We start from the raw sequence: 144,179 nt of genomic DNA on the forward strand, positions 1-144,179 counted from the left end.
TATGTGATGAGATATATGCAATTTAGATCTTGTCCTATATTGTACTCCATTTTTCTAAATCTCAGAGAATGTAATGTGTTCTTGGCTGATTTGTGTGTCGTGAAGACTTTATAAAGCTTGAGAAATGAACTTTCTAGGGGGAGGGGTATAATATGTTGATGATATCTTGAAGGTCAAACTTGGATCGAAGGTTAGCAATAGGATTTTTGCTTGTAATCAAGCATGCTTTCCTAGAATGTAAAGTCACATATTGTAGGTCAATTTGATGTAAGCCTTGATTATGTGATAATTTAAAGGTCATTGTAACACTTTTATCTTATTTTGTGCCTAAGATAGTTGTTTCCATTGTGTTGACTCATGGTGCATGATTTGGACCATCTCCTTTGACAACACTCATGTCATGACTTTGTCAAGTAGTATCAAACCATGTTTGATGATCATGTGTTAGCTACTTCGAGCTCCTAAGCTTCTTGAAGCCCTAGATGTGCTACTTGTGAGGTGTCAAAGTGTAGATCTAGGTTGCAATTACAAAGGACTTGTACGAGGGGTTCTTAGAAGGATTGTTGGCCGCTTGGAAACCTTGTTTGAGTTGTTTAAGCATTCCAAGGATGAACAAGTTCTTGAGTTGAAGGCATATTACAAGTGTGTTAGATGGATTGTCGAGAGAGAAGCAATTGGTGCCTAGAAGCCAACTTGCCAAAGGTGAGGCAATTGCAACAAAGCGTTGGAAAGAAGTCAATTGGAAGGATGAACCCTAGAAGGTTAAAGTAAATGATAGAGGAGTTCCAAACTGAGATAACAACTAAGATCCTAAATGCTTTGACTGTATTACAAAGAAATCTTGAGAGTGAGGACAAATATGAGGAAGTTGTTGAAGATCTTGAAAGTGTAGATGTAGAGATCCCTGCAAAAGTGGGAAATTTCTCGAGAGTTGTTGCACAAGTGGGTAAGAGTCATTGGATGGATGTTTCTAATTTCTTTGCGTCATTGCATCCTTAGGATTGGATAGGTGAACTAGAAGATTATTTTGACCTGTAGGATGTTAGAGATGCATAGAGGGTTGAGTTAGCACAAACCAAGTCGAAGGCCATGCTTCCTTATGTTGGGAAAATTTGTAAAAGGATAGAGAAGGTGGTGGTAAAATAAAAATTTCTAGATGGACAGTGATGGTTTCTTGATTGAAGGTTGTCATACCTAAGGAGTGTGAATTGGAATTGTTCAAGAAGTTGTAGAACTTGAGTGTAAAGGAATACACCAAGGAGTTCTACAAGATTGCCATAGGATCTAGGCACCAATAGTTCTCTAGGGAGAAAGTAGCCAGATATATTATTTGTTTGAGATTATATATTCAAGATGGGTTTTGTATATTGAGGATTAGTACAATTGTGGGTTCTTATCAATATGTATCATAAGATAAGTTAAAGAGGAAACAAGGTAATCCTAGATGAGAAGAAGCAAGCTAGTAGCATAAAAGAGAAGTGGGACATTGAACATGAACTTGATTAGAGAACACTTGGGAGAGGAAGTGGTAGCAAGCAATTCAAAGGTATGTGTTTCAAATCTGGAGGCATGGGGCATTGAGCTTTTAAATGTTTCGTGGGATCTAGCAAAAGCTTAGGTAAACAAAATCTTGTAACACACGAGAACAAACTAAGAATGAACTAGAGGAAGGTGTGACAAAACTTGGGATATGAGAGTTGCTTATGCATAGGAGAATTATGTTGAGTAAGAATGAAGTTGAACCTATGCAAAGAAGGAATTTGTTTGGGAATGTATGCAAATCAGGGTACACATGTTGTAAGGTTATTATAGATAGTAGAAGTACTAATAACCTAGTATCAGAAAAGATTGTATAGAAGCTTGGTTTGAGGAGGCTTAAACATCCTTGTCCTTATGGGATAAGTTGGTTCCAAGATAATAATATGGAGGTGAAAGAACAATTTTTGTGACTTTCAACTCTGGGTATTACAAAGATGCAATACTATGCAATGTGGTATCTAGAGTGTGTGTCATCAGATGTTGGGTAGACCTTGGCAATATGATAAGGAGTTATTCATGATTGCAAAAGAAACTTGGTCACTATAGAGAAGGGTGAATAGAAGTTTACTTTGGTTCCCTTGAAAGAGAAAGAGGGGAGGAGTGCAAGAAATATGAGCATTGTGAAAACTTACTATTTGGAGATGCAAGATGTAGAAGATAAGCCAAAGGTTAGTATGGCAAAGAATGGTCGTGTGAGAAAATTTGAGAACAAGAGAGTGTTGAGTACTAACAGAAGTAAAGTTGAGCAGTAGAGGACTCTGGTTGTTGATCAGATGACTGCTTGTGGCAAGGGCCAATTGGGTAAACAAACAAGAGAAAGTATTAGAGAAGGTTCTTTACCATCTAATAAATGTTGAGAAGTGTGGTGCAAAGCAGAGTAGGCTAATGGATCTCACAAATAATAGAGTAGTTTTGTAGAGATTGAGAGTAACAGATAAAGAGGATAATTGGATTAAGAACGAGCATGGGATTCATTTCGTGAATTCTATAAAATGTTCATCAATTCCTTTTATGGAACATTTTCTACTCCCCCAGGATGTCTAAGACAAGAGCATCCTTAGGTCTTTGGCAATCTTGCATAACCCAAGATTTCATTTTAGTTTTGCTCTTGTTTTCCAGTTCCAATGTTTTAGGTTGTGAACCTTTGATTTGGATCATTTATTGTTGTGAAACTAAGAGTATCATCTAGACGTCATATTCTATGTATCAAGGATTGCACCTCATTTGGTTGTGTCGCATTCAGGTTATGTTGGTTTCTTCATGAGTTACTAATGTTCTTGCCAATTTATGGACTAGTTCGCGTTTTTCGATCATGTGTAGTTGTTTCTTGGTTGATAGAACATGTTTGTGCATATCTCAATGTTTGGATCATGTTTGGCCTTGTATCTTGGATCACAACAAATTTCACAAGTTATGTGACAAGATTTATGTAATTTAAGTTTTGCCTTGTAGTGTATTACATTCATTGATTCTTGGGAAATTTAATTTGTTCTTCATCGACCTACATGTCGTAAAGTCTTTATAAATTTTATAATTGATCTCTTTGGGGAAGGGGGTGTAATATGTGGATGATAGCTTGAAGAAAGGTCTTGGACTAAAGGTTAGCAGTAGGATTATTGCTTATAATCAAGCATGTTTTCGTAGAATGTAAATTTGCAATTTGATGTCTAATTTGATATAAATCCTTGATTCTATGATAATGCAAAGGTTAGTGTAGCATGTTGTTTATCTTATCTTGTGTCTAAGATTATTGTTTCTAATGTATTAACTTGTATTGCATTGTTTGGACCATTTTTTTGGAGATGCTCCTGTCATGATTGCTTTAATTTGGGTTTAAAAAATTCCTTATTTGGCAAAAATGAATCCAAAAGTTATTCAAATGCATAAATTACCAATCACTACTAGTTCGAAGCTCATTACAATACAATGATCAAAATGCCTCTTATAAAGTAAATAAGCCAAAATTTGAGATATTTGTATAAGGACTCAATTGTGTAGCTTTTGAGTCAAACTCATTGAGCTATATTTTATTAGAAGTATTCACAAGTATCCATGTCTCATTAGAATGAATAGAACACATGGCACTCATTACATCTAGTTGATGTGCATATAGATGAACAATTAGGACTTCCTTGGAGGTCACCTATTCTAGTACAAGTCTGACTCAAGTGTGGTTAATCATCACTATTTCCATGGTTGTGTGTGGTCCAATTGGAGTTGTATTAGGATAGGTGACTTGTAGAAAGGCACAATGATTCATCTCAATTAGTATGACCTAGATGAATTGAGTGTTAAGTATTCCATTCATTTTCATGACAAGTCAATTCTTGTAAACTGCTACTCATAAGACATAGGTCAACGAGTTTGACTCAATAATGACATAGTTAAATCCTAATTGTAATACCACAATTTGACTTCCTATGAAAAATATATCCTACATATCAAAACAAAAACTCTTAAGACACTCAATTGTGATGTAAACATTCAAAAAGAAACTAAAGGATGCTAGAACAAAAGTACAAACCAATTAATGAAGAAAAAACAAATTTGATTAAACTAATTAGCAAATAATTGCTATGTTACAAGAAAATTTGACAATTTGAGGTCCACGTCTCAAATCTAGGATGGGATGTCGTCTATGGATTGAGAAGTGTCATTAACTACAAGGTTTAAATAACTTTGTTCAATCTTAATGCTTTAAAGTAAAGCATTATAAAACTTATTTCTAAGAAAATTGAGCACATAAAAAAATTATCAAAGTTCAATTCTTTGAAACCTTTATTTATTGCTAAAGCTTGTCCTTCAATTATTAGGTCTCCCTTTGTCAAAAGCTCTTCTCATTATTAGATCAGCATGTTGAAATATGTAATTGGATTCTAAACTCGACAACTCTTTTGCTCTAAATAATGTACTTGATGCCTTCACATCTTTGGATCTAAAAGTGCCTACAAATGGAAAAATGTAAAAGTTTAACCTTTCAAAAGTTTTGAATATTGTCACAACTTAATATTTGAAGTTCCACCTATCATTAGTTCCATAATTATTATTGTCTATTTCTAATTCATGAAATCTAGAAAGTGATTGCATATTTAAAGAAAAGGCACTTAATGTTAAATTGATGTTGCTAATTTTTAAGAGGAAAAAAATAGTATGTAAACCTATCAACCAAAAAATCTTGTTGACCATTACAACAATAATTGCTATTGCTTTGTACATCAACAAATTTTAAAAGAAAAACATATCCAATTAGATAAATAATAATGAAAATTGGAACAATGTTAATAATCTTCAAAGCCTCATTTTTTGGCATACAATAATAGAAAATATTTTGAATTAGGGTATTATCATATATTGTAAATGTTTTAGACCCTATACACTTGAAATGTAGGCTAACATTGATCAACTAGTAATTTTTGAGCTCTTCTACTCTATTGTTTTTAATTAAGGTTAACAACAAGTATTTAAGGGAACAAAAACCCTTTGCAATGACAAAACATAAAGATATTCACCCTTCTTTTGGAAGCGTAGAGTCATGTCAAAATGAGGAGAAGACTTCTTATGGTGTTTTCCAATAATCAAGATCCAACCCTCCACCATAGAAGCATTATCCCACCAAACTTTAGAGTTCAAAGACCTAACAAGACAAAAGCCAACAATAACAAATCTAGAAAGATAATTCTAAACAAGGCTAGCATGGTAACCTCCATTGGAGGATCCCTTTCGAAATTTCGTTGGGCAAAACCAGCAACTACAATCTTTAACTGAATCATTTTGGAGAGAGCCAACCCCATCAGTAACACTGCCATACTACTAGAAAGAGCCAACAGTCCTATGTTAATCAGAACTAATTTGACCAACAAAACTCTCAACCCTATAACCATCTATTCCAAGCCAATAGAATCAGCATTCATTGTCATTTTCAACATTGAGATATCAGCATTTATATGCACTTGATCTAGACCATCGAAACCTTGTGACACATCTGTAAGATTTTCATCCTCTTGAGAGGAATTTTTAAGTACCATTTAATGTCACGGAGAGTGCCTCTTGGACTTAACTCTTTCAAAATCACACTTTATCGCCACATCACCTATTTCAAAACATTTTTTTACATCTAAACATAAGACCATCAAAATCTAGTGGTTCAATCCAAGATCCCATTGGGGAGAAAAGTTTAATCTCTCCTAGAAGACCTTTAGAAGGATCTATGTCAACAAGAATTCAAGCATAGGTGGAATGAAAGATATTAGAAAAATAAAAATCCACCATTAAAAGATCTCCTAAAGCCTCACCCACCTCCTTGAGGCCAAAATCCAACCAAAGATGTAGAGGAACTTAGGGAGACAACCCCATATTGGCATCTTACAAAAGGGTTTAAAAGGGTTAAAATCTTGGTGTGACGGTTTAACAATCAAAGGAAAGTGGTTCTCCCAAGTTAAAAAGTGCTTACAAAGAATGGCCTTTTTATCCTTTGAATTATTGAATCTAGCCGAGGGAAAGATTTGAGAAGTGTTGAGACCTATTAAAGCAACCCTTGATTTTGGTTGCTTTACCATCAAAAAAATCATTTTACTTAAGTTCTATTCTTGATTTCAAACTATGTTTCAACTTTTCTTAATGTGCTTTTATCTCTAATAAATTACAAATTTGTAACTGATGGCAAAAAAGTATAACAAGGGGAAATGCTTGCTCTTTTAGAAGGAAACAAAGGACAAAGTAGCAATATTCAATGAGAAGTAAAAAGAGAAAATTTGATGCCTTATGGCATTCCCTACTCCCATAATCCTAATCCCTCTCTTCATGGCACTAAAAACATCAAAATGATTATAAATTTGATTTTTCGTTATAATACTCCGTACTCTCGTAATCCTTATTTTTCTCTTGATATCATTGAAAAGATTAAAGTGATTATAAACCCTTCCCCCACTTTACACATCATTATATTTTCCTTGCTCCTACAAGTAGAACCAAGCTTTCCTCGTTGCAATCAAACCCTACCAATTTTAGTTCTCTTATTATTTGACTTCTCATTTTTTACTCATTGTGTAACTTTGCACCCAATCAATTGCTTTGTAGGTCCTTTATTCTTCTAAGAAAACAGCCCCATTAAGTTGCCAGAAAAAAGTGATCCAAATTTTTTCTATTATACTATGTTGGCTAGAATTGATCTATATGTTGTTTAGGCATATTCCCTTTGCAAATTTATTGAAATTTGTGTACATCCCCCATTTAGTGTCAATTAATGTTAAAATTGTTTTTAAATAAGTGTCATTATCATGCCAAAATGAACAATTTTCAAAGAGCTGTGCTCTGCATTGAGCTACAAATTAAAAGCTTTCATCATATGATTAAATAAACAAGAGCTACAATTCAGCTAGAGTCCCGTCCTTTTACAGGGTAGAAGATTTGTTCTATTTTTAAAGCATTTATAGGATGTTATGTGTTCATCATTCTAGTTCTCTTAATTTGACCTGAACTCCATTGCTTTTCACAACATTCTCAAATGTTTTTGTGCTAAGATGGCCTTTCTTGATAGCAACCTATTTGAAATTGCAGTGTAGGTACATGACATTCAGATAAATGACAATTTGTTGGATGCATTATCAACAGCTATTTTACATTTGAATCCACCATTGTTTGTTTGGTCACCCAATTTTGATATAACAATTCTTATCATTTCAGATTCTTGTATTCGACAGACTAATTGTTTACAAATGTTATTTGTACTCAAACAGAAAAGGAATCCCTGTACCCATCTGGATTTGTAGGCATGTATACTTTTACATTGACCTGGCAGCTGGTTTTGAATAGCATTCACAAGAAGATTACAAATCTCAAGGAGCAAAATTTTGGGTGGCCTTTTACTTTTGAGAGACTTGTTAGGTTGAGAGTTAAAAAATAGGAAACAAAGACATAAGCTAACCTAATTGTTGGACATGAAGCTCACAGCAAACAAAATGATGAAGGAAAAACCGTCATCATTGTCTGACTTATAACAACATCACTTGGCAAGTTTAATAAAAGAAAAACACATTATTGCTCGTGTCATCATACTTTACAGGAAGAAGGGAAATAAACTTTGGATTGTAAATAAGCAAGAAATAATATGTATATCTTCGATAAGTATATCAAAACCACAAGGTAGGTACCTATAAAGAAGCGTATGGCTTTGTGACCTAGACATGACTGACAAACAAATAAAACCAGGAAATGTAACAAGCGCCCCAAAGCCTTCATTTTGCATATGATAACATTATTGAGCATGCACATAGCAACGGACATTTAGTTGTAGACACTTACTGAATGGCAAAAAAAATCAATGTTGCTGCTGCTTATGTGTCAGGATTCAAATGGGGCACACAAATATGTCGTGGTGGTTACCGAAGTTAAAAGCTCAGATGTACATTCCTCTCTCTGTGGCATTGATGCATAAATGGCTAAGCAATCTCAACTATCAACAAGGTTATTTTCCAAAGCTTTGAAGACCTTTCTGATAGGTTATAAGGCTAAATGAAATAAGACTGAATGAAAGTTGTGACAGAATACAATGAAACGTAGAACAGTTAACCTAGTTTGAGGTCTTCCTAAAAAGAGAGAGCAAATAAAATTGTTACAGATCCAAGAATCAGTGTTTTGAATTGTCCCAACTGAATACTGAGATAAAACCACAAGCATATACAAAACTAGCAAATAGATAAAACCACAGAACCAATACATCCATTCAACAGATAACAAAACTATTTCAGAATCAGAACACAGTAAAAATGATCTAGCTGTGTGCATATTGATGGAGACTATTATTAAGTCTGTGCATCCTATTTCAGTACCAAAACTAGGACATTTGAAGAAAACAAAAACATTAAACTTCAGAGATGCCAAGAGCACAAATATTAAATTTGATAATGCTTCTGATGCTGCTAAAAACAAAGAAATTGCATGAGAAAATCTAGATAAGAATCAATATAGAAATCAAAGGATCAGCATTTGATTTCCTTGTGTGCCTCATGCTTTCTTCAAAAAATCAGTTGCCATGGTAATAAAGGCCTAACTGCGGTGAAATAGGAACTTTTGAATAATCTTGCAACTACCTTAACAGGCATGTATGAAAAATGTAAAAACATAAATAAAGCATGTAAAGTGTTTTATAAAAGGCCACCTCACACAGTTTCTGCTGCAGTCCAAGAAGCAGACATGAACTAGAGATTCATTTTAATAAATACAATATACACATTAGAAAACAGCTCTGTGTATGTTTAGGAGGGCAGTCTTCCGCAAAATTACTACGATCCTTGAGAACTTTAGGTTAAGTTCTATCTGCTTCTTTATGATTGGTTGAATGATTTCAAGATTGTAAATGAAAGAAAATATTTTTAAAAGAGTAAATATAACATAGGTAGATCAGAAAATAGAAAAATACAGTGAAAAAATGATTCATATAATGAAATTCTTATAGATCATAGAATAAAACTTTGCAAACAGTTCCCGGACAGTGGATTAATTGCAGAGCAGCACAGAGAAAACAATAGTCTCTGCCAAGATAGGGAGGGACTAATAATGCTCAGTATAATGCCAAGTTCACCTCAAGAAGTTGTGAAGTTTACATGCATGTGGAATGTGTTCTCAAAATGAGGAAACATCCACCATCAAATCTAACGTTAGATCCATTATATGGAATGTTGCACTTGAAATGAAACAAAAATGAAAGGATTGTCTAAGATGTAGATCATATGCCAAGTTAAATGTTTTAAGTTCTTCTAGAATTTTGGAGCTTATGAGATGTGTTGTCAAAGGACATGTTGTACCCACCACAGATGTAGATCAAGACTTCACCTTGGACCGTCCATTTTTTAAGAAAAACTTCCTGTGTTACTATATATGTTGAAGACAAATGAAGAGAAGATTAAAGAAAACAAGGCTATTGCTGAGCATTTTGAGTGTGAATGGAATACCTGCAAGCCCAACCAGTAACAAAATTGATTCTTCAAAACCCATAATCTAGATAGTAATAATAGGTTGTTGGTAAATGTTGACAAAGGAAGAAAATTGTATGCAGAGCAGGCCAAAACAAGCTATATCAAGAATTTAGCCAATTCAGGGATTGAAAGAATTATTGACAATGTACTTTTAGGCTTCCACACCATGTCTATGCAGTAGTGCTTTAATTCAAAACATTGCAAGTTTTGATACAACTGTAAATTGTATAAATAAAGACTTTTGCCTACAATTCAGCATCTTCTATCAAAGAGAAATTACATTAACATTGGCAACTCCCTATTATATATGTTTTTTAGCCTTTAAGTAATAAATCTAAATATAAATTAGCCTGCCTCATAGCTTAATTTAGTTTGAATATTGAATTTCTTTTAAAATTTCAATTTTTATGCACAGTTAAACCTGTACCATCTAAAGTTTAAATTAATTATATTATTTGAAGATATATCAATGGTTTTCTTCTTTGAATTGAATGTTAATGGATTGATTAGTTAATCCAACTGTTCTGATGCATTGCCTATGTTTCTTATTATGTTGTAATATCCCCGTGGTGAGACAATCCTGTGCCAATACCTCTGCCCCACTCACAGTGGCTCAAGATCAAATGTGCGTTCTCTTTCAAACTCCTTACAATGGCAAAGTATGATGAAACACCAATCAATTTTGTCCGTGATTTAACACATACGACAGTGGTACGACTGCTCCTTCCTTCGTGTGGTGACCTCAATCCCTGTCTCCATACGGCAAGTGCCATATGCCACTCCTACACCCCATACATCACCCTCCTAGTCGTATGGTCATCACTCGGATGTGCCAACTTCTATGAGTTACCAGGTACTACTCTTGATATCATACGGCTCGGTTGTAGGTATACGATCTGCAATACCTTCTTCGCACACCTACAAACTTCCTTCAGTCAACTGCATGAGCTGGTCTAGTGATGTCCCGTGTTGGCGAAGTCTTATCTTGCAATTTGAATTCAAATATGCAAATGAGCAATATTATTATTAATGAAGTCACCAAATACAAGCAGAGAGACATTGTGATGATCCTCAGCTCTTCACATGTTTCATAATTTGTCGTAGAGTAGTACTGAAGTTGCCTTCGGAAGAGCTATGTTGTCTTGATCCCTTGCTGTCACCATTATTAGTATTGCCAAATTATAATATCAATCAACACCAAAAGAAAACACAGAAGCACAGAAAATGATAGTACTACTTCAGATCACAATAAGGAACACAGATTGGTTATTGCTAAAAGCCAACGACATAATTATTTTCAGATAATCTTAGCACTTCAGAATGCAACGGCTTCAGACAAGATCCGAGCCAATACAGATCAAAATGAAGACGATCAACAGATTTGGCACACGAGAGAAATCTAGTAAGGATATTACCAACAGCAGACTAGGCTGGTCCTTTATAATTTAATTTTAAATTTTGGAACCACTTAATTTAATTAAACTATCTTATTAAAATTTGGGGACATCACATATGTGTTTATCTCATTCTTCTTTTTCACCTCCTAGTGTTGTTATTATTGTTAACTAGCTATGTTGCCAATTCAGGTTTAAGTTCAAATACAAGTTCAAAGACCTGATTTTCCGGTACGGAAATTTTGAAATGGTGTTTGGGTTCGTTTGGATCCATTAGAATGTCACATACTAAACAAAAATACCATAAACTTGTGATTATAGCATCATAATTCATATGCTTCAAGTTCAAAATCAAATTATTAAAATGACAATATCAAGTTCAAGTATCATTGTTTCAACTTTCAACAATTGAAATTTCAAACTAAGTTTCAATCAGCTAATGGATTATCTTCTTCTTCTTCTTCTTCTTCTTAATGGCATTAGTTGATTCACATATAGTGTCAAGGTCAATGGGACCAGCTGCACCAATAACATTCTTGCTGTCCAAGTCCTCAGATGTAGCAAATGCAAGTTGAGAAGTGTTGTGGTCTCACAACGCACACCCCCCTAGTCTGAGATTTTCTATACCAGGCTCCTAGTCCGAAGTCTGGGTCATTTTGGACCCTCCGTGGGGTCTGGGAGAAAGCCCAGTGCCTGACTAGGGATGTCCGAGGAATCAGAAATAAATGGAAATGCAGCAACATGTCTCAAATAGAGGGTATTTGCACTTTGGGATAGGTGTGCACATGCACACCTTTAAGAGGTGCCAATATGCGCACCCTTTGGAGGCGCATTGTTGCACAACTCCAAATGTGCAGACCTGTGCACTCATCCCTAGGTGCATTGTTTCCTCAAGGTCTATATCAAACCTATATTAGACCTCAGACACCCTAGACTTCAGTCATTCCACTCTTGCTCTTTGATATTGCCAAACCTCTTGCAAGTGCGCTCCTCCATCAAAAGCTTCCCCTGCACACACAGCAAACAAAGGTCAAACATCTACATGAAGGTGCGCATGTGCGCACCTCCGCAAACCCAAAGACCAAAGCTAAAACCTAAAAACAACAAATAAAAAAAAAACTTAAGACACCTAATGCTTATGAAGGTGCGCACGTGCGCACCTCCGCGCCCTAAAAGAAAAAGCCTAAACTAAGACTTAGACTTCCTTCCCCCCCCCAGATGCACTGCACACATGCGCACCTCACCAAGGTGCGAAACCACACAAAAAGTCATTCAAAGGCTAAATATAGCACACTAGCGCACCTACAAGGGTACGCTAGGTGCATTGAAGATCATTACAAAGCATTCTGGGGGGGGCGCTGTTTACTGTCATGTTTTGCATAATTTTGACCTATGTGGGAGTCCATTAGAGTCTGTTTTAGGTCAAGTTTTAACCTTCCAATTAATGTTTCTTGTTCTTGTACACATCGGATGGCATCATCATCCTCTTCCTTGGCAAAGAAAGTGGCTCCAAAACCGATAACATTAAAATATCAAGGGGTACCCAAAAAGCTAAGGTTTCAAGATGGATATTCGAAGATCAAAGATACAGAACTCGGACACATTGATTGGAATGCATTCCTTACAATCTGCAACAAGCCTAAAGAGAGGTCTGCAATGGTATTAGCATTCATCCGGTTTGGCCTTGTGAATGCAGCATCCCATCCAACATCAGTTCAATCCTTAAAACTAATAATGACCCTTGTGGAACACTATGACCGAAGAGAAGGTCATTAAGAGCGTCACATGAGAGATAGTCCTCGACCTCCAACCCCGGAACATCAAGAAAGTATTTTACCTCCTAAGGGAAGATCAATATTTGCAAGTCTCATTTGAAGGGGCAGAGAGATGGTACAGGGAGAATGAGAAAGCCACAAAGGAAATAGTTCAATCCTCCTTCCTGATTGACAGAACATCAGTTGGCCGCAGAGTGGGCAAAGTTGATATGACAAGGGGTTACGTGAAGGATAATATTGGATATGCAATTGTGCTATTGAGCAGACTTATGGGCCTCCCAGTAGTAGGTCACCTCCAAACCTAGATGGTCCACTTCATTGAAACCATCAAAATGGCAAAGATGTCAATTGATTGGGCTACCATCCTAAGTGACAACTTGGATAAGCAATTAGTAGCCATCAAAGCCAATCCATGCTTCTATATGACATCATACATGGTGTATTTTTTGGCCGCTAGAACCACGGATTACCCAAGCCTTTACAAATGGGGAAGCATGCAAGATGCAAATGCTTGGCCCTATGTGGTATATCCACAATTGGTGAAGAAGCTCCCACTGCAAAGTGTGGAATACAGAGTGGAGAACGACGGGTTTATTTTCGCAATCATCAAGTTCATTGAAGGCACCTATGCCAAAAGAATGTCAGTAGAGGCAGCAGCCAGAATCACAAAGATCAGCGCCTACTACATTCAATTTAAGACCTTCACTTATCTTCCAGTAGCTAGTACTCTACTATGTCCAAAGAAGCTCCCAAGATATCCATCAAATAGGCGTATGCTTTTGGAGATTGCATGCCAACTCACTTCTGCATATGATAGAGTGAGAAGACAACACAAGAAGACATGGGTCTAGCCCATCACAATTGGTGCCTTTGAGGTGAAGCAAAAGTAGGATATTGCCACCTTGACTTTGAGTGGGATCAATATCCCCTGAAAGAATACAACTCCCCTCACCCATACTTTGATAACATTGGGACGGTACAGCACTTGGCAAGGAAAGAATTTGTATAGGAAGAAGCGTTGGAAGATCATTGGATGAATGCTATAGATGACTACGATGTCCGTATACGGGACTATTGTAGGATGACTCTATACTTAGCAGAAAAAGTGCTAAAGATGAAGATTCCTCTCAAGGCCGTGGAACAGGATGCCCCAGATGTTATGGATCCTTTATACAACAGGGATAAAATCTATGACCAACCAATAATGAATGTTGAAAAAGGGAGGGATGAGAACAATGATATAAATCATCAGGCTAGGCACATAGTCGAGTTGACAAAAGAATGGATCAAGAAGCCATTTAGAATGGATCCAATTCCTCAAGCCATACCCTTAAAAGCCACAACAAGGCCGATCAAAGGTAAAGGTGCAAAGGTCATCGTACCAACCTTCCCCACTCAATCCCTAGTAAGGCCGGAAATGGTACATCAACATGAGCAAGAGGATGAGTACTTTGAAGCTGAACAGGGAAAAAAGAGGAAGAGAGTACCTTCTAGGGAAAAGAAGCAAACAGCTCAAGCACAGGCACCTCCACAAGAATAGATACAACCTAAACAAGGTAGGCCTCAAATACAAGAGCCAGCCCAAGAGCCGCAAGAGAAGGTATAGCCGAAAGAATAAGTAGAGGACCAGAGGGTACCACCAGTAGCAACTGAAGAGGAAGAAGCCTCCCCTTCAACTCCAAAGAAGGCAAGAGTTGAATCAACTGTGATGAGAACACGTAGAAGCAGACTAAAGAAGAAAAACACTCCGTCCCCACAAGTGCCTGAGACCATCCTAGAAGCGGAAGATGAAGAAGGGGAGCAAATTGAATTTGTCCCCTTAAGCCAAAGAACCCGCTTGGCTAAGGCAACAGAGGAAGAGAGGAGAAGAAGCTCTATAGTGACACCTCCATCTGCTCCAAGGGAGCCCATCCAAGTGTCAACTTTAGAAGATGAATAGCAAAAATGGATAGTCGATATGGACATTCAAGAAACTAATGTCTTCGACCTCTCTAACTTTCATTTCATGCCAATGGGCACTGAGATGGTGGCAGAGAAAATAAGAGATACTACCACGAGTGAACACGTAGGAGAGGATTGGAATCAATTGCCAACTCTTCCTCAAGGACCTCTGGGTATTCCACCACCACCATCTCAGGATTTGGCATTTTTGGATAAAGGGTCAATGACTCCACTTCCTCTGAGTGCTCAAGAAGAGACAGAAGAACAACAAACTGAGGAAGGGGAGTTCCAACAACACCATGCTGATGAAATATCCGAGGAAGGACAAATACTAGAAGAGCCTCAAGATGCAAAGACTAGGACCTTAGCCCAACCAGACACAGAAACTCCAATTGAAGATCTTTCTCGATAGGAGAAGACTCCAGAGAGGACTGATAAGGGAAAGAAGCCTACAATAGGACCAACCTTTTCAGCCAAGTACATGTCTCTTATGGGCACCGCGCCGACATGGCTAAAGAGGGAGCTTTTGTTTCGCCAGAAAAGGCAGCTAGCCCTGACAACCGAGGAGGGAATGAAGGAGTTAGTAAAATCAATCAAGAGGCTTGAGCCACCTAAGGGTTATGCGCGAACATTGGCCTTCATAATGAAGAACCAAGATTAAGACCTACTTGCACATTATGCCATTCCTCCTCATGCTGATACCAAACAACTAACTCCTAAAGACTACCAAATCAAGGTCATGTTGGGAGCACCCATGGTAGATACAGCCCAAGTGATGATCATTGCAGGCATGAAAGAGGTGTTCAGGTACATGCACCAAGATGAGTTAGAGTTGATAATGTTGTGAAAGTAGAATGAGCTACGCAAAGGCTATTTGAACGAAGTTGTGGGCCCCATCAACCTGGAAAATCTAGAGATTGCTCTTGTAGCAGCATTAAAGAGAAAAGGGACAGAAACAACGCAGTTGGATCCATTTTTGGAAGCATGTTAGCAATGGCATGACACTTTTGAGAAGGGAGTGCAAATAATACAGGGTAATTTGAACCTATTGCACCACACCAAGTCAAGTGCCGACAAGTTGGTTTCCATTGTGAACCAAGATTTTGGGCTAATGGATGAAGTACATACCTAGGCTAAAGACCTACAGGTTTTGAGATCAATAAAAGGTCAAAGGTATCATATGCCAATGGAGATATATGCGGCTGACAAGCTTGATAAGCTCGATGATTGGATAGAGAAAATATCGATATGTAATAAGGTTATGAAAGGATTGCATGATGAGATTCAGCGGATTAAAGATAAGGCTTAAGAGCATTTTTTAGAAGTGGAGAGGTATTACAATGCTACTAGCCTTGAGATTTTTGAGGATGAGTCAAAAACCAAGCTTTTTGCGGTGCAACCAGTTGTCCAACAATTCAAAGCTACATTTGAATAAGCTTCATCAGAAGATGACATTAGACAGGCCTTAAAAACCGAAGAAGCACTGTTGGAATTGGACACCAAGCTTGAGGATTTTGCAAAAACAAGGATCAAAGTAAGAAATTACTGGCAACTAGTAAAGGATAAGTATGAGGGTCTAAATTTATCAGAAGCTACTCAAGTGACTGGGATAATAGAGTAGTTTAAGAGCAAACATCTAGACATTGTTTTCGTGTAAAGAGGGAAAAAACCTAGATGCTTTTGACACTTAAAAGAATATTGGATTTTTTGGAACCTGTCACCAAGGTGCGCAGGTGCGCTTTTCACAGAGGTGCGCCGACAGTTTTGAGTAAGAAGCAGTGCGCCGACAGTTAACTGCCAATTCCTAATTTAGAGCATTTCATGCATCAAAAACGCATTTTGACAACAGTTCAACTCCCAGAAATGCCTAGAAAAGGTCGAGCTTCCAGTTTTAGAGCTTCCAAAGACTCCTAGATCATCTCATGGCTTCTATTTTCTTATCTACTCATTCTTTTATTCTTTTGTGTCATGTAAAGGCTCATGCACCCATTAATGAATATAAACAGGGGTGGAGACCTACTTAGCACCATTTAGAGAGTCAGTTTGTATATAATTAGATTTGTTTTATTAGTTTTTAGCACGAGTTTGCATTTTAAGAAGTCTCACTCCTAACACAAAGGGAGGAGATGATTTCTTATAAATACATGGATGTAATATGTACTCCAAGCCATTATTTTGATGCAATAATATATGCTATTGGTGCTCTCATTCTGAGTGTATTATTCTTGTCGGAGTGTTATTTTTGTGATTGCGTGTTCATGAATAATAATGGAGCTAATGGTTTTATTGTGTTGTTATGATTGTGCGATCTTTTAGTTCTGGTGTTTGCCTCGTGTTAACGAATTCCACTAACGTAACGAATTGGAGAAAAGATCACCTATTGTTCTTGCATAACGTCTTGTCTTGCATGAGCGCACTTTTTGTGGCCTTGCGATTTGATGAAACGTCAAACATCTTTTGGTTTATATTAAGTTTCCATCGACGATTGCATCAATGGAATTGAGGAAACATTGCTCCTATTTTCATTGGTATCCTACCTGATCTTTTTGACAATTTAATTCGCGAACATGTTGTTACCATTGTTCATGTCTGTTAGGAATTTCCCTTTCAAGTTATTTGCTTTAAACTCTCGTTACCTTATCTTTTCTATTTGCTTTTCTAACACCTCGTTAAAATAGGAATTCATATAGTTGCATCAATAAATTGCATTCATCATAAAAACAAAAAATACCAAAAATATATTTCTTTTGTGGTTACTTTTCGAACAGTAACAGATCAAACAAATTATCCGAAATTGGTTCGAACCAGCAAAGACCTCCTCGTTAACATACACATTTATCTTCAATTAAGCAAATTTCAATAGGTTGTAAGACTACCTAGAACCATGGAGATGAACCTTGTTTAGCTTTTCAAGAGAGGGATTCGAAAAGATCCCTTTAGTTTAGCATCGTGCAAAATGACAGCTCAACAAGGAGTGGAAGGATACAAGTTTGTATGCTCTATACTCATATCCCATATCTTCAACTTCCCTTGTTTATATTCATTTTACTTGTATGTAAGGAGATACAAGTTCGAATTCGCATATACTAAGTTCTCTGCTATTTTTTATTACTGAGTGAATGAAAGAATATGTTCTCCAATTTCTTCCTAATGCAAATTAACTAGCAACCTATGAAGACAAAACAAAGTAAATAATATATATTAAATTATTAAAGTTATAAAAGAACTAGCAACCTATGAAGACAAAGTAAATTAAAATAATTTGAATAAAACTTATTTGAGATATAATTTTGATTGTGAGGGGCTCCAACAATTGGAATCATTAGCCATGGAAGTACCACCAACTATGAGCATCCTTCTTAAATCGATAATGAAGAGTGTCATTACTTAGACCTCTTGCATCCACAAACTCTATGAACTCATCTACAATCGAATCTCACATATCATCATCAGGAAAGAGTCCAAGCAATGTTGCCTTCTACCCATCAGACACTCCTAAATCTCTATATGGTAGAAGCCTTCCTAGCATTTCAAAAAAATTGTTTGTTGTAATAGTTTCGTGTCAATGCATAGGCAAGAAGAACTAGAGTGGTCATCTTGTTCCATGTTTTAACAAAAATTGCTTACAATTGTTTGAAGGTCTCCTAAGGGTCTCACTCTTTTTCCTTCATAATTTTCCTCACCTTCTCAAACATTGAGTTGATGTCATCATACACCTCTCCAATTTGAGGCCTATCCATGTCAGTGCAGCAAAGAAAGTTGTAGTGTTCCAACCCGCGGAAGACAAATTTTCTCTTTCCAAATTCGCTAAACCATAAGTAACTTGAAGGCATGGTTCAGTGAGGAAATGAAGGTCATACACTGCAAGTGATCTAACCGTACGATGTCTGGAAAGTTGGCCATACGGTATCCAAAGTACGGTAGGTAGAGGTGCTCCTAAAACTGTACGGTGGTAGCAAGGGAAGGAGGTCGTACGGAGTAGATGAAGGGTGTACGGGTCAAATGAAAGGTGGCATATGGTGTGTAGGGAAGGTATGCCATACGGTGTGAAAACAAAGCAGGTAGGACACTAGAAATTGCAAGTCGTACGATGAGTGATAGTTTGGCATTTGGGGAGAGCCAAGATGGTTGTATGGGGAGTTGGTGAAGGGTGCGTGGTGGAGTGGAGGCCGTACACGCAATGAAAGGTCGTACGGGGTCGCCTTGATATTGCACAGAAAGTGTTTGAGCCACAATAAATGCAACAGGTTCAGACAAAATACAAGTAGATCAGACACAATAATAGAAAACTTGAATATGAATAATCCCTTCAATAGATGCCAAAGATGATGCTCTGAATTGCCAGATCTGAGCGAAGTAATACATGCAACAACGGAATAGGGTGAGCATTGAATCCCACCGAAACCGCACGAGCCAAATAGGGAAGGTCTTTCACTTCCGAAATGGCGAATTACAGAGAACTCCAACAGGAATTCACATTACAGAGAAAATAATCCAAAAAGCATGCCTATAGACTACCTACAAGTCGTGCTTAAATAAATGTTGGGAAACTTTTGAAGGTGTACAAAGATAGCCGACAGAGACACAAACTACGGAAACAAAATAAAAATGGGTCCGAGATACATTAAATCAATCGACCCGTTACAAAAGTTTGATTTATTATTTTTTTTATAACGGGAACATTACAGTCCTCCCGTCCCAAATTTTGCTTGTCCTCAAGCAAATGCAACGCCAGGTGTTGGAGAATGTGCTCGCCCTCCCATGTCGCGTCATCCAACAGCATGTGTCGCCAACGTACCAAGTATTCCTTCACAGTGCGGTTTCGTAGGGCCCTCTTAAGTACTTCGAGGATCTCAACTAGTTCCAAAATAAGCTTTCCTTCTTCATTGAGTGGCGGAAGGTTGGTAGCAACCATGACGTTTTTCCCTATGGCTTTCTTCAAATAAGAGACATGGAAGACATTATGAATATGGCTACCCGCCGGAAGTTCCAGCTCATAGGCAACTTCACCAATGCGGCGAGTTACACGATAGGGGCCACAGAATCGAGGTTCCAATTTCTCTTTTCCCTTTTCCTTCAATGAGGATTGTCGATATGGCTGGAGCCGGAGATAGACCAAATCCCCCACTTCGAAACTTCTCTCTATTCTGTGTCTGTCGGCATACATCTGTTGATTTTGTGCCCTCTGTAGATTTTCCTTCAAGCATCTCAGAATGTCTTGTCCCTCCTGAAGCCAATCCCTTTCCCTTGGTGCGCAATTGACACCTAGAACTGTGTCGATGAAGGAAAGGGGTTCGTACCCGTATAGAGCTTTGAAGGGTGCCATTACGATGGATGTGGTACGTGGCATTGTAGCAATATTCTCCCAAATGGATCCATTTTAACCACGCTCTTGTTGTGCCAAAATGTAGTTCCGAAGGTAGCCTTCGAGCCATTTGTTCACAATCTTTGTTTGTTCATCTACCTACAGGTGGTAACTTTACTTGGCAATAGTTTTGTCCCTGCCATTCGAAACAGTTATGTCCAGAAGATACTGATGAATCATCCATCCCGATCACTGACGATGTTTCTGGGTAACCCGTGCAGATGAAAGACTTCTCTAAAGAACAAATCAGCAACTTGTGCAACCTGAAGGTCGGAGGGGATGGCGAAGAAATGTGCATACTTTGTCAATTTGTCAACCACCACGAAAATATAATCATTTCCGTTCACCTTGGGAAGCCCTGTTATGAAATCCATCGATATACTTTCCCACTTACGTTCGGGAATTGGCAAAGGTTGTAGCAGCCCAGCAGGTAGAGTATGTTTAGACTTGTTCTGCTGGCAGACCGTACACTCTCTTACATATTGCAACATGTCCCCTTTAAGTCTTTTCCATGAAAACCTCTCTTGAAGACTTCTGTAAGTTTTGAGGAAACTCAAGTGTCCAGCTAGGGGTGAGTTGTGGACTTCCTTCAAGATTTTCTGCTTTAGTTTGGATTCTGGCACCAAATATATCCGGTTTTTATAGTAGATGATGTCATCCACCACTCTATACTGATCATCGTGGGTGTGGCCATCCAATATTTCACAGGCAAATGTATTTTTGGAATATTCCACTAACAGATGTGCCTTCCAATCAACTGAAAATGGTCTAGTGAGCAGATGGTGGGTTTTCGGGACAAGGCATTTGCAACCACATTGTTTTTCCCTTTCACATATTCAATGTCAAAATCAAAAGCTTGAATCTTGCTTACCCATTTTTGTTGTCGTTCATTCAAGTCTCGTTGCTCCAGAAAATATCTCAAACTATTGTGATCCGTACAGATGACAAACTTGTCTCCCAGCAAATATTGCCGAAACTTGGTTAATGCATGAACGATGGCCAACATTTCTTTGTTGTAGATGGAATATAAGCGTTCTGTTGATGTAAGCTTCCTTCGCTCATAAGCGATGGGTTGTCTATCTTGCATCAGTACCGCTCCAATGCCTTCCCTAGACGTGTCGCATTCCAAAATGAACAGTTGAGTGAAATCAGGTAGTGCAAGGCAAGATAAGTGCTCATGGCCTCTTTCAGCTTATCAAAGTTGAGTTGTGCCTTTTCATTCCACTAGAAAGACCCCTTCTTTGTTAGATCCGTTAAGGGTGCGCTGAGTTGAGAGAATCCTTTAACGAACCTCCTATAGTAACTGCACAGTCCGAAAAATCCTCGCAAATCCGTGAGTGATTTTGGGGGAGGCCTGTCAAGGATAGCCTGAATCTTCTCCTGATGCACTTGAACTCCGTATTTACTGACAACATGCCCCAAGTACAATATTTTTGTCATACCAAATTCACATTTGAACTGTTTGGCGAACAAGGATTGTTCCTCCATGATACTTAGAACTTCATTCAGATGCTTCAAGTGCTCCTCCCATGTCCTACTATAAACAAGGAGATCATCAAAGAATACCAATAAATACTTACGCAATTGTTTGTTGAAGATGCGGTTCATGCATGATTGAAATGTAGCAGGTGCATTGGTCAATCCGAACGACATGACCAGAAACTCATAATGTCCGTAGTGACAACGGAAAGCCGTCTTCTCCACATCTTCCCTCATGCAAATTTGATGGTATCCAGAACGGAGATCTATTTTTTTAAAATAGACCGCGCCATGCAATTCATCCAACAGTTCATCTATCCTTGGAATGGGATATCTATTCTTTATTGTTTATTTGTTCAACGTATGGTAGTCCACAAACATGCACATCATCCCATCCTTCTTTTTGACCAATACCACAGATGATGCGAATGGGCTAGAACTAGGACGGATCCATCCTTTCTCTAGCAATTCATTAATCATCCTTTCGATCTCATCTTTGAATTTCTTGGGATGGCGGTACGGTGTGGTTATGATTGGCTTTGCTCCTAATTCCGACTCGATAGTGTGTTCAAACCCACAATGAGGTGGTATGCCAGGAGGAATATCCATGAAAACTTTATCATGTCTAATTAAAATATCCTAAAGTTCATCATCCTATGGAGGTGTTCGATGCCCCTTTATAGGTTCCACCGAGATAAAACAATGCGCAGCCCATGCAACATCATCGTACCAAAAAATTGTCTCCATCTGATGCGTAGAAACTTCCTTCAGACCTTCATTTGTCATTCCTTGGAGGACAACCTTCTTTCCGTCAACAACAAAAGTGAAGTCCATCCATTTGAAACTCTTGAGTGTATTCATCAAGGGTCTCCATCCACTGTATGCCAGGAATAACTTCCATGTCAGCTAGGTCCACTATGAAGAAATCCTCAGTCATCGTGTGATTCGCCATTGTGATACCTAGCTAAGGAACAAGGTGCGTACAGGGCAAGAAAGTCCCTCCAACGACCTTGACCTGAAAGCCTGTGCGCCTCCGTAGGTAGACTTCTTCTTTTTACCAAGGATGAGTTTATGAAATTTAGAGTAGCTCCTCTATCCAACATCACCGTAACCCTTTATCCTTGAAGGGTACCCCATACACGAAAAACTATGCACCTCGGACTGCCGGCCAAGGCAATGGTTCCCCGGCATTGTACCAAAGCAGCAATTCTCTCCGTACGATTTAAATTGATGTTGGTGTCATTGTGGGGTTGGTTATCTTCGGCCAGCATTACTTCCTATTTGTCCTCATCATCGAACACGACATCAATGTAATGGATCTTCCACTTTCTGAGACATCAATGGCCAGGCTCCTAAGGTCCCTTGCAATTGAAACACAATTTCTTCCTTCGGAGTTCCTCTCTGGTAGCTTCATCAAATGTCGACTTCTTGGGCGGACGTTTGTCCTTCGAAAACATTGGCGGTTTAGAATGTGAGTAACTTCGAGAGGATGATGTCAATGACGATGCCATACTCTATGCTTTATTAATTGCTTCTGACAGGGTGGCAGGATTGAAACCCTTTACCTAACCTTTCAGAGGTTCTGTCGATCCGTCCATGAAGAGCACTACCTGTCTTCTTTCGAAAATGTCTGTGACCAAAACAGAGAGTTTATGAAATTTTGCAATGAACTGATCGACTGATCCAGTTTGTCTCAGTTGTGCCAAATCTTTGAAATTGAGCTCCAAATCTTTACCATCACATCGTTCTATCAATCTCTCCGTGAATTCCGCATAAGTATTTATTTGATCATGCCCTAATGTGATGGTGTCGTGGTGCCACCATTCGTGCGCAACTCCCTCCAAGTGCAGCGCGGCAAATTTGATTGCTTCTTCTGGCATAGGATTCAGCTAAAAGTAGGTATCGGCTTTTATTATCCACACTTGTGCAGATATGGAACTGGATCTGTCAAATGGAGACAAATTTAGCTTACTCAACTTTCTTCTAAGATCATCGTTAAAGTATCCTCTATTTCCATCTCCCAAATATCTCATTCTCAGATCCGTGTAATCTTTGTAGGATATATCTTCTTCAAGGTTTGCATTCTTCCAGTCTTCTCTCAATTGTTCTTGCATCTCTTCGAAGGTTGGCTGTCTCCCTCCGTGTTGTGCCTTCGTCCGTGGTGGAAAAGTCAACATGGAAGGTCGAGAGCGTGCTAGCTGAGGGTTTGATTTACCCGACACCGAGTCCGCAGTGTAACCATTTTATTCTCTAGATATTTTGTTGTCCGCCAACTTCTTGAGAGTTTCTTCCATGAGTTGTGTATCAGTGATCAATGTCTGATTCCTGGCAAGTTCCCTTAGTAGTGCCACAAGTTCGACAGTGGTCGGTTCCAATTCAACAGCCATTCGATCAACGGAATGTGTCCTCTTTCGGCTATAAACTCTCATTCACTGTCCACAGGCTAGCAGGATTGAAGTGCTCTGATACCATTGTAGTGTTCCAATCCCAAGGAAGACAAATTTTCTTTGTTTCCAAATTCATTAAACGACAAGTAATTGGAAGGCGTGATTCGGTGAGGAAATGAAGGTCGTACGCTACAAGTAATCTAACCGTACGATGTTTGGAAAGTTGGTCGTACGGTATCCAAAGTACGGTAGGTGGAGGTGCTACTAAAGTCGTACAGTGGTAGCAGGGGAAGGAGGTCGTACGGAGTAGATGAAGGGTGTATGGGTCAAATGGAAGGTGGCGTATGGTGTGTAGGGCAGGTATGTCGTATGATGTGAAAAAAAGCAGTCAAAACACTAGAAATTTTAGGCCGTACGATGAGTGATAGTTTGGCGTGTGGAGAAGCCAAGATGGTCGTATGGGGAGTTGGTGAAGGGTGCATGGTGGAGTGGAGGTCGTACAAGCAATGAAAGGTCGTACGGGGTTGCCTTGATATTGCACGGAAAGTGTTTGAGCCACAATAAATGCAACACGTTCAAACAGAATACAAGTAGATCAGACACAAAAATAGAAAACTTGAATATGAATAATCCCTTCAATAGATGCCAAAGATGATGCTCTGATTGCCAGATCTGAGCAAAGTAATACATGCAACAACGGAATAGGGTGAGGGTTGAGTCCCACTGAAACTACCCAAGCCAAATAGGGAAGGTCTTTCACTTCCAAAATGGCAAATTACAAAGAACTCCAACAGGAATTCGCAATACAGAGAAAATAATCCAAAAAGCATGCCTACAGACTACCTACAAGCCATGCTTAAATACCTGTCGAGAAACTTTCTGAGGGAGTACAAAGATAGCGGACAGCAACACAAACTACAGAAACAAAATAAAAATGGGTCTGAGATACATTAAATCAATTGGCCCATTACAAAAGTTTGATTTATTATTTATTTTATAACGGGAACATTACAAAAGCTCATAAGGTGCTCCTTGAAGCAAAGGAGATACTCCACATGATCCCACCATGAGTCATGCAATATCCTTCCCTTAATTCTTGTTGCCCTCTCACTGTTGTTTTGCCTCCATATAGACCAATTATTGTTGACAACCATATTGCAAAGTGTCACTTTCACTTACTTTTACAAGTCATCTCAAGACGAAAAATGTTAGATGCAAAATAGATCTCAATAACCTATAATAGAATTTAAAGCAAATAAGTATATTTAAAGAGACAAACCTTAAATACATGTTACACAAACAAATAATGAAAATTAAAATAATAATTTATTTAATAAAATTACAACTTCAAGTTCACTTAACTTCAATAGGTCCAAACTGGAAAATACTCTAAAAATTCCTTGAGTAAATGTGGTCGTTTGTGATGAACATCTAGATGTCCTTAGCCTCCGCATACCTCTTTGATCCACACAATTTTATTCCCAATCCTTTGTGGAATAAGATTGAGTGGACCACACAAGGTGTCCAAAAGATATACTAATATCGCTCTTCCACTAACAAACCAGTAGATCTACAATTCTAAGTTCCATTATGATTTGAACATTTCTAAGCCCAATTGCCTTAATGGTAAAGATTAGAATATCAGCAATAAATTGTCAATCTTTTATTTGCCCCTCACAATCCACAAATTTCAAAAACATAGTCCCTTCAAGGGCCACCTCTATGACATTGATCAAGGGATGATTTCTTGAATCTTTTGAACCATCTAAAGCAATGGATACCCCTATCTCAATCTTGAATCCCTTATGGGCTTCAATGAATCCTCCAACCCCTTCACCTCTCATTCCAACAAGGTGTTGTGCATCATCTCATAATTGGGGCCCTTACACCCTCTTAGAGGTTCAATGACACTTTTCAACATCTTCTACCAATAGAAGGAGATAACATTGAAAGGCAACTTATTTGTATATATGCCTCTAGTTATATCTTGGTCGGCAATGTCCCAATTCTCATTTTGAAATGAAATTTCCAAAGCTCCCTTTCTTTTGTGTGGAATGGGTGCTTGAGTCTCAATTTCAAGCTCATCTATGGTGGTATAAAAGGGATGGTTTTCTATCACAACATTTAAAGATGGGGGTTGCATTCCCTTTCACTTTTTTTTAATGGGCATATTTTGTCACATGATTCTCTCTTCTATTTCTTCATGCTCCATGATGTATTTTAACATTGTATTATTTGGTATAGGAACATTTTCTTTCTGGGGAATTTCTTGACTCCTCTTCCAAGGAATCCAAGTGGCCTACCACCCGATAATATGAACTATTTATTTCTACATCACAACCAAGCATTTCCAATGAAATCCCTACCTCCTAAAAGCGGTCTTATAATATCAACATACTTCCACAAAGGAGAATCAGAATTTAGATCTATTTTTCATTGTTCAATACTAGTAATCCCTATGGAGGAAGAGGTAGAGGTTATTGTAGTTCCTATGACAAGAAATTTTATGCACATTCAAAATAAAAACAAGAAAACGAAAGAAATAAAATAGGTAGATCTTATGGGCAATTAAAGTGAAATGACAAAAAACTTACCTCTTTCACCCAATAGAAGCTTGCAAAGGAGTAGGAATGAAGCTCAAACACTTGATCAAGCTTCACAAATCAATCTTCCAACTCACTCTTGCTCAACCAAACTTTTTCTCAACCCCCTATTTGCTCCACTTCAAGAGAAAGCAATCTCTTTGCACACCAAAAGAGACAAAAAACCTAACATAAGTCATTTTAAAACCACTTTTTAGGGTTTTGGATGTCAAAGTTTTACTTAATTTGCAAAATAACAAAGAAAGAAAAAAACTTAGCTAGCACTTTTCCGACAAGATCCCTAGTTGGTCCACCACAATTTACCCGCGTTCAGCTAAGTTTGAACTTGGTCTACCCAGATCGAATTGGCCATCGTGGGCACAAAAATTATCTAGACCCAAACAAACTAGCCCCGATTTGAACCAGACCAATACCAAGGGATAGGAGGGTCAAACCAGATTACTTAAGGTCCGTTTGGTTTGTGAAATTTAAAAAACTGGGATTTCTACAAACCTTGGTTTAGCGAAATCAAAGTTTTGCAAATCTTCATTCCGATTTTTGGGAGTTTACTTGGACCGTTGTTTCACTCGGAAGAAGCATGTGAAGACACATTTTTATGTGTAAGCTTGGAGTTGAAGGCAAATTTCAAAAGGTAGTCCAATCTATTGTTCTTACACTCCTTAAAAAACATAACCAGCTTTTGATTTTCAATTCCTACTTGCTAGTAAGAAGTTGGAAAACCTGGTTTTGATGCAAAATTGGAAGTCTGGTATGCTAATTCCATTTTGCCAATTTTGAAACAAACGCAAAAATTTTCAAATCCGGATTTTGAAAAAGCCAATTCCTGTCATCTTCCAGGAACCAAACAGACCCTTAGTTATATGGGAAAACCAACCTAAATATGAATCTTACTCTAGGACTAAAACTACATTAGAGTCTTCAGTTTTCCTATTGTCACATTCCTACTTTGGACACAACCTTCAAACAGTTTGATACATGAACAATGTCATTTTTTCCACAATAATATACCAAAACAGTATTATTATGCAAATTTGGACACAATATGCATTGAAATATTTCCAAAACTAAACCTTCCTTCTGTTGACTTCTACATTTTTTAAACCTTATATCTCTTCACACGTTTCCTCACAACTTCACTGTCTACTTATGGATTTGTGGCTAGGTCACAAACTACAACTACAACACCAGATTTGGTAAAGCTTCAAACCATAAATTTAGTGGTATTGCAGCCCAAAAGATACTGGGTCCTACCATAGGATGCACCTTGACATTGACTTACCCACAAATCACTCCTCTTTCATTCAACCTACATTCTTTAGATTTTCCCCTAATGCAGCAAGCTTTCAAATCCCAATCTTATAGTTTTCCCTTCAAATTCCTGATTCTATAATATCTAAACTTTAAAAAGTGTGACGCCTTCCAGGTTTTTTAAAATTCCTCCATATTGATGATTCTCTCAAACTTCTGAATGAAAGGGCTTCATGACTCTCCAACTCAAAATTTCAGTCAGGCTCTCAATTGTCCAAAATCTTAAACCTCCTCTTCCTGTAAGTTTCAATTTCTAAAACTCTTAAACTTTAGGTTCTCTGACTGTCACAGGACTTGTCAATTTTAACAATCAAAAGGCAATTGAGTAGACTTGAATCGAGGACCCTTTATGATAAGGCTACTATTAATAAGCATGCAATTGTCAATATATAAATGACCTTTCTAATTTCCTGCAGGATTCTATGTAAACAAAGTAGCAGATTTTCCATTGTAGAATCATCTGTGATAAGCGATAACTAATCAAAACATGATATTATCCAAACAATGTAATTAGCATTAGAAAAATTTCCAGACAACTATGGAATCCTGTGTCCACCGCAGGAAAGTAACATATCTCAACAGAGTAAAATATACCTCCCAAGAGTAGCTGTTGTTAGTGCTTTCAGTTTTGAGGTTCTTTTTGCAAAAAATGTCATTTTGTAGTAGTTTTCTGGAATTTGCAGCATACACATTTATATTCACAGGCGTTTTGAGTTGAACACAGGTCTCTTCAATAGAGTTATAAAGCCTTTGCTCATCAACCCAAAGGCAATTGAGTAGACTTGAATCTAGGACCCTTTATAATAAGGTTACTATTAATAGGCATAGAATTGTCAATATATAAATGAACTTTCCAATTTCCTGCAAAATTCTATGTAACAAAGTAGCAGATCATACCAACATAGAATCATCTGTGATGATAATAACTGATCAGAAGATGATATTATTCAAACAAAGTAATATTAGCATAAGAGAATTTACCAGCCAACAAAGGAATCCTGTGTACACCCCAGACAGTAACATGTCTTACAGAGCAGTACCTCCCAATAGTACCTGTAGTCTGTGCTTTGAGTTTTGAATTGAAGTCTTGTAGTAGTTTTCTGGAATTAACAACACACATTTTTATTCACTGACATTTTGAGTTAAACAAAGGTCTCTTAATCAGAGTATGATGTCTTCACTCATCAACCTGATGGCATGTGAATCAAGCAATGTTCGCAAATAGAACAGTGTATGCAGTCAATTTCAGAAAGTTTCTACATATACGTGCTTGGCATCTCCAATATGCCAACAACTAAACCAATTTTACCCTGACTGTTATTAAACCACAAACCCTTCATAACAAGGATATTTATCTTATGTCACACACAGGTGTGAGACATCAACAGATCTTTCACGGGTATACCATCAGGTCTTCCAACTGTGTGTTCTTGCAAGTGATTTTTCAATATTCTTACAGTAATATCACTTTAACCTAAGCTGGTTTGCCTAACATCTACAGATATTCTCATATATTTACTGCCTCTTAAGTATTAAGGACATGAATTCATAGGCATTGACTTATTCTAGAGATTCTATCTATCATCCTCATAGTCTCTTCCTCATTTTCAGATTAGAGTAATTATTGCCTTCCTGTTTTGGTATTTTCTTATCCTGCAGCCAGTGTGGCACCAATTGAAATCCTTAATCAAAATTTACCGTCTAAGATTAAAATTTACCCTGTCTAAGATTATTTTATCAAGTATATTATACATCTAGTGAAATCACACTCCATAACATAACATCCAAATTAATTTGTAAAAGATGCAATTATGAATTATTACATTGGCTTGTTCTAACCAAAGTAATTACCTCATTTGAAAGCATAGTTACAGGACTTGGACTCGCCTCTAACTTGGAAAGTCAAAATCCTACTCAGACTCAGACTCGGCGACCGGACTCAGCAAGGACTCCGAAAATTGAAAAACCCATGAAATTCAAAGATTACTAAGGATTTTAAGATTTTTTCATGCATCTAGTCAATTAACATCAAATACACAATAATTGAGATAAATAGAAGCTACTTAATACACATGCACAATTTTACATAGATCATATAAGTATAAAAGCAAATTTCCGAAGGAAAAAAACTGAATAACACAATATAAAGTATAAAGTAATAAACATAGTGTTGCTGCAGTGTCAAATGTCTACAGTATTCATGGATTACGAAATCCATGGTATCAAAAGTTCAAAACTGTTACATCCCAATTTTTGACCTAGCTTGGAATATAAATGTTGAGGTTCACATGAAGTCAGTTGGCAGTTTAATTTGATATAATCTGGTGAAATGGTAAGTTAGTTGGTCGTTATGATTTCAAGTGCAGATGACATGTTAGTTGATCGTTAATCGCGAATTCATGACATTAGGATGAAAGGTTAATTGTTATGATTATTCATGGTTATATAATTTATAATTTAATTACGGAGAAAATTCTTGCAGGGAGCATGCCGAAGAGGTGGAAACTTTGTCAGAAAAGAATTAGGCAGGGCATCACCATCACTGAGCAGACAGATAGAGGACCTAGCAACTTGGAACAGAATACATCTATGGAATCGCATGAGTTATTTTAATAAATAGTTTAATTAAAATAATTGAGTTATTTAATAAATAATTTAATTAAAATAATTAAATTATTTTAAAGGATTTTAATCGTAATTATTATTGTAAATATTTAAATTTGTGCATTTAAATATTATAATGAATTGGCATCATTATACCTAAATAATTTAATAGAATGATGTTTAGTTGTACATTATAATAGTAATGTTCAAATTATAATAATTGAATTATTATTTTCAAACTATAATTTTCCAATTATTCTTTTCAACTTCTTATTTTTCCTTTATTCTTTTTCCTCTTCAAATTTGATTTGTTTGGGTAGTCGAAAGGATTCTTGTAACTGATGGGAGCCGGATAGCCACAATTGGTCCCTTATATGGAAGTCATGGGATATATTTTCATTCACCCCGATTATTATTTTCTTGGCTACGTTTTTTCTTTCTTTCAATCATCTTATAATTTTTGAGTCGGGTTAGGAAGGGAGAACTCTCCTAACCGACTTTCTACCATATCAGGGCACCCGATTTATATAGCATTGAGTTATATATCTTAAAAAAAAATCTGAGATTATTTCTGGATGGACAACTATTCCATTTTGTATCGCCAGTTCTTGGTTCTATTGGTGTTAATATGATTTGAATGAGAAAGCCATTGTTATGCCTTTCCGTATACTCAACTTCCTGTATGCAGCGTTCTTCACAAGATTCTTTCCTTTCTAAATTTTTATCAAAGATGCAATATAAGTTTTGCTGCATATTTCTGCGGGTCTATTTTGAGAGCTGTGGCAGCACCTTTCCAACCCAGCATGCTGTACAAGTTGTGAATTTACTGAAGATTTGCGTAGTAATTAAACACTGGAGTTTCCTGCAAGCAAACAAAAGAAGAAGCTTTAAACAAATCGACCTCAGAGAGTTCTACACTTATACCAGGTTATGTGATAGTCAATCTCACATTTGGTGCTGTGAGTAGTTGAAACGTTTTTGAATTTATTTCTTTCCTTTCAATCTTTATAACATGCTAACCAGTGTGTTATTGTCATTTCCTTACCATGTTTAAATAGTTTCTAATGCCGAATATATATATATATTCAGTCTGTATGGTGAATGCCTGTATACAAAAAAAATATAAGCTTCCTAGATGGAATACAATGGGTCATGAATCAGAGTATATGCTGTTCATTGGGATTGTCTCAGCCATAGATAGGATAAAAAAGAAATCATAATAATAACTATAAATTAATGAACCTAACTGAATATAATATTTGTGTTGTGCTTCACAGTTTCTTCTTTATTGTTGCTGTCGGCTACATAATGATAGAGCTAAGAATAAATTTAATATGTTTACTTTCAAACCCTTTTCACTCTGATCGAGCATTCATCCATAGCCGGCTAGGCATGTTGAATAGAGAACAATTTATAATACTAGCTATTGGTAACCTGAGATTTATATGAGATCATTCACCAAGTATTCTTGAGTTATATCATTTATTAAATCCGTTGATAATTGTAATAAATTGATTGATTATATGGAACCACACCATGCACATGCTATCACAATTTTCCAAACACATCTAGAATACTATCAGCACCGAGGAATTCACCGGGCGAAGATGCCAGTATGTGGTGAAGGGAACCGGTAAAATGAGGTCGACATCAATATTCATAAAAATAATACATAAAACATTTCTATAGCTTATGCTTGTATCACTCAGGAAGAATGTTGAAAATTTTGAGATCTTTAAAGAATATAATCACAGAATGTTAAATAATGATTGTATATAATCTTCTTGATTAAATGTTAAAGCCCTCTGTTTGTATATAATCTTCTTGATTAAATGTTAAAGCCCTCTGTTTCTAAGAATTCTAGACACTTAGGACTCATCCGGCTATGTAGCCGAGAAGATGGGTGACGAGGTGTGAGAAAGGAATCATCATTAATATGAACCAGTATCAGTTATGACATTTCAATTTTTTTAACATGAATTAATTAATAGCTCATGCATATTCCTATTATGGTGACCTCCTACTGCCATGTCGAATGGCGTGTTATATATCTTGATACCCAGTGAATGGTGAGATGTTCCCTGTCAATTCTGGGTAGGGAGGGCCTTTCTCGTTAAAGATCGTGTGGGGATATATTTTGGTCTGAGGTTGGGTGGTTAAGCCCCTGACAATGATTCACCTCACTCAAGATGTCGAACATGCATTAGACAGAGATAAGCTATGCATTCATTTGTTTATCGAAAACAGGTAATATATCACTTTTATTTATGAGAAGGTTAGATTAAATTGAGTTATTTCATTGTTACCATCATTTTACTTTTATTTATATGAATAACGAATATAAGTATATTTTCTAAATTTGGGTTATTGTCACAGTTAAGTAATCAAAAGAAAAGGAATTCCAAGCCTTAATTGATTAAGTGACAGCTGGAACCCTACCTGATAAAGCGGCATCGGAAGCCCTAATTGAAATCTGTGGTATTGGAAGCCTTAATCGAAACTGTGGTATTGGAAGCCCTAATTGAGTTTGTGGTATTCGAAGCCCTATTTGAATCCGTAGTAGCGGTGGCCCTAATTGAATCCGTGGTAGCAATAACCTTAAGTGATATAGCAGGTATCAAAAGCCTTAATTGAATCGAAGGTAATTGATGCCCTAATTGATACAGTGGTTTGTGATGCCCTAATTTTAATTACAGTGGTATTTAAGTGTAATTATCTTTTGATTTTGAGATAGCGGTTTTTAGATGTTAGTCATCATGTGAAATTGTTATAGTGTATTTGTGGACTAACCCAGGTGGTTGCAGAAGCATCCCTAGTCTGATTTCAATTTCAGTTTTTCCGAGGTATGTGATTTTCAATTTCAATAGTAATTTCATTTGATGGTACTTTAAGTTTTGAAGTTAAGAAATTTTGTTTAACTGATTTTAACGGTAAATCTTATTCACATGAACATGAATGATATAACTGACTTCCTATGAAACGAAGTGATAACTATATTCTCAAGTATGTTAGAAGTTAATTTAGAACCGGGAAATCCAAATGTTACAAAAACATATATGAAAATAACAACTAGAAGACTAAGGCTCATTGTAGTCTATGTCATCCTACGAGTACGCTTAAGATAAGTCATGGAAGACTATAAAGCCATCCTCTCTCCCTGTCTCTGAGGTTGAACCTCATCCTCATCCTCACTCACATAATCCTCATCATCAGACTTGGATCCATCACTCCTAGCTTCAGGGTCCTACACTGTCTCCTCATGCTCTGGCCTCCTTGACTACCATCGCTACTGCCTCAGCCTCCCGATCCACCTGATCAACCCACTATACATCTTCCTCACCGAAGATAGGATCAGCAATCTCTGTGTTCCATTCTACATGTGGCTCAAAATTCTCTAATACAATCAGTGATGTATCGATGCCCAGGATTTGTCTATAGCGAAGGCAAAGGTTGTAGTGAACAAAGATAAGATCATTTATTTTTTTCATTGCCAACCTATTGCACTTCTTCGAGCGTATGTGCTCAAATAGACTTCAATTACATTTGCATCCTGATGCACTAGATGGCTGGCTCAAGATGCGAATCGCAATCCTCTGTAAACTTGGCACCTTAGTGCAAAACATCTCCCACCATGCATCTGAAACAAGAAAATTTTAAATCATATCAATAACTTTGACTTTATCAAATTAAAATGGTAATAGAATTAGAAATCAGGATGTAGAATCAAAGATTTTTACCAGGCATCAATTTTGTCCTATTTTTTTTGCACAACTCTCATGCAAATAAGTCCCCTTGAGCTTTCTTAAACAACTCAATCTCACGAACTACAATTGTTCCAACTCTTGAATCAAGTGATATTCTCTCTACAACATCATAGAGGCCACTCTACACCTCATCATCGGCCTTGAAATGTGGGCTGAATTGGTATGTTGGATTAAGAAAGTAGGTCGTTGCATGTATAGTCCTGTGAAGTAGATTGTGCCAATGCCTATCAATCACATCCCCTATAGGCCCATACCTATCTCGATTCCCTGCAAAAAAAGAGCGAATGGCCTCCTTCACCCTATCCATACCCTCATAAATGTGGCCCATTGAGGGTCTTCTCTCCATCAGCAGTTCGTAGGAGAACAAGCAGCAGCTTTATGAACTGCAATCATTATGAAAGTTGGAAGAGAAATAATCAGCTTTAAGTTTTTTTTTTTTAAATGAACAATAATTTATAACATAATTTCATAAACAAAATAAAGTTGAAATAAGAACAAAAAGGAAAATTACCGTCACAATATCAACAATCGGTGTCCAAAAGGAAGCCTCATAGAAAACGTGATCAGCTGCATCAATCCCTGTAGTGGTCTTTGCATATGATGATGCAATCCACTCCTCACTAACAAACATGCATATCAAACCTCCCTTTGAACCAAGCAAAGATTTCAATGTGAGAAGATTAGTTGCAAATCTAGTGACCCCTGGACGAGACAACTCCTTTTGGTCATTGTGTTTCCTCATGAGGTTGAGGACCCGTGTATGATTATATATGAATTTGCATACACTCCTTTCTTGCTCTATAATTGTTTTTATCCAAGGGAGTTTACCAAGATCCTCTAACATGAGGTCAATACAGTGAGCAACACAAGGGGTCCAAAATATGTGAGGGTGTCTGTCCATAAGAATTTTTCTGCAACAACATAATTTGTTGCATTGTCTATAACTATCTGCACCACATTCTCCTCATCCATGTTCTTTATCACTTCATCCATTACCTCACAAAGATATTCAACATTCTTTGTTTTTCCTAAGGCATCAATTGATTTCAAAAAATCTGTGGCATTTGAAGAAAAAGAAACAAATTAATATAATGATCAATGATGAACCATAATTTATAAATTCATAATTTATAAACTTAATCACTTAAATACAAGTTCTACTTCTAAATTTTTAATGTCTAAGTACAATTACCTAATGAGGAGACAAGAAAGTTGAAGAGTGTTCTACTCCTATCAATCCAACCATCAGTCATGATGGTGCAACCCTTCGTCTTCCACACCTCACACTACTCCTTGATTGCACCTTCTACATCAGCCACCCTTTGGGTCAAAATAGGGCCCCCTAGCTCATCAGCACTAGGGGCTTTGAACCTCGGACCACAAACAATAACAACATCGATTGCAATTTGCCAATAACAGGACCTAAAACAAATTAAATAAAATTTAAAGTTAAACAAATTAGTATATTATAAATAAATTTGAAAACAAAATACAAATTAAAATAAACAAAATAAGCATATTATTGTCTCTTGAAGGTTGAAACTTGAAACTTGAAAACAAGAGAAGTAAGACATAAATTTAAATTTAAATAAATACGTACCTTGCTGCATTGAATGAAATGTTGTTGTAGATGAAGAAGTTTCCAAGTGCCAATTTTGCATAATCATGCTTCTCCTTGTTCCAACCCATGCTCTTAAGCAATGGTTGTGCACTTAGAGCCGTGCGTGGAACAAACATGGAATCAAGTGTCGATCTTTGCTTACAAATGCGAGGCACAATGGTCACACTCGTACAAACAGTAGCATCTATAGGTGGAGTAAGGGATAATGGAGAGAGAAAACTAGAAGATCCCTGTTGGGCTAGTTGTGCCATTTCTTCTTGTTGCTTCTTTTTCAATTCTTTTTTCTCCATTTATCCTCTAGAAGAGTTTGCATGTCTCGCATAACATTTGAGGGTTCATCTTTGCATTTTTTAGCATCACGCTTAGGTATATGTTCTAAGTGATACTTCAATTTATCTATGCCTCCCCCGTTATATACTACACCGCAATGCCAACATGTAACAACTCCCTTTTTGTGGTCCGAGATGGCATGTTTCGAAGCCCTATCCGTTGCTATTGCAGCGGGTCTGCATCAAGGTTAAATGCAGACCTAGTTCCACTTTCAAAGGCTCACCTTGAGGCATGATGTCAATGTGTTTGCTGCTGCAATATGAATATATTATGAATAGGAAAAAGTTAGCATCAAATCAGATTTTTAAACTTTAGGGCCTTCTTACTATGTTATCAAGATAAATTAGAATAAATCTAAATTGCAAATAATAGATACTAGAAGTAGAGACTAAAACAAATGTAAACAAAATGGAAAGTAAAAAAATATGATTGTAAAACATATTACAAAACAACACAAAGAAATGCAACTTGTTGCTTACCTCTTCAAATTTGCACAAAGTCAAACAATGGAAATGCAAGTTTGTAGAAGCCTCCTCCAAATGCTTCCTTAAGCTCCTCCCAATGCTTAAGTGCAAGCTAGAAAGTTGCACAAACCATCAGCTATCGATACGAGAGAGCCAACTGATTTGTTAATTTCTCTCTCAAAACCCCAATACTCTTCTCTAACCCTTTCCTCTCTATCACAAGCATAAGCAAATGGCAGAATGATCTTTTTAGGTCAAATAGATGTTATAACAACCAAAAAAATTCAACTGAAGTCCTTGTTTTTTTTTTTTTTTTTTTGCACTTTATTATGTTTGTTGCTGACAAGAGTCCTAGGCTCGGGACTCACTAAGTACAACGAGTCCTTGGACTCGGTGAGTCCAAGTGGACTCTGCCAGGACTCGGCCAAGTCTGAGTCCAGGGCCAATTGCCTTGGAAACACTGCCTCTACCTCGGACTCACCGAGTCCTACTCGAAGTCGCAGTCCCAGAACACTGTTTGAAAGTACTTAAATAAGTTAGTACTCACATTGCAGTTATGCAGTTTCAAACAAAATAAATAGTATCTTTTGTTAAAATGATTAGATTTATTTCCAAATCATAATATTATATATCTTTCTAATTTTCTTGAGTAAGAGTCTCAAAATCAATTTCATTATTTTGCAGATTATAATCTGAAAGAAATAAAGTGTTTATTATTTCAATGTCTATGTAATTCTAACTTTTGAATGATAAATTAAATGTTGAATATGAATATTTGATAGTGATCGAATACTTGGAGAGACTAGCACTTGTTGATTATTGTGATGCTCTCAAAGACCGATCAAGTTGAGTATATGTATAATTTGTATAGGCATGTCAATGAATAGGCATGCCTCCACGTGAGTGGAGATGTGTCGATTGACATGTATTTTCACTTAATTGATACCTTGTGTTACCTTGATACTGCCAATTCAAATCTGCACTAACAAACTCTTAATTAAGGTATTTGTGATTGGCAATATGAACAGTGATAAGCAGACTCGGGTCTGTTATGGAATATGCAGCATTATCTCATATATTGATTTGTAATTGATAAAATAAACAGTAATACAAATTGATTAGAACAGATCGATAACATCAGATTTATACTTAGAGATATATATCAGATTTGTGGATGATAATAATGATTAATATAACGATATGTTATTTAACGTGTATGTGTATATATCAGTATACACCTAAGTTAGTGATGTTGGTTCTGATGTTGATGCAAGTGTGGGGTGGTGATGCGCAATTTTTTTTTGAGGGGATTTTGGATGCATTTGGGTATGTCCATATGTGTGTGTGTACACTATAATTTATGTATGCAAAGAAATGCAAGAAATATAATTAAAAATAAACCATTCCATAGCATGACACTTCACCATTGATAATTCAAATTAAAATAAGAAGAGAGCCTAGTTGCAAACAAAATGAGAAGAATGAACAATGAATGGCCTCTTTTAAGACCATTTTAGGGTTTAGGAGCAAAAATAGAATTGAAAAAATCAATTAACACATGCTTTTTAAAGTCATTAAAGTGACTAGGCATTGAAAACATCATGGATACTCCACAAATGCATCTGGGTGTTGTCGAGGTGCTCTTAGAATCATTCCGAGCATACCCACAATCGTTGGGCATGCTTCTTGGATGCACCATGGCAGCATCCAAAAGCACCAACACATCCTAACACACCAGCATTAGCACCCGATATTTTTGGGAGAGAATCTATATCTAAGATATACACAATATATATTGGTATATATGCGTGCATGTTATATATAGATCATTGTAGTTTATATTATCATCCATTATTATCTAAATGAAGCTATTATTTCAACCAAAGTAACGTGAATCGGAATCGTATCGGAATCGGCACGGCCGAATCGAATCGTGAATCGGGGGTGAATCGCCGGTGAATCGGCGATGAATCGGCAAATTTGAAAAAACCCTTTAAATGTAAAGATTTTAACAATTTAAGACTTATTTCATGCACCCTTTATTGAATATAACTTCAAAACACTATAACATCATCAAATAGAATCTAACATACATAAACATGAAACATAAAATCCATCACATACATAACTATGTTATCATTATGTACTAAAATGTAAATTGTATGCTAGCTGAAGTAAATAAAAATCAAATGATTATAATGATTCAAATCATAGAATCAGTAAGATGAAATCATGAAGATCTATAAGACATCAAATCATAAATGTATGTATAAATCTAAGATGAAGATCCATGAAAGTTTGAAACATATGTCTATCAGTGATTCAGTATCACTATCAATATCTATACAGTGTAAACAATAAATAAAAACAAGGCTCCAGCTCAAGCCTCATCATCCTCATCATCATCCTCTAGCTCTGTTGCAGCCTCAACCTCAGCCTCTGAGTATCCAGTTTGCCTATGAGAAAGGCATGTAAGGTAGGTCCTAGAGGACCGCCGAGCCATGTCCCCTGCATGGGCAATGGGCTCATGAATAACGTCGCTAGGCCCTGCGTCTGTGCGTGCGCGTGTGCGTCCACCAATGCCTGAACGTGCTCTAGCTGCCTCCTCTGCCCTGGCCACAGCCTCAGCCTCTACATCCACCGGGTCAACCCACGCGCGGTCTTCCTCAGTGAAGACTGGGTCCACGATCTCTGTGATCACTCTGATTCTGGATCAATCTCCTCTAGAATGATCGGAGAGGAGTCAGCGCCCAAAATCTGTCTAATCCTAAGACGAAGGTTGTAATGAACAAAGACAAGATCATTCAACCTCTGCACTGTCAACTTGTTTCTCCTCTTTGAGTGGATGTGCTCGAACATGGACCAACTGCGCTCACGTCCAGAAGCGCTGCTCGGCTGACTCAGAATGCGGATGGCAATTTTTTGAAGGTTTGGGGTTGTGGCCCCAAACATTTGCCACCATCTATCTGAAATAAGGAAAAAACAAAAACAATTAGTCTCATTTACAGATTACAACTCTAAAATTAATGCATTATATAATCAACTTTAAGTTTAGAATCTAGATTCATGAACATTGAATATATTATTTAATTTTTACCTAGCTGTAGTGTTGTCTGAGCATTTATGGCCATCCTGCCAAAGAAAAGTGGCCCCTCCTTATTGTTGAACTGGTCTAGCTCAACAATCGCAGCAACGCTATTTTCATCGCTACTCAATCTGTGAATCACTATGTATAAGCCAGTGAGAATCTCCGCATCCGCCTTGAACTCAGGACGGAAACGAAATGCCGGATTCAGATAGTAAGCTGCTGCGTGGATGGGTCGATGGAGCTGATTCTGCCATCTCCTATCGATAATGTCCCAAATAGGGCCATACCTCTCCTGCACTCCTGCATATTGGGCTCTGATGGCCTCCTTGGCCCTATCCATGCCCTCATAAATATAGCCCATAGAGGGCTTCTCCCCATCAGCAGTTCGTAGCAAAGCTACAAGGGGCTCAGTGACCTGCATATAAAGTAAAACAAAAAATTTGAGTCAAAACTTAAATATAAAATAATATAACTTAAAGTAAAAGCAAAATACTAAATGTTAAATTGCAATAAATTTACCTTAAGGATTTCTCTAGCGGGTTTCCAAAAACCATCCTCATCAAATATGCAATCCGCCACATCTAACCCTACAGTGGTCGTAGCATAGGAAGAGCAAATCCACTCCTACCCAACAAACATGCTCCTCAATCCATCCCTTGATGTCAACAAGGACTGTAAGGTGATAAAATTCGAGGCAAACCTCGTGATACCTGGGCGAGCTAACTCCTTGCCTTTTGTGTATTTCCTCATTGTGCTAAGGACAAATGCATGATTATAAATGAATTTGCATATATTTTTTGCCCTTTCCACACATAACTTGACAAACTCAAGTTTGCCAATTTCCTCCAACATGAGGTCAATGCAGTGTGCCGCACAAGGGGACCAAAATATGGTGGGGTGCCTCTCCATCAAAAGTTTACCTACAACAATTTTAAGTCAAATAGAAACTCAAATTTCAAAATTCAAATAAATTTATTTTCAAAACTTGCAAAGTTAAAAGTTTACCTGCTGCAACATAATTTGCTGCATTATCTGTCACCACCTGGATCACATTTTGTTCTCCCACCTCTGCTATAACTTCCTCAATAGCCTCACATAAATATGTGGCATTTTTCACATGTGCGGAAGCATCAATGGATTTTATGAACATGGTATATCCTACAAGTAACAAAACAACGAATTATAATATTAAATGGATCATTAACGAATTAGCATTCAACAAATCAAAATTTACAATGTATGTAGGAAAGTAGAATGATCAATCACCTCCACAAGATACAAGAAAATTGAGGAATGTTCTATTCCTCTTATCGGTCCAACGGCAACCATCAGTCATGATGGTGCAACCCTTTGCAATCCATTCCTTTCGGTTCTCCTCGAGGTCAACCCTCATGTCCTCTACCATCTCATCCAAGAGGTATCCGCTCAACTCAGCCTCAGTTGGGGCTTTAAACCCCGGACCACAAATAGCAACTGCATCTATCATATTCTACCAATAAGGAGCCCTGTCACAAATAAAAGTTTAGATGTCAAAGACTCAAATTATAAAACAGGTAGATATAATTAAAATTTTACTTTTACTTTTAATTTTAGCTTTAAAGAAAACAAAGAAAAAAAAATCAATTACCTGGCTGCAATAAATGGAATGTTGCAAAACTACCAAAATTTGCATATCTCCTTTCTGGCAGCATCGTGAATCTCCTTGTTCAAACCCATGCCCTCAAGCGTGGGTTGGGAACCAGGAGTAGTGCGGGGCACAAAGTAACTATCCATTCTATTTTTTCGCACTCTAGGCTACAATAGGTTGGTGTGGGACTCTGTCTCAGTATGTGACTGACTAGCACTAGCACTAGCACGAGCAGAAGAACTAGGATAAGAAGGAGGCCTAGAAGAACCCTTTCCAACACAACCTACGGATGCGGAAGCTGATGCAAATGCAGATGTGGATGCGGCTGCGGATGCGAGAACATGGGAGCCAATACCCCCTAACCCTTCAACTTGCATTTTCCTATTTGCTTTGTCTTTTTCAATTTTTTCTAATGCCATTACGCAAGTGCATTTTGCCTCAGGAGTTTGGTGAGTGCAAACTGTAACATCATGTCCAGGTATAGCAGCAATATGGAATTTCAATCTATAAATACCCCCGGAAGTTATTTTTTCTTTACAAAACATGCATTTTGTTTGATATTTGGTTCTTCCAGGAAACTCTTCATTATATTTCCAACATTCATCTTTTTTACCCATTGGAATTTGCGAAAAATGAGAGCAAAGGCTGCTGCAATAAATATTTTTATGTAAAATATCAAAGTTTGAAGCTAATAAAAATTAGAAAACAACAAACCCTAGCTTGCAACTTAGTAAAAATAAAGAGCATTCAAGATTTACACTAAAATTCTTGAAAACTATAGAAATTTAACAAAAAACGCATAATACACTAAAAATTTAACAAAAAATGCATAATACACTAACATGCAAGAAAAAAAATAAGCACTTACCTCTTGCAAATGAGTTGAGGAGTGTTGATATTGGCTCCTTAATGCTCCCAAAGCAATTGATGGGCTCCCCAAATGGCCTGCTGATCTCTTTGGTGCTCCTCCTTCTTGCCGGTTGGAAACCTATGGCTTTTCTTTTCTCTTCTTCTCTCTCACTTTTCCTCTCTTCTACTCATGCTTCACAAATAGAAGGCCCTTTAGGGTTATAACAAAGAGAATAGGTCAAAAACAAAGTGAAAAAAACAAGTGATTTTTTTTAAAATTTCAACTTCCCTTTTTACATGTCGCGGGCGATTCATAGCCGGTTTTTTAAGGCGATTTTGGCAATTTTTACATGAATCGCCTGAATCGGCGATTCAGGCGATTCATGGCCCAGAAATCAGTGATACCGATTCACGATTCAAAAAAAATCGTGCAGGACGAATCGGGTCGCGGAATCGCCGATTCAAGCGATTTTTGGGCGATTCTCGTTACTATGATTTCAACACTCCCTCTTAGCTAGTGAAGATAATACTCATCCAAGCATAGAAATATCACCTTGCTTGTGATATTTAAAAGATATGATATGCTTAAGAATATCAAGTCACATGACATTCTTCATCAATATCCTCATTATGGTATGTGCAGTAACATCAAGTTTCATGATGTCTACCATAATAAATCATGATATAGCCATGGATGCAATATCCACCATGAATAACATAATGATCTTCAAATGATGTCAAGTCTCATGATATCTATCACAATATCCAAGAGATACTAACTATCATGACATGTACACGGATATCAAGTCACATGATATCCATCATGATAGTGAGACTAATCATTGTAAAGTCATCACCTTACAATGCCAATTAAAATTGTCTATTATCTGAAAGATTGTCACCTTTCAATAATGTACGTAGGGGGGCCATAAAGTCATGGAGTCACACACATGACAAAACAAAAAGAGTTTACACATTAAACAATTTTAAATATATATATATTAGTACAAATAAATAATTTGAGACTCAATCTCAATAATGACTTACATTTTCAACCATATAAAGTTTGTTCCTAAACTATTCAACTTTCACTCTAAAGAGAGGCTTGGTGCGAATGTTTGTTGTGTGGTCGCTTGTACTAATATACACCAACTGAATGACATTCCTTTCTACCATGTCTTTCATATAGTGCTAAGGAATCTCTATATGTTTTGATCTTTCATGGAACACTGGATACAATGAAAGCTTAATACAACTCTAATTATCATAGTGGATAATAGTAGGATTCAGGGGCTCACCAAATAATCCCACATGCAATTTTTGGAGCCATACTACTTCTCTTGCTCCCATAGAGGACGCAATGTATTCGGCTTTTGTTGAGCTTTGTGCTATGAAAGATTGTTTCCTATTGATCCATGAGATCATAGCCGATCCTAAACTGAAGCAACATCTTGATGTGCTTTTCCGATCGGTTATACTTCTAGCCCAATCTAAACCAAAGTATTCATGTAGATCTAAGACCATATCCAATAGTACCTTGAAGGTATCTCAATATATGTTTTACAGCAACAAGGTGTATCTCCTTTGGTTCACCCATAAACTAGCTTAGAGCATTCACTACATAACATATATTCGGTCTTGTGTTAAACAAGTACATCAATGATCCAATTATCTATCTATAGAGAGCGGGATCTGCAAATTATGATTCTGTTGTTGCTCCTTCAATTCTTGTAAATTGGTTTCCATAGGTGTAAAAATGGGTCTACAATCCAACATTCCAAACCTCGTTAGAATATCAATAGTATACTTTCCCTGATTCTGTTGGACTTCCAACCCAAGGACGTAATGTAAAATGCCTAAGTCCTTCTTGTCATACTCTGAGGCCAAGTCCTTCTCAAATTGATTGATAAGGTGATCTTCTCCTGTGATCAGCAGGTCATCAACATATAAAATAAGTATTAACATTTCACCATTAATTACCTTAAAATAGAGGTTTGGATCTGCATTTTTCTTGGAAAATCCTAGTCCCACAAGATAGTGATAAATCCTCTCATACCAAGCTCTTGGAGCCTTTTTAAGTCCCTATAAGGCTTGCTTCAGTTTGCATACATGTGAATCTGCATTATGTATCACAAAACCTTTAGGTCACTCTAAATAAACTTCTTCTCCAGTGGTCTCATTCAAGAATGCAGTTTTCACATCCATTGGATGGATCTTCCAGCCTTTAGTTGTTCCAATAGCTATCACTACTCTAATAGAGGTGTACCGGGCAACAGGTGCAAACGAGTCTTCATAATCGATACCCTCCTTTCGTGAGAAACCTCGGACAATAAAATGAGCTATGTGTTTCTCTATATTGTTGTCTGCAGCATGTTTCCACACGTCATTTTTCACAATGGACTGATACTCTTATGTCATAGCATTTTTCCATACTTGATGTTTGAGAGCTTCTGTAACACTAGTTTGTTCTGAATTAATGGTCTCACTCATGAAGGCAACATGGCTGGAGAATCTATGGGGTATCTTACTTTCCTTAAAGGCTCCTTTGGGTGTTGTATAATTTTCAGATTCCTTAATCATCTTTTTTGCCCAAAGTCATCTCTATTTTGTTGTTGTTGGGTTCCTCTACTAGAGCATACTGGTTTTCATTTATGATTTCTTTTGGAGAGTCCCTCTAGATCTCAGGGGCAAGATCCTCCTCCATGTCTTTAGGAGAATCTTGAATTTCTATCTCATGAGAACTCTTGGATCTTTTGAAAGCAATGTCTTCCTCAAAGATAACATCTCTACTTAGTTCAATTTGTTTCTGTCTAGGTATGTATATTTTGTAGGGTTTTGATGTTTCATTATAGCCAGCAAATATCCCTTTCTCTCCAGTGGGTTCTAACTTAGACCTCTTTCCATAGGCACATGAATATAGATAGGACAGCTAAAAATCCTTAGGTGACTTATGTCAGGTTTAACACCAATGAATGCTTCTTCAAGAGTTTTGTTATCTAGATCAGAGTGTGGACATCTATTTTGAATGCACACAATTGTCCTAGAGGCTTCTACCCAAAATGAGGTTTTTATTTTTTGGTTATACATGACTCTAGCAGTGTCTACAATGGTTCTATTCATTTTCTTGGCAATTCCATTTTGTTGAAGATTGTAAGGCACAAGAAACTCCCTCTTTATCCCAGCATTTACATAGAATTCCTTTAAAAGAATTGAAGTGTATTCCTTCCCATTATCTATTCTCAATACTTTGATTTTCTTCCCAACCAAATTTTCTTTAAGAATTTTGAACTCCTTAAACCTTTTAAGTATTTCCTCCGACTCTTTACAATTAAGAAAATATATCCAAGTCTTTCTAGAAAAATTATCGACGAGGATTACATAATATAAGAATCCTCCCATGCCCATGGAGGGTACAGACATGGGTCCACATAAGTCAGAGTGAACTGATTCTACTACATTTTTAGTTTTACTAGTACTATTTTGGAAAGTCCTCTTTGTATTCTTTCCTAGGGCACACCCTTTGTATTCTTTCCTAGGGCTTGGTTTAGTTTGGGCAACCCAGTTACCAATTTTCATATTGAAGGTAGGGCACTAAAGTGAAGTTCTCCTAATCTTCGGTGGCATATTTTATTTGAGTCAGAATCTCATGAATTAGGGCTTGGTTAGAATCATTGCAAAGTTTGTAAAGACAACCATGTCTTATTCCAATAGTTTTTTCTTTCTTTACGATGGAGTTCTTCATCCATGCTAGAAGTTTTCCACCCATAAAGGTAACGCTATATCCTTTGTCTTCAAGAGCAAAAATGGATACCAGGTTCCTTTTTATTCTAGAACATATAATAATTCAGTGAGTTAAGGGGAGATGCCTGATTTCAAATTTATGGCACAAATCCCAACCCCCTTTACTAGATATGTTGAATTATCCCCAATAGTTACTTCTTTGTTTGATTCTCATGTTGTCTAAGTGTTCCCTAAATCTTGTGATGTGTCTTTATGATCCTCTATTAATTACCCAAGCGTTAAGTTTGTTTCAAACTTGATAAGGCCGAGCAGCAAACATTTTTTTTTAGAATCATGTTTCATATTAGCCTTTCCAACTTTAGCAAAGGATGCTTGTTGTTTTGTTCTATTAAGGCACTTGATTGCATAATGTCCATACTGATCACATCTCAAACATTGTAATTGAGATATGTCTTTTCTAAATTTGAACGAGCCCTTTTCATAAGTATTCTTCTTTCTTTTGAAATTTTTCTTCTTCCCTTATGAGAATTAGTTGTTTGATACATGAATATCCTCATCTATGGGTTTCTGATTGTTTCCTCTAGTTATTAGTTTGGATTCTTCTTGTAAGCAATTTGTTGTCAACCTATCAAATTTATGAAGTTTTGACCTTGCACTTATTCCTTGAATAAATGACTCCCATTAATTTGGTTGGCCACCTAGAGCTATTTTTGTTAACTCCTTGCTATCAATTTGATTTCCAATTGTTGAGAGTTTATCTCTTAGTTCAGTGATTCTCATGAAATATGTGGTGATGGATTCTCCCTTGTTCATTTTACATGATTAAGTTGCCTCTTTAGAGCAAGGATTCTACCGATGTTGTTTATTTCTAATGTGCTTTCAAGAGATTTAAACATTAGGTATGCAGTATCTTGTTTTGAGAAGATGAGTACTATATGATCCCTAATTGCATCTACTGTAAGCTTCATAGCCTTCCCATTGTTCTCGATCCATTGAGTTTTCATAGGATCATTTTTTGGTTCTATTTTGTTTTCCTTTACAAATGAGTCTAATTTATTTTCTTTCAATATCATCATGATTCTTAATTTCCATGATACAAAGTTTGTTGCACCCTCAAGACTACCCTCAAATCTGATTACACTTGACATTATGAAGAATGGAATGTGATTGTAATCTCAAGAGAGAATAAGTATTGGTGTTTTGAGTAATCTGAATTCTCAAATCTAATTTGATCTTCCTTAGCAAGGTTGTCATACCATGTTAAAATGATTAGATTTATTTCTCGGTCAGAATATTTTAAACCTTTCTAATTTTCTTGAGTAATAGTCTCACAATCAATTTGTTTATTTAACAGATTATAATATGAAAAAAAGTAATTATTTCAATGTCTGTAATTCTAACTTCTGAAAGACAAATTTAATGTTGAATATGAATATTTGATAGTGATCGAATACTTAGAGAGACTAGCATTTGTTGATTACCGTGATGCTCTCTAGACCAATAGGGTTGAGTCTATGTATAATTTGTAGAGGCCTGTCAATGAATAGACATGCCTCCACATGAGTGGAGACATGTCCATTCATTGACATCTCTTTTCACTTAACTGATACCTTGTATTACCTTAATACTGCCATTTCAAATCAGCACTAACACACTCTTAATTAAGGTATTTGTGATCGGCGATATGAACAATCATAAACAGACTCAGGTCTGTCATGGAATAAGCAGCATTATCTCATATGTTGATTTGTAATCAATACCCATGAACAGTAATACAAATCGATCAGAACCGATCAATAACTTCAGATTTATAGTAAGATATATATCAGACTTGTGGATGATAATAATGATTAATATAATGATTTGTTATTTAATTTGTATGTGTATATATCATTATACACAATATATATTGGTATATATGCATACATGTTATATACAGATCATTGTATTTTATATTACCCTCCATTGTTATCCGCAAGCTATTATTTCAACACTAGAAAAACATAGGAAATATTATTTTCCTACTAGAATATATTGAACAGACACAAGCATTGGTTTTTCAGCTTTGGCTTCGATTTTGATAAGTCCTATGCATTTGAGAAATTATATTAATGGTATAAAGTTAACACCAACAAACATATGAAGTGAACTTGTACTATGAGAGCATTAATACTAAAACGAAGAATGAAAGGGTTTCCTTGTATTAATAATTTAATACAGATGAAAATGCAATCATCCACCTCTTAAAATCAAGCATACTACCTAAACACGTAAATTAACTATTTAGTTTTTGTTTGCCAATTACAGAAAATATGCTGTTGAATGTTAATAATGAATTGGTACAGATTGCACATTATGGATATTGTGAAAGAAAATCAATCCACACAAAATACTAAGGGCGAAAATATCAAGTATACAATATTTAAAAAACTGATCAAGGAGAACGTCACAAAGAGAGCACCCATTTGATTGATAAGCAAGTGTTAGATACCTGAAGTAACAGATGGACAGCTCTTGAAGTAGATTCATTCGAGTTTAAGATCTTTTATGAATAAGAGGATAGGGCTGGTTCAATACTACTTACAATATCATGAACCCAGAATAGTCCAAGCAAAACATTAGCATTCTAAAGGTTGCACATATTATTGGTGCTCAAATAGTCTAGCTGACTTCAGGTATGGCTACCTCTATGTGATAATATCGTATATGCAATAAGGATATGTTCTATATGGGAAAGATAAGAGTTGTTAGGTTTTCCCACAATCGCCCATTGCAAATGGGGACCCCCACTTTTTGCTTTGCAGTAGTAGTGGTCTTAGGTGGTCTTGGTAGTGATTTTCAAGTCTCCAAGCTTGTTGGGGTTTTTGGCCAACTTTGGCTTGACAGGGAAGTCAAGTCTTGAGAGGTGAAAGAGAGCAAGGAAGTAGTAAGACTTCAGAGTTGAAAGTAAGATCACCACCAAGATGCAATTAGCATGGATTTTTAATGAGAAATAAGCCTAAGTACCACGGTCATAAGAATTGAGATTCAGTGGGAAACTGCTGATTTCGGAATCTGGGATAAGTTTGTGAATTGATGAACAATGCGGGAATCAATCACAAGTAGAAAACATGGGTTTTTTTGAAGGAGCTGCAAGGTGATGCATTAATAAAATGATGGGCTGATCGTGCAAAATTAAGTATGAACAAAGGGCTGGAGTAATTTTATTGCATGGGATTGAGGCCGGCTGGATTGAGAGCAAATTGAATTCCGACCCTCTCTCATTCCAGCTAAACCTTCACCTTTGAGTTTCACCCGGCCATTTAGATTTCTCCCTTGATCTCAAATGGCTCAAAGTTTCAAAATGAAAAACGAGGGTATAAATCAGATTTGTCTTAAGTTGGGTGAGCCAAAAGGAAGTCAAATCTTCAAGAAGCATACAGATCAGACCCACACTTTGAGTGACCTTCCAAATCGTGAGAAAATCAGTCTAAGGGTGATCATCATGAGGGTGTACAATCATGAACACTAAGAGGAAAATGGAAGTCGAAACTAAACTAAGGACGAATTGATCCTTGAGGAAATTGCTTGGGATTAAGATCAGGTCGGACTCCAAAATTTCCTCATTCTCAAGGGATTGAGAGGTCAGATCCCGACCTTATCTTGTTCCCATTAAGAGGGCAGTCTGACCTTGTCTTGTTCCCATTAAAAGAGCATTAAAAGTTACAGCATTTCACTTCAAGAACTGAAAATGAATAAACTCGAGGGCACGAAAGCCAATTTCCCTTGAATAGAATCAGATTTGAGGCTATCAAAGACAAGGCTAGCAAAACCAGACCTCCTTCAAAAAGTTAATCATAATCTAGAAACGAAATCAAGCTCCAAATGGAACAAATCTGAGCATAAAAGAAGACAAACTTCGGGCAATTTTAAAAAGTCAAATTGCTGCAAGATTTCATAGGGGGATTGAGAAAAGGTTGGAATCCCACCTTCCCTCATTCCAGTGGGGTTGAGAGCAGTTCAGATTCCAAACCCCCTCCCATTCCCAGATTCAAAACATCAAAATTTCCACTCCTTTGTTTTAGATCAATATCAGACCGTCTGGGCATCATGCTCAATGTTTGGAATGGGTCTTTAGGAGCAAAACAATTGTATTTCTCTCCTTGAAGGATGATCTGATCTGGTCTACATCTGCACTCACAAATTTACAATTGCTGAAGTGGAGAAGAGAGCCCTTGTTCATAATAGGCAGATAATCAAAAATTTGAAAGGCAAGGCTTTAAGGAATTGATAGATAGTCGGAATCTGACCTTCCCTCATTCCCATGGAATTGGGACAAAGTTGGATTCCAGCCTTTTCCCATTCCCAATTCATAAACAAAAATCAATGTCCATCGTTTTGAAGAAATTCATGTATTTAAATAAACTAACTTGATTGGCCAAATAATATACAAGTCGGCCCAGCCATAGGTCACAACTCTTGGCATTGAATCACCTATAAAGTGGCCGGAGCTCATTTCATTTTGTCAATATCAATTTTCCTATATGAAATGAAGATCAGACTACTTATCAAGAGAGTGCAATCTTATTAAGGTCGATTTTGAGAGGATTTCAAAAGAGATGAATCTCAATTTTCTCTTGATATCAGAATTGAAACTTGCAAAAAAGAGAATTCTGGGTTGAAATTAGAAAAATCAGACTGTGGAAAAATCAAAACTCTCAATCAAATTGGTATAGTAAAAGGAAAAGGAAAAGGAAATCTAGATGCAATTTCATATCATGCAAGCTTTCAGGTTTTCTTGATATCATCTATTTTTATCATTTTGTGAGCCTAATGCAATTTCTCTTTTGTTTTTGCAAGGTAAAATATGGAGGAAAATCTAGATGCAATTTCATATCATGTAAGCCTTCAGATTTTCTTGATATCATTTATTCGTATCATTTTGTGAGCTTAAAGCAATTTCTCTTTTGTTTTCACAAGGAAAATATAGAACAAGGAGTGGCTTGGAGAATGAAGGATAGTGGAAAAAGCAGGCCCAAACCTTCAAATGAGGAGGTTGAAAATCAGATTTACCAAAATGCATATTCAAAGTAAGTAAGATAGTTCAAGAATAAAAGCTAAAATGAAGAATCTGAATCCTAGATCAAGATCAAAGTGGAAATTCAATGAACAATCTAAGTCTACAAGTGAAAGAAATCATTACCAACATGAATCTACTTCGGAAATCCAAGATCACTTTATAAGATCCAAGTCCATGAAGACTCCAGCACTTCAAGAAGATCAAGGTCAAGTCATCAAAACAGACATCAAGTTGCAAGTATAATCAAGTTCAGATTGCGACAATGAGAAAATTTCAAAGAACAAAGATGGAGAAAATTAGAGAAGAGGAAGCAATTTGAAAATATGCCATCATATTTAGGGGCCTGATAATGCTGAGTATCAAAAGATATTTTCTCATCACCAAAAAATTGATCAAGTCTCTGAGACAAGAATGTTGAGGTGGCACCCACTTGTCTTCAACCAATTAGAAAATTGCAGTCACATGTCCAAGCACATTCAATCATATTATGCCAGGTATACATGTTTTCTCATTTGCTCTCAAAAGAATTATAATTTTCTTGTTGGCCCAGCGGGTGGTGCCCTCGTGTAATTGGATGATAGTGTGGAAACCCTAATTAGGGTTTTTAATGGGTAAATCTTAGTCCTTGATCTCGAATTGATCTTGGCAGGTCATTATCATTGAACAAATAGAAAAGGTCAAGGTCTCCTCATTTGTAACTAATAGATTTGGAGATTACAGTAGAGTAGACTTGTTGAAATTGTTGCCATGCTGCTATCAAAGTAATTGTTGGTCTTCATTGTTGATTACTTGTGTTACTTTCACTATTGCATGGTTTCTTCAATTCCTCACTTAGATTAGGATTTCATTTCATGTTGAATCAAAGTAGATGGATGGCAAATATTGTTGAATACTGATTAATGGTGAAGCTAGTGCCCATACCCTTTGGTACTTGCTACATGTAAGAAACAGTGCAAGTTTAATCTAGATGTAAATTGCAAGTGTTTAACATCTATTGGAATGTTCATTAAGATTGTGCCTTCATAAAGTACTTGAATGAGTACTGACAATGTGAAAACCATAGTTCAAAATATCGCTATCAGCAAATAATCGTCGATGGCCAAAAAATATTAGGAAATGTCGAAGGTATATCAGCAACTTATTGGGAAAATATCGGGAATTTAAAGAAAAAATATTTAAATTTAATTAGAAATGCATTTTTTGGAAATATTCAAAGAAGAGATGCATCTAATGAGTCAGTACATGAGTAAACAAACCAAACAAGCTCAATGTAGATATATATATATATATATATATATATATATAAATGAAAATAGGGTACAAAATCACATCCTCATGTGGAATATTGATGGTTGGTAGCCATAGTCAAATAGTTTGAACTCTGAAGAAAAAAAATATAGCCAATTATCTTTGAAAAATATAAAAACAAGTACAAAATTAAAATAATCTACATCTTCCTTCCCCCTTCCCAGCAGCTCTAGCAAAAACTACTGGAGTAGCAAAGGATCGAGTCTTAAAAGTTCATTGTGACTATGGTTGTGGTTGTGCCTCCTCACTCTACACAACTGGTTGACCTCAATCTTGGATGATAGTGCTAACACTAGAAATGACTACTCTTCATTTGAATACTCTTCAATGTCTCCATCCTCGTGAATGTCATCCAATGACACTATGAATCTACCCTTCTCCATAGCCTGTCCAAATTGTAGAGCTCATTCTCTGTGAACAGTGAAGGTTGCTAATGTGATGTCCAATCACCGTAAGGATCTATGTCACCCAAATCAATTGGACCAACTACTATTCCCTTTGTCTTTCTTACATCCAACCAAATCTTATATTGCACAAAGACAAAGTCATTGAGGCATTTTTGTGCTAACTTGTTCCTCTTCTTTGTATGAATGGCCTTGAACAACCTCCAATTGCAAGCACTACCAGATGAACTACAACGCGAGCAAATTAGAAAATGTCAAATGAATGATTTTAAGGTTTCAGTCCATATTAGCGAACTATGCCAATAATTTAGCAACTTATCGCCAAAAATATAAGCAATAAGTTGGGTTTTTCTCTGTGATAAATTCTTAATATATCAGCCATATATTTTCGCAATAACTTTACATATAATATTGTCAATCATAGCTTATCGAGATAACTTGTCTTATTGGTGATATATTGACGATATTTTGATATATGGTGAAAACCATTTCCGCATCCGTAGAAGATAACACCCTCCTATGCCTAGTTAACATGGCAAACCAAGGATTGGTTAGAGGCTCACCCCATCATCAACATTATCTCACATTTGTAGTGTTAGATAGACTTTCTAAATCCTTATATCTATGAAAGTTGTTTGGTTGGAAGTGAGTAAAGTTGTTGAAGCAGTTGATATCCATTCAATGAACAACATAAGTCCCTTTATGCTAACCAACATATCACATTATGATAACTAAGTGAAAATCCACAATAAAGAAGGAACCTTGAGTTGTTGCATTTGATCACACAATTTGTATACACTGTTTAGCATATGAGCATCCTTAATAAAGAGAGAATTATAAATTTGGTATTCTGACTTGGAATATTCAGTCTTCAATTCTGCATGTAGTAGTAGAACAAAATTTAGATCAACAAAGACTAGCGCTAAAAGAGGGATGAGTCAAGATTCATTCATTGGAACAACTTAGAAGATCAAAGCGTTGATGGTATGCAGTGTGCACACCCTCCATTGCCACATCAACTGAATTTGGCACCAGGAGATTGAATCAAGATTCATCCATTGGAAAAACTTAGAAGATCAAAGCGTTGATGGTACGCACACCTCCATCAGCATACCACCAGAAATTGGCAATATAAGTAGGGCATGAACAAAGTTCATTCATGGAACTATCAACACTTTTGAGCTTTCAAAGTTATGTTTGAGATGTGAGAGATATCTTTAAAAGCTGAAAAAAAAAAAATACATGAAAAACTTTTAAACTTGAAAATAAAAAAATCCTAAAAGAAAACATTTTTTAGTGGACCGGCAACAATACCAAAGTCAGCAAGTTGATGTTCTTCCAATTTGGTTTGATTTGACCAAGCAGCCATATCCGCAAGGATTATCTCAACTTGCATCACTAGGACAATGTAGAATACATGGCACCCCTAAGCACAAGGAAATGCATTGTTTGTTATTTCTTTTGAGGGTGGAGTTAGCATTACAATGTAGAATTTATTTTCCAAGAGTGCATAAGCCGGTAATACTTGTGAGGTTAGAATCAAATTTTCTTGCACGCAAGGAAAGGATCAAGAGGGCAACAAGTTTGGAAAGAAATTGATATGAAGGATATTCTTGGCACAGGTGGTGGTGTAGTATACACGACCTACTACCTTGAGGACCTACTTGTCCTTCATGCCAAGATACCATCAACCATGTCAAGTTTCAAATGGAGTGAATCGTCAAAGGAAGTAAATAAGGATGGCAATCAGAACTCACTTTGGACATCAAAAGGGGGGCACGTTGAATCACCAAAACGAGTTAAAACAAGGTAGCATGGTTAAGAACAATGAAAAAATCATGTGGAAGATGAACTTTCATGAATTACATCTCAAGAGGAAGTTGTTGAGAAGAAATAAGAAAGAAAAAGGGTAGCAAGCAAAGATCAACATTTAAAAACACTTAAAGAACTACAAGATCATCACAAATTTGAAGAAACAGAAATCCTTGGTAAACTTTCATTCATACTTCAAGAAGAAATTATTGAGGATGAAATGTAGGATATTTCAAGTGTCCTTAGAGACGAAGATAACCGAGTAGACAAGCTGAATGAAGAAAATCAAGATATCACAAATGAATCCAAATATGAAGAGCAATTTGACAAGGTAGTACAAGATGTCATCGCCACAATTTTTTTTGTGGGGGTGTTAAAAGACTTCAAGGAAGAAATACAAAAGGAATCATTTCCAACTACATTTCAAGATAGACAAGTTGTTTCAAGTGGCATGATTCCCCATCAACTCTAACATCCAAAGGCATAGTCATTAGAGATGCTAATATATCCATGAGGACATTTGATAATTCTCCTATTGGTTTTGAGGACACCATGCTCAATGGAATTTCACATGAAGAATTGCAAGATGTTCCTAAATAAGATGCTTCAAGTGTATTTGGTGAGAATATGCAAGAATGGAAGAAGAGAATTGAGAACATTTTAGTGGGGTGTTGTGGTTTGATATCACATTTGAAAAACTTGGAGAACTATTTGAAGATCATTTCATCAAGGAATCCTTGATTTTTGACAATACACTAAAGGAGACTCACAAGGATGCATGTTTCATGTTACACAAAGAGAAGCCTCCAAAAGCGACAATACATGGACTCGATTTCAAGGCTGATGTTGCCTTGATCATTCATGAGTTCAATGACAAATATAGTTGGAGGATACATCAAATATGACCTCTTGAAGTTGTGGATGATCAACAAGAATTTGAAGCACACCAGGTTGTTTCTTTCCCTACTTTTAATGTTGAAATTCTTGAAAGTTACTATATGGGTATGGAGATCTAGGAAAGAAAACTTGCAATTGGATTGATCGCGGCCCGTGTGAATTATCTAAGTTGTTGATTTTACATGATAATGTTCCTGAGTTCCAAAGTAAGGTAACAAAAAAAGGTCGAAGTACAAGGATAAATTTGTGAGATTGAGAATAATTAGCCAAACCTTGTTGCTCTTGAAGATCCTAAGAAACCATATTCAATCATGCGTATATATGGTACTTTTGATTGTTGTTTGCTTAGGTCTCTTGTACATAGAGTAGGTTTGTCTTCAAGTGTTTGGTTCAAAAGGTTAAAATAGCTTTCCTTTTTGTTAGCTAGTTTAGTTGTTTATGGGCCTAGAGAGAAATTTTCTTTAAGTCGGTTGACGTAGATTTGTTTGGAGGGCTCAATTAATTGCTTTAGTTTAGTCTAGTTTAGACTTAACTTTCTTTAGTTTTGGTGTTCGCTTTGGTAGTTTAGTTTAGAGGGATCCAAAATTGTGAGAAAGTTGATGCATTATACAACACACCTAGGGGTTCTCCTAGTAGATTTGTTTGGCTTATTTTCTAGTAATCTTTCCATGAGATTCTCACTAATTGGAAATCGTTCTTCATATCCTCATCAAGCAAAAAAGATTGGTCCTAAATTTGGAATGGGATCACACACTGTGTTATGAGTACCTAAGTCTTTCCTTAGAAACATTTTAATCAAACTTAATTGCTTCAAGTCTTTGGAAGTTGTCAAGATGAAATTGGAATTAGTAAAAAAAATTATATGCCTGCTTCAACACTATTGTGGTTTTTCCAAAACCATCACGAGCTTCATTGCTTATAAGCCAAAATGGAATTTCAAAAGAAAAAGCAAATATCAAAAGGAAGAAAAAAATATCATGTTGGGGAAGAGAGTTGGTTTGGGAAATGGGTATGCTCCCCATTGATCTTGGATTTTGGCTCTCCAGCCTGAATTAAAAGAGGAAAAATGAGAAAAAGAAACAAAAGATTAAGGCAATTTTGGCTTTGGGTGTGCAAATATCTCTACTAGTGCTACTTAATACAAATCAACTAAAAGTAAAGCAATGTTTGTAGTGGAACCATAGTGATAACCTTGAAGGGACTATCAACGTCAGATTGGTGACAATGCTCAGTGCAAGATGCTTTTGAAGTATGTATATACAAAATAGCCAATGACAATGGATCTAAGAAACCTTTCCACGTTCCTATTGAGTGTGGAAGGAATATACTTGCACATACATGAGCAATCGAAGATGAAGGCTCTTGGCTCAATTCGTGGTTTCCTCCATTTTGAGTGCATTTCCTAGCGCTTTGATAGGTGAAAAGGGGAATTGATTGAAGGTTCTAAGTTCCAATCTGGTTATATCCTTGAAATGCTCGGGAACATTTCTATGGTGGGTGCTAGATGTTGTGAAGTTTTCATACCATCACCCTATTGCAAATGGGGGCCCCCTACTTTTGCTTGGCAATAGGAGTAGTGATCTTAGTTGATAACAATTTTCAAGTCTCCAAGTCTTAGAGGGGAATTTGGGCAACTTAGGCTCAACGGGGAAGCCAAGTCTTGAGAGCTGAAGGAGAGCAAGGAATTAGTAAGACCTCGAAGTTGAAAGTTAGATCACCACCAAGAAACCATTAGCATGGAGTTTTATTGAGAAATAAGCCTATGTACCATGGGCATGAGATTTGGGATTCAAGACAATTTTGAGGACAAGAAAGAAGCAAATGAGCAAGTGTGAGGCCACTGATTTTAAAATTTGGGCTGAGTTTGTGGATTGATGAACAAGGCCAAGTAAGAGAATAAGTGGACCAGTTTGGTGCAATCACAAGTGGCAAACATGGGATTTTTTGAAGGAATTGTAAGGTGGTGCATTAATAAAATGATGGATAAATTAAGTATGAACTAAATGCTGGAGTAATTTTATTGCACGGGATTGAGAAAAGGTCGGAATCTGACCACCTCTCACTCCAGTTGGATTGAGAGCAGGCCTATTTCTGACCCTTTATCATTTCAGCTGAACCTTCCCCTTTAAATTTCACCCATCCACTTAGATTTCACCTATGATCTCAAATGGCTTCATGTTTCAAAATAGAAAACGTGGGTATAAATCAGATTTTGCTTAAGTGAGCGCAGGTTTGGGTAAGCCAAAAGGAAATCAAATCTTCAAGAAGCGTACAGATCAGACCCACACTTTGAGTGACCTTCCAAATAGTGAGAAAATCAGTCTAAGGTCAATCATAATGAGAGTATGTGATGAGAAGTTAATGATTTAATAACTCTCCTTAGCAGAATCTGTGGCCTCAAAGAATCTAGTAACTTTGAACCCTCGATGTATAAATTCATCTTCCAAATTTTTGAGAACAAGGAACCCATCTACTGGGGAGAGTTTATAAGCACAACATTGTGCAAACAATTGATTCATGTGGGTACATCAGCACCATTCTACATGAACTCATATTTGGTCTACATTGTTGCAGCCACGAGGACATTTTCAGGACTTTCCACCAAAGGAGATCGGTCTCTAGTGCCCATCTAGAAATACTATGACTAAATTATACATTGACACAAAGCAAGCATCATTATAGGAGGGTACAAGATGCGTTCTTTGGACATTTTGGATGTATTTTTAACAAAGAGTTAGTAGTCAAAAGAGTATCACATGAAGCTTGGCAAGAGGTAAATCAATATGGTGCATTTTCTTGCAATTTCCAACGTTCACCTATCTGAGAGTTTGTTATTTTCAAGGAGAACTGTACACCTTACTAAGATATCCTCCTAATAGGATCATTCGGATGGAAGTGCGCAATCATACCAACACAGGCCAAGATTAGACATTACCATTACCAACCCCTCCAAATTGGTCGGTATACACTCAATTCAGTGTATAAAGAGAAAGCTATGAAAGCAGAACTTCAGCTCATTACCTTGAAGAAGTTCAAAGATAGATCCCATTTTGACTACCGAGGGATGCATTCGAAGATCAAAAGGGCATTCACCCATGTCCATCGCATGGAGGATGTATGGATTGACTTACGCACAGAGATAGACATTATATAAATGGACTATTGCAGGCTTACATTGCAGCAAATCATTAACCTCAACATGATTGAGATCTCAAAAGACTTTGAGATTGAAGATGATGGCATGATGTTGGATCCAGGGTATCACAACACTCAGTTTGATAAGCTTGGCCCTTTTCCTATTCAATGGCAACAAGAGTAAGAAACTTTTGTCTTTGATAGATTCCAATCTATCTTACTGAATACTAACAAGTGGCTGAAAAGAAAAGGCCTCAAGAGAGTGCATCCAAAGATCGGGGTAGATTGGAATCACTTCGAGTCGGTTGGAACGAGATCACAAGTGGAGATTAAAAAGGACGGTTCATCTTCTTCAGGGCTAGCTAAAACTCTCAAGTCTAAGCCCAAAGGAGGAAAAGGATCAAATCCACCCTTCGATTCTTCTCAAGCACCCATGCAAGCTCAAGAATTAGAGGAAGAATCTGATGAAGAGGATGAAGAGGATTGAGACATAATGATCATATCTCCCCCATAGTTGTCAAACAACCAAGAGCCATCTATTTAGAAGGAACCTTTCTTGGATGTTGTAGACAATGATGTGGATTCATTCTCCACTATATTCACACCTACAAATTTCTATCTCAGAGGTGAACATGTCGATGCTCCCCATCTCTTCTACAGCTCCTATCCTCAGAGCGGGGCAATGTGAGAACTTGAGAAATGTATTTTATGATTTTCCAACTCGCACAGAAGCTCAAGTTTCCCAACTTGATACCTTGGCTACAAGGTTCGATATGTTCATGACGGAGTCATCTCAAAGCACACCCATGGTTGTGGCTATGCAAACTGAAGCATGCACTGTGACGACAGAAATACAGTCAGGATCAATGTCTATTGTAGCCACTGTTCCACTTTCAGCAGATGAAGGTTTCATTTTACTTGCATGGTTGGGGAAAAAACCCTAAAAAGGAGAAAGGTCATACTACCCCCAGATGATCTCCCTATCAAAAAGAATAAATCTAAACTCCCAAAGGCAAAGGTTGTTTCAAGAATCTTTGTTGATTCTAAAAAGATCGTTTATGTCAAGATTGCAAAACCTCTGGTGGATAAACCAACTGGGGAGCTTAACCACTCAAATTATACGTTCATCAAAATTGAACTTGGTAAACAATCATGGTTGGGATGTTCATAGGATGTCCAAAATGCACTCTCAAATTTGTCAAAAAGAAATCATGGGCTCTGGGAAAAGAAAACTCAGCTTAAGCAGGAGAATGCTCGTCTTCACGAGATCATTCACCAACAATCATCACAGCTCATAGTCGTCACATCTCAAACCAAGCCTTTGTCAAGGCGGCAAAGGCTTGTTTGAAGAAGTTATCTCAGAAGGAGTTCAATCGATCAAAGATGAGCTCAAAGTCCTTGAACGTATCAAAGGTGTTGAGGAAAGACTCCATGACATGATTGCATCCTTTAACCAAGAGACAAATACCCTAAAAGAATTTTTGGGTATTTTGAATCAAATGGGAAACGTTGATTTGGATGTCTTGATTTCATGCAATGTCATTCCATCCCTGGATATGTTCTACGAGTACAAATATTAGGGACTCATGGGTCATAAGGAGCAGATACTAGAAAAGCTTTTGACAAAAATTCAAGGAGCATTAGAAGGTTGTCAAGCAATAGAAATGGAGATCATGAGCGGTCTAAGGAAAATGCGATGTAAGGTCCTTATTGAAGATGATAACCTATTCATTGAAGAAGAAATGACTTCAAAATACATCGACAGAGTTAACGCTGACTTTGATTCTGAAGATTTTGGATCGCATATGATGAACAAGTTCGCTACATACAAGTTAGTGGCAAAACACTTGTGAGATTCTCTTGCGGAGAATTACAAAGTTGTAAAATCAGCACAGGCAAATGTAGTCAAAGTTGAAGCCATTTCAAAAACAATGGAGATTCCAGATCTTCCTATGGTTCACGATAGTATAGCCAAATATTAAGCTTTCCTTGACAATCTCAAGGGTTGATTCAACTTTCTCCGCCTTTTTCTTTTTAGTTTTTAGCATTTCATCTTTGTAGTTGGAGAAGATGAATTGCATGTGATGCAATTGCATGTAATTTGATTGCATGTCCTCATGACATGTAATCCAATAATTTTTCTCGCATAGTTTTACTAGGTCAAAGTGGTTGAGTTATTCCCACTTTTTCCTCCTTTTTCTCACTTCTGTTCCTATATAAGAAATGCCCCCCTCATTGTAAAAATCATCTTTTATTGTATGCAAGAAAGCTTTGAAAATTTGTGCAAGCATAACTTGATTGTGTAGTACTATTTTGAAAAAAAATTGTATATTGAGAAACAAGTAGACCTGAAACTTTGATTGAGAGCAATTGTGATAGTACAAATTACAAGCTTTGACTGTAATTTGTGTCTATTATCTTTGATTCATGTTGTTATTCTGTGTTAAATAATAGAACACAATGAATTAAGAAGCAATTGGAGCCGAAGCTTTGACTAAGAGCGATTGTGGTGATACATAGACTAGAAGCTTTAACTGTAGCTTGTACTGTTGTCTCAATTCACAAAAATACTTAGAATTCCCTACTTTTGGAAGTCTTTGTACCCAAATGGTAGAAGTTGTTCTTATAGAATAGATTAAAATGGGACTTAGAGCCAGACCAATACACTTTCAATCAGCCTTTGAGTTGGTGTTGGCTTATCGGTATCACCGTTTCCAATTATTAAATAGAAGCATAGTTAGAGATTTCATCTTGCCCATTACTGGCTTTGCAGATAAGCTGATCCTTTCCTAAAAGATAAGAGAAAAGAATATTGGTAATACCCCTTACAAAATCTCTTAACTTCTTGCTTACCTTAAGTTGATCCAAGGGATGGTGAGAAGGTGGAGCGTTCCCTTAAAGGTAGGAGAAGCTGTCTCATACATTGTGGCTGGTCTACCTATTTTGCAATTGGATTTGAATAAATTGTCGGTTGCAAAATATCCACCCAAAAGGCATGAAAGAGGATAGATTTGGACAATTTAAAAAAGTGAAATTGCTGCAAATATTTGTACATGGAATGAGAGGAGTTCGGAATCCAACCTTCTCTCAATCCAGTGGGATTGAGAGAAGGTTGGATTCCACCACATCCCATTCCCAGATTCAAAACATTCTGCCCCTTTGTTTTAGATCAATATCAGATTGCCTGGGCATCACGCTCAATGGTTGGAATGGATTTTTAGGGGCAAAACAGTTGTATTCTCCCCTCCTTTAATGGTGATCTGCTCTAGTCTACATCTGCACTCACAAATTTAAATCGCCAAATTGGAGAAAAGGGCCCTTGTTTATAAAAGGTAGAGAATCAATAATCTGAAAGGCAAGGCTTTTAGGGATTGAGAGAGGATTGGAATCTGACCTTCCCTCATTCCCATGGGATTGGAAAAAGGTTGGATTCCAGCCCCTTCCGATTCCCAATTCATAAACAAAAATCAGCATCCATCATTTTCCAACAAGGTTTGAAGAAGTTGTTTAAATAAACTAACTTGATTGACCAAATAATAGACAAGTTGGCCCAGCCAAAGGTCACGACTCCTAGCCTTGAATTGCTTGTAAAGCAAGAGGAGCTCATTTCATTTTGTCATATCCATGAAGTTAAGATCAGACTGCTTATCAAGAGATGGCGATATTATTGGGTAAGGTCGACTTTAAGAACATTTCAAAAGATATGAATCGCTGATTTTCTCAAATTGGAATTGAAACTTGCGAAAAGAGAGATCTTGGTTGAAATTAGAAAAATCAGAAGTTGGAAAAACTAAAGTTCTCAATCAAAGTGGTTTAGTAAAAGAAAAAGGAAATCTAGATGCAATTCCATATCATGTATGCTTTCAAATTTCCTTGATATTGTGCATTCTTATCGTTTTGTGAGTTTAATGCAATTTCTCTTTTGTTTTTGCAAGTTAAATATGGAACAACAGTGGTTTTGAGCATGAAGGATGGTGACATAGTTGGGATCAAAACAATGAGGAGGAGGTTCAAAATCAGATTATCAAAGTGCAAATTCAAAGCAAGCAAGATAGAACAAGGATGAGAGCTAAAATGAAGAATCCCAATCCAAGATCAAGATCAAAGTGAATTCAAAGAACTGGCATAGTCTACAAGAGAGAGATCATCACCAACTTGAATTTCCTTTAGAAATCCAAATTCACTTTGAAAGATCGAAAGGAATGAAGACTTCATCATTTCAAGAATGATCAAGGTCAAGGCATTGAAAAAATATCAAGTTTGCAAGTACAATCAAATTCAGATCATGAGAATAAGAAAATTTCCAAGAACGAAGATGGAGAAACTTATAGAAGATGAAGCAATTTGGGGAAATGCCATCATAGTTAGGGGCTTGACAATGTTGAGTATCAACAGATATTTTTTCATCACCAAAAAACTGATCAAGTCCATAAGATAAGAAAGCTAAGTATCAAGAGATATTTTTTCATCACCAAAAATTTGATAAAGTCTATGAGATAATAATGCCGAGGTGATGCCCACTTGTCTTCAACCAATGAAAAGAATTCAGTTACACGTGTTCAAGCACATTCAATCATATTGTGCCAAGTGTAAATATTTTCTCATTGGCTCTCAAAAGCATTGTAATTTTCTTATTGGTCCACAAAATGCCTTCATGTAGTTGGATGATAGTGTGGCAACTCTAATTAGGGTTTGTAATGGGTAAATCTTGGCCCTTCATTGTAATTGAACAGCTATAAAAGGTCAAGGCCTCCTCATTTGTAACTCATAAGATTAGAAGACTATAGTAGAGTAATAGGAGATTTGTTGAAATTGTTGTCATAATGCTATCAAAGTAATTGTTGATTCAATGTTCGTCTTCATGGTGGATTACTTGAGATGCTTTAAAGTATTGCATGGTTTCTTCAATTCCTCACGTAGATTAGATTTCATTTCATATTGAATCAACATAGATGGATGAAAGATATTGTTGAATGGTGAATAATAGTAAAGTTGGTGTTCATACCTTTTGGTACTTGCTGATTGTAAGTAACAATGCAAGATTAATCTAGGCCTAAATTGCAAGTGTTTAACTTCTATTGGGAATGTTCTCTAGATTGAACCTTCATAGGGCATTTGAATGATTATTGACAATGTGAAAACGATTCCCACATCAGTAGAAGATAACACCCTCCTATCCCTAGTTGACACAGTGAAGCACTGATTAGAGGCTTGTGGGGATAAGGTGACTCAGCCTTACCATGATTTATTGTTTTATTTGTGCTTTCATAAAAAGTTGCTAATTGAAGCTGGATTCTTCCACAAGAAAAAACTTGGAGTAGAAAAATAAAAAGCTTCTATTTTTTGGTGATTTATTCTCTTATGCTTTGTTTTTATGCAAGGATTGTGCATAAGGAAGTTTCTAAAATAATTTGTAGATGTTCTGAATGAAGACACTTTAGAAACTGTTTCCTCTTGTATGAAAACTCTATAAGTACAAGACAGAGTTGTAGAGAATTATTAGAGAGAGAGCATTGTTATGCTGCAGAAATTGTTCTGGATTTGATATCAAAGCTGAATACTCTTGGAGAATTGTGGCTATGTAGATTGTATTGTAACTGTTGTTGCTGATAATACAGTTGAGTCTGGCTTTGGTGTGGTGGGTTTTTTCCCGAGAAGGGTTTCCCACGTATATCTTGTGTTCTATGTTTATGAGTTGAATCTTTCTATATGTATTTATTTAGTTTGAAATAGTTTAAGGTTTTGTGAGATAAATTTCAGCATCATCTCTCCTATTAGATTTAGCATTGGGAAATGTTCCCACACTTAGGCTTCCTTTCAAGGCTCACCCCATCATCAACATTATCTCACATTCTTAGAGTTAGGTAGAATTTCTAGATACTTATCTCTATGCAAGTTCTTTGGCTGGAAAAGACTGGAGTTGTTAAAGTAGTTGATATCCATTGAATAAACAGTGTAAGTCCCTTCGCAATGATAGGGATATTATATCATCATAACTGAGTAAAAGTCTAGAATAAAAAGTAACCTTGAGGTTGTCGCATTTGATCACAGAATCTGTATAAGTTGTTTAGCATATGAGCATCCTTACTCAAGAGGGAGTTGGAAATTTTGTATTTCCTCCTGGAATATTAAGTCATTGATTCTAGATGTTGTGGTGGAACAAAATTTACATCAACAATATGGAACTTTCAGGGTGCCATGCCAGTGTGATCATTTCACGAGAACATGATAAAAGAAATGTGTGAGAGAGTAGGTTTCAATATTCTCAGGTGGTTTCCCCCAACTTTTGGTCTCTTTGATTAAAAATGGGTAGAAGATAGTTAAGCCCCCTCAAGAAATAGTTTTCAGCTTTTCTCAATAACTCACTTTTTTAAAGCACTGCATGTGTAGTGTTTCCAGCAGGCCTACTATCATCTTAGTTTGACAGATATTGATATCAAACATTTCATATGTGTTGCCCGATAGTTTCTGGTATATTTATTTTTGCCTGCTTAAGCATAATAATGATATCAGCTGATATTTGGAATTTAGGGTATATGAACCCTTAAGAACAATGAAAGGCCTCAATCTAAAAAGGTGTCAGTACAGAACTTTTAAACAGTCATTCTATATCTGAAATAAACCACCGAATCAATTACAAACCGACACTTACAAATAAGAAATCTAGTGACTGAACTTCAGTTATCCCTCCATGCAACAATATCATCATTCTATCTAAAACTGAAAACAATGCAAGTTGAAAAGATGAATGCAAACACATTTTCCTTTATTCTGAATTTCTTTTCCAGATGGTAAACTCAAGAGTGAATACTTGATTCAAGTATCAAAAGCATCAGCATCCAATTCCCAAATGGCATCTACCACATAGCCTTCATAAATGCACATGACACTTCTGATACAAAAAATGATTGTGATGTAATTCGGTTATGTTGACACTTCCAGATGCTGGGCGGTAGTGAATCAGCATATATTAAAATTCAATTATTACTCATTAAATCCATTCATTGCAGAAGTTAACTACAAGAACAGAACATACAACACACAAGAACACAAAGAATTTTACGTCGAAAACCCAGGCAGGGGAAAACCACAATAAGATCCAACTTAAATTATATGGAAAACTGATAAACAATTGATTATTTAGGCTCTCAGCCAAGGGAGCTCACTGCTCCCACAGACTTCCAGACTAAGATGCATGCCTTAGGGCAAGATACAAAAGACTTGGGGACTGGAGATCACTTCTTCAGAGAAAGAAACAATATCATAACATTAAAATAAAATGTATTTGATGAGCTGTGGTAGAAAAGGCACTCTATGAAATGTTGATTACAGTTCTCTGTTTCGTACAATAAAAACTGGCTTCATTATTATGTTTAACAACATTCGCTGACTATCTTCTTTGTATTTGCCCTTGCTCACCTTCGCACCTGTTACATACACCGTACATTTACACACTTATTCAACAAACATATTTGAATATATATATATATTCACCTTCACGACTTACAACAATATCAATAAAGTCGGCCAGAAAAGAAGAAAAGCATAGCACACAATATGTCAGCTAGCAAATTATCTACAATATCTTGTGAAAGGAAATCAAAACATGTGAAACATCAAACCAAGCTAACATAGTCTACAAGCACTCCCAAAACTTCGCATTAATGATTAATCACTACATGCAATTACATGGTCCAGAAAAACTCTGCTCAGCTCTGGAATATAAAACAGGTAAAGAAAGCCAATTGATCAACCTAAATTCACCATAAGGACCACCAAAAACACTAGTGACGCACTAGATATGATCTCCTGACGCTAACAAAATATAGTTGGAAATCACAGCACAAAACCATCAAAAACAAAGGAATGCAAAGCATTCCATCAGCAGACACATAGCCACCACCATTTTGTTTGTGGAATGTTTGAGCACTTGAAACAAGGATAGTAACTTCCCTGTAGATCCATAATACACATACTAAAACCTAAGTTACCGATGCATTGGCCTAGGAGCGGGGTGCGAATGCAAATGCGGACTGGTGCATGGATGCAGGAGGAGGCGTGGTGGATGCTGCTAGGAAGCTGCGTTGTCTCCTGCAGATGAGCGCAGGGTGCTCCGGAGAGCATCCGAGCACATCCCATGAGCATTCGTCTGTTTCCAGCGTCCAATCACTTAAGTGACTTAAAAAACATGTGCTCTAAATGATTTTTTATTGTTTTTTTCCTTCTATTTGCCTCACAACCCTGAAACGGCCCTAAAAGAGGCCATTTGTTTTTCCATTCTTCCCATTTTGTTTTCAGCTGGGCTCTCTTCTCATTTGGTCTCCATTGTGGAATTTTGAAAGCAAGGTCATTAGTTTTGAAGAGGATCATTCATAGGGTGTCTATTGAGCTTCAACAAAGGACGAATAAGCATCTAAGGTAAGCATTTGATCCATTTCATGAGTTTTTTAGTGATTTTTTTTAGTTCCTCGTGAATTTTGAAGTTTTAGAAGAAATTTTTCAAGATATTTTGTTTTTTTTTGGTAAAGAAATGGAGTAAGTTTTTTTAAACATTTCTAAGTTATTGTTTTCTATTTTCTTATTGGACTCATAGTTTCTATTATGCAAGAATGGCCACTACTGGTAGTCAAAGTTCAGCAGCAGGGCAAGAACGAAGTGATAACTTCAATATTGATGTGGCATCTCCATTATGGAGACACACCACAAGATCATCACAGGTTTCTGGAGGTGGGTCATGCATTTGGAGATGCAATATATGTCATAGTAAACCATTCAACAGCTCATATTCTCGAGTCAAAGCTTATTTTATGGGCCCTACTGATAAGGAATAGCATTGTTCAAGGGAAGTAAAGATGAAAAAAGGTTGAGCGACGCACAGTTAGCTGGATTCATAAAAGAACAAGAGGCTGTTGATCGTTTAGTGAGCAAATCAAAAACAAGTTTGTACAAACCTTCATCTCCAAAGAGCAAAGTGAATGTGCCCACTGATCATGTTGTATCCTCCAAACATCCATTCTTGAAAATGGGAGAGGAGGATAATGAAGTAGAAGTTATTACCCGCAAAAGAGGTCCGATGGATCAAGCATTCAAAATGGAGGCAAGAGAGATTGCTGATGAAGCAATTGCACGTTGCCTTTATGCCAATGGTCTTCCTTTCTATTTGGTAAGATCCCCATATTGGAGGGAAATGGTTGCAACCATCCTTAGAGCAACAGCTGATTACATTAGCCCCAAGTATGAAAAGGTGCGTACTACTCTTTTGCAAAAAGAAAAGATTTCTATAGACAAAGCTCTTCAACCAATTAAGACATCTTGGAAAACTTCCGGCATAACTATTGTATCTGATGGATGGAAAGACACGAGAAACCGACCATTGATAAATGTGATTGCAATGTCCCCCAAAGGGGCAATGTTTTTGAGGGCTATTGATTGTGAAGGACAAGTTAAGGATTCAAAATTCATTTCTAGAATTCTCATTGAGGTAATAGAGATGGTGGGTAGTATGTGGTCCAAGTGGTCACAGATAATGCCACGAATTGTAGGGTGCAAGTGCTTTGGTTGAGTCTTGATACAACCATATTTTTTGGACACCAGCACCGTACACTCTCTCAACTTGGTCATGCAACAAATTGGCACCCAAATAGATTGGGTGAAGCAAATATACCACGAGGGAGAGGAGATACAAATGTTTGTGACAAACTACCACATGTCACAATCTATATTCAGATCATTCTCCAAGTTGGAGTTGTTGAAGGTAGATTTAAAATTGTAATTATTTAGTTTCATTTACTTATTTATTTTGAATAAGTTTTATATTCATGTTCAATATCAAATTTCTTGTTTATAACTTCGTTTTACATGTGATGTCATATTGTCAACTTGCTTATAGGTAGTTGAGACTAGATTTGCATCTCATATTGTCATTTTGAATCAACTCCTCAAGGTGAAATCAGCATTGCGCCAAATGGTTAGTTGTAACCAATGGGCTATGGAAGGCTTCAAATTCAGAGAGAACCTTAAAGGTCAGGGGTATGATCTTGGATGTAATGTCCCCTTTTTAGCATTTATAGCATGATGTTGCTGTTAGCATATTTCCCCACGGTCCTGTAGGCTAACTAGGACATTAAAGGGACTTAGAGGCCATTTGGCCTAGATAGTTTCAGCTGCAGGTCTTTCTGTGGGGTTTTGAGGCAACTTTGGGCATACTTACTATTTATAGTAAGTCATCTTGGATATGGTCGAACATCCAGTGGCAGCGGTATGTCGATGGTAATTGTTTAAAATCGACAAGAAGACTTGTTTATCATTGATAAGATTTGTTATGCATTGATAAAGCTATTTTATAAAGTTAAATTTAAATATTTAACTTTATTAATGCATAGACTATAGTTTGTGGGAAATATTTAAATTAAAAGAGTCCCCTTTATTTTATAACACATTGGAGACATAAGTTACATAAAGGGAGTGATGTTTTATCCCACATGGAGAAAACGAAGGATTGAGCTCTTGTGAGAACACTATAAAAGAAAGGGAAGAGCTTCTTTTTAGTATGCTGGGAAAAATCAAAGAAATTGGAAAATTTTCTGGAGATTATGTCTCAATAGTTTGAAAGACGAAATCCCTTCAAGCTGGAAATCTTGACACCATTGAAAGATATGGTCTTGAGATTTAACATGGTAGCAGTCCGAAAAAGCAGATACGAAAAAGCAGTCCGAAAAAGAAAACCCGAAAAAGCAGGCCGAAAAAGCAGTCCGTAAAAGCAATCTGATAAAACGGAACCGAAAAAGCAGGCTGAAAAAGCAGTCCGTAAAAGCAGTTCAAAAAGCAGATCCGAAAAAGCATATCGGAAAAGCAAAGCAAAAGGGGCAGCATTGAAGGAAATTATTACAGCCATCTACAACCAGGTTCTCTTGTTAGTATTGTTTTTAAGTCCATTTGGAGTCTTCTAGCACAAGATTCTCATTGATACAAATTGAAGAAAGAATCATTTAAAGCCAGCTAAAATACTATATCAGTCATACGTCCCTTGCATGTGAATTGTTTGATGAAACTCCTTGAGCTTTCATCAACATTTTTTTGAGAGCAAATTTGAGGAGGGTCATTACATTGGATGAGCATTCATGAGCTCGTGTGCAATTTGTATTGGATTTCACCGATCCTATCATGACTATGCTACGCTTTGCCGATATAGATGCACCTTGCTTGGGGGATGTGTGCGATGGCATGGATACCGTGGTGGAAAAGGTAAAGCTTTCCGTACAAGCACATGAGGCTAACCCCACAGAATGTCAGGCCTTGTGCAAAAAGGTGGAGGATATCATTCATCATCGTTGGGAGAGGATGACTACCCCATTGCACCTCCTTGCATATGCCTTATCTTCAAGGTACTATAGCCAGGAAGTACTTGCTATGCCGGATAGAACTACACCATATGCGGATGAAGAAGTTGCCACTGGGTGCTACACTACATTTGCAACTCTTCTCGGATGATCAAATACACAAAAAAGTGAGGCAAGAATTTGGCTTATTTGCTTCAAGATCAAAACTTACTCCATATGCAATAAAGGACCAAAATAACATGGGAGCTATCACATAGTGGTACATGTATGGTTAGCCATTCAAGCATCTACAACCTCTTGCAATCAAGATCCTCTCACAAGTAAGTTTTCATTTGTTTATTCATTTAGCAATTGTATTCTACACTTTAGTGTTTAAAATTCTATAATTTGCTTTTCATTTGTATGTTTAATTTTAAATTTTTAAATTTTTATGAACACTATTCAGGTTGCAAGTTCTTCTTCTGCTGAATAGAATTGGAGTACATACTCCTATATCCATTCAGTCCAGTGCAACCAGTTGGGCTCAAAGAAAGATGAGGACTTGATTTATATACATACCAACTAGCGTATTTTGTCATGTGAGGAGGATGGATACAAGGAAGGGTCAACCAAGCTTTGGGATGTAGCCCCTGAATCTACAGATTTGGATGCAACACTTCAAGATCTTACTATGATGACGGACGACAATGTTGATAACATCATAGCACGTGCATCTAGCACAATTGGAACCATGCATGATTCAAATGAATTTGCAAATGTTGCAGCAAGAGGAGATAATAAGAATGTGGATTTTTTTCAGAATCCTTATGATTCTAAATGACTGAATGTGATTTGTGAATCTTGAGCCTTGACTCTTGATTGATCAACATTGAACCATGAACTATGTTTTGATTTTTCAATTCAAATTGCATTGGAATCTTGATCTTTTGATTACCGTTATTCCAATTTGATTATGATAATGATTCAATGAATGGTTTATTTTTGTAAATTTGATATTTCTTGTATTTCTTTGCATACGTTGTCATAAATTATAGTTGACAACTTTACATTAATATATATGTATTAATATTTTTTTTTTTTAAATACATATATATATATATGTACGGACGCACTCAAATGCATCCAAAATCCACGCATCAAAACCCCGCACTCGCATCAGCATTAGAACCAGAATTAGTAACTTAGACTAAAACCGCAAGCCAAGATGTTATGATATGGAGCAATGCTAACCAAAATATTGTTATTCTATCAGTTATTCTATCACTAGAATAGTCACTTAGCCATGCCTTAAAGAAAATGTTACACAAACGTTTGGTCATCACTTCAACATTCCATAATAGACTTCAATTACTTTGATACTACATATCCAACAAAAATTGACATCAATGACAACATTACGCATACTGCCACCAATCTCCCCCTTTGTCATTGATGACAACACTTGTACAAATTCTGCAAAACTCCCCCTTTGACATAGAAGTAAAAGGGTAGCGTCTCTACAACACTCCCGCCCTTCGACATCACAAGAAAAGCGTACCATCTCTATAACACTAGATATGCTACCCCTTAGTGTACTAACTAAATACAATGGAGTGCAACTAAACATCAAAAATGCACCTCAACACTATACTATTCTTCCACATGCATACAAAAGTGAAAATTCATCTAAGCAGCAAAAATGGATAGCTCATTTTGATTGAGGCAAGATGCCATAACAAATGACCATAAGTTGTGTCCTCAAAAAGGCTAGCATGTTATATTTTGTGATGCCCTCACACTTGATATTATCATGTCAATACTTTTTGTAGTGCCTCTCCAATTTGCTTTATGCGTGACATTCTAATCGATGCACCTTTGGCTTTCATAATTGTATTGTGTGATTATGTTGGACCTAGGTGAGGCTTGTACCCTTGGGATGATTTGATTTGCCATTGCATCAACAAACTATTTATGTTTTTTATCTAGTTGTGAGGACCATTGTGTTGAGATTGGTTGAACTAATCCTCTGATGCGGTGACAATTCTTGTGTTATGCTTTTGTGTCGGCATTATGAGATGCACCCAGTACAGTCAATTTGTATGTTCCTCTGAGACTGTTGTTGTGGTCATGCTTGGTGTCTACCTGGTTTGGCTTTAATGTGATTCAATAGTTTCACTGAGGTATGTGCCAGTGTTTATTTGGATTTTGATTGAACCGTGATGATGTTATTCGCTGATTTTCCATGTGATGTGATGTGATGGTTGAACTGTGTGATACATTTGATTACCGCACTGTACTTCAGTTACTACAACATATCTATTTAAATTATGTTATTATTAGTGTTTTGATCATATTTGCTTTATGATGTTATCTAGTGTACTTTGCATTGGAGATCATGGAACTTATATCAGAATGATTTTCTGGGATTTTATGACGTATTGTGCCATTTATGCTATTTGGGTATTTCAATTGCTTACTCCCATTGATAGATGCTCAGAATAGTAATAAAATGGTTTATTTAAATGCTTTTAATTTACATGCAATATTAATGTAATTATATGATCTATACTTCTTTGTCGCACCACTACTATGCATTTTGCACTTGGTATCGGTCCAAAGTGAGACAAAGTCCTCACTGATTCATGAGATCTACATGATGTACAGCTCTCCTTGACTATTGTTGGCATACATTATATGTGCTTTGGCTAATAATATGATGAGCATTTGCACATCGTGATTCCTTGCTTTAATAAACAAGTACCAAGGACATTCATCCTAAGATGTAGAAGTTGAGTATGTGTCTATGACACCAGCGATGACACCAGAAGAGTAACTTTGGCCTTGCATATTGAGCCAATGTCATCCTTGTATAGATGGCGTACCCATACTATGTTGTTATCCCTCCGGTATGTATTGTGTTGTCCTGCATTTTGTCACCACAAAATGTAGATAACAATACAAAACTTTTTCACCTTAGTTTTGCATTTCTCTAAGTTGATTCATTATTTAATTGCTTAGTATTGATCAATCGATCAACCCCAAATGATATAATGAATCATTTTACTGAAGGCTTTCATCAAGTCTTTTTAGTTTTTCTGTTTGTTGAGCCTATGCTTGATTTTTGAAGCCTTCAAAATCCTTTTTTGTGTTTTTGAGTGTGTGTTTGTTTGCTTATGGTCTTTTTGTTTTACTCAAATAATTACTTCTGTGTTTCCCTTCGATTTGATCTATCTTAGGGCTTAATCACAGTTGGCAATCAAAATTTATGATCATTCTAGTGCCCAAAAGAGGACTCTTCAGGTGCAACTACATGATTTAAAAAATCATGCTATATTTTAATGTTGACATTCACTTTTTGAAAAATCTAACTTTAAATCACTTTATGTTATGTTTTTAAGTTACTTTATGTTTTATATGTTTTAAATATTACTTTTGAAATGATATTTGCTTATAATATGTTAATTTTATTATGCAAATGTTATTTTCCACCCATTTAAGTGATATTTCCTCAAAAATCAATTAAACATGTGCTTAATTGATTACTTATGTTGTTCATTTACATTTCTTTTAACCCATTTACAAGTAAATATGCAAATGCCTCTACCGACCACAATTTTGAACTGAAAAGAGCATTCTTAAACACTTAAACATGTAAATGCATGCATTTTGAAATGTGCAAAGACCCTCCAAGAATGTGATTTACATCTTGAAGTCTTTTTAAAATATGCAGTGACCCTCCTAGAGTGTGATTTTGCACTATAGACATGTTTGAACAAGTTTTTAAAACATGTAATGAACTCCCAAGAGTGTGATTTGCGCATATAAGCCAAAGTATAAGTTTTTAAAACATGTAAATGCACTCCTAGAGTGCGATTTGCATGAGGGGTCAAGTTTGATGCATTTTAAAACATGCAATCTCCATTATAGAATGTGATTTGCCTTTGGATACATGCATTTGTGCTCTAAGAACCCGTTTTCAACTTCCAAGGAGGAAAACTTCATGCATTCGCTACTCAAGAACACGTTTTTTAGAGAGAATCTCCAAATCTGCACATGAAATAGTTTGAAATCTCCAAGATCAAGATCATTTTTACCTCCTTGGGCATTTCCATGCATTAAACGTTGGATACCATGCAAAAATTGATGCATTTTGTGGTATTTTAAGACCAGTTTTTTGCTATAAACATCCAGTTCTTGGCATTATCGATCACGTTTTGGACCAAAGAAGAGTTGTTTGGGCATTTCAATCCATGCTATTGGTTTCTAAGATCATGTTTTTTTCCCTCAAATGACAAAAACGACTCATGATATGGCATCTTAAGAGGACTTTTTTTCCAAAAAAAGGTCCAAGGGTTCAGTTTTTAGCAAAAAAGGTTTGTGTTTTAGTGATCTTTGACCACATTTTGGGGTTTCTCATGCCAAATCCAACCACTAAATGCTCATCAATCATCCATTACTTGCAAAGTGTGGAGGAAGTCAAATAGTTGTTTGCGAATCTAGATTTGGAGGAGAATAGGTCTTCAAGTCTTTAAGTCTTGCTATTTTGGCTCTTTGATCTCCAAGTAAGTGGACATTTTCAATCTTGCTCATTAATTCATGCTTATCTTGCTATTTTGTTACATATTTTAGCTTGATCTTGCACACTTGTTCAAAGATGTCATATAAAGTGCATTTTTCCTTTAAATATGATGAGAACTTTTATTTTCACGTACTTGGATTTTCGTCAAACTCAAAATTCGAATTTGCACTTGAAAGCAACTTGCTTGTTTACATGTTTGAGTCTAAGACCAAAGGTATGTGTTTGTTTTGTGCTTGTTTTTGTTGTTTGTTTTGTGCTTGTTTTTGTTGTTTGTTTGTTTGCTTTCTCGTTTTTCTTCTTTTGGAAGAAGTTGCAAGTTCTTTCCCAAGAACTTAAGTGCATTTCACTTCACTCCACTTTTCACCTTCTCATGCAAGTGCATCATTTCATTCCACATCCATCGTTACATACCACAGCACTTTGCATGTCATTCTCTATATGCGATTACATGTAATCTCATCCTCCATCTCCAATTACATGTAATCTCATTTTTCGTTCCCACTTACACGCATTTCCATCCTCCGAATCCAATTGCATATCATGATTACATGTAAATCACTTTCTATGTAATGGCATCCTAGAGAACCCTTTTTGACTAAAGGTCACACTCTTTAAAAGTCGATAGTTAACATTTGCACGAATTCCCATGCATCTAACTTTCATTCCTCACTTACATAAGTACTCATCCTTCCTCACATGTTTCCATCTCCCTAAATTTCATTTCAGCCTTTGCATATGCCTTTCAAAATTACTAGACAAGATCTTTGAGTATTTGATCCATACACTGAGCATTTTTCCCTTCATAGATCCTATGTTGCTGATCCAAAATTGACATCTTTATGGAATCAATATCCTCTGATAATGTGTTCAAATTTTGGAATTTTCATGTTACAACACAAGATATGCCCTCATCCTCAAAATCTAAAGGAAAGATTAAGTACCAATACGATAAAGAGTTAGCTCATGCAATTGCATCTCAAGTTTCATCACCTCTTGATAATGTTTCTAACACAAAGATTGGACACATTGACATTGTTGATTTCATACAAAGGGTTGAATCTCCCTCGACTCATGAAATGAAACACATCAAGAAGAGTAATATTCATTTGGTGTCTACTTTCCCTGTGGCTGCCTTGGAACTAGAATTCATCTTGGGATGTACATGAAAATTCTGTCCAAAGACCAAGACAATCAAAAATGCAAATGGAAAGGTCATCATTAGCCTTGACCCAAAGGTTATTCAACAGATCTTTAAAGTTCCTTAAAATGTAGAGTGTGTAGACTTGTCAAAGGATATGTCTTTGGAGTTATGGAATGAAAAGAGGGTGGATTATCATAAATATATAAATGCATACTAGTTAAAGGTCAGAAGAAACAATTTCTCAAGATGACCTAAAACAATTCATAGGTCAAACTTCAATTCAGAATGCAAAGACTTGATAGCTCTTCTTAGCAGGATATGCGGTCTCAAAGATTCTAGTGACTTTGAGCCATGGATGTACAAATTCATTTTCCAGATCTTTGATAATGAAGAACCTATCTTCTAAGGTGAGCTTATCAATACCGCTATTTGTGAGCAGTTTGAGCAGTTGCTTAATCTGGGAACCTCGGCACCATTCTACATGAACTCCTACCAGGTTTACATAGCTGCATCCATGGGATCTTTCTCGGGTCTTTCCACCAAAGGGGATCAGTTACAAGTTCCTATCTCGGACTACTATGATTAAATCACCTTGTCACATAGCAAATATCACTATAGGAGCGTCCAAGATGCATTTTTTGGATATTTTCAGTGTTTGATAAGCAGCTAGTAATCAAGCGTCAGATGAAGCTTGGAATAGGGTAAATCAATTTGGTGTTATCTTTCTATAGTTACCAACTTTCACTTATTTGAGAGTTGGTTATTTCAAAGGAGAGCCATATACTCTACCAAGATATACTACAGATAAGATCATACTGATGGAATTAGCCAGACAGCTCATAGAAGTGCAATCATGTCAAAATGCTCAACATAGGCCAGGATTTGGTATCACTACAGCCAAACTCTTGGTAATAATTCAATTTACAAGGCAAAGAATATGGAGGCAGAACTTCAACTTATCACATTAAAAAGGTTCAAAGCTAGGTATGATTTTGATTATCAAGGAATGCACTCAATGATCAAAAGAGTGTTCACACATGTCCATCGCATAGAGGACATATGGATTGATTTGCGCACGGAGCTAGACATCATGAGGATAGACTACCTGTAGACTCACTTTGCAGCAAATCATTGATCTTAACATGTGTTACATCCCAATTTTTGACCTAATTTGAAATATAGCCGTTGAGGTTCACATGAAGTTAGTTGGCAGTTTAATTTGTTACAATTTGGCGAAATGGTAAGATAGTTAGTCGTGATTTCAAGTAAAGATGGCATGTTAGTTGATCGTTAATCACTAACTCATGGAAGTGAGAAGATGGTTAACCGTTATGATTAATTAAGATTAAATAATTCATTGTGATAATATAATTTAACTGCGGGGAATTTTCTTGCAGGAAACGTGTCGATAGGGGGGAAACATTGTCGGAAAGGAATTAGGCACATGAGCATCACCATCACTGAGCAAATGGGTAGAGGACCTAGCGACTTGAAATGGAATACATCTACGAGACCCACATGAGTTATTTAATTAAAAATAATTGAGTTAAAATATAAAACATATCTTAAAGAATTTTAATTTATCTTTCATCATATCATTTTAGTAAATACTTATAAACATGCATTTAAATATAAGAATGTTTTGGCACCATTATCATTTAATAATTTAATAGAGTGATGTTTAGTTGTACATTATAATAACGTTAGAGTTATTATAATTGAATTATTATAAATTTCAAATTATAATCTTCCAATTCTTTCCAACTTTTATTTTTTTCTTTTCTCTCTTCATAATCAATTTAAAAATTGGAATCCGAATGGTCATCTTGGGAATTTGAAGGGATTCTTGTAACTGATGGAAGCCGTAGAGTTAGGCTCTTGTATATTTCTTTGATTTCCATAACCATATCACACATTTGACTATTTTTCCTTCAGCCTTCCAAGCCATTGCCGCCGGTGACCCAAAGGTGACAGAGCTCTGAAATTGATCTCATTTATGCCTGAACTTTCCTTATCACACTTGCCATGGATCACAGACCAGAAATCAAGGATTCAACCAAGCAAAAGTCAATCAAAATCATTTAGAGGAGTCACGTAAGGCACCTATTGCAACTTGTTTTTACTTTCTTTAATTGTCAAGTTCGATGAACAGCAAACCAAGTTTAAATATATGCTCCAAGTTCTGTCGGTTCTCAATTCTCCATTTCACATTGTAACAACAATAGTAAGGACATTATAATACCGATTCCAAGTCAAGGTAACAGATAGTTCCATTCGAATGCAAAGAATGATAAGTAGAAATAGAAAGATATATACATTTGTTTCTGAATCATATAATGAAAAACCTTGCCATGTAGTCTAACAAATAAGTTTAAATCCAAATACATCCTATCATGTTTTCCTTGCATTTAAATCGCTGAGTCTGTAGTATGGATATAGAATACCATTATTATGCTATGTTGCAATCATGTTTTTCCTTGCATTTAAATCGCTGAGTCTGTAGCATAGGTATAGAATACCACTATCATACGTTGTGTTACAACTCATGCTAAACCATGCATCAAAATCATTGACTCTATTCAGAATATCACTATCTTAATGCCGTACTGCAAATCATGTGTTACCTTGTATTTTAATTGCTGAGTCTGCAACATAAGTACAGAATACCACACCCATAGTGCCATGTTACAATTCATGTTTCCTTATTCCTTTCCCATGTCAATAACTCACAGATTCCTTAACATTGTTATATGAGTTTGATTCGGATTCAAGAAAATAAATAATAGAATAAGGATATTGCATTGTATTAATGTTTTTTTTTTTTAATTTTAATTTTTTTAACCATGATCATATACCAATCCTATATCTCTATTCAAGATATAAATGCATCCTCTTATAAGATGATATTATGAACACCGAGGAATTCACCAAGTAATCAAGGTGGAGAAGGTGTAAATCTATAAATTTGCAGGCACCTGGAATCACTGGCATGGTAGCCTAAAATGGTGAGGAGGTGTAGAGGGTCTGCAAGAACGCAGATGAGAATTTAGTTATGATTAAAATAAGTAATTAAGCTTTCGAATTTTGAAATCTTTAAAGAACATAATTTATGTAAACATAGAATGAGAAATGATGGTTGTATGTAATCTTCTTGAATAATTGATAGAGTCGTTTGCTCTGAGAATTCCAAATACCTGGGACTCACCTAGCTGTGTAGCCGAGAAGATGGGTGATGAGGTGTGAGAAAAGAATCACCAATAATATGAATCAGTATCAGTTATGACATTTCAATATTTATCATTTAATATGAATTAATTAATAGTTCATGCATATTCCTGTTAGTGCGATCTCTTGTTGCCAAGTTGTGTGGTGAGTTTATACCAGGAAGCCCAGTGAATGGCAAGATGACCCCTGTCTATTCTAGGTAGGGAAGGCCTTTCTTGTTAGAGATCATGTGGGGATAAGATTTGGTCCGAGGTTGGGTGGTTAAGCCCTTGACAATGTTTCACCTCTCTCTAGATGTCGGACATGCATCAGACAAAGATAAGTCATGCATTCAATTGTTTATCGGAAACAGGTATTACCATTTTTTATTTATGAAGAGGTAATATTAAATTGAATTATTTCATTGTTACCGTCATTTTACTTTAATATATATGAATAACGAATATAAGTATATTTTGTAATCTTGAGTTACTATCACAGTTAAGTAATCGAAAAGAAAGGAATCCAAAGCCCTAACTGATTGAGTGACAGCTAGAACCCTCCATGATACAGCGGTTTCGGAAGCCCTAATTGAATCCGTGGTAGCATAAGCCCTAATTTGAAATAGCAATATTAAAAGCCCTAAATGGACCGATGGTAAATGATGCCCTAATTGATACAGTGGTATGTGATGCCCTAATTATTAATTTGGTGGTATTTAATTGTAATTATCATTTGATTTTGAGATAGCGGTTTTTAGATGATAGTCGTCATGCAACATTGTTAAATTGGTATTATGCACTAATCCAGGTGGTTGCAGAAGCATCCGTAGTTTTGATTTCGATCTCAGTTTTCCGAGGAATGTGGTTTTAATTTTTGTAGTAATTTCAGTTGATGGTGTTTTTAAGTTTTTAGTTAAGAAATTTTGTCTAACTGATTTTTAACGGTAAATCTTATTCACATGAACCTGAATGATATAACTGATTTGCTATAAAACGAAGTAATAACTGTATTCTTTGAGTATGATAGATGTTAATTTAGACCCTAGAAAACCAAATGTTACAACATGCTCGAAATCTCATCTAATCTCCAGATTGAAGATGATGGCAATATTCTTGATCCAAAATACCATCATGCTGGTTTTGACAAGCAGTGTCCTTTACCTATACAGTGGCAACAAAAAGAAGGCATATCCAATTTTTATAGATTTCAATCTATCTTGGTAAATACCAATAAATGGTTAAAAAATCAAAGGCCTAAAAAGGGTGAATCCTAAGCTTGGGGTAGATTGTGGTAGTTTTGGACCACTGGAAGAAAATCCCGACTAGAAATTTCAAGCAAAGATGGTGCATCTTCATTTGTTCCAGCTAAATCCCTTAAGTTTAAGTTGAAAGGTGGAAAGGGATGTAAATCTTCTTCAGAGCCCTCACAAGCACCTACGCAAGCTCAAGAACCTAATGAGGAGGAATCTGGAGAAGAACCTGATGAGGAGGATGAGGAGGAAGCAGGAGGTTATGATCATATCTCCTCCACGACCAATAAATCAGCAAGGTCCATCCATTCAAGAAACACATTTTCTAGGTGTCATAGATGATGACGTGGATTCATTCTCCACTGTTTTCACACCTACCATCCCTGCCTCGGAAGTAAATACATTGGCGCTTCCTATCTCTTTAACGGCTCCAATTCTCATAGTTGAGGAGTGCAAGAATTTGGGGAATATGTTTGAAGATTTCCCAACATTCACGGAAGGTCAAGTTTCCCAACTTGATACTTCAATAACTAATTTTGAGGCATTCATGATAGCATCTTCTCATTAGGTACCTCTCAGTGCAGCTATACAAACTGAAGCATGCCCAGTCACCACAGAAATACAATTAGGCTCAATGTCGATGGTCGCTACTATCCATGATTCATCAGGTGAAGGTTTTAGTTTGTCTGCTTGGTTGGGCAAGATCACTATGAAGAAAAGAAAGGTTATGTTGCCCCCAGATAATCTTCTTATTAAGAAAACCAAGTCTAAATCTTCGAAAGACAAGATTGTTTCAAGGATCGTAGTTGATTCTGATAAGACTAAGTTTGTAGAGGTTGATGAACCATTGGTGGACAAACTGGCTGAAGAACTTAACCATTCGAATTACAAGTTCACCAAAATCGAGCTTGGTAAGCAATCATGGTTGGGTTGTCTACAAGATGCTCATGATGCACTTGCCAATGTATCAAAGAGCAATCAAGAGCTATGGGAGAAGAGTCAACTCAAGCAAGAGGTTGCTTGTCTAAATGAGGTTATTCAACAGCAGTCTTCGCAACATGTAGTCAGTACATCTCAAACACCTCGAGAGAAGCGGTTCGTGGAAGCAACAAAAACTTGGTTTGGAGAGGTTGTCTCTAAAGGAGTTCAGGCCATCACAGATGCACTCGAAATCCTTGAGCATATTATAAGAATTGAAGAGATGTTGCATGATCTAATTGCATCTTTGAATCAGGAAGCTAACACCTTCTAGGAAATTCTGTGTGATTGGGATCAAATCGTCAATTCTGACTTGGATGGCCTAGTTGCATGTGATGTTGTCCCATCTTGCGAAATGTTTTACAGGTGTCATGGACTCATGGGTTACAAGGAAGAGACAGTAAGGAAACTTGTAACAAAGTTGCAAGCAGCCTTAAAAGATTGTAAGTCGATTGAAACTGTGGTAATGGGTGACCGAGAACAAATGGGATGTCAAGTTCTTACTAAGCATGACAACTTGATTGCAATAGATGAGGTGACTTCAGAATATACAATCAGAGTTGATGCTGATCTAGATTCTGAAGATTTTGGTTCTCGCACAATGAACAAGTTTGCTTTGTACAAAATTTCAGCAAAGCACCTATAGGATTCTCTCGTGGCAAATTGTAAAGTTGTCAAATCAGCATATGTTGACACAGTCAGAATAGAAGCTATATCAAAAACAATGGAAATCTCAAATCTTCCTATAGAGTGTGATGTCATCATCAAGTTCAAGGCACTTAAGAACAATCCTTAGGATTGTTTCACTTCTTTTCCATCTTTCTTCTCTTTTCCAAGTTTGTAGATTGAAGAGGATGTATTGTATAATTACATGTAATACAATTTGCATGTCCTTATGACATGTAATCCATCCAATAATTTCTCATGTTAGTTAGACCGAGTCAAAGTTGGTTGAGTTGCTCCCACTTTTTCCTTTTTTTTCTCAACTCCTTTGCCTATATAAAGGAGTAACCCCTCATTTTTAAAAATCATCTTTTAGTGTATGCAAGAGAGCTCTGCGAAAATTGTGCAAGCATAATTTTGATTGTGTAGTACTATTTTGAAAGAAAAGTGAATAGAAAGAAACAATTGGAGCTGAGCTTTGATCGAGTACAATTGTGACTTGTGCAAGTTGGAAGTTTTGACTATGATTTGCATTTGTTATCTCTAATTCGTGCGTTCTTGATAATCGAGTATTAAGAGTTAGGAAGCAATCGGAGCCGAAGCTTTGACTGGGAGTGGTTGTGGAGATACATAGACTAGGAACTTTGATTGTAGCTTGTATATCTTTCTTAATTCACAGAAAATAGTTAGAATTCTTTACTTCCGAAAGTCTTTGTGCCCCAATAGTAAAGGTTATTCTTATAGCATAGATTAAGACCGGACTCAGAGTCAAACTGGTACATTTTCAGCTAGCCTTTGAGTTAGTGTTGGTTTATCAGTATCACCGTTTACAACTTTAGATAGAGTGTACTTACAAGTTTTGTCTTGCCCATTACTCGCTCCGCGGGTAAGTGAATTATTTTTTGAAAGTTAAGAGGAAAGAATATTCATGATACCCTTTCAAAATCTCTCTACTTCTTACTTACCTTGAATTTATCCAAGGAACGGTGAGAAGGAGGAGCCTTCCCTTTAAGATAGGAGAGACTTTGTCTGACATGTGTCTGGTCTACCTATTTTTTGACTAGATTTTACCCAAAACTGTCAGTTGCAAAAAGATGAGCATGTTGGGTCTTTGGGTAGTGGAGTGGAATGGCTCCTTACATGGATCCCAACCTATAAGTCGTTGGTACAGCCCATGTGAAAGAGTTCTTAATAAAAAGAAAACTTAATAAATGAATTTGGGCTTAAAGCACATAAATAAGAGTAATTGACTACCTAGCCACCTGACGGTGTAAGTCATTGTCTAGCAACCTACAGGTTTTGATCTAAGACACAGTATGTAGCCACCTATAGGTGTTGATCAAAGATACATTTTGAGCCTAGTCGTTTGCAGTTGTTGATCGAAGACTCGATGCTACTTAGGCTAGTGTGAGCCAAGTAATAACACTCCAATAGAGTCCTTGCACTGTAGTCTAGTCAAAACTGGGTAGTACCTTGATTTATTTGTGGTGATATGGACTTATGTATTTGTGTTTTTCTTTGGCACATGTTGAGTGTTCTTCATGTATGATTGCATTATTACAGTTATTGCATTAGACCATGTGAGGTCTTATGAGATTATGCATCTACTTGGTGTGTGTGTGTTAGTCACTCCTTGCTTGCTTGTTTGCCTTATGTTGGTGGTCGAGTTACTATCTTCACAAGCATGGTGGCTTGGGTCAGCGGATACAACATGGTAGGGAGGTGTTGCTAACCTAGTCATTGTTACTTCCTCCAACTGCAAGACTTGGAACTTGAGAGCTCACTTCACCTTGCTGTATTGGTATAGTCGTAGATCTATTTGATGATCCTTTTTATAGTCTAGTTCCTTTATGCATCTAGTTATGCTCTATTGATGTAAATGAGTGTTCACGGCTTTGATAATTGTGTATCTGGTACTCTAGAATATGGAGCTAGATGTACTTTAGTTGCACATAAGAGTCAGCATAAATTCGTTGATTTTTTCTTGTTTTTGAGGCCAAGATTCAGCAATCCACATCTGCAGCCGATTTCTAACATTTGTACAGATCAGTATCTCCATCTAGGGATTAGCATCATTGCCCTCTCTAGGCTGGGTCTTTTTGTTGTGGATGTTCACCAATCACTAGTTGACATCTCCTTCCCAATTGGTGCCCTTGATTGATTACTGGCGTCACTGCGCAGTGATGATCTTGAGGCAGTTTGTGAAGATGGATTATTTGTAAGTGCTTCTAGGTTAGATTCTCAGGAGTCTGAGTTTTCCTTTTGGACCTTGTTTATGCTTGTTTATGGATGTATGGGTAGTTTATGTTATGACCATGGTTAGAAGGTTAAATGAACTTGTATGATTAACCATAGCCGAAATCTTCTTTTGAGCTTAAAAAGAACTATGTTTGTTGGGATTGAGCTTGCATGTATCTTCCTATGGATAGCCATGATTGCTTGTCAGAATAGCCTCTTGTGTTGTTTGGATGTTGTCCAGATCCTTGAAGGGCATTATCGGGAACATGTGTGCTCTGATTCAAGTACCTTATTGGTTGACATGGAGCATTTGGAAGAGTTGTGAAGTCTTCCGCTTTTGTGCGGACATGTAAAGTTTGTTACCTTTTTGTTAGCATGTTATGTTTTTCTTATGCTTTGGTTATCTGATGCACTCGGTTACCTAACATACTATCTTATGTTTCCAAAAACAATGTTAAGTGCATATTTAACCCTTACTTCCAAGGGTTCCTTAGCAAGGCACTACACTTCCTTAATTTTATAAAGTCCCTAAAAGAGACAAAATTGCAAAAAATAGATGATGAGGAGAATATCAAGAGCAAACACTCAAAGGAGACGATTGAAGAATGATAGTTGGGCAATGAAGAACTAATAATATTGAACCTACTCAATGATGGACAAGTAGCAACTGAAAATCTGAAGCATTGACTCCATAAAGAATTCTTCCATCAAGACCAGATATAGCAAATCAATTTATTGGGAGGAGTAATTGGTTGAAGAAAGGATGAAACATAAAGATATAAGATGAGATTCAGACAAGGATAACAAACAAGACCAATATACCTCTCCATACTCCACCATTGCATACACATCATATTACAAATTACATTGACTCTCAGTCAGAATAATAACGAACATGACCACTGCTTGCTAACAATTTCCATATTTCACCTGTAGCACATCCACACATATCATATCTCATATTAGTCAATCGGCTATAAAACTTATGTTTGAACTTTGAATCGACTAAGTGAAGTCAAGGAGTGGAATATCATAATCAACTAATTAAGTCAATTAGATCAACTAATAACATGAACAAGTATACTTGGCATACAAACAGATTTATGACTGAAGAGGTATGAAAAGGTAAGATACATCTCTTCAATTGTCAAGAGATGTAACCATTTGGCAATAGCAGTTGCATCTAATAACTGCAAAGATATAAGATGGAATTAAAACTCATTCCATAAGCATCATCGGATATTTTCATATATTACTTATTATCTTTTATGTATAGCTCTGTTTCGAGCACATTGCCTTACAGCATCTTGGGTGTATGCCTTATTCAGAGATGGCATCTCCAGTGCATATAATTATTGTTACATTAGACACAGCTAGTATTATTGTTGAAAGTACACAGTTACTTATCAGAGACGGCAACCAGATCCCTGTAGCTATATAACATTAGACTTCGCATATATTACAACAATTGTCCACACAATTGTTAAGAGGTATTTTCCATTGTATGTGCCACAGATGTATATCAGATATTACAATTGCAATTATCAGTTTTGCAATTATAGAACAGACATTGTCATCATAAACTCATTTCAGTTTGCATCAAATATACATTATAGTGAGCATCATAATAGATATCACACATTGTACATCGAATATGTTGATAAATAGATCAGATTTCACATTATCATCCATTATGTGCTTAAATTCATATCTATTTGACATAGTTAGGGAATATTGGAGTAATCATCTCAGAATTCCTACATAGGGAAAATGGGGACATTACACATTAATATTCAACCTTCAGTAGAAGAATTTTAACCTCCTTTATAGAAATTGGATCTTTTACTTCCTGTTCTATCATTTCTGATTCTCAAGTAACTTCACTATGTCAGTAAGCTTCAGATCTACAATGTCCCTCAACTGACCAGATTTTCTCCTTTGATCTACCAGCAAGGACACTTGTAGGTAGATCTTATCAAATTTATACCCTTTGGCTAACATCCCTATCCTTTTTTAGATCCATGGCACATATCATCTGTACAATTGAGACAATTGTGTCTACCTAATCCTTTACATTTGTAATGTCCCCACTATTAGGATTAGCTTGGGACAAGTAATATCAGCAAAAATATTGTCAAAATAATAATAATAATAACAAGTCTAATTATACTATCCTACCCTCTATACTAAGCCCCAACCTTAATGACATCTCCAGATCGGGCTTCCCAACCCTTAGCTACTCCACCGTCTTCTCATGGACCGCTCCAATTAAGGTTCTTCTTGGATGGGACATCCTCTATCCAAGGCCAATCACATATGCATATGGTGACATCATCAAAATATTCTGGCACATGGAGATTGCCTATTAATCCTAGTCATGGTGGTTATATGGAGACCTTAATGCCTCACATACCCCATGATAGAGATGTCATATGTCAATTCATGATGTCAATTCAATGGATTGACACAATTTTATTCATTTCTCATCTCGCCATTTATACAAGGTTACTCATCTCTTGCACTGGCACAATAGCCATTTATACAAGGATCTCACTTCTTGCACTGGCACTATGAAACTTGATCAATTATTTCTCCATGAAAATTATATTAATGTCTTATAATATATATTTTACTTTTATCATATCAAATGTTTAATTATCATTCTTTAAATTAATTTCATTTTTTTTGTATTACTAAGATCAACACTTAAATATATTTTATAGATACTCTTTATATAATGTAGTGGGAAGTTATAATATATTTTTCAAGAGAGAAATATATATTTAATTTCTTAACTAAAAAGATAGCTTGGTTTTGAAATAATAAAATACACTACTTTAACATCACATACCTCCATATAACTTACCCACTGTAATTTCAGGTTTGTTACTCCTCCCTTCTAATTCGTTGGTTGGTACTCGTATAAATGCAATTGTTATAAATTTAGATTCCCCTTTGTCCTCATATGTTGGATTAAATTCTTACAACTTCCTTTACTTGTTCAATGCCCAAGCATTGAGATTAATTATGTGTTCAGACTTTTCCTTGCTCCATGCTGGTCTCCCAATCCATGTATAACTTCTTCGAATATATACTTGTCTAAAAGGTTCGATCCATTGAAAAGGTTGGAATATATATATATATATATATATATATATATATATATATATATATATATATATATATATATATATATATATAGTTCGTTTAATGTAATAAGTAAATATTATTAATGTGAATGTATTACTATTTTCTTAATATATTTATTAGGCTATAGTTATTTATATAAAAAGTGATATTTGTCTGATCAATTTATCTAATTCTTTAATATTAGTGACGTTTAATATATACATTGATTTATTTTAGATCAATTTGATAAAGTATAATTTATTTTAAGACAATAATTTATTTTATTATTATTTATTTATCGAATGATCAACTAATTTATTATATATATATCCTTTAATTGATTCATGATTTGGTATTAGATTTCAATATTAGAGGGGATATTACAACATTTTTGGTGGATACCGGTCATCTATGGAAAACCTGATAAACTACAATTATTGCATCCACACTTCTTAAACTCTTTTAGGGCATCCTACAACCTATTGTGTGTAGTTGCACATTGGTCCACAATATTATGCAATTACTTTTCCTTAATTCCCTTCTCCACATCCTTTTGAACATTAGCTTCCAATTGGGAAGCATAATCTTTAAAAAGACCTTGATAGCACCCTCTACAAACCCAGTGCTTTACATATGTGATTTAATGAATTCTTTTCTAGCAGAGTGATGAAGTATATCACCACCATACAACTTATGAAGTGGGGTAAGATTGAACAAGCTCATTTGACCTTGACGTATAAGGACTTGCAAAGCTTTAGTAGTTACCACAAGCTCAAATTACATCTACATATTACGAAGCAATTGGTCAATATTTGTTTGATATTAACAGTGACGGTCAATATATACAAAAGAATGAAACGATGTTTCCTAAGGAAACGATCGTAAAGAATAGAAACTTTCTATTCTAGCTGATAGAAAACAAACAGTTATCTATAGCCTAACTAAATATTAGAAACATTCTAATATTTATAATAGATTACAAATAGATAACCATTAACTAATAATAGAAGCTATCTATTATCATAATATCCTCCCTTAATGGTTAATCTATCCACAACACCAAGTTGTCATCTGAATTTGACAAAATTAGCAAGACCAAGAGGATTGGTGAGAATGTCTGCTGTCTGATCCGTTGTAGGAACATACTACAAGTCTAATATCCCCTTTTCAACCAGCTGTCGTATGTAGCGATAATGAACATCCACATGCTTGGTTCATCCATAAAAGACTGGATTTCACGATAATTTGATAACGCTTTTGTTATCAACAAACAAAGTAGTCGATCCTAATGGTGACATATGCATATCCCAAAGCATCCAACGAAGCCAAACAGTTGCACAACCATCCTTAACTGTCCCTCTATATTCAACCTTTGTCGAGGAGAGAGAAATGACTTGCTGCTTCTTAATGGTTCATGTGATGGCACCAGATCCCAAACTGAACACATATCCAAAAGTTGATTTTTTATCGTCAACAGAACCTGCCCAATTTAAATCTGTGAACCCACTGAGTCTAGGATTAGAACTCCGAGAATAAAGAAGTCCATAATTTGTAGTGCCCTTCACATAACGAAGCACACACTTTGCTACCATCCAATGATCAGCCTTGGGAGCAATCATAACACGTGAGATGTAGCTAATTGCAAAGTTGATATCAGGCCTAGTAGCAGAGAGGTAGATAAGGTTGCCTACTAGTTGCCTATATGTAGTATCATCAACGAAAGGAGAATCAAATTTCTACATGGGTGTAGATGTAAGCTTGCAATCCTACATACAGAATTTGTCTAACAAAGCCCTGGCATATTTGGACTGAGAGATGAATATACCAAAAGATTGTTGCTAAACCTCAATACCTAGGCAATAATGTATGTGCCCGAGGTCAATCATATCAAAAGACAAGCATAAACTTTGTTTGATTCCTTGAATCAAAGATGTCAAACTGTCAGTGATAATCAAATCATCCACATAAATAACCAGAAGGATGATGTCACTGTCAGTAGTCTTGATATATAAATTTAAGTCTAAAGAACTCCTCTTGAAGCCTTGATCACTGAGGAACAAATCAATTTTCATGTACCATGCCTGAAGATCCTACTTCAAGTCATAGAGAGCTTTCACTAATTTGAGAACCTAATGTTCTTTACTAGCAACCTTGAAACCAGGAGGTTATGTCATGTAGACCTCTTTGTAGAGATCACCATTCAAGAAAGCAGTCTTAACGTCCATCTGATGGACCTTCCAGTCAAACTATGTTGCCATGGCTAAGACTAATCTGATTGCGCTCATCTTTGCAATAGGAGCAAAGGTCTCCTCATAATCAATGCCCTGACACTGAGAAAAGCCCTTTGCAACTAAACGATCTTTATACTTATCCAAAGTACCATCAAATTTGTATTTGATTTTGTAAACCCATTTGCAACCAATGGGTTTCTTCCTTGGTGGAAGATCCGAAAGGAGTCCAGTGTTTTTCTTCAACAGGCTCTAGTGTTCAAATGTAATGGCCTATGCCCACTCTGGAATTCCTTTAGCCTCGGAATACTGCTCTTTTTCCGAGCAGTTCCTCCCATCATTGATCTCATCATCTCAAAGGTTAGCAAATGTCTTAGCCGACCACTTAGGCCAAAGAGGAGAATGATCAACATTAGTATCAAGAAATGCTCTATGATCAGGTTCCTCATCAAAAGAATCTTGATCAAACTCAGGTGATGCATCTACAAATCTAGGTGATCCTACAGGAGAAGTTGGAGGTGTCTGTACAAGGATCATTGGTATAACTGGAGTTGCAAGAGCTACTAGAGCCCTTCCATCAGGTGGACCTAATGGAAGCCTAACTCCCAAATCATGAGCCTTCTAAGGCTGGTCTGTTGGATCGAGAACAAGAGAAACAAGCATGAATTGTCATTGTTGCTAATCAAAGACTACATCACGATTGTACAAGAGACAAGATGTCTCAATGTCGATCAAGCGTTAGGCTTTGTGAAGACTATTGTACCCAGCAAGCATGAGTTTCTGACTCTTGGCATCCAACTTGGTGCAAGACGCATCAAGGATCCAAACAAAAGCAAGAGAGCCAAAAACCTCCAGGTGACTAATTTTGGGTTTGCGACTAACCAAGCGTCTTCCAGAGTTTTACCTTTGACCGCCACTATTGGTGACCAGTTCAAAAGATAAACTGTAGTCTTAACTACTTCTGCCCAGAACTTCTTCGAAACATGTTTGTGTTCGAGCATGGATCAAGCCATCTCAGTGATTGCTCTGTTCTAACGTTCAACTACATTGCTCTATCGTGGTGTGTGGGTCGTGATTAACTAGCATTTGATGTCGTGAGTATACAAGAAGCTAGAGAATTCATTAGAACAAACTTCCCCTCATTGTCTGACCTAAGAATAATAATAGATTTCCCAGACTCTTTTTCAACTAAAGGTTTAAACTTCTCAAATATAGTAAATGCATCTGATTTCTTTTTAAGAAAATATACCCACATTTTTCAACTGAAATCATCAACAAACAATAGAAAAAACATGGACCCAAGAACAGAAGGGGTGGCCATAGGACCATAGATATCGGCATGAACAAGCTGAAGTTCCTGAGAAGCTCACCATGAATTGCCACGGGTGAAAGGTGTGCGATGTTGCTTCCCAACTTGGCATGCATCACAAAATCCAAGTTGTTTTGTCTGAATCTCTGGCAAACTGAGGACAACCTCTTCCTAAGCAAGTTGAGAGATAATGCACATTGAAGTGCCCATATCGTTGATGCCAAAGTGTGTTAACAGAAGACTACCGAGCAGCCATAGCTAAGTCCCGAGAATCATCAGAATTAGTAAGTCTGAAAAGAGCTTGATCCTCAAGGCCTACTGCAGGAACAGACTGACTCGCCCTATGAGTGATGGTACACTTATGTGAACTGAAGGTGACATCCAACTATGGAGAATGTCGCAGCAACTAATTGACTGGGAGTAGATTAAGTTCCATCCCTAGAACATAATACACATCGAGGAAAATGAGATTCCTCCCAACAAACTGAATCTGAATGTTGCTTTTGCTAACAACGGTGTACTCTTCTCCACTTCCAAAAATAATAGAATCTGAACAAGGCTAGTAGTCAGTGAGCCAATCTCTGTGGTGGATGAAATGACATGTTGCTTTGTAGCCTGGCCTGCATCACAAACTCCAAGTTGTTTTCCCTGAATCTCTGACAAACCGAGAACAATCACTTCCTGAGCAAGCTGAGAGAGATAATGCACATTTAAGTGCCCATATCGTTGATGCCAAAGTGTGCTAACAGAAGACTGCCGAGCAGCCATAGCTAAGTTCCGAGAATCATCAGAACCAGTAAGTTTGAAAAGAGCATGATCCTCAAGGCCTACTGCAACAATAGACCGAGTCGCCCTATGAGTGATGGTACACTTATGTGAACTGAAGGTGACATCCAACTGTGGAGAATGTCGCAGCAACTGACTGACTGAGAGTAGATTAAGTTTCATCCCTAGAACATAGTACACATCGAGGAAAATAAGATTCCTCCCAAAAAACTAGTCTGAATGTTGCCTTTGTTGACAATGTTGTACTCTTCTCCGCTACCAAAAATAACCGAATCTGAACAAGGCTGGTAGTTAGTGAACTAGTCTCTGTGGTGGGTGAAATGACAAGAGGTACCTGAACCAATATACCAGACAAACGACTTCACGTGATCTACAAGTCTTTTAGCCATGAAGGAGTAAAAGGTAGATTTCGCCTACTCAATGTGCTCTGCACTGTTTGATTTGGGCTGCGAGTATGATTGCTCAAGCAAAATATTAGACAGAGATGCCATAGCATGTTTTTTAGTGAAAAAGCATGAAAATCTATAAGTTACATACTTTGAGGCAAAAAAATAGAAGACCTAGAAAAGAATATAAGGGGTACCTAGGAGAGAGCTCAAAAAACCCAAAAAGAATATGTGCTTTGTTTCTAGATCTGCTGGCTCGGAAATCGATGCACAAAAATCGAGGTACCCAAAAAAAGAGGATGACAACCCAGTTTAGATCTCAAAAAACCACCAAGAATCTATAAAAAAAAAAATTGGTTTTGACCAAAAATGACCCTACTACAAAAAACCCCAATGAATGGCAGAAATGTGCAAAAAAAGCACAATTTTTGGGCACGTCTAGGTTGTTTTTTGCAAAAACCCTAGATGTCACTAAATAGAGTAAACACGACCATAAAACAAGCAAAAATGGTTGTTTTTGCAAGAAAAAAGACCACAAACAGGCTGTGAAAATGCATGAAAACTCGGCATGAGTTTACCAAAAAATTACAGACGGTAGTTGCAGAAAAATAGTTGAAGTTACAGACAAAAAACACCTTTAGAAAAAGCAAATATCATAGAAAATATTTTGAAAATAAAAGGCAGATAATTTCGACCAAGAAATTATAATTATTTTTGAAAAAAATTAGAGCATTTGCTATGATACCATATTACGAAGCAATTGGTAAATATTTGTTTGATATTAACAGTGAGCAATAGGTCAATATATACAAAAGAATGAAACGATGTTTCCTTAGGAAACGATCGTAAAAAATAGAAACTTTCTATTCTACGTAATAGAAAACAAACAATTATCATCAGCCTAACTAAATATTAGAAACATTCTAATATTTACAATAAATTACAAATAGATAACCATTAACTAATAATAGAAGCTATCTATTATTGTAATACTACAAACTCAGCAGGTTTGTGAATGAATCATCAGAGACTCTGTACGATTCATCAATCTGCATCTTTCTCTTCTATCCCATTGTCAAAACTCTCCTTTGAAACCCTCTTTTCATCAATATCCTTCTTGAGGGCCTTCTTTACATCCAATACATTGCTGACATTTCCTTTACCAATGTTCTTTGGAACACAATTCTTTGTCTCCACATTCAGTGTGATGTTCAAAAGAGTTAAATATATCGGACCTTCTAAATTAGCCTTTTTCAGAGGATCAAACTCCACCATATTTGATTTCACAAAGACTCTAGTTGTTTGTTCTTTCGTAAGCTCTATTATCCTGCTAATGAGTTTTGAATCTTTTCCCATAAGGGTATTAACCCTTTCCTTTGTTGTGAGCCTCTATACAAGAGCTTGAGAAATCTTTTCTTTATCTTCATGCAACAGAGAGGTGTGTATCTTGTCTACGATCTATTTTCAAATCTTTGCTTCTGTCAATATTGTTTTCTATCTTTCTGCACTTACATCATCGCTAAGATACTTCCGAAGTTTGTATAATATATCATCAAGATTTACATTTAAAGTCATCATATACTATATAATTGTCTTTTCAATTATAGCCTTATGTGTTGGAGTCGCATCTTCTAACAAGTTTGCAATCATCTCAAGAGAACCATGTCTAGCTATGGCATTCACTTAACTCTCAAGATCTAGCGGCTGATATGTGGTGGCAACTAAAGGAGTATCTCAATTTTCTTCTTCTCTTTTCCTTAAACCTTTTTTAGTAGAAGTCTCTAATGGAGAAACTTTGGTCATCTTCTTCCTCACAACAAGTTCCACATCTTCTTCCTCTTCCTCTTCTTCTGTCTCCCTTGTTCTCTTTCACTTTTTACAACAATTTTTTTCTTTCTTCTTCCCTATCTTCCTCACTGTTATAATCATCTTCAACTACCACTTGATCCAGATTGGTCTTATCTCTATTTTTTGTGTTTAGACCTTTGGTCCTTCCCTGTTGCTATAATTAATTATTCACTAATTACACTTTATTTAAGCTTACTAAGGATAATTCATTTCATAGGAGTTTGGGTTTGAGACACTTAGGGAGATGCATATTTGGTGACACATTTAGTGTGATATAGTTATCATATTTTCATATCTACTTATAGTGGAGTGATAATTCCACCTTGTGTGAGTTATCCACCTTTAGTGGAATTATCTATTATTTTCTCCCACCTAACCTTGCATCTCTTTGAGCCACATGTCATCATTGTGTGCTCTCTAAAATTAGTTTATTATGACAATTCTATTTAATAGAGAGCACACAATGATGACATTGCAAAAATGTGCTCTATTCCATTTGTCGATTCAACAATCTATTTAATACTCTAATTTATAACATTAACTACTAATTTGATATACAATGTATAAAATTTATAATAGTAACTACTAATTTGATATACCCTATAAATTGCACATATTATGTTTGCAAATGATCTGAAAATGCCCTTCAATCAACCAAAAACATATGTATATATCTGATTTTCTATCAAATACTTTTAATAAAAAATCAAATACCCTTTTTAAATATCTTGGTTCAAAATAATTCAAAAAGTCCCTGAGATGCTTAGGAGACTCTTAGGCGTCTATGAGATGCTTAGGGGACTCTTGGCCTAATGGCAATAGGTCATCCCCATGTTCTAGCAAAGTTTGAGCAATGGCAGAGGTGCACCAAATACCCATCTCCTTGTCCTCGAGATGTCCTTATATAGGAAACTCGAGGATCTAGGGGTTATGAGATATGCATCCTTGAGATGTGCAGGGAATTCCTCGCATCTCCAAGATGCTTAGGGGACTCCTAGCCATCACTGAGACATCCCGATGGCTCCTGGTCATCCCCATGTTCTAGCGGAGGTTGAGCGATGGCAAGGGGACGCCACATACCCATCTCTCATCCTTGAGATGTCCTCATATTGGAAACTTGGGGGTTTAGGGGTTACGAGAGATGCATCCCCATGTCTCGATATATATTTTAGGCACTTGCCTTTTGGGCGTGTTAGCATTGTTGAAGGTGGTCATCACACTCTCTTCTTTCAAAACTTTTGACAAATCAAGTCTACATCCTTCGGTCTACAAATGTACTTTCTCAAAAGGGTGTCTTCTTCAATCTTATTGGCATCATTTTGTGTAATTTTGGTGTTGTGTTTTCCATATTTATTTTGGTGGAGAGTTTACTATTTCTTACACATAGCCTGAATGGAGTTTCCCTTTGGATCAGCTTTTATCTCTTATATTTGGAGCAATTATTATATCCATATTACATTGTTCAAGCATTCTATTCCAAATATTGCTTGCTTTTCCTCATCGATCATAGTTGTTGCTCCTTTTTTGGTGGATCGTGTGGTGTTTTGTTCGGTGATCACAGTGTTTCCTAGATTGAGATTTATACAATGGTTTTATATTATTGATCTAAGCACATGAGTTTTGTATTTGGTGCACCTTATCCGCATATTGGTCAATTGTGTGTCGTGACTGGACTTCTTCATTTATTGATGAATGTGTATGTTATACATTTGGGCCATGCAAATTGTTGGAAACTCTTATTTGAGCTTTGATAGTTGTGGCCAGTTAGTGGTTGAGGTGTGATTCCCACATTTAGTGAAGTGGTTGTCACAAGATATGTGGCTACACGTCCTACATCATCGATGGTTCCAAGCTCACGTGGTCTTTTGTGAGTCTAGTAGGAATTTAATCCACATTGTTCGTCAAACAAATTGATTGATCTTTATATACACTAGTGCTCTTACATGAGATTGAGTTGTATAGCTTAGTGACTATATGTGTTGAGTTCTCTATGAGGTGACATCGCATTGTGGTGTGGTCTGCAATTATTGTGCACACCATTATTTTCTCCTCTACACACACTATCGTCACATAAATGACCAAGAGATTGCCCAATTAAGCTCCAATGCCAAATCGAGATTTGCTTTATAAGTCTTAAACTAGACATTTTTTCAAATTGATGTAACTTTTGCAAACGAAGGCAAATTTTGACAAACAAGATATCGACAAAAAGCTAATTCTGCTAACTTCTTCATTGTGCAAGTATGTTTCAATAATTTGGTTGTTTAATGTTGATTTGTTGCACTTATAGATATATCTTGCCTTTGAGCTCCTGAACTCATATCTTTTGGCTCTAAACTTTATTTTTTGCAATTCAAGTTGCAGCGTGAAGGTATTGAGGAGCACTTTGTTTCAGCCATAATCATTAGTTGATCTCTATTTACAATTTGAAAACTGCATCATTAATTTCATAATGGGTTATGTAATACATTACTAGCTTTGACTAAGAACAATTATGAGTCATTGGCAAAAGGAATCATCATACATAGCAAATCACTTAATTTCTTGCCTCATCTTTATGGACTCATTCTTGATCCAAAAACACAATGGAAGCAATCAGTTTGGGATAAAAAGAATTATCATATCATAGGATTGATTGGTTTGAGTCTCGGTTTGGATTTAGCCACGATATCTACTCAAGTTTAGAGATATTCAATGCTCCTACATAGTTTGGACAATTATTTGGGAGATTTTAGGATATCCACATGTTTACCCATTCCAAATGATCTTGCTTCAGAGTGCCTCCTCCCACTTGATGATGTTGATAATATTCCCTTTGATGATGATATCTTAGAGGAGATTGAATATGATCTAAAGACTCCACTTGCAGCTCCTACTTCTGCAATTGAGATAATGAATTAATCTTTTGTCAATTAGTCCAGTATGTCATTGCAAGAGATATCTATTTGTCTTCCTGATTGGGATTCCTATTTACCATACACTGGTTCATTATTTGTAGAGTCTCACATTTCAGATTTGGGAGACATGCATGAGGGGTTTCTCTTCTCTTGGATGACAGCTTCATCATAGTTGGAGATTCTTCTTTATCTTCTTACATTCGTGAGTCTCCTCCTTCACTTGGTTTGTCACATTTCATTATTCAGCTTGATCATGCTTGTGTGATGGATTCTTTGAGCTTGGAGATTCCTGTTCAATTTTCAAAGATGCATACTTGGAGACTTCCTTCGTACTCCTTCATTTGGACATGAAGTAGCTTCTTCATCATTCGGTGGACTTGTTTCTTCCTAAGGGAAGGCGTCTTGCTTGTAGATATTAGATCATGTTCTATTTCTAGGTATACTTCATAGACATTGGAGCTTCTCCATTATGGGGAGATATTATGTCTCTCTCTTTCCTTCTGATGGAGAGTTACTTGAGTGTATATTCATGATCTATGTAGTCCTTAAGGGGTCTTGAGTCCTTCATGCATCATGATCTGTGTAATTTAATCTTTCTTTTGGAAGGCAATTTTCTCCCATGTGGTTTTCTCCCTTTCTCCGCTTGTGAGAGATTGCATTTGCATTGTACATGGGTACCTAACATGGCCCAGTAGCCAAGATCCATCTTGTATTGTGAGCTTAAGATTGCATTTCTACTCAATATAATCCTGAACTATTCGTGAATACAGCTAAAATCCAAAAATTCTTTCCAGATATCCAAACCCTTTTGTCAAATGTGCTTGTACTCTAGTTTTGAATGTCCCCATAACATTCTCATCCAACTTCAATCGCATATCATAAAATTCATATAACTTATCTTTGTCAAGGGCACATGGATGTATGCCCTTAAAGTTTTCAATATAAACTACATCAAATGTACGTATGCCCTAATATCCTTAGTCATCTTATGCGACTTGTCCAAATGCATCAATCCCTATAGCTAGCATCCACAAAGTCTTTCCAGATATCCAAACCCTTATGTTGAATGTGCTTGTACTATAGTTTGAATGTCCCCGCAACATTCTCAACTAGCTTCAACCACATATCATCAAACTTCATATAGCTTATCTTTGTCAAGAGCACATGAATGTATGCCCTAAAGCCTTCAATAAAACTACATCCACCACAACCCTCCAAAAAGCATCATCTTTGTCTTTGACCATCACCACAACGAGGTAGGGTTTGAATTTCAATCAATACTTCATTGAAGCATCAACAACAATTGGTGTAGCCATCTCAACTTCAATGCTCAAAAAAGATTGCTCGAAAATGATAAAATGCCTGAGAACGCTATCATAAAGATTTGTGCACACTTCACTACAAGAGAGATTTTCAATCACACAGAACTGCTCTTCAAATTGCTCAATTGAAAGTGATGAAATAAATGCCAAAAATAGAATATATCATGTAATGTGGAAATGCTAAGTGAATTGCATCTAATTTGGTCTAAACAAAAATTCAAAAAGCCAATCCTCTGCATACACAATGACCATGAAAACCTACACGTCTCCATAAAGACTTGAAAAGCTCTCGAAATTACTCCAATATCTCTCCCACAATGAAGACTATCCAGCATACCAACCTTGAGGGGGCTCATAATTTTTTTCCATTAAAACTCCCCCTCAAACAATGTTCATCTAGATTTAAGAATGAGGTAACAACCTTCGCCTTACTTTCCTTCTTGCCATTAGACTTCTTCACCCAGCATCTTCTCTCTTTTTTTGTTTTACATCTATCTTCTTCGATGGAACAGAAGTACTTGCATTCTTCCCTCCACATAGCCTAGCAGAATGTCCTGGTTTATTGCAATTGTAACAAGTAGGACTATATTGTGGACTATTTCCACTCCTTCCAATAGATCTACACTAATAAGTTGTGTGCCCAAATGGGTTGCACGTATAACAATAAGTGTTACAAGCTTGCACATTCCTAATATTCATACTCATGAGACCATTTCTCATCATTCTACTTCAGCATTCATTAGCTTTATGACCAAATTTTTCACAAGCATAGCAATGACCATTAAAGGATTGAGATCATGGAGATCTGATCTTACTTCTACATTCACTAGCTTTGGGTCCAAACATATTGCAAGAAAAACGATTACCATTGAAGGATTGAAAACACCTACTTTGTGCAGAAATTATCTTCTTGAATCAGATAGAATGAAGCTATTTTGATCTTCTTTTGCCTTCTTGGATTCATCAATGGCCTATTCTTTGCCTCTATCAACTTTGTTGCAAGTTTCAGGACTTTTACCTTTATCAAAACCAAGACCACCCTTGTCCTTAGGTATTTTCTAAATGTTGAGCATTTCATCAAGCATATCAGTGCCACTTTTAAGTTCCAATCCTCTGTCAATCTGTTCTTTTGCATCCTTCAATTCCTTCCTCAAGGTTACAACCTCTTCCTCAAGCTTAGTGCATTTAGTAGATTTGTCGTGTAGCTTGGTTTCCAGACATTTAATAGCAGTCTTCTTTCCTTCTTCAACTCGAATCTTCAACTGGACTATGTCATCTTCTGCTTTCTTAAGCTTTTCCAGATATTCTCTACATAGAATTCTAGCACCTTTCAGGCCATAAAGAGTTAATCTAAGTTCTTCTTCAAGATCTACAATTCCATGGCATTTGTCTTTTTCCAAAACAGACATTGTGTTCAAATGCAGGAACTGCCTCAGTTGTTAAAATGTTACTTCAACAACCTTGTTCTAATACCAGTTTCTCAACACTTCCAGATGCTACGAAGAGGAGTGAATCAACATTTATTAAAACTTAATCAAATATATCTCATACAATCCATTCATCACATATGCAGAAGTGAATAACAGGAGCAGAACATGCAGCACATACGAACAACAAAAATTTTACATGGAAAATCTGAGGGAAAAAGCACTGTGAGATCCAAACTCACAATGGGAAAACTGATTTACAATGATTGTTTTAGGCTCTCCACTGAGGAAGCTCACTACTCTTGGAGACTTGCAGACTAAGGCGCACTACCTTGGGGCAAGATCCAAAGGACTTGCGGAGTGAAAGTCACTTCTTTAAAGCAAGATATAATATCATAACGTTACAATGAAATGTATTTAACTATGGTAGAAAAGGTATTCTCTAAAATACTGATTACAGTTCTTTATTTCGTACATCGAAACTGACCACATCACTATGTTTCACAACATTCACTGGCTATCTGCTCTGGCTTCACACTTGCGCAACTTCGCACTTAATCTATACACCATACAATTATACAAACTCATTCCACAAAAAGATTTGAGCATACGAATATCCTTTACAACTTCCAACAATATCAATTAAGTTAGCCGGAAAGAAAGAAACTTATAGCATACAATTTGTTGGCCAAGAAATCTATCTCCAATGCCTTACAAAAGGAAATCAGTATGTGTGAAACATCAAACCAAATGGGCACAGCCTGCAAGCACTCCCGAAACTTTGCATTAATCATCACACTGTCCCAAAACACGTAGGTTAGCTCTGAAATATAGAATACATTAAGCAAGCCAATTGATCAACCTTAGTTCACCATGAGGACAATCAAAAACACTTGCAATGCACAACATATCATCTTCTAACATCAACATAAATGTGTCACTCTCTGCTGCCTCCAAAACAAGAATAATTCTAGAAGCGCACAATCCAGTGAATGCCCTAATAACATCCTTAGTAATCTTATGCAACTTGCAAATGCATCCCATAATCATGTATTTTTCTCAATATATCCTGAACCATTCTTGCTCATAGCGAAAATCTAGACTTTCCAAATATCTAAACCTTTTTCTCTAATGTGCTTGTACTCTAGTTTGAATGTCCCTATCTCATTCTCAACCAGCTTCGACCACATATCATCGAACTTCATATGACTTATCTTTGTCCAAGACACATACATGTATTCCCTGATGTCTTCAATATAAACTGCATCCACCAAACTCTCAAAAGAGCGCCATCTTTGTCTTTAACCATCGCCACAAAGAGGTAGGGCTTGAATTTCAATCGAGGCTTTATTGAAACATGAAATCATCTCAACTTCAATACTCACCAAAGATTGCTCAAAAATGATAAAATACCTGAGAACACCATCGCTAAGGTTTGTGCATGCAAGAGATATTTTCAATCGCACAACACTGCTGTTCAAATAGCACAATTGAATGTGATGATTCAAATTCCAAAAATATAATATATCATGTTTTTCGAAAACTCAAGTGATTTGCATTCAATGGATCTAGTCTAGGTATAAATGAACATTCAAAAAGTTGATCCTCCAAATACACAGTGATCATGAAAACCTCCACATGCCTCTGTAAAGACTTGAAAAGCTCTTGAAACTCCTCCAGTATCTCTCCCATGTTGAAGACTATCAAACATACCAACCTTAGGGGTCATAAGTTTTTCAACTAAAACTCCCTCTCAAATAATGCTCTTCATTTGGTTTTCAAAAGAAATGTTTGCACCACTACGAGGTACAAACTCATCATTTTCCTTTCTTTCTTATCATCAAACTTCTTAACCCATGTCTTATGCTCTTCTCTGTTTCTTATCTTACATCATCTATCTTCTCCAATGGAACATTACTTGCATTTTTTCCTGTAAAGAACTTGGCAGTATGTCCTGGTATGTTGCAATTGTAACAAGTAAGACTATGTTGCCGATTATTTCCAGTCACTTCCAGCATTGCCTTTACACTCAAAAGCCTTGTGCCCAAATTTGTTTATGTCTAATTATAACCATTATAAGATTGGGTATTCCTACGCTGTGTCAAGGCCACACAGATATATGCCCTAATGTCTTCAATATAAACTACATCTACCACAACCCTCGAAAAAGCATCATCTTTGTCTTTGACCATCACCATGAAAAGGTAGGGCTTGAATTTCAATTGAGGCTTCATTGAAGTATCAACAAAAATCAAAGTAGGCACCTCAACTTCAATACTCAAAAAATATTTCTCAAAAATGATCAAATATCTAATAAGAATACTATCGCTAGGGTTTGTACACACTTTATTGCAAGAAAGATTTTCAATCACACAACATTGCTCTTCAAATTGCTCAAATATGCCAAGATCTAGAAGCCCAAGGAAAGCACAAACAAGATGTGTACAATGTAGATGTGCCTGAATATAGGCAATGCATGATAACTAGGAGATAAGCAGTGGATAAGCTACCACCCACACTAGGTGGCACCACATGTCAACCAAAGGTGGATCATCTTTCATTTGACAATGAAGTATGTGCAACAATGTGAGGAAAATAATATGAAGTATGTGCAATAACGTGAGGATGATAATGTGATAAGAGCACAAAAGGTGGATATCATGCAAAGTGGAAATAAGATAAGCACTATCACTACCTAAAGTAGAATTCTCCTACACCATGTGCTAGAATAGGATGTGAACTGCTAGATGTCTACACTACAGAGTGAAAGTACTATGCAATACATTACCCTAAGTAAACTTAATTAAAGTGTAATTAAGAACAATTACACAAACACCCCACCCCTTAAGTGCAACTTAGGGCAATGCACTTAAACTCACAATGCAAGATGATAATGCAATATGGGTTCCAGCTACTAGGTCATGTTAGGTACCCATGTACAATATGGAAGTGCAAAAGCAATGCAAGGCAATGCAATCTCTTGTAAAGCATAGAAAGGGAGAAATCCAAGAAAGACAAAACTAAAATAAGAGATGAATACATAAACGAAGGTGAGAGCAACAAAACCTTGTGTGAGGAAAAAGTTACCATCCCCCCCATAAGAGAGAATGGAGAAGTCAAATAACCCCCTGATGAAATATTCTACACCCACAAGAGAGCACTTAGCCTCAAGTTTGACGCCTTAAAGAATGGGAGTCAATGAAGGCTTGCAATCACTCATGCGAAATTGAATACTAGGGCTGAGAAAGTGTGATGCTTCTTGACTGTGAAATCTCAATACCAAGAAAGTGGTGTAATAAGCCCAAGTTTGTTATAGAAAATTTGTCCTGCAAAGAAAACTCGAGACTATCTATGATGGATGAAGTGCTCCCTATTATGATCAAGTCATCAACATAGAGAATATGTATCGAGTGAGGGTCATCTTGTTGATAATATAGACATTCTGATGTGAATGACACCCGATGAACACTGTTGACAAAAGAAAGGAATTCATCTTGGCATACCAATCATACATAGACTTCCTCAATTGGCAAACCATAGAAGTATCTTATATGAATCCTTGTGGCTACTACATATAAATCTTCTCACAAAGATCCTCATGTAGAGATGCATTCTTCACATCCATCTAATGTACAACCCAACCATGAGTTGTAGCAATAGCAAGTGTTAGACCAATGGAGTTCATCTTGGCTACTAGTGCAAAGGTCTCAGTATAGTCAACACTTGGGACCTGTGAGAAACATTTTGCAACAAGGTTATCCTTATCCACACTTTTTATGCGTTGCAAACTTAGTCCAATAGATCCCCCTCCATCGAATCATATTTCCTCCTTAAAGAAGAGGAACAATGTCTTATGTGTGATTCCTCATCAAAGAATCGTACTCTTCCTCCATAGCTAAGTCTCACTCAAGAACTCTTAATGCCTCGTGAAATGAATGTGGATCTAAAGCAATTGCAATGTAAGTATGTGGAAAATATTGATGTTGTGATCTTGTCCTTCTAGTGCCTGAAGAATCCCCCACACGTGAAACCATTGAATAAAGAATATGTTGAGCCCAACAAGGTCTAGTGGAAGAAGATGGAGTATCCTTAACTATAATTTGACCCTGTGAAGGTATAATCATGTGAGTTGGAGTTGAGGGAGTATCATCATCTAAATCACTATCATCACTATCATTTTCCACAATGAAGGAAGAGGAGTAGTAAAGGCCAAGCTAGGAGAACTTTCCTTAAGTGAAGAATCCTTTCAAAGAAAATCTCACATGTTTACAGAGCCAAAAATCTAAACGCCTTAACACTTTTACGACAGCCAACAAGTATGCAAGGCCTATTTTGAGGTTTTGATTCCTTGTGTTTTTGTAGAGGTATGTGTGCCCAAGCTAGACAACCAAAGACTTTGAAGTGTTTAACAACCAGTTTTCTACCACATCAAGCCTCAAAAGGAGTGATTCCATCCAAGGCTTTAAGAGGAGATCAATTTTGGATGTGACTGGCACAACTTATAGCTTCAACCTAGAAAGTTGGATCAGGAGACTTAGTATGAATCGTGCAACTAGCCATTTCCTTACGAGTTTTATTCTTCCTTTCTGCAACACCATTTTGTTGTGGAGTGTATACAACTATATGTTGAAGATCAATCCCCTCAAGTGTACAAATAATCAGGAGTCTTGAGTTCACAAATTCCCTAATATCTTTTCATGGAATCTTGATGGCTTTCCCTAATTGCTTCTCAATGTGATTCTTGAAAGTGAGAAACTTGTCAAGCACTTCGCTCTTGTGACCAAGAAAGTAGACCATTGTAAAGCATGAATAGTAATCAATGAAGGTGAGGACATAATGAGCCTTGCTAAATGATGACACTGGAAAGGGGCCTACTACATCACTATGAACCAACTCAAGGACAATTGATGCTCTCCAAGAGTTCCCTTTTCAAAATTCTCTTTGGGATGCTTGTCCATTGCATAACCTGAACATACACCCTCAAAAACCTTGACTATAGGTAGACCTTTGACCATGTTCTTGTTGCTAAGCTATTGAAGATAGAAGTAGTTGAGATGTCCAAACTGCTCATGCCATAACTTAACTTTGTGAATTTGAATGTCTCAATAAGGCCTAAAAAGGAGACTTAGGCACAAAGTGGGAGAAGGAACAAAGCCTTGTGTCGTGATTAACTTTTCTTATTGCAACCAAAGTATCATCCTTAAGATATTTTACCACAATTGAATTAGGAAGGAACTCAACTTTATTTTCACCTACGCAGTGAGCAATTTGGTAAATTGAAAGGAGATTGGTGCTAAAGTTAGGAACATAAAGAACATCCTTGTATGCTCCATTTTCCATCTCAACTTTCCTTTCCCTTCAATTTCCAGTTGTGTATCATCCCCAAAGTAACAAGAATCGGAATCGGATCGGAATCGGCAAGGCCGAATCAAATCGTGAATCGGCCATGAATCGGAATCGAATCGGCCATGAATCGGAAAATTTAAAAAACCCTTGAAATTTAGTGAGTAACTTATTTCATAAACCCTTTATCGCTGATTCGATTCACCGATTCACAAAAAATCGTTTGGCTTGAATCGAATAGCCAAATCGCGTGAATCGCATGAATCGCCGTGATTCTTGGAACTATGATCATCCCATACAAAGATGTGAGGTGCCTTAGATGTTTGCAAAGAAGAAATTGATTCTTTGAAGCAACCATACAATGAGTGCCCCCTAAGTTAAGAATCCATTCCTTTGAAGATCTCATACTTGCCATAAATGCTTACCCTTTTCCCTTTCAAGTGGAAGGAGATGAATCCTAGCAAGAATTTTGTACATTGATTTTGTTCTTCTTCAGTAAGTTTTCCAACTCGTCAATTATTTTCTTCTTGTAGTCATGCTCATCATGATATGGTTTCGTGCAATATGCACAAATTAGTCTATCCTTCTTGGAATTGTTTTCCTTTTGTTGGAAGAAGATGAATAATTGCCTCGTTGTAAGGAGGAAGATTGTGTTGTCTCTGGTTGTGGATTGGCCTTCCAATGCATTTGCTTCTTGTTGGAACCTTTTCCACCTTGATTCCTTTTATTCCCATTATTAGCCACCAATGACTTAGACTTTGAAGACTTGAGAATCCCCATACTTATCAATTTTGATTGTTCTAACATCAGAATTTCTAGAAATGAATCAAATGAAGGTGTACTGAAGGCACTTCCCATAGTCAACTTGTGAGTCTGATAACTTGAAACAAAAGTTGAATATTCTATAGGAAAATCCCTTGTCCTTCTCCGCTTTACCATACGATTCTTCAAGTTTATCCCAAGCATCGTAAAGGGTATAATGCAAAACAACATATCTTTGTGAACACAAACAATTCCTCATATTCCTAAAGCCATATTACTTTTGACCTTCCAATCAAATTTTGCATTAGGATCAATTCTTTTTCCATTAATTCACTCCATAATTAGCTTTCCATGTGGCATAGTTAGGTGGAGTTAAAACCAGAGTTTTAGGTGAAACCATCACACAAAAATGAAAGAGCACAAGAGAGAAAGAGAAACAAGCACACAACACACACACCCCCCAAATTCATCTAATTGAAGAACCCTGCCCCCTCCCCCAAGAAAAAACTATTATGACTCTGGCAATTTATATATAATGCGTGTATAATTGTCACTTGTCAAAATGGGGCTAAGTATACTTCTAATTTTGATGATTACAAGCACCTCAATAAGGCCAAATCAAACTCATAACAATATTACTTGGGATCAAACTAAAATCCTAGCATTACAATGATCATACATGGTCAAAAAAGGACCTAGATTTGAAAGTGGTATTTTTTCCCAAATAAGGCTACAATCTAATAGCACATATAGGTATAGTTGCCAAAACAGATATTTCTGCAAAATTTGTCCACCAAAACCCAAAGTAACAGCACCACCAAAAAATTAAGAGATTCTACTCAAAAAGGAGTTTGTACACCCAAGTTATGGCCCTCCAATGTTAGTTTTTTGTTGTTTAGCTCGGAAGGTGGAGTACAATTGCTTTAAAGAAACTCGAGTTGGGATATTTAGTAAGAACTTTTGTTTTCTATTCTTTAAAAGAATATTTCTATGTTTGTGAGTTTGACAAAAGCAAGGAATGATTTTATATATGAGAAAAACGAGGAACGATTTTATATTTGATTTAAAGCCAAAGAAAGCAAGGAAAGATTCTTTTCTTGCAAGCTAAGTAAAGCAGTTGAGCTTTATATATGTTAAGTTGTTGAAACAAACTTGGATTGGATTCTATTGTAATCTGGAGAAGTTGACTAAGAGATCCAACTTTTGTAAGTTTTCCCCCAAACTAGGGTTTCTCGGGTATATCTATTTTATTGTCTATGTGTGATTGGCTTCTGTTATTTTTTGCTTCCGCTATTAGTTTTCGTTAATTAACCCATAGTATTGATTATTATAAATTAGATAGAGTTTCTTCCTTTCTGTGAATTTATTGCACAATTAATCAATAGTTGGGTTATGAGAAATTAACATGGTATCAGAGCTATGAGAAATTTAACATCGTATCAAAGTTATAAACTCTAAATACAAAACCAAGATTTGAGACACAGATATCAGAAGAAGAAAATAATGATTTTTATCTCAAGTTTCTTTTATGGCTATGGCAACTAATTTTTGTGTAAAGATGGGTTGCAAAGTGGCTATGGTGATCATCCTCTTGCATAGGGTTTTCATGGTGCAGAGCCAAGGAGCAAGAATGGATGGAGTAGAGTTCAGTTTCCAACTATGAGTGGTATACTGGTTGTGGAGAACTAAAGTAAAGGGAAGAAAGTTCCCTAGATATCAAAATAAATAGATTTCCTGGATATATGGAGTGGAAGAGATTTCCTAGAGACATTGAGTGGAAAGAGATTTTCCAAGAATACAATTAGAGAAAGATATTTCCATAATATATTGGGAGAGAGATCTCATGGAAACAATTGAGAGGAAGTGAGTTCCTTGACACAAATTTTTGTGCGTACATTCAATGAGAGTTTTGTCTTAGCAAAGAGAGGATTGTGAGACTGAAGTTATTTTTGTATAATTGTTTTGATAATCTTATGATCCGTTATTGTTCTTGAGGCAAGATAGAAAGTGTGGTTGTAGGTTTTCTTCATCATAGATTATGTCAAGGGGACAATAAAACTCTAATAGATTCCAACAGAGGAACAAATACCGGATATCTTGACAAGGCTTTGGTGAAGAATAAGTTTGTTTTCTTCAGGGTAAGCTAGGTGTTGTGTAGAACACCTTCCTGACTAAGAGTTGGATATTTAGCAACAACTTTTGTTTTTTATTACTCAAAAGAATATTTCTAGGTTTGTGGGTGTGAAATAAACAAGAAATGATTTTATATATGATTTAAATCCAAAGAAAGCAAGGAAAGATTTTTTTCTTGCAAACTAAGTAAATCAATTGGATTTTACATATGTTAAGTTGCTGAAACAAAATTGTATTGGATTCTATTGTATTATAAAGAAGTTGACCAAAAGATCCAAAAGATCCAAAATTTGTAGGTTTTTCCCCAAACTCGGGTTTCCTGGGTATATCTGTGTGTGATTGGCTTATGTTACTTTTTCGCTTCCACTAAGAGTTTTCATTAATTAACCCAGACTATTGATTGTTACAAATCAGATAGAGTTTCTTCCTATGAACTTATTGTGCAATTAATCAGTTAGTTGGGTTATGAGCAATTAACATTTAGTTGGGTTATGAGAAATTAACATTCCAAAGTCAAATTGCAAATAATGAGAGGTCAAGATTGTGCAAACCTTACTTATTTCAATGAAACACTGGGTTAAATTTCACAGTCATATGGCCATCACTAGAAAAGAAAAATACCAGTTTTGATGGCCAAACAACCATCAAATTTTAGACATCTCAAAAAAATTCTCCAATCTCAAGTTGATGATTAAATGATCATCAAAGCAAAGGAAAAAAGTGAAATGACGGCCAGATGACCCTCAATTTTAACGAAGTATACCTATGCGTGTGGCAAAACATTACCTAGGAGCCTGTTGACTATATTTATGGCCTTCTGACATGGTACTGATGCAACAACTAATGTGGTAATGATGTAACACTCCTACCACACGTCACATTATGATTGGGGGAGTTTGTGCTGACAAAGTCATTGTACTGGTGCATGTCTCACTATTATAAGGCCATGTCAGCACCACATGGATGTGTCGACCTATAAAAGAGAGTTACGTAGCCAAGTTAAGTACTACCGCACAAGCTGGTTTTGGGCAGCAGCTACAAAGGAGGTCAGGTGGCAAGCAAAGGCCAACCAAGCCTTGGCAAGGTTGAGGCAATGCGGCTGAGGAACGAAATAGGATGCCTAGTTGGGACTTTTTAGTCCCACATCTATGGGCGTTAAGAGAATTGTATTGTTTTTATACCAATAAACCCATGGTGAATGCAAATAGTATACACTACAATGGATGCCAGTAGAAATATGGTCACCGCTTGTTGCTTGTTGTCCTCAAACTTTGTTTTGGGCCAGAAGATTGCCTCAAAACTCAAGGATGAGATTCGACAACCTAGTCCTTGTTTGTGTACAAGTTGTTTGATTACTGATGACCTCTAGGACTTTGTGATCTCTAAAAAAGACGATCTAAATTAGGCCAAATTTGTAAAGAAAATTGCCTCAAATTTGGCTTTCGCTCGCTACAAGCAAATTTATAAAATTAGTCAAAAAATGAACCAAAATGCAATGGTGAGATCAGATTTCTCTAGACACCCCCACAAGTTGTTGTTCCCCCATATGTAAATCAAGCCCTCCAATGAACGAAGCAAAAAACTCTCCAAAGGCTATGCAATGAATGTTCTTATGGCTCTGATACCGTGTAAGAATTTGTCAAAGGCAATATGCCAAAATCTACAGGCCCAAAGAATAGCACAGCAAGAGAGACAATGATATGATCAATTAATTGACTGGGTTCATTAATTAACAATAATGAAGATAATAGATGTGTATAATGTAAATGTGACAAAATATATAAGCAATGTGTCATGAGCCCTAATAATAAATAAATAATAGATGATGACTATAGGATAAAACCTAACATGATAATTTAGTATTGACTCAAATGAAAAGACCTCCATTATTATACACACGAATATATTAACTCTAATAATACATATTATCATTTATTTCAATGTCAACATTACTAATGAATATTTCAATGTCAATCAAATTTAATTTTATTAAGTTAATAAGGTTTAATAATTATTAACAATCATGATTCAATAATCACTAATCCTAAATAACAAAGATATTAAATCACTTATCAAACTAATAACGTTGATTGTAGAATGACAAGTTTAAATTAATAATGAATTGTAATAAATTATTTTACTTAGTTAAAGCAATGAGCCATGTCAACGGACGGGCACATCCTTTGTGCCCAACAACATATATAACCGCTTACATAGTGAGGTCAAAAGCATCATCGAAGAACTGTACAAAGAGGGAAAGGAGATAAGCGGGTAAGACAAGTCAATCACCGCCTCGGCTTTTGAGCAAACTACAGAAATGGCAACAATCCATGCACGTGGATTTTGGAAAGGTACATTGTACCAAATTCTTATGATATGACTAACAACACATTAGTAGTGTGGATATGTATATATTAAATTAAATGATTAATCATATTACTAGTTATGTCCACTTAAAGTAAAATTGATTTTTTACAAATAGATTCTAAATTCATTAGTAATGTTGTAGGTCTAACATATTTACCATTTACATATTTGATTAGTTTAATATAATTGTAATTTGGTAATATTATTAGTAACATGAATAGGATCATAAGAATTTTTAAATTTTGAATATGTAATGGGTAAGGAGTTTGCAGATGAGAAAGGATAATTTGATCATGTTTGAGGCATTTGAGTCCCAATATGGGCAGCTATGAGGGAGCCTTGGGTAGATTGTTTCTTTCTTCGAGAAGCAATAATTCTACCATCCATTACGTAGTTAGATACATAAGGAGGAATGACCTTATTCAATATTACTAATGTTGAGTGAGAATTGTATTTTATTCATGCATTAAGACTAAATGCTAAATTCAACCCTATTTCATACTATTAGGAGCAAGGGTCATCACAAGTGATATCAAAGCATGATCTTGCCATCCTATAGGGTAAAAGATTAAATAAGGAAAAAATAGGAATCTAGTAATATGTGTATTATGTGTATGCCTGTGTATACTTAGTGTCTTTATGCATCAATGTGTATACATTGTGTATACTTCATGTCTCCACGCATCGACGTGTCAGCTTTGTATCTACTTCGTGTCTTCACATATCCATGCATATGTTTGTTATGGACCTTCCTATATATGATGTCAATATAGACGTATACTTAAAAAAATGTTTGCGTATTGAGTCTAATTCACTATATAAAGGAGCTTATATTTATGAAGTTTACATGAATGTATATAACTTTTAATGCAAAAGAGATTAGGATGCTTTAGCCAATTCTCTTATTCACTTACTATACTTTTGGGAGTTAACAGATGGTGTTGTGTAGGGAGAGGTGGGGTGAAACCGGAGGATATATTGGTGTCAAGCACTCTATGATGGCAAATCCACACTCTCCTTAGGATGAGTATAGGAGGGAAGTAAGGAATCAAGGTTAAAAACACATGCTAATCACTAGAGGCATTATAAGATATATATCATCACTTAAAATTAATTAAGTTGTTTGGATGAACATTTTGTGATTATTGACAGCCTTTGAGTTGGGGTCATGATTGTACTTCATGATTTGAGTATGATCATTATTTTAATAATCTAGACTAGAGTAATCAAGACATAGGAATTACTTTAAAAATAATCGAAGCTATTGATTTTAACAAAGGATTATATCTAAGTTATAAAGCGTTGTGTAAGAAATAGAAATCGCTTGAGAGCAACCAATTTGAGGAAGGGCGAACTTGTCATGAGCCCTAATAATAATAAATAATTGATAATGCCTATAGGATATAACCTAACATAATAATTTAGTGTTGACTCAAATGAAAAGACCTCCACAATTATACACACAGATATATATTAAATCTAATAAATGATAACACATGTTATCATTTATTTCAATGTCAACATTACTAATGAATATTTCAATGTCAATCAAATTAATCTTATTGAGGCAATAACAATTTAATGAAGTTCAATAATTATTAACAATCGTGATTCAATAATCACTAATACAAAATAACAAAGATATTAAATAACTTATAAAACTAATAATGCTGATTATAGAATGACAAGTATAAATTAATAATGAATGGTAATAAACTATTTTACCTAGTTAAAGCAATGACCCACGCCAACGAACGAGCGCGTCCTTTGTGCCTAGCAGCATATATATAACCACTTACATAGCGGGGTCAAAGGCATCATCGAAGAACGGTACAAAGAGGGAAAGGAGATAACGGGTAAGACAAGTCAATTATTGCCTTGGCTTTTGAGCAAAACGCAGAAATAGCAGCAGTCCATGCACATGGATTTTGGAAAGGTACATTGTACCAAGTTCTTATGATATGAGTAATGACACATTAGTAGTGTACGTCCTTTGTGCCTAACAGCATATATATAACCACTTACATAGCAAGGTCAAAGGCATCATAGAAGAACAGTACAAAGAGGGAAAGGAGATAAACAGGTAAGACAAGTCAATTACTGCCTTGGCTTTTAAGCAAAACGCAGAAATAGCAGCAATCCATGCAAATGGATTTTGGAAAGGTACATTATACCAAGTTCTTATGATATAAGTAAAGACACATTAGTAGTGTGGATATGTATGTATTAAATTAAGTAATTAATCATATTACTAGTTATGTCCACTTAAAGTAAAATTGTTTTTTTGCAAATGGATTGTAAATTCATTAGTTATGTTGTAGGTCTAACATATTTACTATTTACAAATTTGATTAGTTTAATATAATTGTAACTTTGGTAATGTTATTAGTAACATGAATTAGATGATAAGGATTTTTTTAATTCTGAATATGTAATGGGTAGGGAGTTCGCACAGGAGAAAGGGTAATTCAATCACGTTGAGGCATTTGAGTCCCAATATGGGTGTGAGCTGGAAGTAATTCTACCATCCATACATAGTTAGATACATAAGGAGGAATGACCTTATTCAATATTACTAAAGTTGAGTGAAAATTGTATTTTATTCATGTATTAAGCCTAAATGCTATATTCGACCCTATTTCATACTATTAGGAGCAAGGGTCATCAAACAATGCATGATAACTACAAGTTAAGCAATGGATAAGCTATCACCTACACTCGGTGGCATAACATTCCACCAAAGGTAGATCATTCTCCATTATACAATAAAGTATGTGCAACTATGTGAGAATGATAATGTGATAAGAGCACTAAAGGTGAATCTCACACATAAAGTGAAAATAAGATAAGAACTATCACCACCTAAAGTGAAAATCAATGACCTTTTCTTTGCCTTTTTCATCGTTGTTGCAAATTTTAAAACTTTTTCCTTTATCAAAACCAAGACCACTCTTGTCCTTGGGTGTTTTCTGAAAGTTGAGGATTTCATCAAGCATAACAATGCCACTTTTAAGTTCCAATTCTTTACCAATTTGTTCTTTTGCATCCTTCAATTCCTTCCTCAGGTAACAACCTCTTCCTCAAGCTAAGTGCATTCAGTAGATTTGTCAGGTAACTTGGTTTCCAGACAATTAATAGCAGTCTTCTTTCCTTCTTCAACTTGAATCTTCAGATGGACTATGTCATCCTCTGCTTTCTTAAGCTTTTCCTGATATTCTCTACATAGAATTCTACCATCTTTCAGATCATCAAGAGTGAATTTAAGTTCTTCTTCAAGATCCACAATTCCTCCAACATCTCATCCTTTAGGTTCCATGGCATCTATCTTTTTCCAAAACAATCATTGTGTTCAAATGAAGGATCTGCCTCAGTTGTTCAACTGTTACTTCAAGAACCTTGTTCTAATACCAATTGTTCAACACTTCCAGATGCAAAGAAGAGGAGTAGGAGTGAATCAACATATATTAAAACTTAATCAATTATTAATCATACAATCCATTCATCACACATACAGAAGTAAATAACAAGAGCAGAACATGCAACACACAAGAACAGCAAGATTTTTACATGGAAAACCTGAGGAGGGAAAGCCACTGTGAGATCCAAACTCACATTACATGGAAAACTGATTAACAATGATTGTTTTAGGCTCTTGACCGAGGAAGCTCGCTGCTCTTGGAGACTTGCAGACAAAGGCACACTACCTAGGGACAAGATAAAAAGGACTTGCGGTCTGAAGGTCACTTCTTCATCCTCTAAAATGCTGGTTACAGTTCTTTACTTCATAGTTCATACATCAGACTTGACTTCATCATTATGTTTCCCAACATTCACTAACTATCTGCTCTGCATCCACATTTGCACACCTTCCATACATCAGACACTCAAACAGCTCATTCCACAAAAAAATTTGAGCATATATATATATATATATATAGACATAGACCAGAAGAGATGAAACATATAGCATGCAATTTGTCGGTCAAGAACCCTATCTCCAATACCTTGTAGAAGGAAATGAAAAATGTGTGAAACATCAAACCAAGTCGGCACAACCTGCAAGCACTCCCAAAACTTTGCATTTATCACCACAGTCCAAAACACTTAGGTCAGCTCCAAAATATAAAATCGATAAAGCAAGCCAACTGATAAACCTTAATTCACAATGGAGACCATCAAAAACACTTGCAATGCACAACATATCATCTCCTAAAATCAGAAAAACATATCTGAAAGCCACAGCCCAAAACCATCAATGAGTGGACACTCTATCACTATGCAAACCAACACACAATCATTCACCATTTTATCTACAAAAGGTTTGAGCACTTGAAACCTGGAATGTACCTTCCCTGTAGACATTTAATACACATACTAAAACAACAAGCCAAGACATTATGATGCAGAGCAGTGTAGACCAAAATACTGTTACTCTGTCAGTGATAGTCACTTAGCCATGCCTTAACCAAAATTTCGTACAAGCACTTGGACATCACCTTACCATTTGAGAATAAACTTTAATTACTTTGATACTACATATACAACAAAGTTTGACACCAATGACAACATAATGCATATCGCCAAGAAGTTCCTTTGATATATGTATCAATATTTTCAAAAAATGGGAGAAAAGCAGAAAAAAGTGGCTGTTTCCCAATAACAATGATAGATAACTTTTTAAGGTAAAACAAGATGGTATTTGGCGCAACTACCCAAACATAAGCAACCCTGGGCATCGTTCCTACTCCACAAACTAATAAATAATCCATAAGAATTCAGTCTCTCAATCTCACACTGATGCATGCCTCTTTACTGGATAAACTGAACACAAAGTTCAAATAGACCTCTATGTTAAAGCTTTTGAAAGAGACAGATTTAAAAGATAACAATCCTAGGCAAATAGATACAACTATTGCACTACATAAGAATTGATATTGTGGTATCAAGAGTTTACATTATATATTTTTTTTAAATATATACTTGTGCAATCCAAATTAAGAATCTCTTCTTATGGAATTTCCAGCGTATCTGTACAATTTTATGTGGATGATTAAGCTGCAGCTACTCAGACATTTAAATACATTGAATAATGCATCTCAGGCATTTGAGGAAAGAAGCTCCAGGTTATAACGTATGTAGGATTCAAGTAAACTGTTATCCTGTGAGTAGCTCTAAATGCATTAAAATCTCACCTACAGTGAACATTCAATTCAACAAAAATTAAGGCTTTCTAGAACAGCGCACTGAAACAGCAGATATTTTAACAATATTTGCATTAAGGCTTTCCAGAACAATACCTTTGAGAGATTCTCAAACAAAATGCACCTTTCTCGCCTCCAACAGCAACATATACTGCAGCTCCATATCTGATTGTTGAATCATGCAGTGTAAATAAAAAGGATTTTTTTCAGAGGTAAATCTTGAATTTTCCATAGGCAGCTCAGGCTTGCTTAATTTCTTGAATTTTCAATAGGCATCTCAGGCTTGCTTAATTTCTTGAATTTTCCATAGGTAGCTCAGGCTCGCTTAATTTCTTGCAGCTGGTTTTAACACTATAATAAGCCCTTGGTAGCTTGACAAATCCAATGCACTGTGAGGATACTGTTTATATATTGGGGCAAAATTGTCACAATCTCCTCTATGCAAATAAATACAGCAACGCAAGAAATATTTTTATAATACATCATTTTTTTTAATTCATCTGCTCATACGGTAATCAGCCTTTTTCATGAGACGCATCCTTTACAAGTGACAGATAGGAATTGAAGAAAGGATTGACACTCATCCGATTCCTCAATCAAAGGATTTAAGGTAATATCATATGAGTCTACAAGTGACAGATAGGAATTGAAGAAAGGATTGACACTTACGATGTTCCTCAATCAAAGGATTTAAGGTAATATCATATGAGTCTTGATACAATTAGCTAACATACCCTCTAAACAGAACATAAACTTGTGGGGAAATGAGGAATTCAATTATGTGCATATTGATCAGCAACAGAAAGCCTTTTCTTGGAAAACTAATCGATCAGATCATCAAAAAGAAGGATAGCACATCATTGTTTCTCTAAAGTTCATTACTGATACTCGATGCTCCTCATTTTCTCTGAAAGGGCGTGAACGGACTGATGCTTTTGTGCAACTTCTAGCAAAACCCTGACCCTCTTGTATGCGAAGGAACTGGGCTTATGTCCTTTTTCGATAGTCTCATAGAAGCACTTTTCTGCTTCACTTAACTTGCCATTATCACAAAGTCCATCTATCAATACATCTAAAACCAGAGAATAAGAACCAAAGCCCTTCTCAATCATATCATCCCATAACTGAAGGGCTCTGTTGAATTCCTCGTGAGAGCAAAGCAGCCTCATAAGTAAAATACATGTCTGGGTACAGGGAAAGCATCGAGTCTCAAGCATTTTCTTGTAAACATCCCAACCCTCTTCCCAGTATTTTGACCTGTAATAGTAACGAATAAAAATATTGTATGTATTAGAATTAGGATCGACACCTTCTCTCACCATCTCATCAAGCACTTGGTATGCATCGCGTACCCTCTGTCCCATACAAAAATTCCTTATCACTGCATTGTAGGCTGCTGTATCAGGAGAATAACCATGCTTTCTCATCTCGGCAAGCATCTTACGAGCTCGATCATTCTGACGAATCATTCCAAGCCCACCAATTAAAATTGTATAAGTCTTCAAATCAGGATGGCACCCATTGTTTTTCATTTCGTCCACTATCTTTAGAACCTTCGTCATTCCCCTGTCTCGGTAAAGTGCATCCCTGTCTTTGCAAAGGGCATGAAGCAGGCTATTATAGGTAACAATATCCGGTGTCTGGTCTAGTTGTAACATCTCATTATAGAAATTTAGGGCTGCTTCAGCTGTTTGCCAACCAGACAAAAGTATATTGAAACTGTGGGTATCGGACTTGAACTTTTTTTTGAGTTGATGGTAAACAATACGGACGTCCTTCATGTTTCTCTCCTGACACAATGCTCTCAGGAGGGCATTGAAAGCGTTAACGTCTAGTACACCAATGTAATCCTCAAGCCTCTCAAATGCTTCAAGGGTTTCCCTGAGAGAACATACCTTTGCAAACCTGGCCAAAATTATTTGCAGTGTTTTATGGGTGATTAATTTCGGATCACTATCATGCATTTCCTCCAACAATTCCCACACCATGTCAAATTTTCTCATTCTTGCAACAATAAACAACATTTGATTGTACGCTTCAGAAGTGTGAGAATAGTGGTCCCGACGACCCACCCAATAGAAAAACTCCATAGCCTTGAATCCATTTCCATTGCTGAATCTCACCCTTTTCAGCACATTTTCTACTAATATGCTTGTAAAAGTTACACCAGTATTTCGCAACGCATGAGCCATGTTGTTTTCAGAGGAACGCCTGTTAATAACTCTATATACGGTTTCTACATCCGGTCCCTCATCATCCTCTCCTATCAAGTGCTCTGAGATGGGATTTTGCGGTTCAGAAAAACCTACCAGTGAAGAGCTATCGTGAGTTGTTTTGTTTTGTGGGTAATAGTGCTTTGGTTTGTAAGCTACTGCTGTGCTAAAAGTACAACTGTTAGCAGCAGTTGAAAATGTATAATGTTTAAAATTAGAGAGAGATATCTTCGCAGACCTACTCATTGTCCACTGACGGTGTCTGTGTATACCTCTCATATTTTCTGCCAAGCTGAACAAAATCTTCATCCTTTTCTGCAATTTGTTTAGCCCTGGTAATCATCGAGAATGCATCAACCTTGACTGGCACAAAATTTAATAGGATGGAGATGGACGACTGCAAGACGTGAATATGTTGCGGAAAAATGACCTAGACAATAGTGTTTTATAATTGAAGACATTTTATAAATGGAGTGGCAAATAAAATTCCTTTTCTACAAATATAGTCTAATTTTTCTAAATGAAGAAAAATTACGGATTTTGAACAGATTCTCTATGATTCGATACAATATTGGATTAAGTGGGATTGGAATTCTTTGTAGATCACTTAGATCGAGCCAAGCATTGCAAGATTGAATTTTGACGAAGTTCTATCATATATTGAATTTTGACGAAGTTCTACCATATAATTGTATGCCTTGTCCATAGGTTTATTAGCGCAGGAGGTTTTTTATAAAGTTTGAATATTTTGATTTTTTTTTTGAAATGGAAAAAAGCTATTTAATAGTAAGGGAGATAATTAATTTGTGAAACAAAAAAATCAACAAAAATTTAAAGTTCTAACTTTTAGTATTAATTGTGCAATTAATATAAAAATATCATAAAAGATGATGTGACACTACATTTACTTTATCATTTCAAGAATTTCAAAATTTAAATTCTTTATTATGATTGAAAATATCATAAAAATAATGTGACATTGCATTTACTTTATCATTTAAGAATTTGAGAATTTAAATTCTTTATAAAGTTTGAATATTTTTATTTTATTTTTTGTAAAACCAGAATAGTATTTAATTAAAATCTTATTAGATCTAACTAAATAGTAATGGAGAAATTCAATTTTTAAAATCAAAAATCAATGAAAATTTAAAATTCTAACTTTTTCTATTAATTGTAAAATTATTATAATTATTATAAAAGATATGTCACACCACACTTCACTTTATCATTAGTCAAATTAATAATAATAATAGAATGTGCTAACTCAAAAAAAATTAATTCATTTTATCCTTAAAGCATTATCTTTTAAAATAATTAAAAGTAATAAAAACTAAATAATGTAAGAAAGAATTTTAAAAACTAAAAACTAAATAATGTTACAAAGAATTTGAAAATGGTAATTATTGTAAGTACAAGTTTATTGTTTCTATATTTAAAATTTAAAATATCTTATATCATTTTTGGGTGTCAAGTTGTTCATTAAATATTTTTTTATAAATAAAAACTTACAATGCTAATTACTAATAATATTTTGCAATATATATTGAGAACTATTAAAAAGATATTATCTTTTATTGAAATGTACCTATTTTTCCATGTGAATGAGTATAATTATATTAATCAGTGATTAAATATAAATTTTAGTTCTAATATTAATTCAAATTATTTAAAATATATAAGCTTCTCAATTTTGCTAGTTAAATATTCTTTACATTTTTCAATATTTTTAGTTAAATATTTTTTATTATCAAATACAACCTTTTACCATTAGATGAAAACGCCATTCAAATTTTCAATAGTTCTCTTAAAAGTTCAAAAAAGGATTATACATACACAAATTCTATTTTTTTTTCCTTCAAACTTGTACTCATATTGAGAAAAAAATAACATATCATGGTTAATTTATATTTATGAATTAAAGACCAACACCAAAAACTTCTTTCCATGTCCTTGTGCCAACAACACCACCAAAAGCAGGAACTTTGGCGCTTGCACCTCTTGTTAGAAAAGCAAAATTAAAGATTTCAAATTAAAGGAAAGATTTCAAATTGTTACCATAGAATTAATATTTTATATAGAACAGAGGCATATATACATGAGTAACATCTTTCGAGGTTCAAATATTGTACACTTTTAAAATATGTTTGTTGAAATATTTTTTCAATTGTAAATACAAAAATCTGTATGTAAAAGGAATATGAGAGTAATTGATAAGAGGAAGTACATATGATTCAATTATATAAAATTTAGAATTAGTGAAATTTTTTAAGCATTCAAAAGTAAATTGACAAACTTGAAATTTTCTTGAGTATTTGTTGTGTGTGAACACCTTCTTTGAATCCAACAAATGTCAACCTCTACAAAAGTGTAATGGATTACTTAGGAAGCTCGAAAAAGAAACTAGTAAATGAAAAAGGAACAGTTTTAGAATGTCAAATGTTACCATTTTCTATAGAAGTTGCTTCATATATATGGTTTGTATGTGAGATTGAGTGCAAATGTGCTTCTTCTTTCTTTCTAATGATATTGTATGGGTTTTTTTGTATTTTATAAAAGTGATCAAAAGAGAAGGAAGGCTCTACACGAAGGCCTTGGGTGGATTTGACTCTAAAGATTGTTGTAAAGGTGAGGCCTTGTCTTTCAGTTCTACCTATGTCAATTATAGCCCTACCTAAGGTAAGACCTTGTGATTTGTGTGTAGTGATAGACCAGGTTATGGTGAGGGGTATTTGGGTACAATTGCCTCGAAAAATGGGTTGTATTAGAATGGTTTTTGGGTTTCTAGGATCCCAAGGTGGACCAATATAGCTATTGAACTCTACAGTAACATATGAAGGCAACAAAGGAGGTTTATATCCTATTGGATACACTATATCTTTGACCTCTCCAAGAGATCCATTAACAAGATCGGCATCGATCTAGAGGTTGGTTGTAAGCCTAACACATTGAAGTTTACATAATTAAACTTTGTTAGCATGAATGTTGATGGTATTCCTTTGGGGGAGTATCCTAAGCATTGGAAAGTATTGACATGTTGCATTCATGTCTTTGTTTGTCATTGATGTCAACATAGTAGTAAATCTGTGAAGGTTGACAAAGTAACAGACAGAGATCTTTGTTGTATGGACAAGGTTTTGCTTGTCTAATGATGTGTGGTCAAGGACATGTTCTACACTATGTCTTGATGACATGGTTCAATGCACAACAAGAAATTCAAAGACGTATGGAAGTTGTACCTAATTTACAAAGAGCAATACAAAGACAAAGTACCTAAGAAGCAGTTTCTAATGTTTGCATCATATCTTCTAGAAGAGATATAATATAGTGAGGTGTGGTTAGCTAGTGACATGAGACAATTTGATGGTGATGTCAATGAATGCGCAAGCCCTAGTGTCACACGTGTGAGAAATTGTAGAGACTTTGAGCCAACAATGCAATTATAATTGAGAATTAATTAATTATCTTATTATAATTAATTGGGAAAGCCTCAAGGCTAACTCAAGGAATTATTTTGAAGATATGGTATAAAGGAAAGATGTTTTCCTTGTTTGTAATGTAAGTGTTATGCTAAGAAATTAAGGAAGTAGGAAAAAGAGCAGAGTGTTTATTGAATGTGAGTAAGCATTCCAAGGGATTATTGGATGTGAGGTTTGTGATTTGATTACAAATTAAAAGGAGCAAAACTCTGGTTGACAGGACAGAGAAAGAGGAAGGAGAGATACTATTCATTTCTATTATTCTACAAGGAATAATACAGAGATCATTTAGATAGTGAAGTCATTGGTCTTGCCCCTAAAGTTGTTTGGGAAGTGGGTCCAATTGTCTTCTAAAACTCCTAACAAGGTTGGGATCTCCTAATAGGGATTCAAAGTCTTCTAATAAGGACTAATATGTACTGAATGTTGTTATAGACTCCTAATAGGGTCCACTAGGGTTTCCCCTCTGATCAAGGGTTTCCCTAGTTAATATATCTGGTGTTATTATGCACGAGTATCTTGTTGTGGTTTATGATTATATTGTTCATATGGTTAAAGTTTAATAAGGTTGATAATTGTGACATTAGTTGGATAATTGATTCACCTCCCCCCTCCCCTCAATTATATTGGTGGACTATATATTCTAACAAAATTCTCTAGGTAGTTGGAGTAGATTCCTCAAGCCTACAATGTATTTTATCCCAATGCAAAGTGCAATAGGGACATTTAGTTATTTTAGCATTTTGTAGTTGTGGAGTGAAACTTCTTCATTGGTAGAAAACAAATGTGTTGCTTGGTCAAACTCAATACGTTTAGCTGGAGTGAGGTTCTTATTTGTGCGAATCATTAACTACTCCCAATGATTTTGTGGAGCGCATATTTTGTAGTGTTTGGAAAAATTGTATTTAAAGTGGATCATCACCTTGCTATCTAAATATCATTTCCAATGTTACAACTGTATTAAAATTGTGACAGAATTTTTTTGTATTAGTGTGAGATGCATAGATCGGTTTGTCCATAATAGGTGGAAGTTGGCTAGGTCTCCTACAAGAATCATCAATATGCCACTGAAGCAAAGGTGGTGTTTTTGGGGTTTAGATTCACGTTGTCTAAAATCAATTTTTAGTAGTAGTTTGGGACCTATGAAGCTCATCTCATCTATTAAAATGTAATGAGTATTTTTCATGTCTTCTTGGTATTTTGTCAATGCTTGTCCCTACAGTGATTTAATTTCTTGAATTGGAATTTTGAGGGTTGCATGTATGGTTGATGCAGAGATATTGAAAGCTACAATGCCTATTGATGCAAGAACAAGGAGTGGGTTTATTGTGTTGAGCATTGAATTGTGTAGTGTATTTCTTATACAACTAATAAGGTATGATTTTCCAGTTCCAGTAGTTCCTTGTATGACCATGTATAAAGGTTCCATGGAGAGATTAAATGTAGAGTGGTGTGCAATGATAGAAAGTGCAATTTGTTGTTGATGTGATAAATTGTAGTTGTTGGCAGTGGTAGAGGCAGAGGAGTCAAGAGTTTAACCAACCATCTCATTTCTATGTATAAATTGAATGGCATGGTCATGCAAATTCGAAGGAACATTATGGTCTTCCCATGGATGGTTGTCAAAGTCATATTTCCCCAACATGTCAAGGTCATGTAAGTTAAAACTATTAGCAAGTCCCAACTGGGACAAAAATTCCCACTAATTCACTTGCAATGAATCATGTATATCCATGTCGCAATCTAATTCATTATCCTCTTCCATGACATCTTCAACCAAATCACTACGGTTGACATGCCAAACATTATATGTTTATGTATGTAATAGATTCCAATGTCTAATAATGCCATCTTTTCTAAACCTATATCTATGTGTATCTTGCGAAAGTGCTTGTAAAAAAGCGATTTTCTCCATCAAAACATTTCAAAATGTTTAGAGTCTTCTTTTGGAATTTTACTTCTTTTGGAAATACTTGCACTATTGATTTTTCCTTTATTATTCTCCCTTTATTTCATTTGCAAGAAGGAGCATATGAGTATGATTTGGCTGATTCAAGTAGTGTAAGTTGTTCAAGGTCAGTTGGACGTTCCATGTAGGCTTATATGTAGCTAGATTCTATTTTGTTGCCATCAATTATTTGTTTAAGGTGGTACAACACTTTTCTCCCCACATTCAAAGACAAAAATTGACGATTGCAATTCACAAGAGGTAATTTTCGAAGCATGTGACATATTTCTCATGCACTAATGTCTCTTTTGATAACAATTTTGGCCATAAATTTCTTTTATGCTTTGATGACATTGTTATTTAGATTTGAATCTGAACAACTTCTATCCAACATCTTAACACAATTCTCATATTTTTTCCAACGTTGGACGCATACTTAGAAATATATCTGAGAACTAATGCCCAGGGTGTAATACATTGACAACCTATATTCCCTCTCCATATTGATAACATTTCTAGGCTATGAATGTTCAACCTCTTATCATTTTTAGTTGGTTCAAAGCATGTGTGTCGTGATTCATTAAGGTGTAATGATGATTGTTCGCATTCTTTCTAGAGAGTTTTATATCTACATTGCATGTATCTACCTTTCATACATAGGCATGTCCTCTCAAGACATCGAGTATGCCTTTGAACATGATTAACCAACTCTTTGTAATCAACAAAAGGATCAACATAAGTTACTTTAGTTGTATTCAGAAGGCATTGATCTTTTGTTAGAGCTCTATGTTGCATGTTGTCTATTTTAGATTTTGAGCGAGGGTTCAAAGATGTGACATATTTATCAAAGAATATTTTGGCTTGTTCGACTACGTCAGGAAATTCCCAATCAAGTGTGTCCATATTTGGAGCATTTTTTACCCAAATGACACCATGTACATGTGCAGACCCTCTTCCCTATCATTTCAAGTGATACCAATAATTAGCTGCCTCCGTGAGCTTCTTGATTATCTCTTCACAGAAAATTATGAAGATTTGGTGTAGATATAATGATGTTGTATGAGGCTTATTAATCACATTATCAATGCATTTTTTGTTGGTCAGCAATGAAGATGCAATATTTGGGGAAATAACACTATGCAAACTAGGTCATTTAGTGTCTATTGCACTCAACGTAAAGAAAAATGGTGGGGATCCTATTTGGGTAATCAAACTTGTCAACTCTGCACGATGTGCATTCTAGAATGCTCTTATCTCTTGTAAGGTAGACCCAAAGTGCATCAGTTCTTCTACCAATTGATTGTCAGGAAAAGTTAGTCAAGTGGGAGCGAAGGTCTTCAATAGTGGATGGTGTATTGTCTTCAACTTTTTGTTTAATAAAAATAGATGCAATAGGTTGGCTACGATGACGCATCATAAGATTCGAGAGGAAGTATCTAAAGCGTGGATGTCGGTCAAACCTATTATCATGGTAATGAATAAGATGTACTAGATATATTTGTGCATTTTCACTTCTCTAGCTCGAGGTTGCATGGGTAGTGTAGAACCATTTGGGAAAGGTGTGGGAAAAGCCATGTTAAACAAACCCTCTATATTGTACTCATTAATGGGGGATAAACTTATGGGTGGCTAAAGTGCCATGTCATTAGTATCTTGTTCTATTTGTAAAGAGTCTTTAATGATTTGGAGCTGATGACATTTGTTTGGTAGGCTCATCATAAGTGATGTTGAATATTGAGAGTCACCTATATCACATTGTATATTCTCTATTGGCACATCTGTTGAAACTAAAGTTTGGTTGCAATCATCAATCGTACGTAGCATTTCTACAATATTTGTGTTGCAAGTAGGGAGCATTGATAATGCCAAATTGTCAATTTGTTAATCTTTGTAGTAAGGGCCAAATTTGATCTTGTACAAGAGCACATTATGAACATGACTTCTACTAACAAAGCAATCATAATGCTTGCCAACCGTATCTAGTTTTTGAATGATTAAGATGTTTAGGTGGTCAATTGTACATGGTAAATACTTTGTAATTATCTTTATAGCCTGGAGGAAGCTAATTGTGTGGACACTATATTTGTATTGTCCACCATGAACATGGGTTACTTGTAAGATGGGAGTAACATGCGTAATAAGAATATCTTCTACTTGGGTGAGAACCCTCAACACAATTAGTTTTCGAGATGGGTCCATGTTGTTAGCTTCTGAGAAGTGATGTATTTCCCTCTCATAAAAACATCTCTTACAAGTTACAAGTCCATTCAATGTACATACATTCATACTAGGGTAGCACTCCTTACAAGTAGTACATGTGTGCAGTTTTGAGAGGGCATCTATCCTAGTTCTAAATATGTGGGTTGTATCTATATATTTAGATGAGAAATGGAAATCCACATGGGTTGTTTATTGTTAACAATGAGTGCTATGCTCAACAAGATTTGGTGGTATATTAATAAAAGGTTGTCGAGTAGCCGAACTTGGTGAGCCTTGGGGGTGGTGGGGGAATGGTTGGTTTGGTGCTGACTGTAAATGTTGGTAGCGTTGAATGCAACAATGTGCTCTAATTTATTCTCTACGACTTGTATAATATAGGTGACTTCTCTTCTGTGATTACATAGAAACATTGTTGGTATGGATAGGTTGTATTTATGGATGAGGAGCAATAGGAGCCATTTCATAAATTGTACAATAAGTAGAACAATGTATTTCTATTACCACTATACAAAAAAAGCAAAGCGGTGCAAGAACAAAAACAATATTATAAAAAGAGTATCAATTCTTTTGTGCAAGTTGTATAGGTGGAAATATTATGTATGTTGAAAAGTAATAGTAGTAGTTTGTTGGAATTTTTTTTACAATCCTAAAATTTCCAAGAGTAAGGGGTTGATTATTGTTTTGTAATATATTTGGTATTATAAATTGTAAGATATATTAGATAACAATATTAGTGTGCAAGCATAAATCAAGCATAGAGCACATCTATAAGAGATCTCACAAGTTTTTTAGAGAACAAATAGATCCCAATAAAAAACATAATAGAAAATAGATATAATCAACAAACAACAACTATATATTCAATTTACAAGGGGAAAAGGAAAGTTTTGAAGGGGACTTGAAACCCTATTGACAAGCAGACGGTATGGGGATAGTAGCCAACAAAAAAAAGAGAAGGTGATAAGCATAAAGAATGGATAGTAAGGAGCAATAGAATAAGTTGTGATGCACATACAATATACTCTTACGAAAGAGTTATCTTCAAGTATTGTTATAAGTCTTCAAAAAATGTAACTTTTGTGTCTTCATGTGAGTTGCATAATCTATTCAGTGGATGCTAACATGGGAGGCAAAATTTCATCGAAGAGTAAGTTGGTCTCATTTAAGAAATCTAACTTAGCAACTTCTAGGATTGTTGATTTGAGATGCAATTCTCATTATAAGTTTCTATTTTGCTTGTAACTATGAATAAGAACTGGTTGTATCGAGCAGTGCATATGACAAAATTTGCACGGTCAGGTTCAACATCATTGAATTGTATCATATAGAGCTCTTTTGTAGGCATACTAAGGAGTTTAGTTGTGGTTTCATCAAAAGCAGTTACCCACAATGCTCCATTTTGGTCTTTGATCTTGACTTAAAGTACATATCTATAATCATAATCTAAAAATGCAATGAGACACTTTGGGCGGTACCACTTGCAGTCACTAATTGTTCAACCATTTTCTTACACTGCTTTCCTACTATGACAAGGAGACAAGCTAGATAACAAAATTTATTCCTTACAACAAAAACAAGGGTTTCTTTGACAATGCATTGGAGAGGTTTTGAGGAATTTGGACATTTCTCTTCAATCATGGTAATAATTTTTTGTGCTAAAATTAAAAGCAGATCTAGGAGGGTGGGTGTTGGTTTAAGATAGTTATGGTCATGTTTGGCAAACCAATACTGTAGTTGGTTGGCTTCTTCAATATCAAGGTTTATAAGTAATTGTGAAGTGGCAAGTGTGCTTACAACCTTACCATTGTATTCTGCCACACAACCATTTTTTCCAACAAGAATAGTTGACTTTTCTAGATGATACATTTCTTATACTTGTGCACCTTCTTTCATTGCTTCATGTCTCCACAAAGCTACATTAATAGTGGATGTAGAAACATCTATCATCTTGAGACTCCTTCTAACAACCTTAATTTCATCTCGCCTTTTTGTTGTAGAGACAGGATCCACAGACATGATAATTCCAATGAGATCAAGTGTAGAATTAATATTTGTATTCAAAATCTATGTAATGGGTGTAAAAGTGCATCAACATGTTAGAGTTAAGAGGTCATCTTCACATAGAGAAAGTTGGGAATCTTTATTGAAAGTGATTTCAAAATCACTATACCACCAAACAATATATAGACACTCCCAACTTGGACTTTCTTGAAGTGGAGGTCTGTAACATCATTGACGAAAGTTATCTAGACTTCATTCTTTCTAGTATAAATAATGTCAAAATTGAACATATGACCATTCTCATTCTTTGAGTTGAATTGGTATTTATCCTTCTTCATAGTCATATGACCTTTAATAGTTCACATTGTTTTATATGGGTTCAAACTTTTAAATGGAGTGATTTTTAAAGTTTGACATTTTTTCTGTAGAGATGCATCAAGGCCAAACTTCAATTTAGTAGGAGCCATATGTGTTGATGTGCCAATATGTTCAACATATGTCCCCGTGCTCAATGGACTAAGAAAAGACTTTTTTACATTTTTCTCTAGTTCTTTGAATAAGAAGTTGGGAAAACCAATGATATCATGTTCCATGCATAGAACCTCTAAGTTGGAGATTACAATCCACCTAAATAGGTAGGTAAAGTAATAATATTAATAAGTTTACATCATTGCATCATAAAACAAGAAGGGTTTCATTAAATAGAATCATAGCAAAAGTTGACTTACCTCAACTCACAAATGGTTAGAATTGAATAGTGGGTGACATGTATTATAGAACCTTTTTGGATCTCATTTGAAGTTATCAAATAATTAAACTTCCTTGGCAAGGTTGCTTTTTGTAGGTGAAGGCCATTGAAGGGCTCAAACTTGTATCTATTTGTTGCTTGAGTTCCCTATCCAAATGATGCAATGCCAAAGACTTAGAGATGTGGTTTCACATCTAGGTTGTCATTATTGATAAGGTTGATTGCATCTTCCATAAGAGTTTGAGACATAACTTGGAGAGATTGTATTTTCCCTATAAATTGAGACAGGGATCATCATTATCTTGTTTAGAATTGCAAACATTGTATTAAAAAATAAGAAGGTAAATTTAGAGGAATATATGTTTGTCAATATCCTAATAGCCCACATTACATTAGTAGGGGTGGACCTAAGCAATATACTATGGTACCACTTTGCACAGGAACATAGTGGTCATAGTAGAACAAGAGTAGTTGTAGGTCAGTTTGACATGGTTGAAAGTGTGTCTATGGTAAATTGTAGGAGGGAAATTAATTAATACTTATAGTAGTCTCCACTACAAATATAAGTCAAAGAAAATGAAAGGTAACATCAATGAAACTTCATGCTAAAACGATGCATACTTGGAGATTCTTAGGTATATATACTTCCTTGTATTAAGTGTGTTGTCATAATGTGTTGAATGTAATGGCGAATAATATCCTTTCACATTTTTTAATATGCTATGAAGTAAAAGTAATATAAGATCCATTCATGTTGTCCACTAAGCAAGAAACTATAATAATGTTAATTGTATTAAGTACCTGTAGTTTGAAAGCAAAACATGTATACATGCAAAAGGAATAGAGATAAGAAGGCATACCAGGAATATGCAACCCAAAATTAATGTCTCCAACTACATGATTTGTGATGCCAAGTATGTTCTTGGATGAGGAGTAATGTTTGCCATAAATGGTTAGTGCAACTAAAAAGACATAATTGGTTAAAAAATTGGTACTGTGAGCATATAAAACTACCAAGGAACATAATATCCATTTCTATGTAAGAGATGGTTATAATTGTATCTGTTAACAATATTTGCAAACAAATGTATATGCGAGGAAAATGACTATAGATATGAGGACATACAAGGAAACTACAAATTGAAATTGCTTTGGTGAAGTACACATTTTCCAATTAAAGTGTGAGAATAGATTCAAAAGAGTGCAATGCATGCACAAGGTAAAATAATTGTTAGGACAACATTAGTTTAGAGTTAGGGTAGAATTTGATGTTTTTGCAAAAAAAGGATAGTGGCATACATAAACAGATAGGCAAAACTGTGCAAAGATGGACAAAGATATGGTAAACATAATTTGGTATACAACATTGTACCATGACAAAAATCTATTATAGTTAAATGTATACGAGCTCTATCTTTTAGACATTATAGCTTACTTTATATAATCAAACAAATGTGGTATCTCTTGTGAAGTCTAAACTATGTAAGGGTAAAGGAAGAAGAAATAAGTGTTGGAGATATATGTAAGGCACAATTGTATTCAAAGTATAACCAAGTTTTTACAACTTAAACTTCAATCAACATATGGTATAATAGATGAGGAACGTAAGGTTGATTCGTTCATTACAGTAATAAGAGAAGTTTCAAAAACCCCTAATTTTTAAAGAGTCATATTAGAGGAACCACTAATAAACACCAGTAGAGGACAATACAAGTGAAGCATGTTCCATGGACAATTAATATGGTCTTGAAATGCACAACAAATAATGGGTGCATTCCCTTGTCTGTAATACTCGTCAGCATGAATATCCCTCAAATAAGTGCAATCACTATAATAGTTGACTTGTTGTGTATTGATTTCTTGCAAAAAATCCTCAACTCTAAAGATCTCATAATCTTGAACATCACATGTATGTATGCTTTCCACTTCCATTTGTGCATATAGTTCAACACAATATAAAGAAGCACAATTTGCAAGATTTTGTATTTCAGTTTGGGGATACCCATTTCAATTGATAGACCAGTTAGATCTTGTAAATGGTTGTGGAGTATTGACCTCTTATGTACTACTCGAGATGTCTATTACATGGTGAGGTTGGGGAGGATTAGCGATGACCTTGAAAACCAAAACAAATGTTATATTTGCAAAAGAGAACCAATAGTAGCAATTATACTATTAAATGGTGTTTAGTTTGATCCATATGTTATAACTAATTTGCATTAGCATTTTTTAATGAAAGATAATTTTAAATGCATGAATGCACACTATTTTGAAGAGTTGGTTTTAGATGTATAATTACTGAAATAAATAGTTTGGCTCCTATTTGTGGCTAGCCAACAAAAACTTGTACGTAAAATCTAAATGGTGATAATTGATAAGAGGAAGTATAGGCAATTAGATGGTGTAAAATTTAGAATTAGTGTAATTCAAAAAGCATTAAAAAGATAACATGACATATTGGGAATTGTCTTGTTCGTCTATTAAATGATTTCTATTTGTGTTTGTCAATAAAAGTGAACTTGAATTAAAGGTCAAACTTTGCAAATAAAACAAGTGTACACATAGTTGGGTGATATCATTTGAATAAGTAAGTTGCAAACACATGTAACTAGAAAAATATTAGAGGTAAAGGAATATTTGAATCCAAAACGAAAAAGTGTACAACACAAAAACTTTGTAAACTTCAAAATTAAGGATGTCTCACTTTGTAAATTTCAGATAAATTGTTCACAACAATAAAATAAATGAAATATAAAATTTTTAACAAAAGTAATGAAGATACAAATAATAAATATATAACCTTGATAAATTGTATAATAAATAGTAAACAAATGTTTAAAAATATACATGTAGTATGAGATATTATTTGACTTTATATTGCCTTGAAACAGGGCTATATATGTCGTCTTTTCTGATAATATTTTAACAATACAATCATCACATTATGAAGAATGCTGAAATTTGTCACACTATGAAAACATTTCGAGAAAGTTGCAAGAAGAAAACATTGAAATATAATTAATTGAAAACCAAGGAATGTAGAAGACTTGGGAAACATCTATGAACAACTTCTAATTTAGGTAGCTTAATTTACAAAATAGTGTGTCTCTATCCATACTAATTTAGGCCTTTTTATTCTATTGCTTTGCAGAATTCTGCTATGGACAGGTCATACATCCCTTATTATTCAAATGCAAAGTACCATTAGCATGACATTTGTATTGTACAGTGATGACACATAGAAACGAAGTTCATACCACTTTTCAAGTTTATCATTGGTTGGTTTTCCTATTACTTTGTAATTGAAAAATTTTAAAATGATAACAATATAATGAAAACAACATTTAAAAGTCAAAGAAAAATACAAAAGGTAAGCAAATATCAAATGGTTTTGAAATCAAGAAGTGAAACTTGATTAAAAAAAGTGGCCACCATGGACATGTGTTCCTCTTAATAAATATATCATTTAAACTATGAGTCAATATAGACCCTACCTATTATTTCAGAAAGTTTGATTTAAACATGATAACGCGTTTAAATGTAAATGATGAAATATTTAGTTGAAACTAAATCTTTATTCAAATCATTCTAGGGGCATTAGAAGTCGAATTGAACATTATAACAATCATGATGATAGATTGTGGTAAAAAATAATCTACTTTTAATCATTCAACACAATTAAGATTACATAGCCTAAAACCATTTATGCGTGAGTCAAAAATTATTTATCTACAATCATTTTCCAGTGTGAGTAAAATTCTAGTTGCAAGCAACCTCATAGGAAAAACATATCAACTAATAAGTAGGTTAAAGGAGATGGATCATTAGGATTGAGTTTTTAAGGAATATGTTTTCTTTTAGCAATCAATCTAAAATTGTTTAACTATGTTTCTAAGTGATGCTTTTGCTAAAGTTCATATTTTGGGATCATAAGTTTGATCCTCCTCTTTTGTATATCTTTATTGTTGATGCTTTTACAATGCAATCACAATGTTCTAGTTTATAAAATTATCTCTAATGATCAAAGTTTACTATTTTTTGGTATATATAAGTTTTACTATTAATGAGTGAAGACATGACCAACATTTTTTTTGTAATAGTAATTTTAATATAATTATATCATAATGTGTGCACATCAACAATATTGTCAAGTGTGACAACTTTACACAAAAGTAGAAGTTGAAGAGTGTAATTTATTGTGAGAAAATTCACCATAAAGTGTGTCACAAGAGATAGAGTATTGCCTATTTTGGCAATAAGGTATTCTTCAACAATCACCCAAATATGCAAAATCGAGAACCAAAGCACAAAATGTAAAATTTTCTTTAAAAGGAAACAATATGTAAATAGATAGGTTATTCCATTGATCCAAATTATAAGAGTGTGCATCTTAGATGAATAAGATTGCACATCTAAAATTATGTTCACATTCCCTCTTCATAACAACTTTATTTATATACTATCTATTATGGATACACTTATCCTATGTCTTTCCATACCACTTCCCTAAAACCTTTCACTTTCATTTATCCACTTATCAACATATCTTTCTCACCCATAGTTTTCATCACTTTGTCTTTTCCTATATCTTTCCCAACCACCTTGTTACCCCTTTTATATCTCTCATTGCACCCCCTACCTCACTTACCAAACTTATCCATCCTAAACACCCTCCACCCCACCTTTTATTCCTAATCCCCCTACGTTCATATCTCCAATTACCTAAGACATGTACAAATATCATATTTTCCCACTTATAAGCTACTTACGATCTATCCTTGCACTATATTTTGTGTCATTGGAGATGCATGCAATTGAAATTTAATTTTCTTCTTTCTTTTTAAAGGACTTTGGGTTGAAGTTACACCACAATCCATCATCTCCTAGCATTCTTACATTTTTTTCTCCTTGATTCCCTCAATTTGAAATGTGCAAAGAGGATTATATGATGCATGCATGATTATTGAATGGTTCTTGCCTTGACTTTATGTATGATGATTTTCTCTTAGATGATTTTTTTTAGTCTTGATTGGTTATATTCACTTCCTTGTAATTATACCCATTATTTTTTACTATTGGTATACACATCCATGTACAATAATTTCAAGTTAAGATTAGCTTGAAATTACCTTTCTCTGATCTTCAAAAATGCAAGAAATGATTTTAAGTGTGTTAACATTTTTTTCAAATTATTTCAACCTTTTATTTCCAAATACAATATCACCTTCATGATAATGATATTTAATGTATCTTCATAAAAATCCTAACAACACCAATTAATGATAAGGCACTCTTAAATGATAACTCATCCTTTATCAATTTCTACACCAATTTAAAGAGTTGTAAAACTATGATCTTGGTTTACAATTTATTGACTTGAAATCACTCTAATTCAACTTCTTTTCCATTTAATTTCATGCATCCATCTAGATTCATCAAGACATCTTTCAAGAAATGTAATTTCTCTTATAATTTTTGAAACCTAATTCAAATCCCAATGCTAACCATGTTGAACCCTTTCCCTCTTCTTCTAATGACATAAATTATGATGTTAGGATATCTACCTATTCATTTGATTAGTTTCTCCCATATTAGTCATCTATCTGTTGGAAATATAAGAGGAGTAACCGAGAGGGGAGGGCTGAATCAATTACTACTAAAATGTATCCTAGATCCCTTGGATGTCAAATAAAATTTAGACAGGTAAAATTAATTATTGCTAATACTCGATAAACACACATAAATTGTTGTAACTCGATAAATGTAGAGTGTGAATTATTTTAGCAGACCTTAAGATGTTATCAATAATTTACTTGCAAGTATGAAAGAAATAACATGAACACATGAGACACCAGGATTTAACATGGAAACCCAATTTGGGAAAAACCACCAATATAACTAATTGTTTTTCACTCTTCTAAAGTGAGCCCTATTAGGAGCCAACCTTGATAAAGGCTACAAAACACACTATTAGGTGCGACCCTATTAAAGGATTTAATCGCCCTGTTAGGAGTGGCCTTGCAAAAGGTCTTGAAACAATTCAATGGAATTGCCACCTTGTTAGAGGATTTACAAATGGCTGTTAAACCAACTCTGCTAAGAGATTTTAGATCACTGCTACAATGGTCAGAGAGTAACAATGAAATGACCTGATTGTGATGCAACTAAATTGCTGATTATAGATCTCTATTCTGGTTCATACTTGATCCTTCATGATTGAATAACACTTTTCTACTCCACAAGGATATCTTCTTATCCTTCAAGTTCACTTCCTCTTCTTATCTCTTTCAACTTATTCAACTTGCATCTCACAATTTACAAATCACAACTTGACCTTTTACTTATACCTTCTAGATTGTCAAATCAGCTCAAATACAAATTAGAATAACCATTATTCATCACCTCAGTCAGCTAGAATCAATAAGTAAAATAATTAAGCTTTACATGCCAAAATAAGAAAATCCTTTGGTAGCCGACCTAGCTTAGTAGAAACTGATTCTGAAGCAATTTCGTGTGTTAACCAATAGAAGCTTGGTTAACACTACAAACTTATAAAAAAAATTTGGCAATCGAGTGAACTTGGTTAATACTAACTATGTTCAACATTCCCTTTGTTAACTAAGTGAGCTTGGTTAACACTCTTTTCTGCATAACTTCCTTTGATGCCTGAGTGAGCTCGGTAGATACTACCTTCTTTATAGAGTAAACTCAGGAATGCTCGATAGACTAGGAAAATTGTCTTCACTAACCAAGTGAGCTCGCCATGCATTGACTGTCAACTAATATGACATTTGTGTAACATCAAGGACAACACACAATTAATCAATTGTATCCAACAATCTCCCTCTTTGGCATTGATGGCAACACAACATGTCATAACACAATGAAATTTTGAGAACAAGACTTCCTCTGTCAGAAAGTTTATCCCTCTTTGATTTTATACAAAAAAATATGACAGTAAACTTCTCCCTCTTTGAAAACACATGCCAAAGACAATTTTGATTGGTGCCAATGTACCTTGAGTACAGATTCATTTGCAATATGTCCTTTCCAATACTGCATCAACTGATTGATCTTCAACTTAGTTCTTGTTGATGCATTACTAAACTTTATCTAGTGAGCTTCAAATAGGGGAATGACCCCTAGCTTACCTCTTAGATACAAAAATGTATCCTTAGGTAATGGCTTGGTGAATATATCTACAATTTGTTCTTTCATATCCACATATTCCAATCTGGTTTCTTTGTCCTATACCAATTCTCTTACAAAGTGATATTTTATAGCAATGTGCTTTGTTTTGGAATGCATCACTGGATTCTTTGATATGTTGATTTCACTGGTGTTATCATAATACATGACTATTGGCTCTTTGATTTCAACCTTCATTCCTTCCAACAACTATTTGAACCAACCAATGTTAGAGCAATTCACTACTATTGCTACATATTCTACCTCTACTATGGATTGAGATGTGTAGTTTTGCTTCTTGCTTGTCCAAGATACCAGCCTTTTACCAAGAAAGAATGCTCCATCACTGGTGCTCTTTTTGTCATCAAGATTTCTAGCCCAATCAACATCAGTAAATACTTTTAAGTCAAGGTTTCCTCCAAGTTTGTACCATAAGCCATAGTCTTCAATACCTTTTAGATATCTCAAGATGCTTTTTATTGCCATCATGTGGTTTTCTTTGGGTTTAGCTTAAAATATTGCTACTATCCCATCTGCTAAGGCAATATTAGGCCTTGTATGTACTAGATATTGTAATTTCCCAATCATTGATGTGTATAAGGTCTGATCTACTTCTTTGGAGTCATCATCTTTGGTAAGCTTAAGTCTAGTACACATGGGGGTTCCAACTAGTTTTGAATCTTCCATTCCAAACTTCTTTAGTATCTCTTTGATTTACTTAGATTGAGTGATATAGATACTATTTCTATTATGCTGTATCTACAATCCAACAAAGAATTTTATTTCACCAAACATGGACTTTTCAAATTCTTTATTCATTTATTCTAAAAATGCTTTGCATAAGTCATCATTTCCTATGAATAGAGTATCATCCACAAATATTTCTGCCAGCACAATCTTCTTATCTGGTCCTTCCTTGATATATAGGCTATTGTTATCATTTGTTCTTTGAAAACCAATCTGTATCAAATAGTTATGTAGTCTTTCATACCAAGCTCTAGGAGCTTGTTTTAAACCATATAGGGCGTTGTGTAATTTGCAGACCATGTCCCTTTTGTCTAGATCAAAAAAATCTTTTGGCTATTTAATGTAGACTTCCTCATCAAGAATTCCATTCAAGAATGAAGATTTAACATCCATCTAATATACTTTGAATCCTCTGTGAGTTGCATAAGCTAGTAAAGTCCTAACACCTTCTAATCTTGCAACAGGGGCAAAAGTTTCATCGTAATTAATACCTTCTTCTCAAGAATAACTTTTACATACCAACCTTGCTTTGTTTCTTGACACTTTTCCATCTTCATTCAACTTATTTCTGAATACCCATTTTGTACCAATCACATTATTATCTTTGGGCCTAGGTACAAGAGTCCAAGTTTTATTCTTTTCTATCTGTTCTATTTCTTCATTCATAGTCTCAATCCAACTTTCATTTTCCAGTGCATCTTTAATGCTTCTAGGTTCAAATTGAGCAAGTAAACATGTACCTTTTAGTTTGCTTCTTGTCATTGTTCTATCTGATTTGTCTCCAATGATCTGATCAAGTGCATGATGCCTTCTAACATATTTAGCCAATACAAGTTCTTTGACTTTTGAATGAATTGCACTGTCTTCATTTTGAATCTCAACTTCAGGCTCAAATCCTTCTATCTATGGCTCAGGTTCTTCAGACTCGATATGCACTAACTCAGTAGCCTCTGAATGTGACTTAGGTCCTTGTGACTCAGTTTGCACTTCCTACAACTCAATAACTGATGTAGATTTGGAGAGCTCGAGAGATGAAGTCTCTTTTTTGTCAAATGTGTTTAACAATGTATTAGGTTCATAGTAGAAAAATCTTTTGTAATCTTCTAGTTACTTTTTTCTTTCTTCTTCAGTCTTTTCTACAAACTCATCAATTCTCACATGTGCACTTTCTATGATTTTTTGAGTGAACAAATTTAGACATTTATATGCTTTAATTCTATAGGAATATCCTAGAAATATACCTTCATCACCTTTTACATCAAATTTTCCTTTTCTAGACTCTTTCAAGATATAACATTTGCTGCCAAATACTTTCAAGTAACTTACATTAGGTTTGTAGCCATACCATAGTGCATAGGGAGTTTTGTTTGAGTCCTTCAACTGAACTCGGTTCAAAGTATGAACTATAGTGTTGATAGCTTCCTTCCAATATTTGATAGCAACATTCTTCTCAATCATTATTGTCCTTGCACAATCCATGATGGATCTGTTTCTTCTTTCAGCTATTCCATTCTACTCAAGAGTACCAGGGGCTGATACTTGTCTTTTGATTCCTCTTTCAATGTAGAAATTGTTGACTTCATTTGAGATGAATTCACCGCCTCTATCTGATCTTAAGCATTTCAATCTTTTTCTAGTTTCTTTTTCTACTCTAGCCAGCTACCATTTGAATTTCTCAAAAGCTTCTGATTTTTCTTTCAGATACATAACAATCATCATTCTAGAATAATAATCAATAAAAAAAATGAAAAACTTTTCTCCACTATAAGTTTCTATTCTAATGGGTCCACATAGATCAGTATGCACAATTTTCCAGACATCTTCTGATTGATAGGTTTTGCTTTTAAAACTAGTCTTTCCTATTTTACTAATTTGGCAATTCTTGCATAATCCAACATCAGGTTTCTTCAAACTAGGAAGACCTCTTACCCTTCTAAGTTTGCTGATCTTGACCATATTATCAAAGTTTACATGACATAATCTACTTGAGCAATGAAGAATGGACAATCACTAAGATCAAGATAAAATAGGTTACCTTTTGTTTGCCTGCCTGATCCAATCAGATTTCCTTGGTTATCCAGCAGTCTTACTTTGCCATTCATGAATTCTACCTTTAATCCAATGTTGTTCAGCTATACCACACTCAGTAAATTATGTTTTAGTCCTTCAACCCAATAGGCATTGTCACATACAAGTTCATTGGTTAATGAAATACAATCTTTTCCTTTTATGCAACAAGATTCATTGTTTCCAAACCTTACACTACCTCTATCATAGTGTTCAAAATGTTCAAACTTAGTTTTGTCTCCAATCATATGGTGAGAACATCCACTATCTATGATCCATGTGTCATTTTTGCTAACATGAGAGACAAGAGCCATCTTATCTCCTTCATCATTAGATTCATCTTTTACAGTAATATACACTATTTCATCTTCACTATTATCAGAATTTTTAGCCATAAAAAAAGTTTTCTTACCTTTGTCTTTGTAGGATTTGTGACCTTTGAATTCCTTCTTGCTTTTGTACTTATGGCTTTTCTTCTCTTCCTTTCTTTCTTTGTTTGGACACCTAGCAGCAATATGACCAATTTCTTCACAAGAAAAACATATTAGAGGGATTTTACCTTTGTACTTTCCTCTACTTCTAGAATATTTCTTTGCAAGTAGAACTTCAACAATTTCAAGATCACTATTTGAACTTTCTTCAGTTTCTTCCTCACTTTCTGGTTGATTATCTTTTATTTTCTTGCCTTTTTCTTTGATTGAGAGTTTAGCTTCAAATGTAGACTCAATGTTCTTTGAAGCAGGGACATAGTTGTCAAAGTTGTCTAGTTCAAAAGCTGCCAGTCTTCCTACTAGGGCATCCAAACCTATCTTGTTATTTGGATCACATCTATTTTCTTGAATAGCAGATACTCTGATTACATTGATGGGAATCAAAGTTTTGAGAATTTTACTTCCAATAGTTTCTTCTTTGATTTCTCCTCCAGTTGCTCTGATTGCACTAACATTGGCATTGATTCTTTCCACATATTTTACAACATTTTCATCTTCTCTCATCCTCATTTGATCAAATTGTCCACTAAGGCTTTCTTCTTTAGCTCTTCTTACATTGTCATCTCCTCCATAGATTTATTTTAGTTTGTTCCACATATCAAAAGCAGTTTTACAGTCTTTGACCTCATCAAATTTAGCATAACTGAGAGCATATGCAATATCAATCATCATAATGTTATGGTTCTTCTTTTCAACAATATCTTCAACTGATAGTGTTCCAATGGGAGTTTTATATTCTTCATCAAGATATTTACATCTTGAATCACTGATGGTAGCTAGACGAAGCCTCATAAGTCCTTGCCATGCTGCAAAGTTGTCTGTGTTCAGCTTTGGAATCTCTCTCTTGTAAGACATCCTAATCTTTAGCTTAGGTCCTTGAAACCTTCTCTGCAAGTACCAAAAGCTCTTATACCAATTATTGGAAATATAAGAGGAGTAACTAAGAGGGGATGGGTGAATCAATTACTACTAAAATATATCCTAGATCCCTTGGATGTCAAACAAAATTCATACTAGTAAAACTGATTACTATTGATACTTGGTAAACACACAAAAATTGTTGTAACTCGGTAAATGCAGAGTGTGAATTATTTTAGTAGACCTTAAGATGTTATTAGTAATTTACTTACAAGCATGAAAGAAATAAAATGAGCAGATGAGACACTAGGATTTAACGTGGAAACCCAAATTGGAAAAAATCACCAATGTAACTAGTTATTGTGTTTCACTCTTCTGAAGTGAGCCCTATAAGGAGCCAACCCTATTAAAGGTTACAAAACACATTGTTAGGTGTGACCCTGTTAAAGGATTTAATCGCCTTGCTAGGAGTGACCTTGCAAAAGGTCTTGAAACAAATCAATGGAATTGCCACCTTGTTAGATAATTTACAAATGGATATTAAAGCAACTCTGCTATGAGATTTTAGATCACTACTACAATGGTTAGAGAGTAACAATGAAATGACTTGATTGTGATGCAATTGAATTTCTAATTACAGATCTCTATTATGGTTCATACTTGATCCTTCTTGATTGAATAACATGTTTTTGCTCCACAAGGATATCTGCTCATGCTTCAAGTTTGCTTCCTCTTCTTATCTCTTTCAACTTATTCAACTTGCATCTCACACTCTACAAATCACAACTTGACCTTTTACTTATACCTTCCAGATTGTCAAGTTAGCTCAAATACAATATAGAATAACCAATATTCATCACCTCAGTCAGCTAGAATTAATAGGTAAAATAATTAAGCTTTACATGCCAAAATAAGAAAATCCTTTGGTAGCTGACCTAGCTCAGTAGAAACTGATTTTGAAGAATTTTTTTGTGTTTACCAATAGAAGCTCAGTTAACACTGTGAACTTACAAAATTCCTTTGGCAGTTGAGTGAACTTGGTTAATACTAACTCTGTTCAACTTTCCCTTGGTTAACACTCTTTTCTGTATAACTTCCTTTGATGACCTAGTGAGCTTGGTAGATATTGCCTTCTTTACAGAGTAAACTCAAGAACACTCGTTAGACTAGGAAAATTATCTTCAATAACCAAGTGAGCTCGATATGTATTGACTTTTAACTAATATGACATTTGTGTAACATCAAGGACAACACATAATTAATCAATTGTATCCAACACTATTATCCCATTGCTCTCGCATTCATCATCTTGATTTCTACGAATCTTCACCATGGGTATAGTCCCATGAGTTTTTGTGAGTTTCTCCAAGTCCCACTATGACACAAAAAATGTAAGAGCTTTCATCATAGGATTTAGTATTTCATAAGCAATATTAATGTTGAAGAAAGAAATGATTTGTTTAATTATTGGGTAAATATGTGCATTCACATATTTAAGAGATGTGTTTTCATTGATTTTAACATATTTATTTGTTAAAGTTGTTGCAATGTTGAAAGACTAGACTAGTATGACTATTCTATTTATAGTCATCAGATGTGAAGGTACAAAGACATTGAGGGCTATCTGTAGTTGACACATGTCAAGTTCCAATGGATCCGTTGAAGGTATGAGATATTTGTAGTGGATTATCAGATACTTGTATTTTGTGTTTAGGAAGAGTTCAAGAATAGATAGAGAAATAATATTTCGATAAGACAATGTTAGTAGATACAAAGGTAGAGATGTGCTCAAGAATTGGTTATGAGACTTCGATCAGATTTATGCATATGAGGATCAGATAGTAGGTTTTGGAGTGACAATGTTGGAGCATACATGAAGAATATTGTTCTTGTTTGACCTGATGAAGTAGTGTTAGTTAATGGATCATGGTGTGATTTATGGATTTTTTGTGTGCTTGAGGATGTTGTTAAATATCATTAATATGTACCAGCCTATATACAATACATCACTTTGTAATATGAGTTGTAATGAGTAAATATATTATAATTAGGTGTTTAGTGAGGCCAACCTTGTTTGTCTCTACAAGGTTGATGAATTGTATAAAAGAATACAATTAATTGTAATTATGAAGGGTGTTTAGTATGTGTGAGGATGTGAGCCATGTATTGGTGATTATGTAAAGACGTGTGAGTGTAATCTAATGTACTTCATTGGACTTGATTAGGCATATTGGAGATGCTACTAGTTAGTTCATAAAGTTGAGGATTGTTGTCTAGTTTTATACTTTTGTCCAATTGTAATTGTAAGATAATGATCCCTTCCTTAAGTAGTGAGCTCTAGGTATCATGTCTAAATGCAAGTGTATTCCCCTTTGTAATAAGCTATACTTTTAATAGGATATAGTTTATTGTGAGTTTTAGCCCCATCATAGTTTTTCCCTAAAAAGATTTCTAGATAAAAGTCTTAGAGTTATGTGTTGGTGAGTTGTTGTGGATCTATGCTTTCATGCTTAACATTTTTTTCTATCATTTAATAGTTTAACTCTACAAGTTTCTTCAATGTTTATAGGTCACAACTAATTCACCCCACCTCTTAATTGTATGGTGCTAGTATAAATAATTATTCTCAGATATAGGTTCCTCTTTAAAATCCTAATAGCTTGAGGTGATCAAGGATGGTAGATTTCAAGAAGGACAATTCAAGGTTTGATGACACAAATTATTCATTTTGGAAAGGCTAGATGGAAATGTGTATTGGGTTATAAAAAAGGATAACACCCCCTACAAATCTAGATAATTCAAGTACTGATAAGAAGAATAAGTTTGATGTCAACATCAGAGACAAAGAATCCTTGTTAAGTGCACTATTAAATGAAAATACCCCAATATCATCGAAATAGGGACAACACATTAGGTCTAGGAAAGACTAGAAACACTTCACAAAGGAAATACTCAGTTAAAATGGAAAAATTGCAAACACTAAGAGGAAAGTTTGAAACCTTAAAGATGAGTGAATTTTGAGATGCCCTACCTAAGGTAGAAATTTCATTCAAAACTACAACTCACAAGAGTAAGCATAAATATGAACCTAAAGAGATTTCATCCACATCTCAATCCATATATGCCAAAGAGATTCAAGAGTTTGAAGAAATGAAGAGGAAACTTTAGGGACTTAAAGACCCAATTACCAAGAGAATACCAAAAAGATTTGGTAAGTATGAAGGAAAATTTGCCTTTAAATATTTTTCTTGCAACAAGATTGGTCATTTTGCATCAAGGTGTCCAAAAAGAAGACCTAGGAGGTGCCAACATAGATATCAAAAAGGTCATTTCTATGTAGATAAAGGTGTGACAAATGATGAATTTAAAAAGAAAAGAAAAAAGATGATGAAGAATGAGGATTTATAGCTACTAAGGAAGAAGATCCAAGTCCTGACATGAATTTTGAAAGAGATATTGTGACAAAAGCTAAGGAAATAAGTGATTGGGTTATTAATAGTGGATGGTCCAATCACATGATAGGTAAAAAATGCAAGTTTGTGTAGTGAGAAAGGCATCATGGTAGTGTTGCTAGATTTGGTTATAATACTCCTTCTATGATTTGTGGTAGAGGATCCATTACTCTTGATGGTGAGAATATATACAGTTATAAAATGGAAGAACTTTTATTTGAGACCTTGCAACCCTCCTTAGTGTGGTTTGGTGAATTAGGACCACCCTTTGCATTTTATTACTTAAATCAAGGTCCTTTCTTCTTCCAAACTTTAAAGAAACTTATATTGGCACTAATTTCTATTATTGGCTTCCCATTTATTCCCCCAATCACATTAGTCATGCTTTAAATGTATTTCTAACCATTTTTACTGCATATATCACCATTTTTCTTTGATTTTGCAATATTTTTCAAGCTTGGGGCCTATTTATGGTCTCTATCACCATGGTCAAGGATGAGGTCATCCCTTATCTAGGGTCAGGGACAAGGTTATCCCTTACCTAGGTGGTAAGGTATGAGGACATCCCTCACCCATATATTTTTTTTTCCAAAGAAATTTGGGGTATGATGTTAAATATTGCTTTTCTTGCCTTCATAAGTATACCTTTCTTAGGGTTTGGTCTAAAAATTCTATAAAATAAGGAATTCTCCCCTTATTTTATCATCAAAAATTCATTTAATTAATCCATGCTCAAGCTCTCAAGGTGCATTCAAATATCTTTCAAGAAAGTAAGGCATTCATGTTCATCCATTCAAGAATTTAAGACTTTCACACATTCAAATTGTTCCATATATCATTGAGGCATATTGCAAGCATCCAAACACACAAGGTTTTGTCTTACATGATTTCATATTTGTTTTTGTGTTGATTCAAGACTATTGCATTAACATACTTGATCACATATTAAACATAATTGCATCAACATTGCTATGATATTCTACATTGTTATATTTGATTCTACTATGTTAGCTTTCTTTATCAACATTTTTTTCAATTTAAGATTATTAATCAATCATGTCTTGATCGAGGAAATCCCCTCCCCCCAAAAAAAATTCAGTTTCCTTATGTGTAGGTGAAAACCTATAGGTTTTTAGAGAAGCAAAGGTGGATATTAGAACTAGGGTTTCTATTCTTGATTGGAGTTTCAAATTTTGTGTAGAGTAGGTCAAGGTTGACCTAAACCTCAACCAAAATCATCCTTGACCCTCCAAGTCACCCCTAACCCTCCAGGTGCTCCTTATTCTAAGTCCCTCAATTATTTAGGTCCAACAAATACCAATTCTCAAGTCCCAAATCCTAATAGATCCTAATAGAAATTTTTCAGATCCAAGTTGACCTCCATGATTGGTCTTCAAGGTGAGTTTTATGATTAATTTTTCATTTCACATCATTCATATTTATTCCAAAAATCATATTAGTACATGTGCAAGTAGCTTTCATACATGCTCTTTCATCTTTTGCATTTCAGTTTGTCAATTCACACACACATTATAATCACTTAATCAAATAAAGCAAACAAATATTCAATAAAAGGGAAATAAAATACTATGGAAAGAGACCCCCTTTTATACATCCTTGAAAGGGATTGTGTTTTTCATTAGAATCCTTACATACATATAGGTAGTGCTAATAAACTTTAGGCCCATTTGAGGGTTATGCTTGAAGGTCCCTCTTTTGCTTTCCCTAATGTGACACTTTAAATTAGAGGCAACCAATATACACACCTTAATTTCTATCTCACCTAACC

The 144,179-nt window shown here is 35.6% G+C and overlaps 3 protein-coding genes across 4 annotated transcripts; all 3 read right to left on the bottom strand.

The window, feature by feature from the left end:
• Positions 1–9,943: 9,943 nt before the first annotated feature.
• On the bottom strand, positions 9,944–117,647 carry LOC149561700 (pentatricopeptide repeat-containing protein At5g15010, mitochondrial-like). Of its 2 annotated transcripts, none has more exons than XM_089825245.1 (2): positions 115,075–117,647; positions 9,944–10,665 (listed from the first exon to the last, which is right to left on the bottom strand). In XM_089825245.1, exon 1 carries the CDS (start codon positions 117,498–117,500, stop codon positions 115,857–115,859), a length of 1,644 nt encoding a protein of 547 aa, XP_089681371.1. In that variant the 5' UTR covers positions 117,501–117,647; the 3' UTR covers positions 9,944–10,665; positions 115,075–115,856. The 2 variants fall into 2 exon arrangements, with proteins under 2 accessions (XP_089681371.1, XP_089681370.1); XM_089825244.1 differs by lacking the exon at positions 9,944–10,665 and adding an exon at positions 65,547–65,894.
• On the bottom strand, positions 38,793–40,056 carry LOC149561701 (uncharacterized). The gene is made up of 2 exons (XM_089827889.1): positions 39,645–40,056; positions 38,793–39,513 (listed from the first exon to the last, which is right to left on the bottom strand). The coding sequence occupies exons 1-2, from the start codon at positions 40,054–40,056 to the stop codon at positions 39,245–39,247; spliced, it is 681 nt and encodes a 226-aa protein (XP_089684015.1). The 3' UTR covers positions 38,793–39,244.
• LOC149561702 (uncharacterized) lies at positions 39,916–42,823 on the bottom strand. Its single transcript, XM_089823828.1, has 6 exons — positions 42,131–42,823; positions 41,263–41,910; positions 40,902–41,140; positions 40,641–40,793; positions 40,155–40,555; positions 39,916–40,050 (listed from the first exon to the last, which is right to left on the bottom strand). Exons 3-5 carry the CDS (start codon positions 41,119–41,121, stop codon positions 40,260–40,262), a joined length of 669 nt encoding a protein of 222 aa, XP_089679954.1. The 5' UTR covers positions 41,122–41,140; positions 41,263–41,910; positions 42,131–42,823; the 3' UTR covers positions 39,916–40,050; positions 40,155–40,259.
• Positions 117,648–144,179: the final 26,532 nt, after the last annotated feature.

Source organism: Cupressus sempervirens, chromosome 4 (genome assembly GCF_028749045.1).
Source record: "Cupressus sempervirens isolate cs-2001-9-10 chromosome 4, ASM2874904v1, whole genome shotgun sequence".
Taxonomy (NCBI): domain Eukaryota; kingdom Viridiplantae; phylum Streptophyta; class Pinopsida; order Cupressales; family Cupressaceae; genus Cupressus; species Cupressus sempervirens.

What these genes read in the sequence shown, in the direction of transcription:
- LOC149561701 (XM_089827889.1), bottom strand. Translation starts at nt 40,056, where the DNA reads ATGCAGGTCACTGAGCCCCTTGTAGCTTTGCTACGAACTGCTGATGGG. An exon ending in TCAGACAACACTACAGCTAG is followed by an intron (nt 39,514 to 39,644) that starts GTAAAAATTAAA and finishes TCCTTATTTCAG; the next exon opens with ATAGATGGTGGCAAATGTTT.
- LOC149561702 (XM_089823828.1), bottom strand. Translation starts at nt 41,121, where the DNA reads ATGATAGATGCAGTTGCTATTTGTGGTCCGGGGTTTAAAGCCCCAACT. An exon ending in TTTTCTTGTATCTTGTGGAG is followed by an intron (nt 40,794 to 40,901) that starts GTGATTGATCAT and finishes TGTTACTTGTAG; the next exon opens with GATATACCATGTTCATAAAA. An exon ending in AGCAAATTATGTTGCAGCAG is followed by an intron (nt 40,556 to 40,640) that starts GTAAACTTTTAA and finishes AAATTGTTGTAG; the next exon opens with GTAAACTTTTGATGGAGAGG.
- LOC149561700 (XM_089825245.1), bottom strand. Translation starts at nt 117,500, where the DNA reads ATGAAGATTTTGTTCAGCTTGGCAGAAAATATGAGAGGTATACACAGA.